Below are 122642 nucleotides of genomic sequence, written 5' to 3' on the forward strand. Positions count from 1 at the left end.
AAACTGCTTCTTCAGAGGCACTATGATCCTAGTGATTTCGGGTCACTGATCTTGATCCGGATTATCCTAAAGGAACCCGCCTTTAGTAAATCTGTTCATTTTCTGATGTTTCATCGCACAATAAATGGAGACATTTCTCGCTGATAAAGTTGATAAAATCGATAAGAATAATTTGAAAATCAATAATTAAAGGTTACTCACAGAGTATCCCTTAAAAAAATTCCGATACAATTTATTAATTATTGATTTACTGTAAAAAATTGACGTCAGTTTTTCATGCGTCTGTACTGTTATTGATCATGAATCTCGTCAGAACATTGTCAATTTAGCTGTGGATCTGAAGACTACTTTGACGATGTTAAGGCGAAATTCATTGTCAATAACAGGACAGACGCATTAAAAACTGTCGTCAATTTGTTTTTTTCGTTTTTACGATAACAAATCGTGAAATTGTCCGCTCTCGCTCGTTCACGCATCCCGTAAATCATAAATTCATGTGTCTGTACGCTTATTAACAATGAAAATTAACCAATGAGCGCGGAAGAATTTCTGCAGTTATCGTAAAATATTGATATTAGAAAGCTTAAGCACAGACGTTTTTGAGCCACGGACATCAACCGAAAGTCGAAACTTCTCCTCTTCAACGCGTATTACCCCCTTTTCGTTGAAAATGTCAAGTTGTAAATGCTAAAATGAGAGCTTTGTAACTCATTGGTCGGGCATTAAAACGTGCTAAAAGCAAGAACATAAACTTCCGGTTAACGTCCGTGGCTCAAAAATGTCTGTGCTGGAGCTCTCTTCTATCGTTTCAACACGCCGGCACTAATGACACCAGGCAGCCCAAAGGGCCTTTGATTCCCCTTGGAGCAAGGTTTCTTACCTGTTACAATGTTTAGCACTCGCGTTCCAATCTAGTGGGCCCGAGTTCAATTCCAGGATCCGGAAGCTTTTTTTCCGTTTTTTTAAAGCCGCTGGTCTCTTTTTCTTCCTCGTTCAACCCTTTTTTTGGTGAAGAACATCCATGTAATTATTTCAAGTTTGAAAACCACCATTTTGATGTTACGCGACCTTGCTGTTTTGCATAATCGAATCGCATCCGATGGCTTTCATGTTCTGCATATGTTTGTAATTCATAAAAAATTTTCAGTTTCTCTCAGATCTTTCGCAGCTACCCTGCGAGCAGAGTCGTTTCCATCTTATTCGCAGCTCGTTGTGATTTGTCGCTCAAACACCCGCGCATTGGATCTAGCGGCGCTGAATCGCGTAAAGCAGACTAGCTTTCGTCTTCAGGCGATAAGAAAAACATGTTGGACAATCTATTGGACAAAGAGTCAATGAGGAATACGAGGTCGAGCGCTCAATCGAGAATTAATGTGTAAGTCCATCCCTAGTTAGTAGAGGGGAAGGTCGTATCTAGTCCGCATTCCGCGTTTTATACCTGAGTCCATGTTTTATACCCAGTCCGTAGTGCTTAGTCCATGTTTTACACCTCAGTCCATGTTTTATACCCAGTCCGTAGTCCGCAGTCCGTCTTTTATACTGACCGGATCCTTACGATTCTGTACCGTGACAGAAACGTTATTTGTTCCGTCGGTATGCGATATACGGTATACGACGTGCTTTTATTGTCAAAACTAGGACAATTACTCTGTTTACGAACACAACTTTGAATCGCCCTGACTCTGGGGGAACAGCTACAGGGCATTTACACTTCCGAAACAATGAAACGGAGGACATGTTGTCATGGTGTACCAAAGCAATCCTGAGGGAGTTGAACTCTTTTCCTATGTAAACACTTTCTGGTTTGGACTTGAATTAGACCTCAACAGCTGGGAATTATTAGGATTTATTTTTGCACTCCTTCTGTCTAGAAGTATAGAGTCAAACTGAAAGAAACACAGTAAATGGTTTGAACCCAGGAGTATCAGTAGTTCGTATAGTGTAATCGTCCGGGTGAGTGTAGTTCTGAAAAGAACTGTTGTTGGTGACTGACGCTTCGACAACCTGAGCGGTAGTCATCTTCAGAGTCAAGTGAATAGTGTTTGTCAGTCGATGATGTTATACGTCTGGTCCGTTGAACGTGATTGGTCAGTATAGCCATGATGGTATTGGCTGAAAGACTCGTGTAAAGTTTGTCATCAGTCATTGGTGGGTTTCGATCCGTCTATTGTTAGTCAAGTAGGTCGGTTTTTGGTCCGTGTATTGTTAAGTCGGTCTGTTAGAAGTCCGTTTGTCGGTTGCGTTTCTGTCGTGGATAAGTCGTTTGTAAGGCGCCGGTAGTTGTTGACATCTGTTAAGAGGCGTTTGTTCTAGGTTAGTGTACCAGCTTTCCAGAGTCAGTCGTTGAAAATAGTTTGTACTGTAGGTTAAGCACTCAGCAGAGTCCCAGTCAATGTTGTGGTTTGTCAGTTGATGATGTACAGCAATGTGATTGTTGGCATCGCCATTTCTCGTGGCTCGTTTGTGTTCAGTCAGTCTCGTGTTAAGGTTTCTGCCAGTCTCACCAATGTAGGAAGCCTGGCAGTCGGAGCATTTGATCTTGTAAACTGCGATTTTATCTCGCAATGTATTGGTGGCCACATGTAACCGACATGTTAAAATCAAATTAAAGTGTTCATAGCTTTTTGACGTTCACAATAAGCTACAACCACGAGTGAAATACAAGTTACAATGAACAAAGTTACTTTTTTTTTTGGCGCAATCCATTGGTCCTAAGGGCTCACCACTCTGGGGAGAAGGGGGTGGGGGTGGGAATCCCATATAAAAAGGGATGGGGTTGCTTGTCGGAAATTAGGAACCCCTAAGAGGCACCAAGATCCTGTTTTGTGGGTGTGGCTTGATATTTTTTTCACCCCCCAAACGGTACCAATAATTTTATTCAAACACAACACATATTATATAACATTATTTAATATTTTTTTGGCTCAATACCCTAAAAAGTACTGCAAAAGCTTCCGATGAGGACCGTTTGAGGCTGGACACCCTAAGAGGTACCAAAACCGCATTAACCCCTTAAGGGTACGACGAGCAACCCCGCTATTTTTATATGGGAGTCCACCCCGTTGTGGCATGGTTTGTGTCTCGGTGACCCCTAGAGCTGTCAGCTGGAATCTAGTACTACTGGTAGGGTTACCCATGCCGAACAGGTCAAAGGGTAGAAACCATAGGAAGAGTGATCCCCTGGTCCTCCGGGCTGGGGGTTGGGCTGATAAACAACTACAGTAAATAACTGAATTAATACTTTATTATTTTTATTTTTCCTTCTATGAAGTTTTACAAACAATACCCTAAAATAAGAGCTTGGTGAAGAACTGTAATTCAACTTGCTTTCATATAATAATTGATACATGTCACAAGCCATAGCTATTGAGACTATAGAATTTTCATTGCTATATCCTGGTGAAGCCCACTACTGTAAAAATCAATGTTGCTTTGAATGATTTCAATTTTTCATAAACTGACCTTGATAATAACCATCTCCAGTTCTGCAGAATTAAGAGTAAGGACTCTGGAAATTACTACTCCTGTTTCAATCTTTAAAAATGCCTTATTTTAACACCAGTAGATAAAAGGTAGCAACAGCATTTTAAATGGGATATGAGAGAAAATGAAGGGCATGAAAATACAAGCTTATAAAAATATAAGCTACTCAAGGCATCCACAGGTAGCTAGCTTAAGAGGTAGCTGAGAGGCATCTGTGTCAGTCTACAGTCAACATGTACCTGACTGTAGTTAAATATAATATATGATTTTATATTAATATTACATATAACTTATTGATATCTACTAAACTGGGAGAGGCTGATTTCTATTGATAAAAGCACACCTGACAAATAGTTACAACTCATTAATAAATAGATACAAAATGAACACGTTGTCATTTTTTGTTGTGTAGCAGTAAACAAAAAACAAAACAAAACAAACTCTGCACAGTTTTCAAAGTAGTCCATGCATGTAGGATACAGTGTACTTCAAAATCAAGGAAAAAAAAGGAATGCATGTGACATGAACAAGAATCCATGAGTGTTAAATGATGTACATGTAGATTGGATACTAATGCCATGAGGTTGGTCATTGCTGGACTAGTCAACTACGAGATCAAGCATTTCAACTTCCTCAAACTGTGACTTTATTTCAGCAACCCAGTCCTCATCTTCTGTATCCTAGAAGAGTGATCAATAGACTAACAGTGTTAAATCTAAGGAAGGGGAAACACGAGTGGGATTAAGTGAACAAACTGGGATCAAAACATTGGGTTCATGAGCATGAAACTATGCCACTTTCCACCCTGGGCCTTCAGGATTGTCAAAAGTACAGTTAAGCTAATCCAGGATTAGCATGAATTTTGAAAGCAATTTTATATAATTATATCAAATTTAATATCTCCTTGGTGAGGTTTCACGTTTTTTGTCCTCCAGTTTTGACATCCACTTTAGAATCTCAGTCTTTACATCTCACATCAGCAATGATTAAGTCAGTTGTATTCAAGAGAAAATAAAATCTTGATCATGAATCTGTTAATCATGAATCAGTGATCGTTGACCTTTTTAGGTGACAGCTGAGTTCCGCTATTAAACCTGGGATAAAATATGTGTAACATCCCTTCCCTTCCACTCTAGAGAAGGTCACTTCAGGCTTATAAGAACAGTCAGAGTTACAGGCAGCAGTGAAGTGTCACCTGGCTTCCCTGATCATTTTGATTGGCACACACTATTTGTCCACTCAGTGGAATTTATTCTAAGTGTAATAATTTTTGCATCTACTGATTACTTTAATGCAATGCAGTAGTAAAGAATTAAAAGTAAACATCTCACCAAAATTTTGGTTGTTTTCCTCTTCTTCATCTTCTTACTAGGTTTTTCAATTGGCACATCAAACACCCTAAGATCAGCTTTCCTCTTTGCAGGTGATATAGAGGTTACAGATGATGTGAGTGAAACAGACCCAGGGGAACCAGGAACATACTGAGATGCCATCATAGGTTCTCCTACAGGGGAAAATTGCAAAGGCGAAGCCAATTCATCAAACCCATAACATGAACTGTAGAGGCCTCTGTTTGGCTGCAGGTTTGGTGTAGAATGTTCTCCACGTAATGACAGCAAGCCAGACTGCTGAAGTTGTCTTTCTAAAGGAATGTTCTGGTCAACAATCATAGATGTTAAAACACCAGTCTCAGGTTCAGAATCTGCATCATATGGGTCTCCATCTCTTTTCTGAATCAAACACTTTGACTTGCTTGGGGTACATGTATTTTCTTTATCCTGAAAGACATAAAATCCAAATAAATTACATAATTATATAATAGGTATTAAACATTACTGGTAGGCTAGTGACTGTCTCTTGCTCTTACTTAGAGTCAGCACTAAAATAATACAGGGCTCGAAAAAAGTGCCGTCTGGTCATGCGGGACAAGTAGATTCTCCTTCTGGGGAAGTACTTTTTCATTCGCACTTGCCCTGGCAATGGGCAAGAGATAAGGCAAGTCATCTGCCAACTAAATCATTAAAAGAGCAAAGACTTGCCTAGGGCAAGCAAAATTTGAGAGATACTTGTCCTAAGGACAAGCTGGAATTCAAGTTTTTTTCAAGCCCTGTAAATATATAATTATGTACATTTACATACTACATGTATTTTACATCTTTTAAATGGATGAACTTTACCATGTCACCAGTCATGGGAAAGCAGAGTGATGTGCTAATTTATATAGTCTATATCATGCAAAATGAGTTTCAAATCTTTGGTAGGACAACCCTCTCTTAAACAGCTGTATTGATGTTAAATATGACATTACGACAACAGAGCTGATTTACGTACCAGTCTTGTTCTTGAAAGGTGTTGTGCAACTTCATGTGTTTCACTGAGTTTTCCTGATTCTGAAGATTCTGTGTCCTCTGTCAGAAAGGGTGATGGTAATTAATATGACATTTGTATGTAAATCAGACAAAGGATCAATTTCAAAGATCTGACCGATAAGGTGAAAGTGTCATTTAGCATATGGTGTGATAAATGATGAACCTCTCCAGGGCTACCTCTTCACAAAACTCAGTGGTTGATTTTCTTGAACAGGCACCTATCCATATCATTTATTTAAAACCTTTCTACTACAAGCAAATCTCTAACTAAAGATAAAAAGACAAAGTTAATGCTTGGGCTAACTTGCCCCATGTAATGCCCAAGTTTATAATCTAGATTCAATCACCCATACTGTATGTACTAGTAACTTAATGGACAACCCCTGGATATGATTCTTGTTCCATCCTTTTTCCAGTTGTTACCCTAATGGTTGTGTCAGTTTGCAGTCTTCACAAAGTTGCTCTACCATGGGACTTGCAAAAATATATAAGGGGGAGGGGGAGTGGATATTTAATGGAAAGGCCCAATGGGTATTAGGTTTGCCACAAGTTAATTTTGATGTTTGAACCGGGCCTTAAAAATTAAAACCTTGCAGATATATTTTATTGCCTTTTTCCACTCAGTGTTTCTCTCCCAAATATTTGGAGCTCAAGGAAACATGATTGCAGAATGAGCTACATTATATAAAACATGTGTATGACTGGGAAGCATTTGTTTGTGCTTCTATATGGCACAAAAGAAATTACATGCGCAATAATTTCAATACTTAGATTGCATGTTGTTATGTTTCCAAATGCAAGCTTATACTACCATTGCTTGAATCTAAGTGTGAACTCGTGATGCCGAAATATGCTCCAATTGGGTATCAAACATGGCACGACTGGTCATCAAACATTTGAAGTTTAGCAGACTGTGACGTGAACTTTTGCACAAAAATTTCAGCATATGAAATAGCAGAAAGATTGGGCATTGAAGATTTCTTCAGAGAAATTGACTTTCACGAAAGTAGTTTCATTCCTAGTCTAACGATGAAATATTGGCGGGAGCAAGACTTTCAGCACAAAAGTTCACTTTGCAGTCTGCTAAACTTCAAATGTTTGATGACCAATCATGTCATGTTTGACATCCAATAAGAGCACGAGAGCATGTTTTGGTATCACGTGTTCATGCTTAGATGCAAGCAACGGTAATAGATCGTTTTCACTGTCATGCAATAAAAAAATAAATCAAAAACCATCCAGTGGAAAAAGCTATGAAATTATGATGTTATAGAAGATAACTAAATAAGACACTTCTCCAAGTTTTAGGCCTGTGCGTTTACCCAAACTTCAGATATTCGTCGAAATGTTTCGCAGATATTTACAGAGCCCAGTATGAAAACGCCATGTTGGTGTACCTCTGTGGTACACCAATATGGCGGCCGGAAAATAGTGTAAACATCTGGAACTTACTTTGGCTATCTAGGCAACTGATTATCAGTACTGATCAAACAAGCATTTGCATAAGCACTTTTCATAATGCTCTAACTTCTAAAAAGGCTCAAAATCATGGGATAAGTATACATTTTTCGACAAACTCGATCATAACCTTGTGTCATGCACCTCTATAACCCTGAAATTCAAAATGCTCTGGATTCCAAACAAAGCACGTTATTGAGCTGTAAAATTGTAAACAGATATAAATATACTGTCTCTTATGCCTGAGGAGGATAAAAACTTTGTTGGCTCTTTAGTTTTGGGTTTTAGGAAGTGACGACGTCACGTGAAAACCATCTATAGCTTAGGGACTGTTTACAAGGAGGGAGGGTTACCCTAGCAAGCGGGTTAACCCTAGCTGCAGGGCAAAAGATAGCCTGAGTTTACAAGCAAAATTTCACACTGGTAAGGTAACCCTACAGCCCAGGGCAACTTAATGCCCGGTGACACTCAAAGGGTCTGGAAACAAGTAGAAAGTTAACCCCGGGTAGGCGGGTTAACCGTACTTGGAGTGTTTACAAGGGTTCAGTTTACCTCTCTGCAAGGGTAGCCCTAGCATGCAGATAGGGTAACCCGCCTACCCGGGTAACCCTGGCTGCCTTGTAAACACGACCCACAAAAAAGTGGAAATGTGTGAGTGCTAGGGCCGGCAACCCGCTTGCTAGGGTAACCAGCTTGCTAGGATAACTCCCTTGTAAACAGGCCCTTAATTAAAACTACAGTGGAAGTGTGGAATCCCGCACTCTCTGCTGTCAATGACTTACAAAATATGAATGAAGTTGTTTTTTGCGTTATAAAAAGCTGGAAACAACGAATTTGCTGAAAATACAACTCAAGGCTGGTATAATGTCAATTGAATGCCTAACGTACGCTAAAGTTACTTGTCGACGAAAGCAAATAAAATATGGCGACGAAACTCACCTTGTTCCTCAACGTGTTTAGCCTTGGTTTTTTTCTTTTTCTTTACAGGAGGCATTTTCTCAATATTCTGCAGAGGCAATGTCGATATCTGAGCACGAAAAACTGAAGATTTACCCCATTTTTAAACGTTCATTTCACTATGAAAATCGCAACAAGCCAGACAACGTTGACTTCGAAAAACGCGCCTCGCGTCTGACAATAAGTAGAATCCAGTTCTCCCTCTCGTTTATACTTTCTTTGATACTTTTGGGACACTACATATCCCATACATGACGAACACACCAATTTGTTTCGTGGAGCACCTGAGCTAAGTTACCAGGCCGAGGCGATGAAAAAAATGTATGGCAAAAAACACGAATCTTGGATTCGCAAAATGGTTTTGAACATCGCAGGTTTCTCGAGCCATACATATCATTTCCGTATTAGTGAGATTATTCTCTTGATTGTTGCAATAGTTTTGGAGATCGGGTCATCTTTGTGTCTAAACAGTGTCAAGACTATCTGTGCCGGTCAATGTCTCCTTTTCGCTAAGTTGTTCGAAAGAGCACGGATTCTGCAAGGATCTGACACAACTTGGTGCTTTTTGCCGTTGTTTTTTAACTTTATTGCTGTTTCAAGTTCGTTGCTTCTACTCAGGTTTATAAGCGGGGGAAGAACTAGGTTAGTATATATACTATATCTGGTCGTGTTCGTCACAAAAATCACCGCAAGGCGCCACTTTGATTGTTCGAATTTCAAGACGTTTTGGACCTTGTGTGCTGAAGGCATTTGTCGGTCGATTTCGGTCGATACTCGGTCGTCAGATGCCTTAAGTACACAAGTTCCGAAATTTTGACGTTGGGTGACACTTAATTCTGATTTGCCCGTGATTTGTTCCAATGCCTCGGCTAGTTTAATTTGTGTCATTGTCTAGAAAACAGACGTTTGTACGTATACTTGGGAGGAAAAATCATAAAATGAAATTGTTTTACTGCACGCAGCGTAGAAAATCTCAGAGTAGTGGATAACGAGTCAACAGTGAAGAAATACAATCTTGGCCAGTTAAAATTGAGGTCAACCCTGACGTCCCCGTCTCCCGATCCCCCATATTAATTATTTCACTGATGGAAAATGGTGTGTTGGTTGTAGCACAAAATCATGACTGATTTGGGGGATAGGAGGGGTGGATTTATTTTTTGTTTTATTTTATTCCAACCAAGAATGTAGTTCCCAAAGGCTTTATTTATCTTGATATACCTCTTCACTGTGGTATTAAGTGCATCTCAATCTGGCGAGTGCCATTATTCTATGATTTTTGGAAATGTTCTAGATGATGTACCCTAATAGGCCATTTGTATTCTTGGTATTTGACTGGAACTAGCTTGCAATGGAAGCTTTTGCGGGGGAATGTCATTAAAACAAGATAAATGTTGTTTGCATTTGAAAAGATTCCCTGCATTAGCCTCAGTTGCAAGCTAGTTCCAGTCTAATTATACTTAGTATCACCCAACTAGTAGACTAATGCAAATCCTGCATTTTAATTGGCTACGCTAGTAGAGGACTTTTAGTAATAGTCCTTGAGTAGTGAAATTGGCGCAATCGAGCGTGACGCTTTCTTTCGTTTTATTCCCAAACAAATATTTCTTCAACTTGCATTTGCTAACTTTATCATTGCCTTTTCTGTCCGACCAGTTGGGTGATACTAAAACAATTAGACCCTTCACCCTCAAGGGCCACGGGTCTAATTGTTAATTAGAATACCAATATGACCTATTACTGATGATCAATATTCCATAACCTTAACACGTGATAGAATGACCTACATGCCCATGAAGGTCACCTTTAAGCAATTCTTGCTAACTCAGTGCTTCCTACTGGTAAGTTGGATACCGAAAGTTTGCAATGACAGGCTAATTACATCGGTGTTCCTCAAGGCTGTGGTCTAGAACCGCTTAGGTGTCACTTTTGTGTTTGGGCGACTGGAGAAACTTACTTTTTTCAGTTAAGCTTAATAACAGGCCACCCAGGATTTCATGGTTTTTCAAGGTTCTCACATCACTGTGGAAATTTAAATACAGCAAGAAATGTCCTTGGTTGTCATTTCATCTTTTCCGGCATGTTTTGATGCTGTGTATATCTGTTGTCAGAATTTTACATGACAGCTTGTCATCATTTTAGTTCCATCAATATGTATTTAAGTGGCTTTAGCTTTTTCATGGGTTTATTTGTGGTGTCTGTTTTTTATCTCTAGGTCACATTTCAGTTGCATCCAGGCTCTCAGTCTGGTGTCACTTTCTGCATTTCTGGTATTTCTTGCATCTGGGATAATTTCCTCTGGATTTCTTACATTTTGCGACTCTTTTGTCATAAACAGGTATTTTTACAGAGTTACATCATTCTATTGTTCAAGGGTTTTATTGAGGGCTGGGCACCGGGCAAATTGACCAACTTTGAGGATGATTTTGCTCGCCTTGTTTGAGCATGTAGAGGAAAGTTTCTCTTATAACAAACGTCAGTTCAAAACGTTTTGCCAACCTGTGAAAACCAGTTACCCTCCTGCTGAAAATGTTATTGAAACCACTGTATGTTACCACTGGTAATGGTATACAGTAACACATGCTTAAGTGATCTATTGTTGTACTGTGCATGCCACTGGATGTCTCTTACCTCTAATTCCTGCATGTGGAGCATACCAGCCTTATTAAATAAGTTCATTTGGATGATAGCTCAAGGCTGAGCCTAGGCACATGATCAAACACAAAGGCATGTGTGATAAGACTGTGTGATAGTACAAGAAAGTTGGGAGAAATTAAAGAACTGTTTTTTTTTTCTACTTTAATTTGAATTCCTTGAAACCATAATGTTCTCCTCATCAGAGGAAACAGTACAATTCTCTGGAAAATAAACTTGTTCCCCCTGGGGCGAGTTTTAATTTGTCAGTTGTTCTTGTTGTGGTTGTAGATGTAATCATGGTCATTTTAAGGCAATGGACTGGAGGAATTTCACTCCAAAATACAGTGACTGTGGTAATGCCTATCTTCTACTACAATCAGCACAGGTAAATAAAAGAGATACAGCTGAAGCTCTCTTTGCAACCACTCTTGTAAGCAACCAGCTCTAGCTACGACCACTTTTGTGAAACTCCATTTGAACTGTCTTTGTAATGAAAAGCTCTTGTAAGCAACTGTTCCTGTAAGCGACCACAACCACTTTTGGAATTACCCAACTGGACTTTACCTTTGTTTTTAAAGTGTCTATGAACTGAAAAATAATTGGTATTTATTTGAAAGGCTTTTCAGAATAGGGAAGCATAGGCATATGGGCACCTTCGGGCTTTGGGGGGGGTGGGGGGTAGTGGTGACCTTATTGCCTGAAAAAAATAACACAATGCCTGAAAGCGTGAGTGTTGTTCAAAGGCACTCAAATTGCAGTAAAAACAAAAACATTTACAATTCTCACGTCTAATGAAACTGTTATCATTTCAAAAATAGTTATTTTGAAACCTCGTATGTCCTCTATGACCTCCATTGCCAGCCTAGTAAAATCAGAAACTTATAAAAGAAACAGTTGTTTTGGTTTCCGATGGATTCGATACATAACAAACTGAAGGGAATTTGATACAATACCCGCAGTCTGAATTTCCACATTTAGAATTGCCAAGCGACATTAATGTTTTTGTTTTGTACTGGACAATTTGCTCCACGGTGAGGCTCATCTGACTTCCTTTCAAATTGGGCTTAATGTTTCAGAAAAGAAGGTCAGCATATTTAGCTAGCGGAAAAAGTTCCGAGACCTCCTTTTTGGTTCCATTTTATTTCTTTTGTGATGTACATTTCTGGTGCCAAGTTTGAAGAACACAGTGCTCCAATATTTCTAGAGATATTCTTTATTTAAATATTTTACTGTTTTAGCTGCACAACTGATGACATCATCACTTTGATTCCTAATTTGCATAATACAAAAACGTCAATATCTCTAAAAGGAAAACAGATATTCCAAAAAGGAAAATGCTATTCCTCTGTATTTTTCAGTTCATGGGCACTTTATTGTCACTTAGCTCTTGTAAGTGACAACTCAGAAAATCTTGTGATGTAGATCAACTCATTATTGCACTTTGTCTAGTATTTAGATTTGGGGTTATTTTGGTCTAAGAAGTTGAATGTTTAATTTAGCCAAGTCTATATCAGACATAGACACTCATTAAACATTTCTTTATGAATTATTAATAAGTTTCTGAAGCTCTCATAAGTAACCACTCACTATTGTTTTACCATGCTGTCACTTATGAGAGCTCATTCTTGTAAGCGACCAGCTCTACTTACAACCACTTTTTCGAATTTCCAAGGTTGGATGATTATGCATGTGTGGTGAGATTGTGTGATTGTACTAGAAAGTTGGTAAATAGTTAATAGAGGGGATTGGTTATGAAACCCGACAAAGTTGTGGTATGTTTTTGTGTGCTTTTTTGGCCTTGACCATGCACAAAACAAAATAGTTGTTTAACTACTCCATACTGAGGAACTAACCAATAGAAACATGTTGGTTACGTAATCCATGCATAGTGTATGAACGCAAAACAAAAGATTGTGTACGGTCATGGACCTTCCAACATAAATCTTGGCATCTTTGTTTGCTACTTTGATGTTTGCTGGGCTTCATAACCAGTGCCCTCTATTAACTATGGTTGGTAGAAATTAAAGATCTGATTTCTTTCTGCTTTAAGTTGGATTACTTCAAACCATTAAGCTGAGCGCTATTTAGGCTAACCATAGTGCCATTTCATCATTTCGCCATTTTGTGATTTAAACACACCCCAGTAATAGTATTTCCCCAGGATTAGATGCTACTGCTGTCATCCATTGAGCATATACGCCGGCACCTTTCCCCATCAATTGATTTTTTCGGCTTTACTAATCATTGTTTTGGGTTTGTCTTTATTAGTGGTGTAGTTGGTTTGCCTTTGCCCTGCTGTTTATTTTGTGCATGACCCATGCTACACGATTATTCTTTGGATTACAAGGACGCTCATCTTCATGACAACATGCCTTACACACGTAGGAAAACTATTTATAACATAAAACATAATTATTTGTGAAGTACAAGGCAAGTCAAGGTTATTTTTGATTATAAATCATTAATCTTGGGCACGTTGGCATGCGGTGAAAAAAGTTCTATGGCTGGTACCTTAAGGTACCCAGTAAGAGGACACTGAATGATGTTGGTGATCCTGATGACGTAGAGGACAATAACGATGATGATGATGAATAAATGTTACACTGCTAAGAAGTTCTCATTATTTTGCATTAGGTATAATGTTAAGTAAACATATGACTGTCAAGAGCATTGATCAAATGTAAGTGCCATTGGTATTTAATCAAAAATAACTGTAGATAATAGGATAATTGTCCAAAAAGCATTATGTAATCGTTGCCTAATGATGTACGTTTTATTATTTAACAAGAGAATCACATTTACGTGATCTACAGACTTAACGTGTATAACAAGACTATGATGTACATGTAGTTTTAAGAAGGTTTTTCATAGCACTCGTCATTGATTTTTGTCTTCCTTTGATTCTGATCGCGAAAACATCAGACAGGGAAAAAAGCCAGTCAAAATCTTTCATTCAAAACTAAAAATAAATTTCGACCTCAACATGATTAGATGCAAAATTATTGTCAAGGTAGTTACTGTAGTATTTATCTCTTTTAAAAGTTATAAAATTTCTGTTTTAAATGCATCATGGTAACCAGGAGTTTCAGTAAGGGCCAGGCACCATGCAAATTGACCTGCTATAAGCACGATCTTGTCTGTCTGGTTTGACAATCTGTGGAAAGTTGTTCTTATAAAGAAGTTCAGTTCAAAAATCTTTACTTGCCTGTGAAAACTAGCTGCTTTCCTGCTGGAATTGATGAACCCCCTGATGGTAACAGCCAAAAGTCAAACCTGTATTAGCAAGCACTTTGGGAGGGTTTGAATATAGTTTGAAATATTATACGGGGCCAATTGCATGGGGTGTTTGCTTGAGATAAGATTATTTTATTAAATTTAATAAATAAAATATAATATTTAATGGAAAGTAGTATTATGATAATATATCAACAATATTTTCTTGCTGATGTAATTTTGTGTGGTTATTTTTTTGTACTTTATACATGTAGTTAACACAAATACAAAATTAATACAACAATAACTATTAAATAGCATTAATACTGAACTTTGTTCTAAATGGTAATATTATTCGCCACTTTAGAAACAAGAAGAAATCTGGGGCAAGTCCCAGCTTGCAGTCTCTTGTGAGATCATTACTGAGGACAATAAAGCTTCTTGCCACTTGCGCCAGCTTTCTTCACCTTGCTGATAATAGTGTTATTATCAATATAGTAAATGGTTTGAACCGAGGAGTATCAGTAGTTCGTATAGTGTGATCGTCCAGGTGAGGGTAGTTCTGAAAGGAACTGTTGTTGGTAAATGACATTTTGACAACCTGAGCAGAAGTCATCTTCAGAGTCAAGTGAATAGTGTTTGTCAGTCGATGATGTTATGAAACTGGTCCGTTGAATGTGATTGGTCAGTTTGGCCATGATGGTATTGGCTGAAAGACTCGTGTAAAGTTTGTCATCAGTCATTGGTCAGTTTCGATCCGTCTATTGTTAGTCCATTTGACTAACAATAGACGGATATCAATAACTTACAATAGACGGACCAAAATTCGGACCAATTTGACTAACAATAGATGGATCAAAACCGACCAACAACTCATGACAAACTTTACACGAGTCTTTCAGCCAATGCCATCATGGCTAAACTGACCAATCACGTTCAACGGACCAGTTTTATAACATCGACTGACAAACACTATTCACTTGACTCTGAAGATGGCTTCTGTTCAGGTTGTCGAAACATCAGTCGCCAACAACAGGTCTTTTCAGAACTACACTCACCCAGACAATCACGCTATATAATAATAATAATAATAATAATAATAATAATAATAATAATAATAATAATAATAATAAAGATCTTTCAACAGGGAGCCCACTTCACATACATGTGGTTTTCAGTGAGGCCCTGCAAAAATAAAATTGCAAAAGCTAAAGAAATAGTACATTAAAAATCTACTAAAAATCAAAAGATTGGGTTTATTACGAAGAATTAAGTGTTTTCTTCCAAGGAACATCAGGGAACTTTTTGTTAAGACAAAAAGATACGATCTATTACTATTACACTATACGATCTATTACTATCAAAATTTAAGTTAATATTAATTTTAAAGTAATCACAGGTATCTTGATCCCTGCTCACTCTTGATTTCATAAACAGGGATTTCTTGTATTGGTACTGGGTATACCATTCTGCCATCTGTGATATAGTATTGTGCTGCCCGTGCTTGCAATAGATGTCGCTTAAAATTTCTTCCTGAGAGAATGACTATGATAAACCAAATCACTACAGCACAAAATGAGGCAACCTAGGGGAAAAGGGCACCTGAACATGTAAGAAACAATTATCATTGCAAGTGGGTCAATTTTGTTTTAAGGCTGGTTTTCACTAGTGGTGGAGTCAGAGTCGGAGTCGTAGTCAGAGACGTAAGAGCGCTTATGACCTAGTGAGAATCAAAAATAGGAGTCATAAGGGGGGTCATAAGTTCAATGGAATTGGGGTTGGAAGAATAAGAACGTTTCCCATTTCTTCCAATTCTGTGTGCGACTCTGTTGCCTATGACCCAGTGAAAACTATAGATTATTGGAGTCAGAAGCAGAAGAACCAATTAACAAATCACAAGGCCTGGAATCAAGCATAATTTGTGATTGGTTTATTCTTCTGCTTCTACTTCTGACTCTGACAATCTAGTTTTTACCAGATCATAAGCGACATAGTGATAAGCAGAATCGGTGTTCTGCCTCCAGCTTCATCAGTTTGATTTTCACCAGATAGATTTGCTCTACACCTCTGATTATGACTCCAACTACGACTCTGTCGTTAGTGAAAACCAGCCTTTAACCTAACTAGTAGCTGATTCATCAGAGACTAAATCTGTCTCATTGACCAGAAGAGAGATCAATTCTGTTGCATAACATCTGCTTTGTAGAGAATGAAACACCTTCGATGGAATATTGCCTTATTTGTGGTCTGCAGTCTCACTTCCATCTGATATACTCTTTGAGACTGTGAGTAAATAGGAATGTGACTTGGGAGTTCTTATCTAATAGTGTTTTCAGATGCATTGTAATCTCTCACCTCTGCCATGAAGAGATAAGTGTAAAACTTGCTTCCATCAATGTCAGCTGGTGTGTATAGAGTCCAATCCCACTTTTCTGCATTTTGGCAGCTGAGAATAAAATGCACTATACATGTACATCAAACTTAAAAGTAAATCACACTGTAAAAGGTCAAGTCTGTTGCCCAGATTGGCAGACCCAGCTACTAGCACACCTCTGGTTTCCATGGGATGAAATGAAGAAGATGCTCTGGATTCCTCCCTAGATGAGATGTTAGTCCATTGAAAGACCTCAGGTTACGATTTGCTAATTGACTTGCCTAGTTCCTGTACGGCTTTCTTCCAGGCCTTCAAGGACAATTGATTTCGGTGGTGTATCCAAGATGAATGGCCGGAAGCATGCTTTTTGCCCTGGACCAAGAGACCCGAAAACAATGACTGCGGTGAAATAGTGAGGCCTTGGAACCAGGCAAGCAACTGTCAAAACTTAACAACACTTCTCCCCAGTATCTTGTGGGAGGCACAATGACCTCATGGTTAGTGTGTTTGATGCCTGATTGAGCGGTCCAAGTCTGAGCCCTGGCCGGAGACATTGTGTTGTGTTCTAATGTGCACAAGACACTTAAGTTGTATAACTGGATATTGGTGAACTTAATAGGGGACTTTAGCACGCCCGTTTTTGAGACGCGGACGGTAGCCGGAAGTGAGCTACTTTCACTTTTAACTTGTCCTCACACAGCCATATTCACATTGCTAAGTATCTTTTCTTCATTAGAGATGAGTAGTATAAAAAATCTGGGAGACAATACGGTCCTAGCATGCGAAATCTTCTCTTCCGGTTGCCGTCCACGTCTCAAAAACGCGCGTGCTAAAGCTCCCTAATGTGGGGTGGGAGGGGGGATGATGGGTAACTCTGCAATGAACTATCATTCTATCCAGGGATGAGTAGAAATACTCCTAGTTGCTTCATGCTGCAGAAACTAGAGATCTCCACTGGCCTTATGGGCCACTTGGCTTCTATGCAGACTTAAATTTTTATCTCCCCATTATCTTGGGGAGGGGTGGGAGGGTGTCCCTCCACCTTTTCTACAATTATAATGGTATCTAAAGGGCAATTATGCATTTTGAAATGATTATGGAAGAAGCTAATCATTGAATCATTGCAGAAAATTGGTATACTAATTACCACTGACAATGATTATTACAATTACCGTAAAGTAATTAATCTATCGTCCTACTCCTTTACATATTAATTAAGCCTTACTGGCTTCTCTGGACTAATCTTTGCCTTTAAATATATACATTGATGTGTTGTTTTTATATTTAAAATGGCAAATTAAAATAAAACAAGAAACAAGAATTATCAGCAATGGTACCAGTAATGGTCATTATAACATGAATAACAACAGTATATTTCGTACATTCCAATAAATAAGAAAATAATATAATAACTGTCAGCCAATTACTAAATTGATGCTGCACACACCTCTCTACATTCCCATTGTTAGTTACTGAGCTGCACCACTCTGTAAAGCCAATCACAATGAAGATGGTACACATCAAACAGTTGATCCATGCAATGGCTGACAGAATGCAAGCAGTAAATTTGAAGTACACCACTCTAGATTGAGGTAGAAGAACTTATGAACATTGTGTTGTTGCAGAAAATTTTGTATAACCTTCCTGAACAACCCTCTAGACCTCCAAAAGTTCAAGGTTTTAAACTGCATCTCTAAAAGCTCTGGCTTGTGAATGTGGCTTAGGATGTGAAGACATCTGACCTTTGCAACTGCCACACTCCCCGACCCTTCCCTTCCCATCCATCTAGAAATTCCAGCTGAGCTTCTCCATATGGAATTTTTGCAGGTTTTGCTCAACTGGTCTTTAAACGCAAGCTCTTAGCATAGTTCAGAGTAGGGGGTATGGGTCTAAGAGTAAACTGGTGGGTAATAAAATAAACAAATTATCCTCCATTTGGCACAAAAATATGCTCAAATATTTGTCTGCAGATATTTTCTCTCCTGAGAAGCGAACAGCTTTCAAAGAGCTCAGCCTGAGGAAAACTGTGAGCTCTGAGGAAGAGAGACATGGATTATAAATAAGGGTTACTGACCGAGCATGAGGTCAGATGACTGGATATTGGCCAAGTTATTTTTTTTGTGTGTTTATGGACCGAGACAAAAAAGAACGAGGCCAATATCCAGCAGTCCTGACTGAACAAGTTTGGTCAATAAAAGATTTCTCATATGGCTTTTGGGAAAATTTTTCTTGCGGGTCACAGCAATTAGTCCCAAGAGGGCAGAATAGCTCCATCTTGCCTGCTCAGGTAGCTATAGCCAATCACAGTGCAGGATTTGGTTCATCTTGCCCGCTCACGGAGCTAGCCATATGATAAATAATACATTCCCAGGAAATATTTCTGTGCTCCATTGTTACCAGTAGTCTCCTCCCCACCCGTTTTTTGGGGGAGCGTTGCGTGACATCCCAGAAAACGGCTGCGGAGGCCGAGGAGACTATTGTTACCAGGGACTGATTCTCGTCTTGTTGCTCATTACAGTGCAGTTTGATGTAGAGCCATTTTTTGTGTCAAAATGCGACGCAGAATTTAGATGCTGATTTTTATTGGAAAAAGCATGTTTCTTTCATTGATAAGAAATGAGGAATTCCAATGCGTGCATAAGTGCATGCCCGCAGTGTACAGTACACTAACTTGGCTTCTAGAAGACTTACACGATCTTTGATAATCATTAATTGAGCTTATTCAATTAACAGCTTACCTTGGACTATCGGTGTTTACACTACAGCACCATTTAAAAAATCCCAACAAAGCTGCTAAAGCAGCATTTGTCAAAGACGAGTAAAACGTGAAGGTGCAGTACCCGTGATTACCAGCTAACACAGTGTTCGTTAGAACATCAAGCTCGCCAAAAAGTAAACAATGACCTTTTAAGTTAGATTCGTTGATTTTAAGCGGAACTGATATGCAACATCCGGCGGCCAGAGCTGCAACATAAAGGAAATTTTCATACACTTCACCTCGATTCATTCTCTAACAGAGAAAATGCATTTAAAGTTCATAACTGTCAATCGTGCTCACTCGTGGAGACGTCGGTATGCAAACTATTTGGAGAATGTGCCCGCTTCTGGTTCGGATGTTCCCGGACAATCTTCGGAACAGTTCGCTCCAGCTTCGTTTGACGATTAGTAACCAGCTCCCTGTCTCTCGCACGCCCAGTCATTGAAGGCAAAGATGGCGGCGGCTCTGGACGTAGTAGCAGCTGCAGCAGAATCTAGCGAGAATCCTTCCCATCCTACCGGTAACGGTCGTGATATTTGCGTTTTTCAAAGTACTTTGTTTTGGTGAAAATACATCGTAAATTAATTAGCTCAAAATCATTGACAATATTGAGCAAATGTCGCATATGTTTTTGCCATGAGTTCGGACTGTACTAATTCGTCTTTTAAATTGAAATGAATTACAGGGGCTAAAGAAAGCAGTGATAACTTAACAGTTGGTAACGTGGATACAAACATGACGGAAACGAAGGAGAATGGAGCAATTACAGAGAGTCATGAGGATTCCACTGACGCCCCTGTTGTCGAAGAAGTGGTCAATGAACAAGAGCTCAAGTATTGGAAGGCAGTGAAGGAAAATCCAGCGGATTTTACCAGCTGGACATATCTTCTGCAGTTTGTCGAGCAAGAGGTTTGTGAACAATAAAACTTTCCAATGTTGTCATACCTGAAAGTCGCGTAATTTTATTAAGTTCGAATGTGTTGTGAATGCCTTCATTAAAGTTTACCCATGATATTCCAGAGGCACATTTCTGACAGATCATTCTCTTTGTTTAGGATAATTTTAGCCCTTTACTTGGATAAAACCGTGCAAGTCAGCGTTTGTAGAAACCACAGTTTGAGGTTATGTCTTGTTGTTTTATCAGCCTGCACTTTGCTTTCAGAAAATGGTGAACTAGTTTGGGCTAACTCGGTGTTTTATTTGCCTTTTGTGTAGAACAAGCTTTCGTCTGCAAGACAAGCATTTGATGCATTTTTTAAACGTTACCCATACTGTTATGGGTACTGGAAAAAATATGCAGATTTGGAGAGAAAGAATGGCAACATTGAGAAAGCCAAAGAGGTATGCCAAACCATTTAGATTTTTATTGGTCTGTATGATTTGCGTAAATTGTTCATTCCAGGCCAGTACAGTGGAATAATAGAAACACAGTAATTGTGTTTCTATTGTGACTTACAAAATGAGTGCTCCAAAACTGAAGACATAAGCAGCAGTACAAACAACCGAGTTTGAGCCATTTATATATGAATTTTATTCTAACAGGTACACATTGAAAGCGTGTCTCTGTAAAAAAATCTTTCAACAATATAATCAGTATCCAGTGGATAATTGTGAACAAAACAACTAGGCTACATGTGTGTTTTTGCTGGATTATTCATGATTTACCCAGTAGATACAGTTATCCATCCTGCTTTAACAGACTCTTAATTACTCTTCACACTACTGAAGTAAAATATATTTTAATGGCAAAGGTTATATTTAAATTACATGCAATTAAATGCAAACAGTGCCAATGCTGATGTTGTAACCTTCTTCAGCTGGAAAGAATAGTCAGTCATCAGACAAGTTCACACCAAGTTTGAGTTTTCAGACTAATTTTGAACAGTTGAACCTCTCAATATGGACACCTCTCTTATATGGACGCCTCTCAAATACAGACAGTTTCCTATGTACCGACAAAATTATCATACATTTCCTCTAAAATAAAACTCTGTAATACGGTCCCTCCCTAAAATGGATAACGGACACTAAATCTCGGCCCTAGGGAGCAAATTTGTACAAACTTAGCATCTTTATTATGGACACTCTCAGGACCAGATGTCGATAACAGGCATTTTGTTCCAAAATTTGTATGTATAGCATGTAACTAAGAAGTACAATAAAGTTAATCAATTTAGATTCAGAAATTCACAAGACACTCACTTTTGGGCCTGATTTTGGTTACTAAACTATCTAAACTGTCAATGGAGACTTAAAAGCGACGTCATCATAGTGACCTCTCCAATACTGACACTTTGCTCAGACTGTCCCTTTGGTGTCTGTATTAGAAAGGTTTGACTGTATTATAATCAGACAAGATCATTGGGCATGAAAATGGCTTAGGCCCAGGTTGCATATGAGTCCTGATAAATTTTCTACTTTGTCTTTAGTGCAAAAAATTTTGCAACTGCAACCGGAAATCTAAAAATTTATCAAGAATAGTCAAGGCTACATTACATGTGGCATCTGTCACCTAAAGATCAATATTTGCCGCATCACTTTCCTGCGAACCAGTGTACTTTTAATTTAAACGTGAATTGAAGTCAAGCCTTCTGTATCGCTTTAGTAATATTTCTGCTGTAGAGTATCAGCATCCAACAGCAGCAAATGGTTGCATTTTTCATCTTGTACATGAGATGGATAAATTTTAGTTATCAGGCAATGCTAAATATCGCTATGATACGGGGACAGAATCCACGATTACAGCAACAACGCACAGCGCCCTATGCATGGAGCATCCCCAGCCCAGCTGAATCCTGGTTTGAGATACACTATAACAACCCTACTGTGCTACAAGAATACTTTTGGCAGCAGTTACAAGTCTACAAGAACACTTTTGATCTCATCCGTAATACTCTCAATGGGAGGATTGTAAGAGAAAATTCTTGTTTCCGAGATTGTTTACCACACGAGAAAGTTTTTTTTTATCGCCGTGAATGACAATTGATGACATTTCGGGTGGCGGTTTCCTTTGTTTAAGTGAAATTTTGACAAATCTACCAGCTCCACCCATACTCTACAGCGTCTTTTGATCCTTTCAGAAATTTGAAAATTTCTGCTATCATGCAAAAGTCGAGATTACAAATGAACATGTCGCATGTTGACAGATTTTGACCCTTATGTAAACAAAACCTCAGAGAAACTTCTCGTGTGCGACCCGGGCCTTAAGTAGCTTTGAGTCCTGATGTTGTTTGGAGACCAAGTTTGCTTTGAAATCATTTGTTAGAAATCACAAATCATGCAGGTCCATGGTTTGTTTGTTTTTTATTTTCTTTGAAATCATCTATAATGCATTCCTAAGCATACTTACAACTTCATGCTTTGTATGGATTAAGTCATTAAATTATTCAGGTATGCACTGTGTGTAATCAACATCTTGGAACCAAGTTGATAATACATCAAGTAGAGATTTAAAGGGACACATGTCCTGCTACTAATGTAATAAAAATCCAGGGCTGATCTTGTTGACCACAAGCTGATCAGAACTTTGAAACTTCTAAAAGCCATTGGTTTTCACAGATACTCGTATCCTGTGGTTTTTCTTTTTAGGTTTTTGAGGGAGCTATTGCTGCCATTCCTCTTAGTGTGGATTTGTGGGTACATTATCTCAACTTTTCTTCTCAAAGTACCAAGGGTCAGATTGATGGCCCAGAAGTCATGCGAAGGTAACTTAAGTCTGCAGTGTTGAATGCTATACTGACACTGACTATCTACTCTCTAGGGCAACTGTTCAGCCAAGACTTGAAGAGATTATAAATGGTGTCATTGGGCTAGAGAGTGCACACCAAGGGATAATTCACTGTTGATGAGTGTGTTTTGAAATATTGTATTCAAACTTTGAGAGTTCTGTGTTTGAATTTTTTCTGAATTTTTTATTTTTGGCAGTTCATCTAACTCCCATAATTTGTTGTGCCATGTATTTCTTGTTAGTAACAGTTAGGCTGGTGTTGAGTTGAGTAGTGAGTGGGCATCACAACCCATGCTGGCCTCTTCCAGGTCATTTGGTATGGGGTGCAACAATGTACTTACTGATGGCAAAGGTATTTTAATGCTTCACTCCATTCAGTCCTGATTTAAAATTTTTACATCTCAAGTCCACTGACTCCAGTCTCTTACCTGTAACTTGCTTTCTAAGGTCTCTCTTTTTGTTTTCCGTGTTTATTATCTTGTAGTTTATTTGAGAGAGCAGTGTCTACTGCTGGCGAAGAGTTCCGTGCTGACAAACTGTGGGATGCATACATTGAATGGGAGAAAAGCCAGGGTCAGCTACAGAGAGTAACAGCTTTGTATGACAGAGTCTTCAAGGTTCCTACTCAGAATTACAGCCAGCATTTTGAAAAGTAAGATTATTGTTTAATTTCCAGCAGACATACATCATCTAGGTGAAAAATTTGAATTTTCTTTAGCTAGCATACTTGACATAACTTTATTTATCCGGAGTTTTCATTAACATTTTCAGCAGGAGGGGAGCTTGTTTTCACAGTGAACCTCTTTCTAAGAAATACTTTCCCCTAGTCAAACCAAGCAGGCAAAATCATCCTCACAGCCAGCCAGTTTGCCTGGTGCATGGCCCTTAATAAAACCCATGATTTACTGTGCATTATTGTATATCTACAGTACCGGTTGAAGGGATTACAGCACCTACACGCGCGTAAAATGCATGTAGTCTGCGTGTAGTCTTTGTGGACAGTGCGTGGACAGTGCATGGGCAGTGCGCGGACGGTACGTGTAATTACACGCATGTAAAATTTACTGATCTGTTAGTTACACGTATTTGCGTGTAATTTTACGCAAATGTGTGTATTTTAATCGGAGGAAGAAACCTTTGTTATTCATACATGCAGTTGCATGTATTTTGCATAACAAAAAGCCACTACTAACTTGTATTCGAAACCCGCGACTTTCAATGTTCACTACAAAAAGTAAATTTAAAAGCCAACAAGCATTGCTAAATTAGTGGACTAGCTCGAGCACCTATCAAATGAATACTATTTTTTAGTCTGTAGCAGTCCGCAGTTCTGCTTAACATCTAAACTTGATTCTTTAAGATCTATGAGTTTTCGTTTACGACGTGTGTCGCAACGTAATGTTTACCCACGCACGAAATGTCATTTCAACCCCTCTTCCTTTGATAACAATGAAATAGGGATTCAAACAGAAACTCGCGGACTCTCTCTTAATCTGCTTATTGGCCACACCTCTGCTTAAACGGTGAAGAATCGAAACTTTTTTTAACAAAATCTAAGCGTTTTTTAATTTTCGATTCATCAGATTTTTATCCCTGGGTTGAGTCGCGTTGACAGATCGTAGATTTGGGAAGATTTTGGTCACGTGCTAGGCAACGATGTTCAAGAAACAGATAAAATTTCATTTCAATCAGATCAAAACAATATGCTTTCACATAGACAACATTCACTTCTAAGTACGTAATATTAATGACGAATCTTCAAAGGCTTTTTAAACTTAAAGAAGATAACTGATGTTTAAAAATTAATTGAAAATCTCAAGCGAAATAATGTGTTTTGCTGTTATTTCGTGTCCGTCAAGCCTCACTTCGTCAGTCGCTGGCACCCTTGTTGTTTCTCACGAAAAGAAAAAAACACGACAGGAAAAGCTTTTGAATACCGGTAAACTCCGAACGCTTTGGAGAACGAATATTTTTAATGAATCTTCGAATTGTTTTAAAGTACACTGATTGCTGTAATTTAAAATTGAAACCGAAATTATGTGTTTATGTTCTGTTATCTCAGTGAATCCTAGCACGCCTGTCAGTCACTGACGACACTTGTTGAAACTACAGGTACAACACAAAAAATACTTTTACTGTAAAGCAGTAAGCCAGGTTAAGGAAACTGCTCTATTCTAATGGAAACGTTTGATGACCAAGAAGTAAGAAGGCGAAAGACTAAACTGTATCGCAGTGCAGTCCAATACGGTAAATGTTACACGGTAAATGTTTCGTTTTCATTATTTCGCGTCCGTCAAGCCTCAGTTCATCAGTTTCTGGCGCCCTTGTTGTTTATCACGAAAAGAAAAAACACGACGGGAAAAGCTTTTGAACACCGCTAAACTCTGAACGCTTCGGAGTACGAAATATTTTTAATGAATCTTTGAATTGTTCTAAAGTACACTGATTGCTGTAATTTAAAATTGAAACCGAAATTGTGTTTATGTTCTGTTATCTCAGTGAATCCTAGCATGCCTGTAAGTCGCTGGTGCCGCTTGTTGAAACTACATGTACAACGCAAAAAATACCTTTACTGTAAAGCGGTAAGCCAGTTAAAGGAAACTGGTCTATTCTATTGGAAACGTTTCATGACCAGAAGTAAGAAGGCAAAAGACTAAACCGTATCGCAGTGCAGTCCAGTACGGTAAATGTTCCACTCTAAATGTTTTGTTTTCATTACACGCACTTTTAACATTTTGTTCTCATTACACACACTTGATGAGTTCCAGTTGAACGACTGCGTGTAATTTTACACACAATATCACGTCTACTGTGTGAAATTATGTGCGTGCAATTACACGAATTTTCGTGCATTTGCGTGTAAGGTGCGTGGACACTGCGTGTAATGTGCGTGTAGTACACGCACTTTACGCGCATGTAATGCTGCAGTCCCTTTGACCGGTACTGTATATAACTGAAATTATAGGCGATGCTTTAGTGAATAATATAATGTAACTTTATGTAAGTCATCAGAGGAAAAGGGATTATAACTAGCCTGTAATAATACTATTTTTATTATCTGAAAGCAACATGGCAAGCTTCAGGATTTGTTGTAAACTTTTTTTTTGTTTATTTTAGGTTTAAACAGCACATAAACTCCAACCCGATAGCTGCTGTATTGTGTACAGAAGAACTCCTTAAACTTAGAGCAGAAGTTGCAGCTGCTCCTCCTGGCCTGACGTCGGCCGAGGCTGAACCTCTCATCACTGTTGCCTCGCCCTCAAGCAATCCGCCAGGTAAATATGTACGTAAACATCAGCAATAGATTAGAGCGTTAACTTGTTAAAGTGTGTACCACTCAAAATTCTCCGTTAACTTCAAATATTTGTGAGAACCCTGGTAGATTTATGCAAGAAAGTAAGAAAAGAAAAGGAAAGAAAAAGGGGGAACAAAAATAGGCTTTTAGGTTTTGGCAAGGTTGTATAAAAGGATTACTGCTCTGAGCTCCTTGGGCAAATTTTTTTTTTTTTTTTCTCGATTGTTCCCCCACTCTTTCTCCTCCCCCAGACTGTGCTCCCGGTGAAACTCTCCAAAGAGAAAACTTACCATTATCAGTACAATGTAGGGGACACTGTATAGGCTCCATTTTCACTGGGATATACACTGTAAGTACATGTAGTACTATTCATTACAGTGAAGGCAGGACGCATAAGCCCATAAACAAGCCTACGAATATTCAACTACTTACTTAACTGTCTTACTGTCCTTATGCCTGCTGGCATGCAGGGCAGCAACAAAGGTCCTCCACTTATGTCTCTTTTGGGCCAGCTTCTGAATGGTACCCCAGTAGTAGTTCAGGCTCTGCCTCTGCAGTTGAATACAAACAATGGGCACAGGCATTCTTGCTTGTTTACACTGTGTGTGTCCTAAAATGTTATGGTGAGGTAACCATGATATAATAACATGTAGATTATTTGTTTGTTATTTGTGCAGGTGTTGATGGTGATGCAGATGCCGATGAAGTGGCTCCAGGCACAGAAAACCTTGTTGCTCCAGGGGCAGAAAGTTCTCTTACTTCCCAGGTAATTAGTCTGGGTGAGGGAGTTTTACCATCATGTGGCAAAATAGGCAGCTCTTTGTCTTTGTGCTTGGATAGATGGGAAAATTATTGCATAGAAGCTACAATTGTTTATTGTTTATGCTGAAAATGTGCAAACTCTGACAAGTACTTTGTACACTGTTAGACGAGTTATGCATCTTGATGACTTGGCTGACAAAACTTAGTAAAGACTTGGTCAACAATCTCTGTATCATCTGCTTCTTGTACCTTCCATTAAGTGCGCAAAATTTTGTACAGTTTCTTGGTCAATGTTCATTACAGCAAATTTCTGTTCTGGGGGTAGGCAGGACATTTTTCAATGAAAGAACCAGCACTTGGTGGAGGTGTTTTAAAATCATTGTTAGTGAAGGCCAAAGCCTCATTTTGCAACAGATATTACACATTTTTTAAGTTCAATATGGAAGGTAGAGAATTGGAAGTAACAAAGGCCTATTCCTTAGGGAGTGAGGGGTTTCTTTAGTGGTCAGATACACTTGTGAAATGGAATTTGTTTTAATTGCATGAAGTCCTGTATTTTATTTTTGTGTTATTGCTCCTTTTCCAGGATGACGCTGAGACTATTGCAATACGCGAAAAAGTCATATCAGCCAGGCAAAAAGTCTACACTGCCTTGGAAGAAGAAGTGCGAAAGAGATGGCCATTTGAGGAAGCCATAAAGAGGCCATATTTTCATGTCAAACCTCTTGAGCGTGTGCAGCTGAAAAATTGGAGGGAGTATCTTGACTTTGAATTAAGCAATGGTGATCACAAAAGGGTTGTTATCCTCTTTGAACGATGTGTAATTGCATGTGCATTGTACGAGGACTTCTGGCAAAGATTTGCTACATACATGGAAGGGCACAGTGTCGAGGCATGTCGTCATGTATATGAGAGAGCCTGCACAATACACCTTCCACGAAAACCCTCCATTCATTTAGCTTGGGCTGCATTTGAGGAACAACGAGGTGATTGAATATTATTGTAGAATCAACCATATGTGTGATTATTAAAATGAAGAAAACCAAAAAAGTCATAAATATTGAAGGCACTGTAAGTTGACATCTTGCAGATGACTTGAAGTTTTTTTTTTCCAAGGAAAGAGGCCGATTCTGTTGGAAAAAAAAAAAAAAAAAAAAAAACCAGAGAAACTTGGTAGCTTAGCAGAGTTGTCAAATCACATGAAAATCAGCAGTTACAGTGGTACACTTACAGTTACACATAGCAGGCAGGTAGTTATGCATATGTGGCAGTGATTGCATGCAAGCAGAAGATTTGCATGTAGCAGTGTATTGACTTGTCCCCAATGATCATAAAATGATGTTTGGGGAAGTCTTGTTTTTAAAACGGAAATCTCTGTTCCATTGCTTATCCTACAATGTAATATAATAATTCACTACTTGGGTGTACTGTTGTCCCTGGCACAGCGCTAGTTAAACTCAGGTAAATCAGTTATAAGGTGAATTGTAGTGTCTGTGTGATGACTACTGTTGCTTGTTTTCTTCTGTTTTGTTTATGGGAGTAACTATTCCTTTGTGTGCTCATTGTCGCACTATCTTTTTTCAAAGGAAATGCTGCTAAGGCATCTGAGATTTTGGCAGAGTTAGACAAGGCAGTGCCTGGCATAATAATGGTTAAGCTGAAGAGAATAAACCTTGAAAGAAGAAGAGGAAACTTTGAAGGTACCTCTGCCCTGTATGAAGAAGCTATGAATGAGACCAGTGACCAGGAATTGGCGACATTTTTTGCTATACGATACTCAAGATTCTTATCCAAGGTAGGATCAAAGAGCTGACACGGGATAGTGTCCGAGAATTGTGGAACAGTTGGGCTGGGTAGCTACCATTGTAGAGCCCTTGTTTGAAATATTGAGTTTGTGTGTACAGGTCTACTGTACCTACTGTTCCAATTGTTTTCTATCCCCCAATTAAATTAAGTGTTATTAAATTTAACAGGTTGTGGATAATGTGGACAAAGCACGGGTGATGTTGAAAGGAGCCCTGGAAAAAGATAAGGTAAATTGATATCAAGTCAATTGGTTGTTTTAAGTTAATCATTGACAAAAAATTCCAGAAGTTTTGGTGGAGAATGTCTGCTAGGGAAGAATGTGTTCCATTTGAAATTTCTCCAGAAGAAAATCAGTGCCAGTATGAAGGAGCCATGAATCCATGCAGCACAAGCAATGTTAAACAGTAAATAGAACACAAAATTTCTATTTGAACCAAAAAATAGGAGTTCCTTTTCACTCAGACATTGAAATTAATTTTTTTCCAGTGGACTGAACTGAAAAGTTCCTGCTCCATGTACATCCCAACCAGAATTTCTGGAACATTTTTGTGAATGGATTTAACAACCATTATAATACATACATGTAGAATTCTGTACTATTGTTAAGCACTGTTAATAATCATAGTAGTTGATACAGATCAGAGCAAACCCCAGCAGCCTAATTTGCATGTTTCCTTGTCTTTTCACAGGAGAATAAGAGACTGTACCTCCAGCTATTAGACATAGAGCTTGGTGCATGTCCAGTGAGTGAAGACAAAGTTGAAGAGGTGTTTGACTTGGTTAAGAACAGTGACCTGGACACCGAGGTGAAACAAGGATTCTCCCAAAGAAGAATTGAGTTTCTTGAAGATTTCAGTGTGGACATCAATAAAATAATGGTGGCTCAGGAGAATCATTCTAAGTTATACAAAGGGAAATCTGTGCTAATCCCACTAAGTGGTAGAAAACGATCACAAGAGCTTGATAGGTAAGACTTCAATAGTTATTGACATTTAGATATAAATAATTATTATTTGTTTAGCCAGTTAAGTTAATACATAACAGTCTTTCAAGAACATAGGGCTTTATCTTGTTAGTAGTGATAGAGGTCCCCTTTTGAGATTTTGTTTTTGTTTGATTTTACCAAAAAAATTGCCCCTCTTGATGAATCATCAACCTCTAATTAGCGTCACATCAAAACATTGAAAAATGTAATAAGCACCATGGCACCTTTTCAAGCAAATACAGGAAACTGAGCAACTTAATAAGTCTTGGTCCTAATTTTCTAAGAGTTGACCAGGAAATTCTGGAGTGGAAGGCAACCTTTAGCTAGTGGATATGTCTTCTCCGTGACTGTTCACTCGTTCCCTGTTGCCAAGAAAAATGCAGTGCAACTTTTTACTTCCTTGACATACATTGGAAAGGATTATTTGCTATCTGCTACAGTCCTAGTTGACTCTTAACGGATTCACTTTTTTGTTGACAGCTGTTTGCATGAGTTCTCTTTATTCATTATGCCTCATTTTTTTTCCTGCAGCTCAGATGTCAAATCCAAAATATCAAAAAGTGAGGAAGTGGCAGCTGCAGATAGTAGCCAGCATGTCACTAGTGCCACATTGACAGGTGCTGAAGCATATGACACATCGTATTCAACAGCTGCTGCCTATACTGCAGCCGCCTCTGCGTATAGCTACTCCACTCCCTTGCAAAGCCAGTGGGCAGCATACTCTGCTGCACACCCGGTAAGGTTTTATTCCCTGCACTGATTGTCCGGTGTCGAAGCTGGCAACCTTGCTAGTGAACATGTCTGTTCAGTGACTGTTTGCTCGTTCCCTGTTGCCTATAGCAACTGTACTGTTCCGTTTTCAAGAGATTTTGTTCTGATGGTGAACAGAGTTAAAGTGTATGTACAGACATTCTAGTTTTAGATGTGAATTCCTGCTCCATTTTTGCTCTGTGTGCAGTGAATTCCAATGATTTCAATGCACTTAGTGATGTTTGTTGTACTGTACTAGAGTGTTCATCCACGCTTCTCTGTAAAGGTGATAAGGAAGAACCGTGACCTTTGATGCATTGATTACATTGCAGTGATTAAGGGTTACAGCTATGTAATGAATAACAGGCCATTATTTTGGGGACTGGAGGCTGGACTTTCTTTTTGGTTTATTGTTAATAAGGCAGATGATTTTCTTTTGAGAACTCAAACAAAATATTTTCCTTTTGTTTCAGAATGCATACAGTAATTATAGCCAGTGGTATCAGCAGTATGGGGCGGCATATGGGCATCCACACCAAACAGCCACTCAGTAGACTACTAATATGGCCTTGTAAATAGACAGCCTACATGTATTAAAAGATGCTTTCAAGCATTTGATTTTACATCATCAAGGTTACTGCCGCATATCTGATGTGCAACTCCCAAGAAGCACTTGGTTTGATTCTACAATGTAGCAAGATTCCAGAGTATGGCAGTAGTTTGTAATGTTGGAGTGGGACATGCTGATGAACTGCAGTTTTATATTCAGTACATGATCTGTAAAACATTCCATAACATTTATCTTGTAATATAGTTAAATGATTTTGATTAACAAATGGTAATAAAAACATTCAGAGTATCGTTTCTCGCCAAAATATTTCAATTCTTAGGATTTAGTCATTGTTACATGTATACCATTAAATCCCATGTTAAAGCCCTGGGCTTTTATAAGTTCATAAGGGGTTTTGGGTGTGCTTATATCGGGGGGAGGGGGGCGGCATATAAACGGAATATAGAAAAAATGTCAGAACGATGAGATGAAACGTATCTGAGAAACAAATAAAAGCTAACATACCACTACATTTGGAGCTACAGTTCGACCTCTATTAAGCGGCCACCCTCAGCTTTACTTTTACTTTTACTTTAATCATTTTCTCAGGACTGTGGAAAGTGGCTACTTAATAGAGGTTTGCCGCTTAAAGTGCATATGACATGAAAAATAATATCTGCTTGTTTGAAAGGTCTTTCAAAATAGAGAAGAATGGCGTTTTTCTTTCTGGGATATCTTTTTTCTTTTTAGAGATATTGAGGTTTTTCTCTTATGCAAATTAGATCAGTGATGACGTCATATTGTTTTCAACTAAAAAGTGGTGAAATACTGAATAAACGACATCTCTGGAAATATTGAAGCAGTGTTCTTGAAACTTGGCACCACAAATGTGCATTACAAAAGAAACAAAATGACACCCTTAGTGCTGTTGCTGTCTTGATAAAAACTGAAATTCCCGGTTTTTGTCTTATAAAACAAAGAACCATCTACCCCACCCAATCTAATGATGGGAGTTAAGATAATATGGGAACTATGTCTGTTCCAAGTAGGACCCTTTGTCTCACTTTAGAGGTTGCAAATGGGGATGTTTGGTTTTTGACAGAAAGGGACTGGAGCCCAAAGAGTTGCTATCTTCGGCTGTCTTTGGTTTAAAAAAAATCTTTCTTTAGCAAAACTTAGGCTTATTTAGCGTCACGGCAGCCAAAAAACCTGACTAAACGGTTAAAAACTTTTTTTTAGCGAAAGTTTGGTATTCAAAGGGTTAACAGAGGGTGGCCGCTTAATAGAGGTCACACTGTATTACATTTGTCATCATTGCCTGTAACCCCGTCTGGGGTAAAGGCCACCAATAAGCACCCTCCAGTCATACCACGCTCATGGGCCAGTCGTTGTAGTTCTCCCACGTGTAGCCATTTCTCCTCAGGTCTGCCTCTAGGTCACGGCGCCACGAGTTTCTTACATTGTTCGAACGTTCCACGTTCCGATGATAGTGGTGGTCCTGGGGGAGATGATGGTTGTCGGCCTGGAAGCTTCCAGGTGGACCTGGCTTTCACTGCCAGGCGTCATTGGCCTTCGTGCTAGAGGTCCGTCAACTCCCCAGGCCGTAGTGTCTCTTAGTATGCGTCCTAGCGTTTCTGTAGCAGTGCAATTTTTTTTAATGAGGTAGGGTTGCTGACCCCACGCCCAACCCCCAACCTGGAGGGCCAGAATGCCGTTTTGTCTGACCCCTCACCTACAGACCTACCTGGCATGGTTAGACCTACCAAGAGCACAAAGCTCCCGCCGATACAGCTCTGAGGATCATAAGGGCACAAAAGCCTCCCTGCCACGACAAGGCACAGCACCAAGGAAGGGTATTACATTTATAATACATTTATTGCACATCACAACAAACAGAATTATTTTATTTAAGAAACATCTATAAACCACTAATGTGACCAGAACAACTGGAACAGGACAGAACGAAAGTAAAAAAACTATAGCTTTTGATTGAAAATTTTGATGTTTGTAAAGAAATGAAAAAGCAACGCACTTATACATTGGATGGGCTTTTATCGGGGTGGCGCGGGGGGTGGGGCTTATGATATCTTTGTGAGCAAATAGAAGTGCTTATATCCAGGGTGGCTTATAACCGGAAAGGGGGGGGGGGGGAGTGGGCTTTAAAATGGGATTTTACGGCATGCAACAGTTATTTTGCACTGTACGAGTCTCAAAATGAGGTATGAAAACGTGACAGTGCAACAGATCGCAACAAAAAAAAAAAAATGAAGGCATACTGAGTTCCTAATAGACAAAATTTAATGTGGTTGAATCCAGGAAGGTTATGGCTCAATGCTTATTTTGAGTTATCCCTTCATTGTTAGAGGCTAAATTCTCACTACTTAGGGAAGTGTACACAAGAACTGAACAAATCATTTAAGATTTAAAGGCAACACTTATTACACCAATTATTCAATTATTTTGGTCACCTTTACTTTATTACACACTTTGTACAAGTATTATTCACATTTTTCTGAGGGATGGTTAAAAAGAGTACAATTGTGTACCTTGACAGCTGTTATTCACATGGGTAAATAAGTTGTACCTACATGCAAGAGTAACTCACCATAAAAGCTCTCATAAGTCCCAACCCCACCCCCCAATGCTTTAACCCTTTGAACACCAACTACGCATAAATCATATGCGTAATTGATGGTCGTGCTCTTTGTACCACGTGTGATGTCATCAATTTAAATGTCATCAGATATTCTTGATAAGCAGATAGTAGTACTAGGCTAGGCCTTTCCGCATAATGGTCAGATTTAGATATCGACAACATTCCGACGTCGCAAATCGAAAAACGACGTTATCAGTGTTGGTGCAAAAACGGTGGTAAAATGGTCCACTACGCCTATGATTGATCAAGGTCCATTTCTAGGCTTCGCCTGCAATCAACATCCAACTTTTCATGGCAGCCAGAAAGAACATACAATGCAAAAGGTAGCCAGTGTAAAAGGACCGAGAAAAACAGAAAGGAAAGGGGCAACAAACAAAATTGAGAACAGTTAATGGCAAAAAAAAAAAACAAGCAAACAAACAAAAAACAAATATTGGCTTATACACATGCCCGGAATTGAAATTTTGCTAAATTTTGTACCTAATCCTCGAAAAATCTCTCCTTTTAGTAAAAAAAAAGTAAAACTTAACAAAACTTAGGCTTATTTAGAGTCATGGCAGCTAAAAAACCTGACTAAACGGTTAAAAACGGTATTTTTTGGCAAAAGTTTGGTATTCAAAGGGTTAATTTTCACAATAAGCCTATCCCTCTGCTTCCTCCTCAGCCCTAACCCCTTCCCCCTCTCCCCCCAATCCTACCTGGCCCTTCCCAAGCTGTTTAGCCAAGACTAGTTATATTTAGGGAGTTGCTGAAGAGTGATTTTCCCACTACAGTCTTTTATTATTACTTATTTGTTTTTATCTCTAAATACCCTACCCCATCCCTGACAAAAAACCCTTAAAAGGTCTAGAAATAATTCCAATTGGTGGCAAAAACAAACTTTTATGATACCCAGTTTCTAAGACGTCTTCAAAAGATAAAATCATAGAAACTACATTGAATAACAACCAAATTTAAAAAAAGGCTCAACTTAGGTCTATTATTTTGACAGTGTGTTATGTTTCTAAAAGAACCTCTACAAAACAAATGTACTGTACATATGAAGGGGAGAATTAGCATTCTAAGCTTGGAATTGAAAGGATGATGCTTCACTCTTCTTCCAAACCATTTGTATTCTCATTGGTTGGTTTCCAAATCATGTGAACATAATATGCTGGTAGCTCAACCTGCCCAAGAGGTTCAAAGTCACCAAACACTTGATGTCTTGCATCTTCGCCAAAAATGCCCTTGAGGAGGTTACTAAAGGTGCTGAGGCGTAAAGGACAGTATGACAGACGAAACTTGCTACAAGTGGAACAAAACAAACCAAAATTCAATTAATGTTGATGTATGGTAGAGAGATCAAATGAAACTGAAAGGTTTTTTCACTTAGAAAGTATATGAGAGAAACAAGTGCCACAAGCTTGTAATGGTGTGCAATAGAGTCCTAAAGTGATGATGTCACAAAAATAAAGATTTTGAAATTATGGGATATGATGTCATATTCCTATAGAGGATCCTAAAAGATGCCCTCATCCCAAAAATTAGCTCTGAATTGCAATTCCCGATAGAGATATAAGGGATCAAAGTTTGATAGCATCCCATACAAACCCTTCAAAATTTGTGTCAGTTCTTCAGTTTAGAACTGACTCAAAATTAGATTTATACGGGACAGTACCAAATTTTCATCCTTTATATTTCAGCTGGGAATTACAATTAAGAGGTAATTTTTGGCAAAGACCCTTTTTTAAGGATGCTCTATTCGGAAATGGCGCCAAATCCCATAATTTCACAAATTTATTTTATTGTGACGTCACATGTTAGGACTCTATAGGCCATTTTGATTCCTATACTTGGTATTGGGCTGGAACTACAGCCCTGGTCATAAAATAATTGTCGGGACACCTCCCCTTTTGTATGCAGAAACCCACGATTTTAACTACGTCCTTGACGTTTTAGGGAAAAATGAATAGAAGCATAATTGACCCCCTCCCCCGAGCAATTTTGACAGGGGGGAGGGGGGTAGGCAGGCTTACGCGGTCTTGGTCTAAAGAGAGGCTGCCTGTGAAGTCATCTGCCATAAAACTGTCCCAACACTTGTGACCAGGATTGTAGCTTGCAATGGAGGCTTGTGCAGGGAATAATTAGCATCAGAACAAGATGAATATCATTTGCATTTGAAATAGCCTCAGTTGCAAACTGGTTCCCAGTCTGATACCAAGAATATGAATGTGGTCTATTCATATGAAAATGTTGAAGTGTCTGTTTGCATGTACAGGATGTTTGCAAGAAAAGTACTTGGTCCCCCATGATTCTATCTTTTACTTTACCCTGTCAGGGTGTTGAAATTACTTTTTAGCAAGAGAGAACACAATCATGTGTGGTGTCAAACTCGTGAAGGAAGAATGCCCGCAGATGGCCAACAGTGTTAAATAAGACCGCTGTAAACAATGCATACAAGTAACAACTTTGCACAGCACAAGACACACTATGGCTATTTGTAGAGAGGGATACACTCATGTTAAGTTCTACCTGACGTCTGAACTTTCAGATGACTTCCTCTTTTTTGCTGCTGGCTCTTCTCCCTCTTCTGTGAAATCATCTGAAGCCTTGGATGGGTCCACTGTGTAGTCCAGTGTTATCATGCTTTCTTTACCATCCACGTACAGCACTGAGGTCTTGATGCTTTCTATACAATCACTCTAACAGGGAGAACAGTTTAGTCAAAATCATGTCTTGTAGGACAACCTTTTTGAACAGCTGTAAAGCCTGTATGTATTAATTCCAGCGTTCAAGACAAAGAACATCGCTACAATTAGGATAAAATTAGTATAGGTAATCACATGATTTCAAATGCAATTTGGGATAAATAAGCACCAGTAAATTTTTCAAAGGCTCACAAACTTGCACGAGCCCATAGGGTGAGTGCAATTTCTTGTTTATTCCAAAATTGCACCAGACTAATCATATGATTACATGTACACTGGAATATGTAGGCTGCAGATCTAGAATGTTTGGTATTCCAATACATTTCTGAAAGTATTTGAAAAAATTAATTTCCAGAAATGTTTGAAAGCCTTCAGCAAGCTTCGGGTGATCTTCAGCAATCACCGAAAAACTTTGGTAATCTTCGGAAGGGTTCAGGTTTTTATTCGCTGATCTTTGGAAGTGCTCTGAAACTATCCTATTACCTTCACTATCTTTGGAAGACGTTAGGTGAACTTTGTCCACCTTCGAAATAACTTGGATTACCATTGGTAGTCATAAGTGTCTCCAAACTAACTTATCTTCGTTGTAATTTGCACTGGTGTTTCAAATTTGCAGTGGTGTTTCAAATTTGCACTCGTATTTCAAATTTGCACAGGTTTTACATGGAAAATGTACTCCTGTTTAGCCAGTCAGAATCAAGTAATTTTGCAAGTGTATTATTATAAAAGTTAAAGTCAGGAAAAACTTACATTGTAATACAAATTGCGCTGTGGGGCCTTGCCACTATCAAGAATGGCATCATAATTGCGATGATCAATAAACAGGACCCCGCCAGGCTTCAGCATTTCTTTAAAGTTCTGAATTGCCAGCTTCTGGTTGGATAGGTCTCCCTGGAAATCAGGCAAATGAGCAAAAGAATTGCCAAGACAGATGACTGCATCAAAACCCTGTGGAGGGACGTCAATAGCAGCATCATGCAATGCCAGCCAGTTACCCTCTTCAATTACTGTTAAGAGAAAAACAAGCAACTGTTACAATAAACAAATGACATTGATACTTTGTATTGACAATCAACAGTAAAAGGAATGCATTTGACATTTTTGGGCCTGAGAGTTGAAGACAATCCCCCTATTATGTGTGTACCACAGAGTGGCAGTCTGGAGTTGACGTGCATTATTAATTCAACATTGATAATATTTTTGGTAGATTGTCTTGTGTGATCATCAGTCTGTTTGAGGTCCCTTTGTCAGTTTTTATGTCCTGAATACTACTGACACTAATACTACCGACACCTTTCAAATGACGTATTCAGGACATAAATTAGACAATAAATGCACCTCAATTTGACTAACAATACACAAACCTCATACAAAGCAACTTAATTTGACTAATAAAAAATAGTTTGAAACTTACTAGAGCCAGCCAACGACTGCTGAGAAAATTTACACAAGTCTTTCAGCCAATACCATCCTTGTTAAACTGACCAATCACTTTCAACGGACCAGACTTGTAACATCATCGACTGACTCGCATTTTTCTGAAGATGACTACCACTCGGGTTGTCACCAACAACAGTTCTTCTCAGAACTACCTTCACCCGATCACACAAGATGATCTACTGATACTCCTTGGTTCAAACTATTTACTATGATAATATTTTTTGCCACTGTAACCATTTTGTGCATTATAGTTCACTGCATTTAAACCTTTTATTACCTACCCCAATCATCAAAGGCTTCCTCCTTACGACGCTGCCAGCGTATTTTCCATGCCTGTTTTAACATTTTATCACTAGCATCTGTGCTTGTCACCTTAAAGTTGTTTTCAAGTAGCATGATGGAATCCACTCTGAAATTAAACAATCATCATAACTAAAAATTAACCCTTTTTTCATAAATAGTGGTGCTTATTTAACAAAACAAAATTGAACCCTTTAGAAAAGTATAGTACTTCACAAAATGCCTACTTTTATGGGCATCTGTGCTGCACGATTGGTGCTGGGTATGTTTGGTCTGGGTGTACAACCTAACTGACCACACTGATTCCAAAATTATGCATTCTAGGCATATGACCAACAATTTCATCAAGTGCTGCAAAATGTAATTATGCTTTGAAGACTGCCAGGTATAATAATAAAATTCAGCCCTCATGGAATAACCCTCAAACCCAGGAATTTCTTTATGAATGAACAAGACTGTAAATCAAAGTTACCTTGGTAAGATTCTTGTAACCTTCCTTTTTTATCAAGCCCCAAGGCTTGAAAGGTGAAGGAAGTTCAACCTACTACCAACAAAATCACAACTGCATGCATCTGGCAGTTCCATGAAATTTTAGAACCTTGGAACTCATGTTTATGTGACGTGTCTTATCTGTAAATAAACATCAACACCAACCAAAAGAGATGTCAAGCAAATCAAAACTACAAAACAGATTGGAAAACGGTAATTTTACATGAACTCTGACTACAATGTCGACTACAACAGAATTCAAGCTTTAACCCTTTAATTCCCAGCAGTGATAAAAATGTCATTTTGCATTACAGGTACTCTATCAAGCAGACAGGAGGTGAGAATTAAAAAATAATCTGATATTAGGGCCATTTATACAAGGAAAATAAGCCACGGCTTACACAAACCACCGCGGCTTACATAAAACATGAACTTACCGTATAAACAGTACATTTTAACCAGTTTACGTCTTACGGAAGCCACGGATAACATAAGCTGCGGCTTGTGTAAGACCAGGGTTTTGAGCTCCGCTTAAACAAGCCACGGCTTATCTAAGACACAAAACCACTCGTATAAATAGTGTCATGGCTTGTTTGCTTACTCACACTGGGCAAGCGCAAGTTTTTCCCAAGCTCATGCAACAGCTCACGCAATTTCACGATTGCCATGACAACCTACACAAAAGCGAGGCATTAGTCACAAATAGGCTGTGAACCATTAATACAAGCGCTCATATAAATGGTCCACTTTGCATCCTATGTAAGCCACAGCTTGTGTAATCTGCAGCTTATTTTTCTCGTATAAATGGCCCTATTGACTTGATGTACAATAAATTCTCAGAACTGCTATTAATGAACTGTATGGCTATCAGTTGTGAGAATTAACGTTTTGAACATGAGGCTGAGAGGGTATACATGTTAAATTTCATTTGCATTAACTACTGCAACTAGGACAAAGTAGAAGGTCAGTAAATTAGGTTTCTGAGAAAATAAGTTGTATAAAACAAAAACTGCTTTCTACATGATCTGCAGTATTCGGGCGAAACGAGCAGTGATCGATGGCATCCAGTACTTTATATTAGATCCAAACCTATCAAAACAAACTTCAAAACAAAAAATTTGGTTCGATCACGTCCGCACGACGTCGAACCCAGAAGTAACATGCCGTCAATCAAGTCGAACCGGCTTAACAACAAGAGTGACGAGACGAGCACAAACGAATTTTGCATCTGACCTCCACGAGTTTTAGAGACGACACGTGTACAAAGAAGTAAGACTTTAGACTTGAAAAGGTTTTGCAAGTACATCGATCACACGTCGCATACTGATCGGAAAAAGAATGAATGATCATTTTCATAGCAATCTAAAAGTTCAGGCAAGACTATAGAAATACCGAAACAACGTCCATTTGTTTACTTACATTTAATCTTCCGTGTCGATTTTTAGTGTGATAACTGTAAAAACTCATGAATGAGGGTTACGTTCTTAGCAACGATGTTCGAGCCGCTTTCTTACCCTGTGCCACAAGCGACATCCAGGATATGTTTGACGTCGTTTTCTCTTAAGAGGTTACAAAAGAATTCTCTGTACGAGTCCGTTCTTTTCTTGTGTCCGCCAATGTAGTGTTGCCAAACTCTCGCTGCTTTGCCGTCGGCGTACTGATCGGGAATACCAGAAACACCAATTCCTAGCGAACGAGTGCGGTAAACACTGTCAACCATGTTGAGTTCACTAAAAGTGAATATTCTTGGTTACTAGACTTATCCTATTCAGTGTCGCAGTATAAATTGATCGTACTTTCCTGTTATGCAGTTGTAAACCAACACTTTCAGTTGTAAAGCAGCATGACTGGAAAGACTTGTTTTGATTTCCTTATATGGCGAGTCTTTTGTTCACAAGCCTCTCTCTATGGAAATCATGGCCATATATGGGGGAAAATTGGGGTGTGTTGCAGCTTTGAGAAAAAAGCGCGAGATTCTAGTTTAGCGGGAACTACCACAGGCCTCTACGGACTTTTAAAGATGCTTACGTGACAGTCAGGTGGCTAGTGATTTTCTGTACTTTGTTGTACATCTCGAGTCTTGGGATATTCCTTCCTGTTTGTCTGTCCTGAACTTTCTTATCTTTGCCGGACGATGGCGGACGTAATCTTTCGTGCTCCGATGGCAATTCTGTTTCTTGGCCTATTTATTCGTTTTAATTTGCTTCCAAGGTCTAAGGAATCTATTATTAACCTAAACCCTACAGATGGATCTTCTACAAAACCACAGTCTGTTGGCTTGTTTGGTTTTGAAGCCTTCTTGACATCACAAAGCTGCCAAAGACGAGCTGCTACCTTTGCACGAGGGACCAAGTCATGTCTTGTGCTGAATCTACTACTACTGTGTGGAGATATCAACGTTAACCCAGGTCCTGCTTGGAAATTTCCTTGTGGTCATTGCAAGAAGCCCGTGAAATGTAACCAACTCGGCATTCAATGTGACTCGTGTGACTCTTGGCTACATGTTCGCTGCTTGGAAATGAATATTGATGAGTACGAAACCCTCGCAAATTCTTCATGCACTTGGATTTGTCCAAATTGCAACTTTCCAAATTTTAAAACCACTTCCTTGGAATTGTCTGGAAACTCTTTGGACTTGTCGAATTCTTTTAATATCTTATCAGTGGATAACACTCAAACATCGCCAATTTCCAGGATCAGTTCTTTAAATAACTCAGCGGCAAACGCATCGAACCATGGAAATACATTGAAACAAAACAAGTCATCGAAAAGGAATAAATTGAGAGGTATGATTATAAATTGCAATGGTTTAAAGAGCTCCAAACATTCTACTGAATTTAAAGCACTGCTTGAGTTACATAATCCGGACTTCGTCCTGGGAACCGAATCTAAGCTTCACCCTGGTGTCCCTACTTATTCCATCTTCCCACCTACATACACTGTCTTCAGAAAGGACAGAAATGCCTACGGCGGAGGAGTTTTTCATGCAATCAAATCTGACCTGGCTTGCATAGAAGAAGATGAATTAAATGGAAACACCTGTGAAATCCTCTGGTCTTCTATTAAAATGGCAAATTGCAAAACTTTGTATTTATCGTCGTTTTACAGGCCACCAAATTCTTCTACCGAGATCCTTGACCATCTAGGCGATTCTATAAATCAAGTGTTTACCAAAGTATCAAATCATCCAAATATCGTCATCGGAGGTGATTTCAACCTGGGTGATATTGACTGGAGTCGCGAGATCCCAATTGCTAACAACCCTACCACTGCTTCACAACACAATAAATTCTTGCACTTGATGGACGATTTTTCGTTAACCCAACACGTCAAAGCTCCAACGAGACCTGTTTCAGAGAAAACTTTGGATTTATTATTGTCTACTTATCCTAACTCTATTTCTGGCGTGTCTACTTCTTCTGGTTTAAGTGACCACGACATTGTAAGTTTCGAGATCAACCTGAAAGCAACGCGCTTTTCCAAGTCTCCTCATAGAGTCTACCTGTACAAGAAAGCGAACTTTGATGGCCTGAACGAATTTATAGCAAAGTCATCGGCTGAATTCTTCGCATCAAACCCATGGGAAAACTCTGTGGAGCATAACTGGAATGCATTCAAAAATGCTGTAATTAAAGGTATTTCCCAGTATGTTCCACAAAAATTGTCCATGCCAAAGTACAAGCTGCCATGGATTACTACTGATATTAAAAGAGAGATGCGCAAAAAGGATCGCCTCCACAAAAAAGCTATTCGTTCTAAAAACCAGCAACATTGGAAAGCTTTCAAGTATCAACGAAATCGAGTGGCAAAACTGGTCAAAGAATCTCACAATCGCTATTTAAACGAAGTTATTGGTGATAACCTGACCGAAAACCCCAAAAAGTTCTGGTCGTATGTTAAACATAGCAAATCTGAAAGCCTTGGAATCCCCCCACTCAAAACCGAAAATGGGGTGAGTATTACAGACAAAGACAAAGCAGAAACTTTGAACTCCCATTTCTTTTCGGTTTTTACCCATGAGCAGAAGCCTCTTCCTCAAATTGGCCTGTCACCATTCACCTCGATTGAAGATTTGCTTTTCTCGCCTGATGGAGTTGCAAAACAGCTAGCCCAGCTGAATCCTCACAAAGCTTGTGGGCCAGACAAACTACCTGCAAGAGTACTCAACGAGATCTCACAAACAGCCTCTACGTGGCTCGCTTTCATCTTTCAACAATCATTTGATCTTAATGTCGTCCCATCAGATTGGTCCAAAGCCCTCATTACTGCAGTCTTTAAGAAAGAAAATAAATCAGATCCATCCAACTATCGCCCAATTTCGCTGACTTCTATCTGCTGTAAAGTAATGGAACACATTGTTCTTAGTCATATGGCTAAACACTTATCTAGTAACAACATTTTGATAAACGAGCAACATGGTTTCAGACAGCGGTTTTCTTGTGAAACTCAACTGATATCAGCTATACACGATTGGGCCAAGTCAATCAACACTTGCAGCCAAACCGACGTCATACTGCTTGATTTCTCTAAAGCATTTGATTCTGTCCCCCACCAAAGACTTCTAATGAAGCTCGACTTCTATGGTATTCGTGGGAACATGCTTATGTGGATTAAAGCTTTTCTGTCAAACCGCTCCCAATCAGTTTCAGTAAATGGCATTCAGTCTTCTTCCAAACCAGTGCTCTCCGGGGTCCCGCAAGGCTCAATTTTGGGCCCTGTATTATTTTTACTGTATATAAATGACATCTCTTCTTCTGTAAAGTCACGTCTACGCCTTTTTGCAGATGATTGCATCCTCTATAGTGTAATCCGTGAAGTACAGGACTGTTGGGCTCTGCAGGATGATCTTGAACAATTGTCACTCTGGTCAAACACCTGGCAACTTAACTTTAACGTCAAGAAGTGTTATCAACTTGGTATAACGCGTAAGAAAATTCCAACTATGTTCCAATATTCATTGGCTGGCCAGCCCATTTCTAGAGTTTCCTCAGCCCAGTACCTTGGAGTCACCGTGACAGACAATCTGTCCTGGAACGAGCACATCAATCAGATCTGTAAAAAGGCAAATTCTACTCTTGGGCTACTGCGTCGTATTCTAAGTGGTTGTGATACTAAAGTCAAAGATACGGCGTATCGCACGCTAGTCCGCCCAAAACTCGAATATGCGTGTTGCGCTTGGAATCCTTTCACCAAACAGAACATCACTCAAATAGAGATGGTTCAACGCCGAGCAGCAAGATTTGTATTAAATGACTATTCAAGATTTAGTCATGTTACTCCAATGATCGAACATCTTGGTTGGGACTCCCTTGAAGATCGTCGACTCCTCTTTCAAACTACTATGTTCTACAAGATCTTGATGGGACATGTTGGTATTAGCTTTCCTCCTGAAGTCCGCGAAATAACAAGGGCCACCAGATTACTGAACAGTCGTCCTTTCCAACAAATCCGTGTATCAAATGATGTCTATAAGTTTTCCTTTTATCCAAGGACAATAGTAGCATGGAACAATTTACCTATTTATGAAGATGTTGATATAAATAATTTTAAGACTATTGCTCTTGCAGCCATTAAATCTTTTTGTATAATGTATATCCAGACCTCCTAACTTGTCTCGACGAGATTATACTTAATCTATTTTATCTTATCTTTTACTAACTTATAATTTTTATTGTATATATACATATTGTAATTATTTATTGCGTGCTTTTATTATGTTATTTTAAACTCCTAGTATAGTTCCACTGTTTAAGGAGTATACTTATTAAAGATTAAAGATTAAAGCCTGTTGTTGTTCCCAATCACGCGTTGGGCATGTGACGTTAACTGAGTTTGATCTGAGGTCGTAAATGACAATCTAATCCATAAATACCAGGTGCATTTTAGTAGACTTGTTGCAGATTTTTTTTGTTGCTACGTGGTGTTGACGAGACCTATAAACCAGATTGAAACAGCTGCCTACGGCTGCAGTTTGGCTTTCAGTTTGACTCCACCGTTCAACGTAGTTGGGATCAGTTAACCATGTTATGTTCCAGTGGCCCTGAAAAGCACTATTAATTGGGGGAGATAGTTAGCAACGATTTGTCAACAGCCAAACCAAAATGCTCCCCAAGTACCCTCGTGCTTTATTTGTCAAACCCACCAAGAGGCTGTTGACAAATCGTTGCTGACTACCCCTGGTCGGGCTAATATGAATTATTTCATATATACTTCACATCATTTCACTCCTCACGGGAAGATATGAACTCAACTAAGGTGGCCGAACACAGTTTTCGCGCGCACATTTGCTGATGCAATTCAGCGCGCGCACAAGGATTGCAAAAAAACAAGCATGCCGTCAATAGAGCAATCATTTTATTTACTCAACACCCGCACTATCTGTGCTATTTTTCTCTATAACTGAACGCAGTGTATTGATGGCCTTAGTCTTTTATTACAAAGATATGCTAGAAAAGGTAACGATGCAAAGGACCCAGCGATTCTCAGCTTTTTCTTTATTACCGAAAGAACCGAGTTAAATGCAGCGCATGCGCAGTAAGTCAAAAAATTGCGATTGAATAAAAAATTGCACTCTCGGAAATACTCCTATTTTTCGAGAACCCCTCATTAGAATTTCACGAAATTTGGCACGAAAATACTTTAGGAAATAAGTAACTGGAGTATTGAAAATAATTGAACTTTAACAAAGGAAGTTCTAGATATTCCAGTGAACCTTCAACAAGGGATAATTAAAGATCTCTCTGTTAAATTAGAAAGGAAAAATAGAAACAGGCCTGCACGGACTCCCAATGTGGTTTTTGTGGTTGCGTCGCATTATCAAAAGCCTTAAAATTATGGTTTTGCTCTTACAAGCATGTCTTTTAGAGATTTACCTCTTTTGTAAGATATGATCGGAGGCTTTTTAAAAATTGTTTCCAGCAGAGGCTGATTTTCTATGAAACTCCAGTTTTCCATCACGATTTTGTTAAGTTTCTTTACTGCAGGGTGGTATGTAGTGACAAAAGGCAATAGTCTCTCTGCCGTTTTTTTGTTTTTGCGGTTTAAGAGCTGATTGTCTTGAGTCAGAGATGACCTCTGACAGGGACCTTTCTATATATTTCTTCGGATACCCGCGTGCTTCGAGGCGTCGTTTGAAGTTTGCAAGGCACTCAGGAAGGCACTCTTCAAATGTTGTTTTTGAAGAGTTTGTTCTAAGCAGTCTTACTGCTTCGCCTTTGATAAGCCTCTTTTTACCCCCGGAGGGTGGCACGAGGTGAAATGGGTATATTGAAAGGTTTCGGTCGGCTTGTAGTGCGTTTTGATGTCCAGGATGGATTTTTCTGTGAATCTCTCTCCTTTGAACACCACTGTATCAAGGAAAGTTATTTCGTTCTCTGATATTTCGGCCGTGAATTTTATTGTTGGGTGGAATGTGTTAGCTTGTTCAATGAAACGATCCACTTCATTTCTTTTACAGCCCCAAAGGGAGAAAACGTCATCAATGTAACGTTTCCATTCTCTTGTCTTGGTATTGTTTCGTTGAATTAAATTTTTTTCGATCTCCGCCATGAATATATTTGCAAAAGACACTGCTGTCTTTGTGCCCATTGCGACACCATTGAACTCAAATGAGTTCTCCGTTAGGATTACACCAACCATTTCCCTTAAATAGCATGTGGGGATCGGAGGATCATAGTTGTGGAACGTCTCATATGTTTTGCATACAATTTCTGTTCCCTACTCTTGTCGTATATTTCTGTATAAGCTAGAAACGTCCATTGTTGCTAAAATTGTGTCTTGGCCTATCTTTGTTTTTTTCTATAAAGTTGATGAAAGCAGTTGTATCCTTTATGTAGGATTGTTGTTTTTGTGCGATAGGCTGTAACAATGTATTCACAAAAGAGGACATTTTTTCAGTTGGGCCGTCACAACCTGAGATGATCGGTCTTCCGACCAGAATAGGTTTGTGGATTTTTGTAAGCGTGTAGAAGACAGGAATTCTAGGCGGGCTGGTGGTCTGAGAAAGCCATTTTTTTGTCATGTCATCGATGTGTTTGCCCCGATGCAGTTGGTCAATGATCTGGTTGACCTTTGTTTGTGTGGTGTCCACCATCGGTGCTCCGAGAGGTTTATAGTGCTCTCTGTTCTCGAGTTGCACTTCAGCCTCTTGTATGGTGTTAACTTTTGAGAATCGTTACAAGCTTGTTGTATGCAAATTATAAAGAAAATCTAATGACTAGATTTTCTACAAATAAACAAAACCGATTTTAAAGGCCTGTTTACAAATATATTCATGTTGCCATGGTAACGACACATACGTCAGCTTAACCATCAAAAAACCAAAGTTTGTGTTGTTAACTTGCTTGCTGCCATTTTTGGCGACCAAGGGATCAAGGGTTTTAGAGAAAAAGGTGAATGAAACACAGGTATCAAAAACTGTGTTCAGCCACCTTAATTGACCTCGCTCCCGATGTGTGGCTTCATAGCTCAGTAGAGCATCGTACCGGTATCGCGGAGGTCACGGGTTCGAATCCCGTTGAAACCCTGATTTTTTCAGGCTTCTTCTTTCCAATGGCTTAAATTGGAAAATTTACTGAGATGACCATTCTTCACTTTCATCTACAACCGCAGTTCAAACATGAATTATTTCATATATTCCTCACATCATTATGGTCACCTAACGTCCTATGGGAACCGCGAAAGTAGCGGCCCAACTCTACCGGATGTCACTCATGAGAGCCGATCGATTACACTAAAATCGTTCAATTTATCCCGTAAATCGGGGATCCACAACCTTCGTCATTCATTTGGGGTCAGTAATTATCATATACTTGTCATTTGTTCCGCTAATAACCGGAAAAATTGTCAGTTTCACAGGTAAACGGTCTTTCAGCCGTTTACATAGCATGTCGAAAGATGGAAATGTCGAGAGATGGTCGAAAGATGTCGCGCGTAACACTGAAAGCGGGTGTAAATTTAGTTAAAAGAAAAAGCGCCAAGACATTGCTAGTGCGAACTACTCGAACTAGTGTGAAAAATACGTGTCTTCTCGTATTTTGCAAGATACGCACAAGTCATGCAGACCATGACCTCTACCGCCATAAATAAAGGGAAAGAAACCAAATGTCTCTCGTCTAACTACTAAAAAAATAGCGAAATCAGGCCTGCCGTCGGACTACGTCTTACTCTCGTCGACAAGTCATGTGGGATCTTTAACGTCTCCTGCCAATTTAGTGTGAGGGTCGAATGAGGGGGTGTGGGAGATGTGCGCGCACAAAGCCAACATCACCGACCAATGACGTGATCATCTGAACCGAGACAGATTTCTTAATACGCAACCGTCATGATCTTACAGTAAATACTGACCAGTTATTTTAAGACCTAGCATACGTAGCAGCCGTTTCCTTTTCTTTTCCAGGCGAAGAAATCGAACAAGCGAGCGAGCAAGTGGGCGAGCGAAGAAGCGCGCCTGGGGTGGGCACAAAATTGGGGAGAAGTGGGGAGGGGGTGACCCCTGCTCCTTATTTTTCGCACTCGCTCACAGTTTCGTTCCCTTCGCGTGCTTTTTGGGAAACGCCTACTACGCAGGCTATTTAAGGTAATTCCTCTGAAATAAAAGTGACAATAGATTTTTGTTCAAACTTTGTCCACTGAATATTTTGTCATTTGTCACTTTAATTTTGAAATAAAAAAGGGGGGTGCCCATGCTCATTAAGGAGCAGTGAGGCATTGAAAATGCCCCATTTTGGCATTATTTAATGCTTATTATAAGAACGCATTCCCAGTAATTGTAACATCTTTGTGAGCCCGGACTCATAAGAACACGCATTAAACTACAGTCGATACAATGTGTCGGACACAAATAAACGTTTTAAGTTTGATTCAGACAGAAAGCTAAATCCTTGATTAAAAATTTGAACCAAATTTCTTGACGTGGTTACCGACTGCAAAATAGAAAAGACCACAGTGTATCTGCTATTTTTCTTATTTATTCAATTTTCAGCAATAGAAATTAGATCAGTCTTTTCTCACGCAAAGTTTATGATTAGTTGATTACAATGACTGGAAAAAAAATTGGGGTGCCCGTGCTCGTTGGTGAGCTTGAGCCATTTTTCAACCGACAGAGCTCAATATCAAGGCAAATCCGTCATGTTTTCAATGTGTGCGTGCACGAGCGCGCGCTAATGACGCCATAAATTATGCGCAGTAAGGATGCGCAATGCAAATGTGAGGAATGACCTTAAGATCATGGCTGTTGTTCCTGCTGGGAATTGAATCGCCGATATTCTCTCTCGGCGGTCTTATCATAATTTTAGGTTTCATCACTGTTTAGCTACATTAGACCGGGTAGGCGTGCAGGATGTGCGAAAATTTGCAGATATTTCAGCGACAAAATTGCATGCAGGACAGTTTTCAGTCGTTGACATTAAAAACAATCGAAATGGGGTAGTTAAATGTGCTCATTGCGTTTTCAGTTTCCAGTTATATACGCAGATCGTTCGCTATTACGTCAAATCACAGTACCGGCCAGGATCGTATAAGAAATGATCAGCAATGCCAGAACGGCACTAAAAGAAATGTACGTTGAAGTTATTATCGAAACGTTTTTTTGCGTAGTTTTGGTTCTAAATTTAACCGTTTTCTTTTCTTTTACAAGATTTGTCCTTCCGTTTCAACCGTATATACATCTGTCTCAACGACGTTTTCAGAGAAAATCATCTACTGATAGTAGATGACCTCTACTAAAAATACTTTGGAACGACTAATGTTGTGACAGATCAAGATTTCGCATATTTCGCTTGTGCTTTATGCATTCTGGACATTTTTTCAATTTGTGAAAGAGTCTCAAATTGGTGAAAAATAAAACTACTTTCATCACGAAATCAAGAGCAGGAAGTCGCTGGGAATGAACTCTGTCACTTTGTGCAAGATCAGGCATGCCTGCCACCGTGGGACTTCCAAAACAACTAATTTCTTACCATCCTAGCTGGCCCCTCCTTTGTATTGGTAGTCTCGTTGTGTAACTTGCGTCCCAGCATGGATGATTTTTTACCTTGTGGCGGGGTCCTGCAAAAGGACCTTTAATTTAAGTATGGGCTGCCTCGAAAACTCTTGACCTCAGACTCGAAAAACTCAGCAGACCCTCTGGTTCTCTCGAAAACCCAGACCATTAATGGTTTATTCTGCTCAAAATGGAATTTAGGAAGAATCCATAATAGGTTATATCCGTTTGCGAATGTCCGGTTCTGCAGCGTGGCTCTTTATTTGTATTACGAAACCGTCTCGCAACTTGGCTCGAATGGCTTCTAAATAACTAAATTTGATAAAAGTTGTTTCATTTTTCGGGTCTGAATTTTCGAGACATCCAGAGGGCCTGAGGTCTGAGTTTTCATGATCTGAGTTTTCGAGACAGCCTTTTAATATGTTGGTACTCGTATTGATAAAAAGTTCTAATTCACAAAACAATATCTCTTGCACGCTTTGCGTGCCTATGTTCTGTGTTTTTCGAGGACAAATCGACTGTGTGACTTCACACTGCATTCTGCATTTTCGTTTTTATGTTTTTCTTTTTACAAAACTTTCTTTCTTAGGTTATTTATAGTCTGTAATTTGTCATCACTATAAATTAATTGCTCTCAATTATTTTCGTTTATTCTTTTTCTTTTTCAATAAAATGTTATTTTTTACGGAATTACATTTAGTCTGTCGGTGCTTCAATACAAAGCAACATTGAGCTTATATTGGTCGCATAAAGAAGCTCTATTCCCAAAAGAATCAACTCGAAAGGAAGAAAGTTCAAGATGAATGAATCACCCAAAGCATTTCATATAAACTCGGGCTATGAAGATTACGACACTGACCCGACTTCAATGGAACCCGTTCAATTGAAAGCATTCAGGATTCAATCAGAAGAGATATATGAACATTTAAATTATGATCACCGCAATCTGTACGACAAACTAGACCTTAAGAAAACGGAACCTGCTCAAGGATCAAGTCGCGCCCTATTGGCCCTGGTCATCATTGTGTGTTTAATATCTCTCGGGGCTCTTCTGCTGACACTACTGATGTTCTTCGGGATAATCAGACCCTCAAACGAAGGTCAGAACATAGAGTAATTGATGTTGGAGAAAACAAAATGTGTAATCCCTTAGCATGCAAAATTTTGTTTGGAATGCTGAAAGTTATATGAAAACATTCCGAAGTTTCGAGGATAATCCCTTCATAGAACTATGGACCTATAGATAGCAGTACGAGGTTGATTGCCGATACGACTTTTCAGTTCATTTATTTCAACCCAGTTGAGTTCTCTGAGTCCGCACTCCTTGCTGCTGTTGACCAGTTAATAGGTTGAGGCTATCAGTACGAGACTGTAGTGAAACGTGTTAATTCGAAAGTATAAGCAATACGCTCGAAAAGTCGCACTCGTATTTAATCAGCTAGAAGTATTCTTATCTAAACTCGGGTCCTTTGTAATAATAGTGTTTCTGGCGGGAAAAGCTCGTGCTCACAGCACTTAAGTCGCCAGTTGACGTCTTTAAAACGCAAACGATTAACGAATGCCAGCCACGTCCGTAAAGGCAGCGCATAAATGAAACACAGAATGACAATGACAATTGCTGTGGTTCAGTACACAAGTCCTTTTTTTTTTCGAGAAAAAATACAAAGTCTCCTTAGGGAAAGCGGGCTTTTCACTTGTAACTGTTTTACATTAGGGAATTAAAGTTTACGGAGGTAACAAAGCGGAATAATTTTCCCTAAATAAATTTAAGGAATGCATACAATGCGATAAAATCTAAGTAGGAACTAGGAAATGGGTTAAGAAGAAGTTATCGGTTTTCTGAGATAAATCCACGTCTGCAGCCACAGTACTAGTACTTGATCTGGTAATGAATTTTTTGTCTAGTGGAGTGTACGTCTAGAACAATAATGATATTTTCGTCGTTTTCGTATTCAATTGACAAATCTCAGGTGTCATTTTTTGGAACAAAAGGAAGTGTTTATATAAGACAAGAGTTCAACTCCCACAGGATTAATTTGGTACACCAACATGGCCGCCGTTTCATTGTCTTGGAGCACCATAAGGGAGTTTTAGCAATAAAGACGGCGACGCTGAGGACGACGCCTTGTAAAAAAATGTATTTATATTTTAGCTTCGAATGTCGCAACTATATAAATCTCTTTAGTAAGCCTATCGGTTTAAAAACTTGCTCAGGCTAAACATGCACCGACAGAGTTCAATTCCAAAAGAAGATACGAAAAACTATCTATTGCGGTACACGTTTTCTAAAATACGTAGAAGTTGGTCAATTCACGTTGTTGTTTTACAGAGGACGGCGAAGAAATATACCAATGAAGAAGTCGAAAACCGTGAACTTAGCAGGAAGCGCTTAATAAGTGAAAGAAAAGCGTTCAAATGCAGCGGGAGCCAGCGTGACACTGAGAGAGGAAGTCCTAAAACCTCGAAAATGAAACACTTGGAAAATTAATAATATACATGAAAATATTGCTCGATTCTGATTGGCCGAGAGCTGTGCAGTTCAAGTGTAACACCAGTGCAAAAAGTGTAACACCACTGCAAATTACACATCGTAATTCTGGATTATGATTGGCTGAAAGACAGTAGGAAATTTTCTAAGCCAATGACATCACGCAAATCTCTAAAATAAAATACTCGAAGTGTCTAAACCTCGAAAAATAAAACAGTCAGCAAGTAAATACCCAAATACTCTAAAATTAAAAAGAAACACTCAAAATTGAATCAGTTGGGTTAAAATTGAAGGATGCTCTCCGCGTTAATTACTTTGAATTCTTAGAAAACGAGCATCAGTTCTAAAATGAAAAGCTGTAAACAAACCGCAGACTTTTCAGAACTGAAGTTCGTTATAGGAGTTCATTGTTGTAAGAGTGAATCGAAATCAAATTATTTCATTTCAGATCTTTTTTTTCCAGCGGCCTTCAGTCCCCGCCTTTAAATAAATAGGGAGTTTAAGAAGCTACGACGGCGACGCCGAGGAAAACGTCGATTAAAAAATGAATTTATATTTTACCTGCGAATCTCGCGATACTCCTAAGTCATTTACTTTGTTTATGACTGTCAAAACTATCACGAAACTGAATCTGGGACACAGAGACAAATTTGAAATAGAAATTTACAATATTAGCCGTTGTGGTTCACGTTGTTCAGACAACGCGGAATTTGGCCATTTTACGTTCTTGTTTTGCAGGGGACGGCAAAGAAATGTACAAAGAATCATAACGCACGTGCACAGCCATTGTTCTGCTCATTAAACCTTTTGTTTAGCGACGTTCCCGTTGCCGTTGCCGTCGTGGCTTTCTTAAACTCTCTAATATATACGTGGAGGTTCAGGATAGCAATAGACCATAATAAGCAGCATGACCATACATCGTGGACTTTTGGGTGCCTTATGCTTGTCACTGTATGCTCCGTCATATGCAATTTGCAAGGGACTGGCTCTAGCTTCTCCTGTACCTCGAGGTTTCCCGCGGCCATCTTGTAAATGTACGTTTCTATGAGTAAAGTCTCGTTCGCAATTCACCTCAGATTCTTGCTGTTGCATCGACAATACTTTAACAATGCTTAGCTCGTCTTTTTGAGTGCTTCGATCAGTTTCTTCACTTACTATCGAGCAATGGAGGCATGATAAGCGCGATGAAAGCAATCACAGTTAAAATTGTCTGTGGGACAACAGTAAACGTTTCTGTATTCATACAGAAATAAACGATATTTAGTTTTTCCTCTATTCATTTATGGAACCAAGTAAATTCAAGGTACCTAAGAGATCATTTAAGTCATTAAATACCATAACCAGTCTTCAATATTTTCTGGAAGATAAAGCCACTCAAATTTCCATCTGAAGCTGATTGTTATTTCTATTTTTAGGCTCTGAATCTGTTTTAGCCAAGATAAAGACCTTTGAGGAGAATATAACGAACCAACAACTGGATTTGGTAAGGAGCAACACCATTTTGTCATAAACATGCTCACCATAGGTTGGCTGAGAGACAACGAGCAAGTTAGCAGTAACTATCACCTCATTTGTCAGTGAACTACATTGTGGTCACAAATGCTTCTCGAAGTAGAGACAGACGGAAACAAATGCAAATCTATACACAATTCAGAGATTATTTGCCAAATATTACAATCCATCTGATGGTTTCAAATATGTTTCAGCAGACTGAATAAATACGAGCATTCATTTACACCAATGTACTTTCATTATACTATTAGATTATGAGCGCTCATAATCTAATAGTATAATAAACATACATTGGTGTAAATGAATGCTCGTATTTATTCAATCTGCTGAACTAGCTGGAGATTTCTATGAGGTGATAGTTGGTGAAGCCAAAATCGAGAGCGAATAATCTAATTGTTTTAGTAGAATTCTAACTGAAATCTACTTTAAATAACGGTTTCCAATTACTTCTCGACTTTGCGTCTTAGAAAGATCGCTCGTGTTAAATTGTCATTTGTAATTGAAGTTGTGTGTGCGCGAGTATCATTTTTTCAATAGTTTTAAGTTTTTTAAAGTCAAGAAACCGTCAATGTTCTTCCTTTTAGTCTTCTCAGGAATGCAATTAACCATTTGTATCAAAATTTTCCTTCAAAACTTTTCAAAAACGAAGAACACGTCGCCATTAGGAAGACGACCTTCAGCCACTGCACAAAGACGGCTGTTAGTGTATGATCATTCAGCCAATCAGTTTGCAGCATTTGCATAGGTGTTCAAGTAGAATTATACTAAAATACGAAAGGTCTGACGATGCGGATTTCTAGCACTTGGTTATATCTAGTTTCTGTAGGGCGAACGTCTCTCTAAGCTCGCTGCCATAGTTGGTCTCAGCGTTGACCACCATTAGGAGATGGTCGTTGATAATAGGTCGCGCTAAAAGCCGGCTTGTACTGACTTTGAGAAAAAATACGTTTTTAAGCTGTTTCGTCAAGAACCGATCTGCACCATTTAATTTACAAGTTTCTTTTTAACTGGCGAAGGGAAGCAATACATAAAGAGCGTTAATAACTGTCACATCAGTACCTTTTCTTTATTTTAGATGGTGCATCTTGAAAATGCTTTCACAGAGTTAATGTCCCACTTAAACAGAACGGACAATGACCTGGCAGATTTAAAGAAGATCTGGATTGAGGTAAAAAGCTTTTATTGCCCCAGAAATATGTATTATATCTTTGAGATGAGATTAATTTTCATTTTAACATGTCGATTCTTCGTAACGCTAAGGTAACCGTTACCAATTTCGGACGTACAAGGGAGGAGGAGGGTGGATGCCACCTCCCCTCGCCGCATAACGTTTTTTCAAAGTTTTAAAAGGACAATTTACTCTAACGGGCTGAAACTTTCAGTAGCTGTTCTTTCATTCTCTGCGGAAATTTTGATATGTCAATTGTATCCATCATTTTTGACGTTGCCATGGCAGCCATCAAATTCTATGTAGGTCTGACCAGAAATCAGCTTTTTTGAGATAATTCTGTATTTTTTCCAGTTTTCTTCATCAAATAACAGAAATTTATGAAAGGTTAAGAGCTTTGTGCTCTCGGTATAGTTGAAACAGATAAAAATTTGAAGCGTGCGTCGGGCCAAGTTGTAAATACCGCCGCAGCTTATTATGGTTTTTGTAAAATTAAACGACTATAAATATTCCTACTCTCCGGTGTATGGAATGCTAAACCATCGCAGGGTTCCCCCCCCCCCCGCCCCCTCAGCATTAAATTCGCCGTTACCTGTTTCTACACCAGGGTGGAGAGAGACAATGTGAGAGTAAAGTGTCTTGCCCAAGAACACAACGCAATAACTCCAGCCAGTGATCGAATCACGAACCATTAGGCGACCTTATCCTCACCATGGCAACCATGCACTAGTGAACTTTAAGTATCCATGTCTGCGCCTGTAATATGACATCAACCCGAAGCCTATATCTAACGACAAAAATTGCGCGTGGCAAGTTCTAAATAAAGGGAAAACATGCCAAAAAACGCCCTTTCTCTCTGCCGCAGACATATCTTTGCTTCATAAAAATTCCTTGGGAATTTCAAGATTTCACGTAATAATTTAAATTAATCATGAAAATTCGGGATTAACGCGCACGGTCAGTAGCAAAAAAAACCCTTTCTTATAACTGTATACACGTACACTGGAGGAGATGTCCTGATGAATCCAACATTTGTTAGGTCTTCCATTAAAATGTTTCGTTTGAATTTGCCGTTGTTCTTTGAGAAAAGTAAAAAAGTAAAAACAAAGTAACATTAAAGTTAAAGATTCACTGTCCGACAAACAATACATTTTGACAAAATGTTTGACAAAAAAACAATACTTTCGCCCAAATGTTGTCCATAAAATTAATTCAAATAATCTTGTTTCTTAGGGAAAAGTGATTTACCACCAGACCATGACCCCATCTTGGATTGTGGCGCATGCGTCCTACATCGACGGATCTCGTGGATACACCACTGAACAGATCACATTTCACGCGGGCGGCGCAGGAAGATGGGGCGCCCTCTTTAAAGTTCCCATGATTCCTGTAAATGAATTGCAAAATTCCTCGGCGTTAACCGTTAAATTTGTGGTTTCCACTAATGTCACTATCGGATCAACTGATTCCGACAGTGATTTGATATATGGCGTGTCTGATGGCATAAGCTTTGTAGGCTTTGAAACTCTCGATAAAAACAATTACAAGGGCAATTTCCCTCCCTGTTATGGATCGGAGGGCGTCTCTTTAGGTTCGCGTTTGAAAGACTATAAGCGGGTCAGCTCTTTGTTACCCAAACCAAGCGACTCTTTCTATCCCGGTCAGGTTATTGGCACTCTCAGCTTAAATGAACGCTGGGGCTCATGCTACACTGCGCATGACGGAGGCTTCGCGAAGACCGCTGTGTACAGCAAACGACTGAACCTCAGCAAAGGTCTCACTTTTGAGGTTTATAAAGATGACAAAGGCGAGAGGACTGGGATCAAGTTCATTGAAGTCACCATCATACAAGATTCCCAGCCTTAAAAATCGGCTTGTCAGTAAAGTGACCATGGACGCAACCATCAGAGACAAAGCAAGTATAGCGGAATTATAGAACTGTGTTAAAATTATTAAAAGTACCTTCACTTGTACACGAAATGTGCTAAGAACACCAGCGTGACAATGTTAGCAAGATAAAATTATAATAGTATGTAACTAGCAAGAGCAGAAGCCTGCCTGACTTTTTCAGTTTAAGACCGATCAAAGGTTTTTGCATGCATAACCCATTAGTATAAAGCTGAATTACATTAGTACAGCAACAATAACATCTTTATTTAATTTTATATTTTACTACATTTTGAAAGATTTTTAGTTTATTTTATGCATATAGAATGTTTTAGATGAGGTAACTGTTATAATCTTGTTTGAATGAGACTGGAGGCTAAATAAACCGTTATGTTTTCGAGTTAGCCTCCAGCCTAGTCATGTCTAATTGTAGGACAGGAGAGATGAAGGAAGAATTTATAGTGTACAGTTTAGTTTAATTTAAGGAAGAACAAAAAAAGTAACAGAAAAGTAATTGACTGTATCGGTCTCACAGTAAACAATGTTTAATTTTTTTGAAAATGCAAATACGCTAAGTTCTTTCAAATGGGTTGGAAGTTCTTTCCAAAGATCTATTGATATTTAACAAACGTAGGTTTCCGTTTATGGAGATAGTTATTTTGGCTTTTCGAACTGCTAAGCTCATGACGGTGCCCGGCCTTTGCCTGTTAGTTTAGATATAACAAATGAGCCTGGGAGAATTCCATGCTAAACTGGTATTGGTGTTGGGAAAAACTTAAACGCTCGTGACTGAATTTTCTCCTTTACATTCTTCAATTCATAAGCAGCCTTTCTGGAGTCTTTTGCTCCTCCTCTGAAAACGCATTGCAGAAACTGAAAGATGCGACAGTTAAGATTTTCATGCAAGTTGGCATGTGCAAGATGCGTCATTATAAGAGATAGGAATAACATGGTATACGCTTTGACAGTTCCTCGACATCTCCAGCATAGGGTTCTATGCCGTTACTGCTCTAAAATAAAAGGTCCACTGGGGACTCAGGTGTTATATTTTCTGCCCTGAGTAATTCGACTTGATAACGCTTCCCCATTTTTATTCAATCCACGTAACCGAGCCTACTTATCATTATGGCGAACCTGCGTTTTTTTGCAGTTTATACGTTTATATGCTCTCACATAATTTCCACAAGTATTTGAGGAAATTTGAAGTACTATTTGTGCCAGATGGTGCCTTTTCAGACGGTCAACTAGCTGGGAACACGTAAAACTATGGAAACGAAACAAAGGTGTGGGAGGAAAACCTGCAAGGCAGCAATAGACACAAACAGAATAAGAGGAAAGATCATTAAACACAAAATAATAATAAAAAACGCCAGGCTTTCTCCGGTGTAACAGTTTCCAGTCTCAATCGTGGGAAAGATTGTTCTTCCCCCAGGCCAGTTGGATGATTTAGCGCCTAGTTAGACAGGCAGTCAATTCAGTCAATCAGTCAGTCAGTCAGTCAGTCAGTCAGTCAGTCAGTCAGTCAGCCAGCCAGCCAGCCAGAGAGCCAGCCCGTCAGTCATTAAGTCAGTCAGTCAGTCAGTCAGTCAGTCATTAGTTACTTAGTTACTCCTAGTTAGTAGCAAAAATAGTAGAAGTGTATGGTATGCTAATTTAAACTGTGAGTGATAGTGTATACGCTGCATGTTATATATAGGCTTGGGTAAACTTCAAGCACAATTCATTGTACTTTCGCTAGCGATAATTTTGCCGGCGAAAAGTCCCATTTTTGAGCAGACATATTGAAACAAATTAGCGACACGAAACATGACATAGAAAGTAGAACTTTAATCAGTCCCCGATTATGGCTCCTGCTTTAATGTAAATCATCCGCTCCAGTTTCACCCACCTTCGTCTTACGTCCATTATATATCATATATTTGTGATGTTGAGCATCGTCCAATGATAAATTATTTATAAAGAATCAATTGATTCGTCCCTTATGCTAAAAAGAAACCTCAAAACGTCAACCAAAGGCTTTGCTCCGTAATTTGAACGCGATTGTTGTTTTTTTGCGTGAGTAAATAATGTCCATATTTGTACTTTTTATACTTCACGGTTATCGCCTTTGTAAGGCAAACCATCTGCTTCCAAGTAACGGTAGTTTGACTGAGCGGAATCCAAGCAAGTCAGAGACAAAACAGGACGGCCATATAACTATGATTACCGATAGAACTGAACGACGCCAAGATCTCTTCTTCTTTTTCATTTGGTCTGTTCCAAATTAATCATATCCATAACAAAATTCGAAGAAACAAGGCCTTTTAAACTGCTCAGGCAGTCGATAATTCTTCTGTCATATCAAGGAACCCAATCAAGTGCAAAGCACGGAACATTATTTTTTAAATTCGGAAAGTAATTATGAGCTGCTCCTGTTCTTATTAGCATTGGTAACTGTGTATGAATGCGATTGTAATTAAGGTGATTCACATTAAAGACGATATGTAAAAATTCTCTTAAAATTGCAGGAGCCCTTCTTTGGGCAAGTGCAACGGATTTGGAAGAATTTTCAAACGCACGAATGGTGTAAACCTTACACGTAATTATTCACACTTTCGTACTATTTACTCAATTATATGATATCACTGGAAATTACGAACGTATTGATTTAAACTGCATTGCAAATTCACAAATTAATGACAAATTTGCCTTCTCTCGGCCAATCAAAATGGAGTCATTTTCTTTATCACATAATAAGGTGAAAACAGACCCTGCCAAACGTCAATCACTTTCCTGATGATTATCGTAAATATGAACACAGCTGGAACTTGTATTCATGTAAATATTCAGCTCGGAATATGATATGTGAAGACACTGCCTTATCAGTTATTGTGACGCAGCAACTAGCCTTCATGTAGTGATGCTGAGTGAAGAAACAATTGCTTTAGTTTAGGCTCCACTGAATACATTCTGAATGGTGCTAGCAAATATTACCGGGGCGGCACAAGATTTGCTATTTGGCGAAGATTTGTATTGCTCGCCAGATATCACCGAAGGTATACATTCTCAGATAACAAGTATTTTGGCGATAAACGTGTTCGTGTCCATTTCAGCGACTCTAGGGAATACTCTAATTCTAGTTGCCCTTCACAGTGAGTCCTCCCTTCATCCCCCGTCCAAACTCTTGCTTCGTTGTTTGGCTACAAGCGATCTCTGTGTTGGTGTTACTTCAGAGCCTCTCGCAATTATCTACTGGATAGCTGTGTTGAACAAACGTTGGGACATTTGCCGATTGGCGGGGACCATAAATTTTATCTCCAGTTACGTCCTGTGTTCTGTGTCGTTGTTAACACTGACAGCAATAAGTGCCGATAGACTTCTTGCGCTGCTTTTGGGACTAAGATACAAACAAGTTGTAACCTTGAAGAGGATATATGTGGTTCTCAGCAGCTTTTGGGTTGTATCCACCGCCGCCGCAACGATGTCCGTGTGGAATTCCCTTATTACCTTCTCTTATGGCTACATTGGTATAGCGGTGTGTTTAACCACGTCAGTTTACTGTTACACAAAGATCTTCCTGAATCTCCGTCAGCTTCAGTCTCAGGTACAAGACCACCGTATTCATAGAGAGGTACAGAGCGTAACAAGTCCACTGAACATCTCTCGATACAAGAAAGCGGTTAACACTGCACTGTGGCTGCAGTTGACATTAGTTGCGTGTTACCTGCCGCACGGCATATCTGGTGCCTTAATGTTCACTGAAGTAAAGTTATCTCCATCGGTTTTTATCGCCGGGCAATGTACGTCCACCTTGATTTACTTCAACTCATCGTTAAACCCGATTCTTTACTGCTGGAAAATAAAAGAAGTGAAGCAAGCAGTGAAGGACACAATTAAACGTTTCTGTTGGTTTTGCCGTTAGATTTGTCACTTAGTTAGGGTGGAGAGACGAACAACGCAGCAGCCGAGAAAACTTCTCTTTTATCTTATAATGAAGTGGCTAGCCCACCTTTGTTTTCGCAGTTGAAAAACACTCTTAAAAGAACAACTGAAACAAAAAAAATAAAAAAATAAAAAATACCGTACGTTGGGTGGCACTATTGTGAAATCGTTTAGAATATAATTATCTACAATAATTACCTTTTTAGAGAGCTTTATAGCTTGTTGTCAAATTACATATATACATCCAAACTAGTCGTTAGGAAAAATACAAACCGTTTAATCACTTTGGCTGGTGTCTCGCTAATGCGCTAGTATTCATGGCAACAAACTCTATGCTATTTCTGCCGGCTTTAAGATAGGGAAATCATTATGTAAAACGCAAGAAAAAGCCATCAGTTAACATCTTTAGAAGGCAGAAATAAATTAAATAACCTTGTTTTCTTGCGCCAATCTCGACAGTGCCGGATAAATTCGAAGAAAATCAATGAAATGGAACAGTAGGCCTCTTCCAAATTAGGTTTGAAACTCATATTTTCTTGATATTTACATGAATTTAATGAAGTAGTTCGTATGTAGAGAGCAATCCACGCATAACTATCAGATACTTATGATTTACTACTGCCAAATGGACAATTCTGTATCATTATAGAGTAGTGTAGGAGAAAATTGGGCACCCCGTTAGGCAATATATATAATTAAGCAGCACTTTTGGACCGATTTGTCATGACACAGCCATGAATAAAGTTCGACAACGTTTTCCCTTATGCCAATGACGCGCTGAATAATACGCTCTATTTGTGATCATAATTCGAGGGGTATTAGTGTACCCACTTTTTTTATTTACCATGAAGCGATATGTTTGAAAGCAATAATGGATCGTTGAACAAAATCTTTTCAAATTTGCATATAAAATTTCCGCCTTCAACGTTATTCAATCGTTCTAGAAGATGTGTTCTTCTGTAGGCCCTAAAGGGAATTTCTTTCAAAAGACCTACACTGATAAAAACTGATAATAACACGAACTGCTGGGTATCGACAACATTATTTTTGTGATGCTTCCTAGTATGTTGACGCACATATGCCGTTGTATAATGTGAGATGCTGTCTTAATTTTAATGGAAATAGCCTTCTAATTGCTTGTCGCTCGAAGGATCTGACTTAAGACTGAATCATCACCCACACCAATTTCAAAAGGAGATAAAATACCCATTTGGATTTAGGCCAATCAGAAAGCTAGAAATACAATAACCGGTAGTCTCTATTCAACTTTTTATTTTAATAACTATGTCAGCAATTAATTCGCCTGCAATAACTCTTATCTTTTTTTTTTTTTTGGTCAGAAAGCGAAACTGGATCATAACGTGACAACTGTTATCTGGGGCGTTTAGTATACTGTACAGTTTGACAAGGCCACGGTTTTATCGAAGCATTAGGGACTTTAAGCAGCGGGGACGCGGACGGCGACTGGAACGCCAAAACCTGTGAAAGGGCTGGGGAGAGAACGCGGTTATGTCGAGAATTCACAAACATTAAGCAGCACCGTCGGAAACCGCGGTTTCCGCACTGTCAAGCTTATTGACATTATCGATATTCGTCCTCTGTTTATCAAGATGAACTAGGATCACTTCATTGAAAGAAGTTCGCAATCAGCTCTTGATAATCCACGATGAAGGTGTGTTAAACGATCACGAACTTCTACTCTTGTACGATTTAAACCGGTCGAATGATCTCGACCAACCTTATGATTCCTTTCCTGATTTTAACTTCGATGGTTTGAAGACGACGAGTGCCGGTCCGAATTTCGCTTCCACAAACGCAACTTGCCCCTTCTCGCTGAGTTGTACAATGAAGTAAACGAACTTATTATCAGCAGATGTTTAATCAGACTGGCGCGACAAATCAGTGTGCCGACTGATAAAGATCTAAGTAAACCACTGATCTTACGACTGAAAATCGAAACAGCTACGCAAGTTTTAATGGTGTCTACCCTTTTAATTGTGTTAGAATTTCACCATGATGAGCCATTTGACATTTGAGTACTTCTCGAAAGGAAAAATTTCGATTGAAATTCGTGTAAGTTGTCTTTATTTACATTAGCGTTCAAAAAGATATTTCACGGTACTCACATGTTCGCCGACTGGCTTGAGTTCGCTTCAGATTTCTCGACTTTTCTTTAAAATGAAATATCTCACATGACAAGAGAAAACAAGCATTAAAGTTCCTCGAAATTAGTAACACGGGTTATTTGGCGTTGACACAGCAGAGGAAACGAAAGCAAAAACCCACGTTTTCAGACAACGCGAAATGAGCTTCACTCACGTCGGACCCGAACGCAGAACGTCAACTTGTTTCCCGCCAGTCATGCGCAGTGGACCTTTTGGCTTTTCCCTGATCTTGTGGCGTTCCCGTAGCCGTCCGCGTTGTCTTTGCTTAAAGTCCCTATTATCTACCCTTCCAGACAGTGAGCCAGTCGTTTAAAGACATAACAGGTGGCAGGAAAGATGGGAGATTTTCCTTTATGATAAAACAGAATATAAATTCATATCACGTTGTCAAAAGTGCTTTAAAAATTGATTGGTGTGTTGATCGATGCAGCTATATGCATGTGGTTGAAACTGCTAATACTAAATGCCCTCCCCTGATAACAATATTGAAAATGAAAATGAAGAGACCCGCTTAACCAAAGACTGAAAACAGACGATCATTCAGCCACTGTCCTCCAGGTCAATCAGAAAGCTAGAAATACAATAACCGGTAGTTTCTATTCAGGGTAACTCGCTTACCCTCCCCCACCCCCCCTCTCCCAGTCCTCTCTTAATTGGTCTACATTCAGTGGTCTTCATTGGTCTCTCTTGGTCTCCCAATGGTCTCCCAATGGCAGAGTTGTTTGGAATTGCCTTAGAGCAAGCGAACAGTGAAGTTTCTAGCAACCTCCTTTTAACTAAGGAAATTTTTTAATAACAATAATAACAATAATAATAATAATAATAATAATAATAATAATAATAATAAAAATACTAATAATACACATGAATTTATATAGCGCTCATTTCCAGAGCTCAATGGCGCTTTACAATATTTGTAATTAAAATTAAAACCAATACTACTTAAAATTACAATATCATCATACGAATTAAAAAATAAAAATAAAAAAGTTCCAATAAAAAAAATATATAACTAATTGTATTATTGTATCATTAAGAAATGTCATTCTCTCTTAAACCATAGGGTGTTGAAATGTGTGTATTTCAGAGCTCTCGTATCATGTCTATAAGATACACATCACTTACGGACGACACTAGAAACGACGAATATGTCCATATTTTTTGAAGGCATTGTTTAAGATAAGTAGTTAGTAAAATTTTCTTGTTTTATCAATTTTAGGCGTTCTCGGCCTAGCAACTATCAGAACTGTCTGTGATTCGTTAGCGCGGAAGAAATTTATTTGCGTGGCCTCCGGTCGATAATTGACGTAACGACAAAATGTGGCGTGTTCGCTTACTCCTAATTATGGCCTAATTTGTTTGAAGTTCAATCGATTCTCGATGTAGGAAGCTCTTGTTCAGCCCATTCAGGACGAAGCACGACAGCTGTAACAATTGGAGCACCGCAGCCGTTAATCTGAACATAAGAACCAATCAAAATTCGAGAAGAATTCGACACATTATATAATCACTAGCCTGAGAATACAGCCGCCTCTCATTCGCTCCCGCTACTACGTGCGAAGGGAGCGAATGAGAGGCGGTTGTATTCGCAGGCTATATAATCACGTGTAGATTGACCGTTCACGCAAGAGCTGTGTTATTTATTTCTCCCTTAAACGAGCGAAAAATTGCCTGTGTAAATACCTCAACCCAGAAATTTTCACACTTTTGCGAAAAATGTTTATTTCTATCCTCAGCTCAGTGTCAAGCTCTGTTTCATCTCGTCTGACAAACCGTCTGTTACAACTGCTCTCTTACAATGATCAGTCCATACCTTACAATATTTACTGATCAGTATCACCATCCGTTTCTTAACCCTCAGTTTATTGACTGATTTACCATCTTTCTTCTCAATCTTGTACAATTATATATTAACAATCTCACTTTAGCCTAACAAGCAGAAGAGTCTCATTTGACCTTATTATTACTATTATTATAATATTATTATAATGTTATTATTAGTATTTTAGGATCGCATGATATTTTTATTTTCATCAAAATTTTAGTCTACGATAGAGGAATGTGTGAAGATTTGTAAATACGTTTTCTGAGATTTTAATAAAGTTTTTGTTATTAAAAGAATTTTTTATTTTATCATCATCATCATCATCATCATTCTCATTCCTCCCGCGCTTTATGAACTTCATTGGTTACCAGTACAACATCGTGTTCACTTTAAGATTTTAATTTTACCATTTAAAGCTATTCATGTATTGGCGCCAAAGTATATCATAGAATTAATTAACATTATGCCTAGATCTATATATCAGACCCTCTTAAAGGAAAAGCTTGTTACTTTAGGTGATAGATCTCTCTCTGTTGCTGCTCCATAGTTTGCCGGCTGAATTACGTGATATTCAGACATATTTGTACCTGTAAGATGAAAACTTTTTTATTTCATGTAGCTTTTAAAGCGTATCGTGCTTGATATTCACTCTTATTAGTATTACTAATTGAGGTTATTATCATTATTATAAATATTCTATTTCATTAATATACATGCAATTAGTTTTACAAATTTGAATTTTATTGTGGTATTTTAAGTTGTAAAGCGCTGTTGATCAGTAAATGTAAATAGCGCTCAAAAGTTATTAAATTATAATTATTATTAATGTTATTATTATTATTATTATTATTATTATTATTAATTGATTTCGTTAATTCATATTATTTTAAGGTTAATCTAATCGTCGTGGGATAGTGTTACGTGTCCGTTAAAACTCTATCCGGGAAACGAAAACCGCACACAGCAATGACTTGGGTGTATCACTACCTCGGCAATTCGTGCCTCGTCCGGTAGACTTCGCTCGTCGGGATCGTCGTCCTTTGCGACGACGACGATTTTCGGCGCCTGCTCCCGTAACATGATCGTACGACGTTTAGCTAGTTTAGTTTGATCACCGACAATGGTTTGAATCAACAAGATCGATATTTCTTGCTGTAATTGTACGATACAGTGAAATAAGACTCCTTTGCACCCTGTGGCCTTACGCTCTTCCGCTGTATCTTCTATAACATTTACATTTGTATCATGAACACAAGACTGAGGCCCCGTCCACACGCATCCGGCGAATTCGGCAGCGATATTTTTGAATCCGCCCTCCAGAGTGGAAAAAAAAAATCCGCAACGAATCCGATGTGTGGACGGTGAATACGGATATTTTCGAGTCCAATGACGCAGGAAAATCGAGTCCAGTCTCCTACCGAGCAATAAACCAATGTGGCAGCACAACGTGCAGGCCTAGTTTCTCTAGAGTGAATCCGGATACCATCGGATACGTGTAGACAGGCGAATTCGATTTGAACACGCTACGTGTGGACGGGAAAATTCTTGATCCCGAAAGATTTAAGTTGTGAATTCAAAACCACCCGGATACGTGTGGACGGGGCCTAAAATTACTATTGCATATAAGCGCATTTTAACGTGCCATTTTAAATAAGCACAACTATTCTGATTAAACTGCCTTGCTGCAAAAATGCAGTCAAAAATGCAAGCTACATAGTCTAGTTTACCCTCCCTTGCTGCGGACACTTACAACAGGACAAAGCAAAATAATAGCACAAGTGTCAAACACCAACTACCACATCGTATTTTCCAGATTAATCGCCCACAGCGTAGATATCAAACTTGCCCTGGCGGACCCGGCATTTATTGGTCTTATCAAGGTTTATTAAGAACAGTTTTGTTAGTTATGTTTGACAGCCAAATATCTCGTCATTGTACTTTCAAGCTTATGATATGACCTTGAATAAATGCCTTGGGACTTATTTACAACTCCACCTTAGAGAATCCGCGTTTATCTGGGCCTAGGCATTTAATCGAGAAAATACGGCGACTACGGCAAAAAGTTATATACAAAAATAAGATACAGGTCATGGTAAAACATATACATTTGTTTCTTATTATAATTCGTGACTTACTTATTCTTGGTGGAATTTACTCTATTTAATCTTGCTTTTAATAGTCTCAAAATTAGCGTAGAAAAACTGGTCTACTTCGCATCTAAACAACGACTTTTCATCATACCTTCATTGATTCATTTATTCGTTCAGCATTGCACCAGTAACGAGTAAATAGCAGAATATTACTACAGAAATTGCAACTAAATCACTGCCTGACGGTAATGACTATAACTAATTAATAAAAGCCACCTTGTTTCATCACGAGTCAAACACTTGATGAAATTGAGTGATTGCATTTCTGCATATTGGACAGATTTTCGTCGTTCCTTGTAATTGTGTGGCGCACGTCATGCACACACCTAAATGACCGCATGGAAGCAAAACACTGTTACGAGGATTGTCCATACATACAATACACTCCTTCTGTTGTTCTGCAGAGACAAAAATCAGTGTCAAAACTCATTAAAAAAGCATGATAAGGTGGACTCTGGCCATAAGATACAACCAGACGTTGTAAAAGGATATTAAAAGACTAAAGAAATTAAAAAATGGGACTAAAGAAATTATAAAATGGGACGTTTCGGTTAAAATACTCTAAAATGTTTCCTCAAGAATCTAAAACGGCGCCCAGGTGTAAATGAGATGTTTTTAAGGTGATTCCTCACATTTGCATTGCGCATCCCTACTGCGCATAATTTATGGCGTCATTAGCGCGCGTTCGTGCACGCGCACATTGAAAACATGGCGGATTTGCCTTGATATTGAGTTCTGTCAGTTGAAAAATTGGCTATAGCTCACTAACGAGCTCGGACACCCCAAATTTTTTTCCAGTCATTTTAATCTACTAATCATTAGCTTTGCGTGAGAAAAGATTGATCTGATTTCTATTGTTGAAAATTGAATAAATAAGGAAAATAGCAGCTGCAATGTAGTCTTTTCTATTTTGCAGTTTGATAGCCGTGGCAAGCAATTTGGTTCCAATATCTTAACAAGGATTCAGCTGTCTGTCAAAATCAAACTTAAAAAGTTTATTTGTGTCCGACACAAGTATTGACTGTAGTTTGAGGCGTGTTTTCATGAGTCTGGGCTCACAAAGAGTTTACAATAACTTGGAATGCGTTCTTGCAATAAGCATTAAATAATGCTAAAATGGGACATTTTTAATGCCTCACCGCTCCTTAACGAGTATGGGCACCCCCCTTTTTTATTTTATAATTGAAGTTCTAATATGATAAATATTCAGTGGACAAAGTTTGAACAAAAATCTATTAGCAGTTTTATTTCAGGAGAATTACCTTAAGAACGTGAGAACTTCACTGGGGGTTAGCCAAAGAATTGTAAATGTCTGAAATGTGCAAGTGTTCATTAATTCAATTCGGTCACGTTTCCAAAACCAATCTTCGCGACCACTGGGAACAATGGTCTATAATCTGTACATCGAAGTGGAAATCCTGGTTGTTTTGTATACATGGCTGCACTAATAGAATAAGATCACATAAGGCACCCTGGATCAACTCAGACTTGAAGAAAGGTATGCGCGATCGTGACGCTGCCAAGAGAAAAGCTGTTAAGTCAAATGATCCATGCGATTGGGCAAAGTATAAAAAGCTGCGAAACTCAATAAATAATAGGATCAAAACTGCTAAGGCATCTTAGTTTTCGAAAGCTTTTATGCAATTTGAGGGCAACTCTAAGAAAACTTGGCAAACAATTAATGAACTTACCTCTCGCCGTAAAAGCAATGAGACTGTGAAAGAACTAAAAGTAAATGACGTTGTAATCAATAATTCTAGTGAAATTTCAGATACTTTTAATGACCATTTTTCGACAATCGGGCCCAGACTTGCCAATGAAATACCTCCAATAGGTCAAAATGATGATTCGAGCTACACTAACTTTATCACTTGTAACAACAAAACATTCCATTTCTGTCCAACTAGCAGTAATATTGTTTTTTCTCATCTAAACAAATTATCTAGATCTAAAGCAACAGGTCTTGATAACATTTCTGCTAGATTAATCCGTGAATGTGCTGATCTTATTTCGGTCTCTTTATCTGACCTCTTTAACAAGTCTTTGACTTCTGGTATATTTCCTGACGATTGGAAATGTGCTAGAGTTACTCCGTTGTTTAAGCAGGGTGAACGATCTGATCTAACTAATTATCGACCAATTTCAGTCATTCCAGTAATTGCTAAGGTATTCGAGAGGATCGTGTATGACCAGCTATATAGCTTTCTAACTAAAGAGGACGTAATTTCTAAACAACAGTCGGGCTTTCGCTCATTGCATTCAACTGTTACTGCTCTATTAGAAGCTACCGACAGTTGGGCGTTTAATGTCGATCGCGGAAATGTTAATGCTGTAGTTTTTCTCGATTCAAAAAAAGCGTTCGACACTGTTGATCATGAAATTCTTTTAACTAAAATGAACCTTTACGGAGTTCAAGGAATAGCTCTTGACTGGTTCAACTCATATTTAACTAGCCGTACACAACGATGTCTTGTTAATGGTTCTCTTTCTCAAACCTGTTCGCTAAAATGTGGGGTACCTCAAGGAACAATCCTAGGTCCCCTATTATTTCTTATTTACATTAACGACTTGCCCAACTGCTTACCATCATGTCAGCCTAGGATGTATGCTGATGACACCCACATCACATATGCGGGAGCTGATCTGAGCTCTATACAGTCTAATCTAAATCACGATCTAAGTAATTTAAACAAATGGCTTACTTCTAACAAACTTACTTTAAACGCGACTAAAACTGAATTTATGTTAATTGGTTCCAGACAAAGATTGAGTACCCTTCCAGCTACACTTGAGCTCTCAATTAATAATGTTCCAATAAATCGTGTCTCCTCAGTCAAATCGCTCGGTGTGTTGATCGACGAAAACCTAACTTGGCAAACCCATATTGATAAATTGTCTAAAAAGATTGCATCTGGGATTGGTGCCATAAAACGAGTTAGGCCTTTTGTTCCACCAGCTACACTGCTTTATATATACCGTACTCTAATTCAACCTCATTTTGACTACTGCAATCTTGTCCGGGGTAATTGCGGTAAAACTTTGTCGGACAGGCTACAAAAGCTTCAGAACCGCGCCGCTCGCGTGTTAACTTCCTCTAGTTATGATACTGATGCCAAAGGTCTAATACGACAACTGGGTTGGAAAGATCTGTGTACCCAGCGTCAAATTCAGAAAGCCTTAATGGTATATAGGTCTTTAAATGGCTTGGTTCCTGAATACCTATCGTCTAAATTTCTAAAACGTAGTGGAATGCGCTATTCTTTAAGGGATTCCGAAAACAAACTGGTTGCACCTCATCCACGAACTAACTATATGAAAAATAGCTTTAGTTACAGTGGTGCAACTCTCTGGAACAGCCTACCCTGCAATCGCAGGATGATAAAATCCTTTAAGCAATTTAAAAGCAAAGTTAGACACGGCATTCATGGAAAACAGGATTAGTTTAATATTTAAATTAGGATTTCCTACTTCAATTTTTATTAATTAGTATTTAGCATGGACTGTTTATTAGTAGTTTATTAGTATTAATTTTTAAATATTAGTATTACCTGATGATTTTTAACCGTGTATAAAGAAATGTTAAATAAATAAATAAATAAATAAATAGAGAATTCTTGTCATTTGTAAAATCAGCTCTTTTATGTTCTTATGCTCTAGACCTTAACGATAATAACGGTTGATCTGCATCACTCTAAAACTTTTCATTCGTTCTTGTCAATCTGCACCTCTTTTCTTCTCAAGGCTAAGTGCATTGTTAGGCCCGGCTCAAACGCCGTACTTCACATGAGCCGAACCCAATTCAACCAATTAGGCTCATGTGAAGTTCGGCGTTTGACCCAATTAAGTTCGACTGATTTTATTTGGAGCGGCTGAGGCGTTCTTCACGCCTAGCCAGCCGTGAATAACGCCTGAAGACTGACTTTGGGTCAAACAGCGATCTTCACATGAGTCGAACCAAACGCATAATCAGAGGTCTAAAGGGGCCATTTTGACCTTACCTTGAAAAACCGCCGAACAAGACCGCTTTTGTTATTTATTTGGTGTAGCAGATCGGTTCAACTGAATTAAGCTCGACGTTTGACTCAAACAGGCGTTCTTTTAATTATTTGAGTCGACCCAAACTGTCATTGGGTTCGGCTCATGTGAAGTAAGGCGTTTGACCCAGGCCTTAGTGTACTTTATCTATTGTTTCTTTTGGCTAATTATAAAGAGCTTCGTAGATGGTGCAAGTCGCGCCCGTTTTAACGCTCGAGATGTTTGTCCGATATCGACTTTCTTGCAGTCTGTGAAAATTGACCTTTTCGGCGTATTCCATCACCAAGTTTACATAAAAAGCGCTATCTTGTGAACCCATAGGGCAGCTAAATATTTGTTTGCAGAATGAACCATTGATGACGAAGTTACTGCTAGTAAGCACAAACTCAAGCAATTCTGTTGGTAAGGTGGCCAAACTGGTTCTTTCAGAGATGGCGTAAGCCTCGGGTTCTTAAAAACACCTCATTTACATCTAGAAGACGTTTCGCATTATTGCTGAACAAGGTTACAGTATTTTAAGTTTATAACTTCTTTAGTTATTCTTAATTCAGTTTTCATATCATCATGCTTGAATAAGACTACAGAATGTTCATTGTAACAGGAATGGTGCTCTCAGATGCACTCCAACGAGGTAAGGCGTTGAATTAGCATCGAGATGTAAAATGTAAAATATAAAATGCCTCTTTTCTGACCTTATATTTATTTTCAGTTAATAAATGGCGGTCACCCAACTAGTTTAGCTCTTCAGTTATTTTGGGTGACCAGCAACTGTATGTATTTTTAATTTATTTATTGTTTCATTAGTAATTAAGTTAATTTTAAGAAATGGACAACAACTTTAAGTTTAAAACAAAACATGTTTCGATCGTTCAACGATCATCTTCAGTTGTGAATTCGTTTACAAGTTCGGTTGAATTAATACAAGCAATGGCGTATAAGTTAAAACGTGATACAATTCAAAATTTCGAAATAATTAACGTACAATTTTAAGAAGCGCGAGACATGGAATAACACTGGCCCTTCATAGCCTCGCTCCAGCCTATTTGAACGAACTGTGATACAGTCAAGTAGCTCAAATCTGCTGTCTATTCTAGGCTAAGACGGCTTGTTACGGCGACATATTTTCTCAGTTATTGTGCCAAGGCTCTGGAAGACTCACCAAATGTCATTACACAGTGTTCTGCTGTGGACTGTTTTAAATCAAGATTAATTTAAACGTTTTTTTTTAAGAAAGAATTTTTTTAGGAGTAGGGTTTTATGTACAAGGCTGTAAAAAGCATCGAGACCTCCATGTGATTTACATGTAGTATATTTTCTTAACAATTACATATTTACGGCGACAGAATTTTTTCCGAGTTGTTGTCATTTCTACATTATGTATTCCTTATAATACTCACTTAGGAGGGTGGTTGGTTGCATCTTTGATATGCCTTAATGTAACTGTGCAATGTAGTTAGTGAGTTCATATGTGCCAAGTCACCATTTGGCTGTGTGACCGTGCGATGCAGTTCCAGTCAAAGACCCACATTTCACCCTTGCTCACCGTAGAGTCTCCAGTAGCTCAGTCGTTAGAGCGTCCGGCTAGATGACGGAGGGTCGTGGGTTCAAATCCCATCTGGAACTCGGATTCTTTCCCGAGTTGTTGTCGATTACATATTTACTGTCTTATTACGTTACAATCGCTTTTAACACCCACCTTGAGCAGGATGCTGTTGCTTTGTCCTTGGTGGATAATCCGCACCAGTGGATCGTGTTTGTTGATGGGTTGATCTTGGTCGATGATCTGCACTAGTGGATGGTGCTGGTTGATGGGCCGATCTAACTGGTGGTGATTCTTCCGGTGGTTTGCTATAAACTGGTGGAGTGTTCCCAAAAACACCACACAAAATTCGAAGAAAAGCTACAATATTACATGTTTTCTGAAAGACAAATGTAATATTGCAAGAAGACTTACAACAAGATGTTTGAGTATCTTAAATCAAATTTAAACTTTAATCAAGTCATGAGAAGCTGTACACACGAGGTAGTGACTATCCTCTCACTGCTACAGTAAAAATCAAAACAAAAGAAGCTTTGCTCTAATATTTTGTTGTTGTAAACTCATTTTCGGGTGAAATAGGCGTAATTTAAATGCAACATAGCCAACAAAACTGAATAAAATAATTATTTATCCATATGCAGCTGTTTTCTACACTTCAGTTTAGTTATATTTGACTGCCAGAGTGAAAAAGGGCTAAGACATTCCAAGAAACAGAAACATTAAGTCATTTCTAGTTTATTTCATGCAAAGTATATATATCTTATTAGATGTTTTGGTGTGTATCGCTGTATATTTTTACGAGTTGCGCCGTATTTTGACGGGCCCGTAAACAACGAGTAAAAATATACAGCGATACTACACTACAAAACATCCAATAGGGGATTTATTATCCAACTGCTGTAGTAAATAAATTTATCAATGAAAGAGGGAGAGTGTGACAGTTTTGCGTGCGCGCGCCGACCTGTACGGCAAACAGGTTTTCTACTGTACAATATCGTTGTATGTTTGTACTGCTATTTGGACGGTATTCGCTGCAGTTGGATAGTAATAAAGGTTATGAGTCGATTTTGAGAATTTAAAATATGCATCTTCATAATGTCATAAACTGAGAGAAAATAAATTAGAGTGGTTGCATGTTGTTTTGTTGTGCAAGGTCCGTTGAATAATATCAGTCCCAGCATACATTGTATGCCTTAAATGCATATGCCAGATAACCTTTAACCTTTGCACACACTCTGTATGATTCTATGATAATAAATGTTAAATAAATAAACAAACAAACAAACAAATAAATAAATAAATAAATGTTATTTTCCCTGTCTGCATAATAGCGTTACCTACTGGTTGCCAAAAGCGAAATTAAGTCAGTACAGTCAAATCCTTAGTAAGAAGTCACCCTCGAGGAATATGGAAGGGTCGGCTCAATAGGGGTTGACCACTAACTAAGCTGGGTTTGTCAGGAATTAGCTTGAGGCTTTAAGTTTGAGGTTTGCGGCTTTTGACTCCAACATGGAGTCAGGTGAAGGCAATACAAAAACGTATGTTTAAATGTTTTTGTCAGTGGTCACTTTCTGTTTCAGACTGTTATCTGTCAACGCCTTTTCCAAAACAAAGCCAGAGTACATATATTACATTTTGGATGGCCACTTAATAGGGAAAAGGACAATAGAAAACCCTCATCGGGATGACCAAAAGGTCACCACGACCGCTTAATAGAGGTGGCCAGTTAATAGGGACTTTATTTATGGTACTTTTCTGACAACAATTTTGGGACTTTGATAACTGCCTGCTTAATAGGGGGTGTCTGCTATTAACAGCTAGACGGCCACTTAATAGAGGTTTGCCTGTAGTCAAACAATTTATTTCACGATAACTGCAGAAATTCTCGCGCACTCATTGGCTAATTTTTATTGTCAATAAGCAGACAGACACATGAATTTATAATTTACATGATGCATCAACGAGTGAGAGCGGACAATTTGACAATTTGTTATCGTAAAAAACAAACTGATGTCAGTTTTTAATGAGTCTGTCCTGTTATTGACAATGAATTTCGTCATAACATTGTCAAAGTAGTCTGCGGATCCACACCGCTATCGTCTCGTGGATCCACAGCTACTTTGACAATGTTACGACAAAATTCATGATCAACAACAGGACAGACGCATGAAAAACTGGCGTCAATTTGTCAAAAAGTATGTTAGACCTCTAATCAATTATTTGCCATACATGATTCCATTTATGAAGGTAAGGATGATAGACTCTGCCATTTCTGTCCACATATTCTGACTCCTTGATTGCCATCGTACTTGTTGGTCTGACATACACCAGAGGTGGGAGCTCAGGATGGCCCTCCTGTAGCAACACACACACTGGAATGTTGTACGTCACCCCTGCAATAAAGTCCTGATCTCAATATTCATGCTCCTCACGTAATTATGATCTAGAATTTTTCACACCAATTGACCAGTAGCTGAAAGAATGTGTCCGGCTGATCAGGTGTTCTACACTTGGAACCTGTTTTACATTCTCTGGAAATGCCAAAAAAAAAAGACGCAACTTGGAGGACAGAGTAGATGTTATTTATTATCACGCTGGATAAAAAAAGATTTCAAAGACAAATACTTGGCCCCCAGAATGTTGATATTCGGACCTTGGAGTCACCACTTTGCATTAAACATTCCACCAGGCAGGAAGTTGACCTGTGGGCTATTTCCAAAGTGCAGCTGACGAATTTAACTCTGTCAGAAATATTGGGAGCAAATTCTGCTGCAATAGCATGGTGGAGAGCCTTAACTCAGAGCCTCTAGACCCCAGAACCACACTAAAGCTGCTAAGCCAAATTTCAATAAAGAGCATTTCAATTACAGAATGTTTGCTTTCAATTGCTTTCACTCCATGAAAGGTTGTCAGTAGGAAATTCTGATCTTGCAACTACATTTGTGTATAATGATGATAAACTTGAATTTCCAGATGGTTTAAAGAGGGGGGGGGGGGGGGGGGGAAGGGGAGTGATGTTCAAGCCAAAAGGTTCTGTGGGGGTATTGATATTTTCTGGAACAACACAATTTGAAATAATTATTTAGTTCAATCTAGCTCAAAGATCTCATGGCAGCAGATGGTGGAGAAAGAACTGAAGCAGATGGAAAAGACCTGTAGGGGGCAATCAAGTCATTCAAGGCAAGGGACTGCCACATGTGGAAGGAGTGTGTTGTTGCCCTACACACCACCAAGGTGTAACGGGTATAAGCAAGTTCAATGAACTAAACCAATAACCGCAGTAGAAGTAAAACTCCATCATTCATTACATTTACCTCTGAATTTGACTGGGATTGTCCCTTCCAAGGTAAACAATTCTTTCTGTAGTCCATTATCATATGCTGTAATGATAACAGGTTGTATTCAGTACCATTATATATTATTTAAGGACGGCACCTACTAAATACAAAGGTTTTTGCGCCAGGTTAGGACCATGCGGAAAAAGTAGATCTTTGCAAGGGCTATTGGAATCCACAAAGAAAAATTGGGGTAGCCACACATTTTTTCGAGATAATTAGCCTTGAATCTCTACAAAAATGCTGCTATCAGCATTTTTCTGAAAAAAGAAGGATAGGATATTTCTTCACAAATTTCATTAGAATTCGCCTTTACATACAGAAAAGTAAACACATTTGTAAAGATCTTAAAACTACATGGTAAATGAAAACATAAAAACCATTTTTGGTATGTTTTTAATACCAAAATCATTGTGACAGCACTTTTAGCATCTTGGACAGCCTTCCACTGGTTCAGCTAAAATACCGTCTAAATACCTTTTGCTCACAACCAGGAACTAATCGTGTGTTGAATAGGTTTGCCACTTCCATTTCATAACATAAAGTGTAGGGGTAGCCACACATTTTTTACTGAGTTACTGATCTTTTTTGAAAGCTTTTACTGTGCCTGTTACAATTTTTCCTGTCACCTCCCCAGTAAGTAAAACATTTGCATCTCTCGCACTTGTTTTGCGTGCTCACTACGCCATCTGCAGGCACATGTTTACAGCTGGATTTCAGTATAATTCTTGACAGATAACAGCTGGTTCTTCAAGTGGAAGACATTAACAGTTAGTGGCTAGTGATATCCTGCTATTTTGGTGTTCCTGGTTTAAGTACAGGTTTATTAAACTTGATCTGGTCACAGCAGGAAAATTTTGCTTTAATTTTAATCGTGTACTTGGTAGCGTAGTTGATTGCGTCAATGTGAACCCAGTGCGTGCATGGCGCTTAAACCATGGCTTGCGTGATGCGCAGAAAGTGTGTGCACTAACAAAAGTAGGCACCGTCCTTAATTCACAATTTATTATAATGAAAGAAAGAAGTACATAACACTTTATTTTATATGATCACAATAACTTTCAAAGCAGCATTTCAAAATGTTTGCATCTGATTGTGAACGCCAATTATTGGCAATTTCTCGCTAAAACATCTCTGGTCAATGATAATCTAACAAATAAAAATAACAACATATGAGTGCCTTACTGGCATGTAACTTACTAAATTCTTGCAATCCTGGAATTAGGCTTTGAAAATGCTTTAACACCTGCTCAACATCCTGAACACATGAATTTGCTTTTTTCTAGAGAATGAAAGAAAAATATATAAAAATATATCTATTTTATATTTATATTGTATTTAATAAATAATTAAGGCTCATTATTTGGAGACTTCTGGAGCATCTAAAATATTAAGGGGCACATGCCAAGAGCAAAGCTTGTTAAACTCACAACTTTAAACACAACTTACAGTAGGAAACACTACAAGATCTACTTGTGATCATTGCTCATCAAAGTCTCAAAAATATGGTAAAACTCACTGTAAAATACAGTCTGGAGAAATATAAACTTTTTGCTCATTAAGCACTATAAATTTAATCTAAGCTCATTGGCATATTTGGGAGCTACTTATTTGAAAAGAGGGTGTCCAAAATGTGTTAAGGGCCTCCTCAAAAAATTTCTAAAACAATATGTGAAAATTAGAACCAATTTCTTTCAAAAGTGGGCATTCACAGGACACCTGGCACACCTGGACACCGGTCTGGGTGGCTAAAAACCTGATAAGAAGACATTCAAAATACATGACTCTATATCTCAGACTTGGAGGGGGGCTTATTTTTAACATGGGGTAAGGGGAGTTATTTATCAGAATTTTATGGCATACATGGGAATTTTTCATTATTCATTCTAAATTTAATATAACATTAATGATGTTGATCTTGTTGTTGTTATCATGGATTTACAGTAAGGAAACTCAAACTCTGAACACTTGACATTTTTTATACACTTTTTTTTATGACTATCTAGAATAAAGGCTCTTCTTATAACGCATATATAGTGTTCACCAGCACCTTTTAAAGTGTAAAAACACTAATTAAAAATACTCTTGTATTTTTAAAATTTCTCGCATTCTATAGGCACTAACAAAATGTACAAAAAAAACATCAAGTGTTCACGTGCATAGTTCAAGCCTACCCACTGTAATGTTAATAACGTACTTTTCAGGTTCAGTTTTCAAAATTTGATGACCATGTCCTTAGTTTTCAGTATTTAGTGATATTAAATTATCAGTGAGTCTGCCGGAATAACCCTTTGGTTCAATTACAAAAAATTCCTTTGCAAATATTTACCCACCTAAAAATACACCCACCAAGAAGCCCTAAGCTGAAGATAAAAGCCTTCATCAAAATAGTGTTCAGTTATCTGTCCATTTACTATTATTATGCAAAGCATATGGTTTAAAATTTTTCTGCAATCTGATCAAGGAAGAACTGCAAAAATGCTGACATTTTCAGCCTGGATATGAGCCAAATTAGCTCCAATCTACTCAAAAAGACATTTGCAGCATGAAAGCAAATGCAAAAGCAAGTAATTGAAATCACTAGTCTAGAACACCACAGGCGGCCCAAGCTCTCAATGTTATCCTTTTTTTTTTCCTTTTTATGCGAACGTTCAGGCTAACGTGACATATGGCATGTACTATTACATAACGACCGAATTTGACCATGCGAAACATGACTCCCGCCTTGCAGCATATGGAGGTGTTGTGTTACAACGGTTTGAATTTGTAAAGGTTTGTATGGGAATGCAACGGCTTTGCTTGAAAAGCCAATTATTCTTATATTTTGTGAATAAAATCTACTTGCCCTGTTGCTGTGTTGTATTCTTTGTTGTTTGCCAGCTCCTCGGGCCGATCTAACGCCATTTCGGCGAGTTATCGTTCTGTGGGTGTCCACTACCAAAAGAAAGACAAGGCCGGACACTGATTTCCAGAGTGCCCGCCGCTCGAAGCGAATAAATCCACTGAAAATAACCCTGCCAGCTCAATTCCTCCATAGAATCGAAGAAGAAATGTTGAAGTTCCATGTCAGTTCACTCACTACGCGATTCCGTCCACAACGCCTTCGAAACGATACATTTATTTCGAGATTGCTTCACTCGCAAACTCGAAAACAGCCACGTCACAAAAGTTAGGACACTTTCGCGGTGTTGGGTAACTATGATTAGCCCAACCGGGGGCAGTCAGCAACGATTTGTCAACGGTCAAACCAAAATGCTCCCCGGGTACCGGGCACTCCCTTTATGGGTTTGACAACTAAAGCACGAGGGTACCCGGGGAGCATTTTGGTTTGACCGTCGACAAATCGTCGCTGACTACCCCCGGTCGGGCTAATTATAGTTACCCAACACCGCGAAAGTGTCCTAACTTTTGTGACATGGCTGTTTTTGAGTTTGCGAGCGAAGCAATCTCGAAATAAATGTATCGTTGCGAAGGCGTTGTGGACGGAATCGCGTAGCGAGTGAACTGACACGGAACTTCAACATTTCTTCTTCGATTCTACGGAGGAATTGAGCTGGCAGGGTTATTTTCAGTGGATTTATTTGCTTCGAGCGGCGGGCACTCCGGAAATCAGTGTCCGGCCTTGTCTTTCTTTTAGTAGTGGAATCCCACAGAACAATAACTCGCCGAAATCGCGTTAGATCGGCCCGAGGAGCTGGCAAACAACAAAGAATACAACACAGCAACAAGGTAAGTAGATTTTATTCACAAAATATAATAATTGGCTTTTCAAGCAAAGCCGTTGCATTCCCATACAAACCTTTATAAATTCAAACCGTTGTAACACAACACCTCCATATGCTGCAAGGCGGGAGTCATGTTTCGCATGGTCAAATTCGGTCGTTATGTAATAGTACATGCCATATGTCGCGTTAGCCTGAACGTTCGCATAAAAAGGAAAAAAAAAAAAGGATAACATTGAGAGCTTGGGCCGCCTGTGAGAACACTGACTCTGTTGTTCATTTTGTTGCATCTAAATAGTGATTCTAAAATGAGACTGGAGGGTTTTATTCTGCTACCCTAGCCTGAGCTTCCTCCCATGCCATAAACTAGCAAAGAAAGATGTCAAGCCCAAAATTCTGTTAGTTTCGAGCTGATTGTTTCTGTTTTTGTTATTTCAGTGAAAATGAAAATGACTCAAATGACTCAAAACCATTAAAGACAAATTGACGTGCAGTTGTTAGCCACAACGGTTTCAACCTAATTTGTCGCTTCTTCTCGCTTTCACGTCAAATATAAGATATTTTACACCGGAAAGATATTTTTGCTGGTTTGTGTTCACGTAAGTTAATTATCGTGTTTAGAAGATCACGAATATCACCGCGAACAAGTTATTCGAAACAACATTGCCATTTGTTCTCAAATTAAAATTTTAGTGTCATATGTCCTGCCGTTAAAACTAACACACTTTTTCCTCGTTATTCAGATTCCCCGAGAAAGTTTGAAGTACACGAAAGCAAAGAGGTAGCAAAATAAAATCTTTCCTCTGTTTATTTTGCCAGCTTGTGTACTCCTGTACCTCTTCCGTTTACTTCCGCTTCGCATATTTGACAACTACGGCGAACCAGCAATATTTAAATAATCTAAATGGACTTTGAGCATCTAGATTAGATAATATGTGGCACCAAGTATTTACCTTGGTTTTCCTGATCAGTGCTGTCCGCCAAGAAGCGGCCATTTGTCAGAACAGAATTCGGTCTCTCAGTAAGTACCAGATCTCACGCGCCCACGTAAATTCCAACGAGGGAAGGGTGGAGACCGTCTTGCCGGTTGGGCTTAAGGTGTCTCCATAGGGAAATCATTTATGGCGTTGCGCGCGCAAGTGTTATGTTTTGAATGCTGTTTTTGCATTCGCTTTCTCACTTAGTCCTCTCAAACTTATTACATGTAATAAGCAATAATAAAATAGTATTTTGCTATCATCTCTGTTAAAATCTGGAGATCTGGTCTTGAATTATAAATGCCCAAACAAATGTGTTTTTTACCGTTTTTATGGATTTATTTGTGATTTTCATGAATTTCCTTCGGTGAAATCTTCCAAAATTTTTATATCACATCGCTTCCAGTGGGATACGAAATTTAAACACGAAAAAAGTAGGGTTTGTAAAGCCAGTTTTTTCGATATTTTCAAATTCATGTGTTTTACCGCTGCAAAAAATCTGGTCTTATAGATCTCCCTGAAAAACGAGCTCCAACTTAAGTAAAATATTTACTACCAATCTTCCAAATTTAACGGAATTTCACCGAAGGAAACGCGAGAAAATTCAATGTCAGTTTTGCTTTTTTGTGCTCATGTTGACGTAATAAAATATCGAAAAACACTGACGTTTTCCTTTGAGCGCGCGCAGATTACCTTCTCAGCGCTCGTGCGGTCGTAAAACTATAGGGAGCCACCTTAAATCAAAGTGCTCTATGAGCAAACCGTGATTGGCATAACAACTTTAATTTGCGTAATTTCATTAAAGCAAAAAACAAAAACAAAAGCAAAAACTAAAAAGAGGCTAAGATTTTAAAGAGGAAAAACTAAGATAAGCAACTTTTGAATTGGAAAATAATGATTCTAGCAGTCCACAGCTAAAATTTCACAAAAATCTTTTGTCGTGCCCACAGCAGAATAGCCTGAATTTCAGCCGCCTCCTCCGCTTGCTAAGTCACTCGGGGAGAGAGACGTCTGAAAGCACCGGGCGATAATGCTGTCCGGTGACGTCACCACCCAAAACCTTGTAGTGCTTCTGATTGGTTGTCGTGTTAATATATTCGCCCGACTGGAATAATTCAGAAAAATTTTATCGCCAAATTCGCGCGTTCAAGATGGCGGAAGAAAATCGCGAGCTAACGCAACAAGACTTAAAGCCGTTTCTGGCGTATGCTCGACATTTAGGATTCCAAAACTTAATCCGCAATAAGAAAAGGCACTTTCAGAATTCTTAGCGGAAGCGATGTATTCGTAAACTTGCCTACGGGATATGGCTCCACTCGTGGCAATTGAACTTTCAAAGCAGCACAGCCGTTTTCCAAACGACAGCATAGTTGTTATTATTTCGCCATTGCTTTACAGTGGTTATCAGTTATCAATCACATGCGACCTTCAGCGCAAAAACGACTTAACAAAACCTAAAAAGTGGTGCGTGTCAATCATCTCCACCCCCTTGCCGACTGTATGCAAAATTTACCTGAAAAAAAAGTCTGAAACCTTGCAGCAGTCCACTCGCAAAAATTATCATTTTACCTTCGGTATGTACGGCTAGCTCACTACACTGGCATTAAACATTCCTTAAAATCTATAAATGAACACGTTAACTTTGTCGGGTTTTTCAACTACCATTCACATGCATGAATGACCACGACTAGTCAAGCAGATCTGCACGTGAGCGAACAAATTATTTCTTCACGTATTTTTCTTGGGGCTACGGACTGAACAATACCTATAAAACTTATAACTTGTTACCTTACAAAATTATAAGGTTTATAAGAAGTTGAAGTCTTGTTCAGTCCGTAGCTCCAAGACAAATAAGTACAGAAATAATTTAGTTCGCGTGTAGATTTGCTTGATCTGGGGGTTATTCATGCATGCGAATGGCCGTTGAGAAACCCGATCCGCCCGTCTTCAGTCTCAAGTATTTAGTGAGCTAGCCGAGCATACTGAAAGTAAAATGATACTTTTTGCGCGCGAACCACTGCAAGGTTTAAGACTGTTTTTGGTACCGGGTATTCTGAAGTTGCTCCTTTTTGTATACAGTCGGTAAGGAGGCGGAGATGATTGACGTCCACCAAAACTTAGGTTTTGTCTAGACGCTTTTGCGCTGAAGGTCGCGTGTGATTGATAACCGCTGCATAAATGCCCGGGGGGGGGGTACTGCCATATATGGGCTATATTAGGGTATATAAATCAGAGCGTTTGGGTCTAGAATAGGGTATCATTTTTCCAAAAACTGACTTGTTGGTTGAAGATTTTATCTAGACTAAGGAAACCAGGAATTGCCACTCAAAAATATAAAAAAGCGAATCGGCAAGTTTAACTTTGTGCAAGTCAGCCGCAATAGTGTCGATAGATGGGGGGATTTGGGGATTTTACTCTAGTATAGGGTAGCAAAACTCAGCTGAACAAGCTCTGGTATAGGTTAAGGGTTCCAGGGTCCCAGCAGCACATCTTCACCCACAAATTCCCAAAGTCCCCCCCCCCCCTCCCGGGCATAAATGAAGGCCTGAAATAAAATTGCATTAATTACCACATTTGACTCGTGACGTCACCGGACAGCGTTATCAACCAGTGTTTTCAGACGTCTCTCTCCCCGAGTGACTTAGCGAGCGGAGGAGGCGGCTGAAATTCAGGCTAACAGCAGAAAGGTAAAAAACTGTTTACCAACGCTGTAATGACAGACTGATAAGCTAACCTTTTTGTGATCCTTTCCTAGTCTCCTTAGCGTTATCTACGTCACCGTTGCTTTTCAGTTCACGAAGATTTTCCCAAGATCGTAGGTGAAAAAAACTTTCCTACCCATCAAAACTCTTTCCTAGCTTAGTATGATTTTTTCAGAGGTATCAGTCAGTTATAATTAACAGTTTCTTAAGCGGTCCCTAACTGTACGCAGTCCAATCTGAAAACCTTTTTTCCATATTGGATACTTACTATTTAAGTGGGAAGGAAGACGAAACTGCAAGCGGCCGGCGTAATGCCATTCTTCTTAGTGACTGACTTCACTCACTCAGTGTTGTTTCAAGGGGGCTGTCTATCTCTTCAGTCAGTGTTACTGTCATTCGCACTAAAGCTGTCCTACCTGTTCGTTGGTAGAAGAATCTGGTGCTTTAAAACTGGGATCCTCATTTGAATATAGACTATGAATACTCCCTCTTTCGCTTAGTCTCGCAGTTTTCTTTCGCATGACGCACGACGGACTAAGCGAAAGAGGGACTTCTCGTAGTCTAATTTGAATAAGGCGGCTCATCACTTTAGATTGGAAATCTCTGAGCCTTTCAGGGAATTAAAATTGACTAGCTTCAAGGCCGTTTCAGTTTTATGTAAGTTCAGAGGCAAAATGCCTGCCCTGTTGTTTCTGTTATCTTGTGTTCATTTCGTTGTCTGACGGATTTACCATGCATTTTAGCTCCCGCCCTCATTTCTGCTCACCCCACCCCCCGCCATGTTGTTTGTATGATACATATGGGTATGCTCTGTAGACTTTTGGCTTTCAACGCACCGCTGCACACAAACATCGTTGACCGCAAATCAAGGCCATTACGGGTAAAACAGCACATACTGGATCCTTGCATATTTCGCGCCAAATGGAGGCTATAGTTTATTTATGTCACGTACCAGTTCCCAACGGCTCACAAGGGGACTCTTTAACATGCCTGGCTTGAGCTTCTTGAAGGAAACTGCGTCAGCTGTATACGTTTCCAGCATTCCATTCATCCAGCAGACATGAGTTTGACATCTCCTCGATTCGTGTGTCAGTAAGCTTGTAATCCCATAAGTTGACATTTGATAACATTCCTTTATATGACTGATCAGCGCAAAAACCACCACCGACCGAGTCTTGTTCTTGTCCCAAAACCGAAAAGCCGCTTCCTCTTACCGTAAAGCCTCTCTTGAAGTTGGTGCCTTGTTGTTTGATCTCACCATCTTTGTATAACTTCCATGATCCCGAACTGTTTTCCTATAATAAATAGATGTGGTACAGCACGCCATCATAAGGCGACACTGTTGTCTCCCTGAAGAAAAACTTTCTGTTTATGTTCCGTGTGTATCTCATATCTCATATAATTCGCTAAATTCAAAGTATTATTAACGTCTTTCCAACTTGTATTGTAACTAATTAAGTCTCTCGCACGCTTACAGTCAAAAATATTCTCGCGTCTCTGTCGAAAACAAACCTTTTAACATCTTATTAAGTCAGTCGCACGCATTCAGTCGAAAGGTTTCTCGCGTTTCTCTTGTGTAGATAACTGTCCCGTTAATGCCTGCTAAAAAAACCTCTTATAAAAGCACTTTACAGAGCATGTCCATTGCGTATATAACTAAACTTGAATTAAGTCTCTGAGAAACGCTTTTGTTGCTTTCTTTCCCTCACAGTCTGCATCACACACACTTAAGCTATCTACATAACAGTAGAGAATTTCGTTAAGAATAAAATGTCGTTCGAACTTCCGAAGACCCAAAGCAAATAATTGAACGAAATTTTCCAAGGTTTTGCGAAATTTCGTCAGAACGTTTCACGAAGCCACGAAGCCAAGCGAACTGGATTCCACACCAATCACAGGGAGCCGTCACATCCGTCTAGAATATGAATAAAAGATCAGCCTACCTTTATCGCGCGTGTTTTCTGTTTTGTGGCGGCCATTTTGAATTTTAATACGCGGTCTACTAGTGCGAGGTCTGGCACCGAAATTAAAGAAGTTCTTTCAGACCTCGCACTAGCAGACGAAAAATTCAATTAAAAATTAAAAATTAAAAATGGCCGCCACAAAACACAAGACACGCGCAATAAAGATAGGTTGATCTTTTATTCACATTCTAAACGGACGTGAGGGCTCTCTGTGATCAATGGAAACAATGGGCTTTCGAATGTTCGACGAAAATTCTTGGCTTTGAAGTTTCGTTCGACACGAACGACTGTACTGTATACTGACTGTATACCCAACCTTTTTCTCCGCCGACGAACAGCATAAAGTATCTCTCGTAGTAGATAAGCAACTCGACGTCTTGGCTTGATACCGCGTAACTGTAAGGACTTCCCTCATTGTCACTCGAACTCATCCACATACAGACGGTTAAAGCCGTCAAACTGCGCATGCCCAATAATTTAACGATCTCGTTTTCTCCTTTGTTTGAAAAATGTAAAACTTTGTCCATAGTGACAAGGAAAATTAGAAATCAGGTTAAATCGTCCACAAAAATATACACCTTTCTGAAGGTAATTAAGTATGTAGTTTTAATAGACCACATTAGTAAAGATAATAGCAAGATACCTGAGCATGCATCTGATGCAATGATAGATGCGCTTTGGTGAAGATCAATCGTATCGTCTGACAGGTGAAATATACTACCAGTGTGCAGACCAATGCAGTCCATTTCGTCCTTTGCCTCGATAAACTGTTTCAGAGACTGCTGTCGTTGTCCAACTACAAGATATCTGCCTCTATCTGTTTGGGGGGAAGTCAGGGGACCGACAGCACGTGCTCCTTCACGGATAGTCAAATGGCCAGTAGAAGACTCCCGCTCGATCCAAAGGAAATGCCAGTCGCCGTCGTTTAAGTCCCAGTCGGTTTCATCGCCCTGTGGAGAACCCTTGAGGATCACCCTTACGCTGGGATGTGTCTTGATGACCAGTTCGTCTGGCTGACTTTTAGTAACGTAAGAAAGAACTGTTCCTTCACTGTCCTGTTGAGTCCTCATCCAGAAGGAGATAGTAATCACTGGCAGCTCAGGAATGGTAGTAGATATGGATACATGGGATTTTCTTCTCGGGAAGAGCTTGTAGCTGTGAATATCTGGATGTGCAATAAATGAAATCGGATGTTCATCACTCTTAAAGTTGCCGTTATGAGAAATGTGCAACGTTTGTAGCGATATAGTGACATTTTCAACTCTGGGGAATTTAAGAAAAACACAAAACTAACGGCACCGTCCTGCGTGCGTATTATAGTTCTTGGTACATTTCTTTGCCGTTCTCTGCAAAATTTCGACGTGAAATCAAAAAATTCCGCTGCGTTATGAAGAAGACCCCAACTGCAATTCTTTTTTTAAATTTCCCTGTCGATCGAATTTGAAGTTGAATTCTCTTATCTACTTAGTTTCGCGTATCGCAAGATTCATAGGTAAAATATAGTCTTTTTTTTTTAAAAAAAAAAAAAAAAAAAACGGCGTTGTCCTGGGCGTCGCTGTCGTGGTTACTTAAATTCACTACTGCCAATGAGCTACTGCGAAGATTGCGAAGACTGCGAAGACTACGCTTTTAAAACATTTATTTGAAAATAATTTGTTTTGAGATGCTAAATAACTGTGCGAGATATTACAACATGGATAATTACTAATAAGACTCATCTTGAGCGTATCAGAAGACTTAAAATTAAAAAAAAAATTCAATACTACTCTACCATAATTTTCAATTGCAGACACTGAGTCGTCAATAAAGCTTACAGTTTTACTAAACTACTAGATAGATAGATAGATAGATAGATAGATAGATAGATAGATAGATAGATAGATAGATAGATAATCTTTATTTTAAAACGATGAGTATTAAAGCTACATGAGCTTGTGGGGTCGTTTGCAATTAACAAATCGCTAAGTAACTAAAAACTAAAAACTAGGGGTATTTACAGAAAAAACGTTTGAACTTAAGTCAGCGATATATACAATAAGAGATTGTTATCATAAGTTTTTAAGTATATACTAAGTCATCTTTTCTAAAATTACAAGTGGATGCAGACGTTATCTTAAAGCTGAATTCATTAAAATTAACTAGAGATTTAAGCTTTAGCCTGAGGTCACGATATGGAACATTTTTTTGTCAGGGCACTACAGTTGTTGGTCACTGCATTCCACAGGACTGAGCCTCTGAACGCGACAGAGTCTTTCATGTAACGCGTGTTGAAGCGGGGAACAATTAAAGAAGCGCAGGTCCGGGTTGAATAATTTGTGGCCCGTTTCTTAAAAATCAGATCGATTAATGTGACAGGTAACCTATCGTGAAAAGCTTTATGAAAACAGATAAAAATGGCTGATTTATAATAAATAGACAGAGTGGGCCATTGGGCCCGTTGTAGGACTACTGTACCTATAAGGAGACTATCTGTTCAACCCTGGGATGCTGTTGTTTTCAATTTGCAGCGAAATTCTAAACTAACCTAAATCACTGCTGTCAAATGTCAAATGGTGCAAGGAGCTAAAAAAGTCATTAAAACTGGTTAAATGGCTTCGATTTTATTCGACAAATAATCCAAATTGAAAAATTATTTGTGAGATATATGCCATGGAAACGGTCAAGAATGAATTACATCTCTAGATGCTAATTTGAGGGACACCTTTCTTTTTAATTTTTTCGTCACAATTCTTGTGCCAACCTTGTCATCAGAAATAGATACTTACCACTGTTTAGGCATTGGAAAAATGGACAACATTCGTCGTTTGCAGGGGAAAAGGTGCATGTGTGTGGTAGCTTAGATTGGCAGAAAGTAACCGCATCACAAGCGGCGTCTTTGCTTCTCATCTTCTAAGGGTTGAATGGCGTAATAACATCGTTATTCACACTGCATACATTAAAGCAACGCAGATAAGATCAGTGCACATGAATAAATTATTACTTTGGCTCAACTGCCGTACGGTGAGGGTCGTTGTTTCCTTTTCTTATTTTATGGCGGACGTACAGTATCCTGCGGGACAAGGAGCTCCGGCTCAAGCCGCTCTACCGGTTGTCCAAGGAATTCAGCCAGCTGACGAATTAGCAGCTCATGGAGCTCAAGCGGCCTGTGGTCAAGTAGCTCAAGTAGTTCAACAAGTTGTCGGACAGGAGGCTTTACCGGCTGTCGAACACGTGGCTCAGGAAATTCAACCAGCCGCGGTACAAGTACCTCAACAAGCTGTGGGACAAGCTCAACACGGAGAGCTTGAGGTAAAATATGTTTACTTCTGTCGCTTATGTGTGGTTTTTTATAAATTGCGAACAGGGACGAGGACGGCAACCCTTTATTTGTCTTCCTTTTTTGCCTGTTTTCGGTTTTTCCCGCTCATTCATTGTTCGTGTTTTAATCAGTTTGTTTGTTGTTGTTAAGCTTATTTCGGCAATTCTAGTGTATTTCGGGTCTTGGCGGGTTTTCTATGGGTGACTATATGCTGTTAACGTGGGTGGCGTGCACATTTTTTATCTCGTGGATACGGGGAATGTTTATTAGCGGCTCGGTTATTTTTTTGTTCCGAAATTGTTATTTAGGATCATGCAACAGCTGGAGGGGGCGGAGGCGTACCGCTGGTATTTGTTTGACGTTCCTAGAGAACGTCAAAGGTGATAATTTACCAAATCAAAACAATAGCTGTGAAATGGTGTCAAACCTCACCTTTGGTGTAGTCACAACGTATAACAGGTGCACCTTCAACACACTACGGACAAGCCATTGCTTCTATAGTTCTTTGTTTAAGTCTTGTGTATCCTTTGTTTGGGTAAAGCTTTTTAGCAAGAGCCGAAATTAATTTCATTAATTTCTTTTTTTTTTTTCACTTTTTGGCTATAAACTTGTTTACATGCATTAAAAGCATACTTTTGTTTATTTCTCATAACCTAGTATTGAAACAGAATTGTAGTTTACATATCTGTTTCTTCCTTTATTGAAACAGCGTCAATTTTCCGCACAGGTCAGGAAGCAACTCTGGAAGAAAGATATTTTCTGTGTTAAGTCAATCGATATGTAGTAAATAGAGCTATATTATCAGCTACTTAAATATATACTGTCATGAAAACATAGGCACGCAAGGCGTGCAAGAGTTATTTTTTTGTGAACTATATGTCTCGGAGATAGGAGCATTCATGGAACTGTTTACAGTAATAATAATAATAATAATAATAATAATAATAATAATAATAATAATTGTCGCGGCTAATCGCCGTCGCAAAGTACAGCAACGACGCAGCTCAACAAGGTCGAACCGAAAGCATACATTGGCGCCTCTGGCAGCCGCTATACGGTCCATGTGTGACCTTGGAGCACAGCTTACAGCCAGCTGGAATCAGCTGTGTGTTGGTTTTTTACTGAGGGGGAAAACCGGAGAACCCGGAGAAAAACCCTCGAAGCAGAGAAGAGAACCAACACAAACTCAACCCACTTATGGCGTCGGGTCCGGGAATCGAACCCGGGCCACATTGGTGGAAGGCGAGTGCTCTCACCACTGCGCCATCCCTGCTCCCCCTAAATGATTTGACAAGTTTTTTTGGTTGCGATGTACAGCAAGAAAGAAACTGGGAGTTTATGCTGTACATACGATGTTACATCGGTAATGGTAAGATAACTAAATAGTAAGCCATAAAATGTTTGACTGAACAAACTACAGTAATCTGACACGTCTCCAGATTAATGCAGATACCATCTTATTTTCTAACAGGCAATTTTATTCGTTCTTTGATACAACCCACACTGTGATTGGTCTGACACGCGCACATGCATAACTCCCTCACTCACCGATCACGTGGCCATTCCCCCGGGGGGGGGGACTCCCTTATATGGGCTATATAGGTCTGTGCGGCCCCGAAGGGTATGGTTTTTCAGCCGTTTTGGTCACAATAGGGTATCGATTTTAGCTGATTTTGGCCATTTTGGTCATAAATAGAGTACGGTTTTTGCACTCTAGCCTTGATATGGGTATGCTTTAAGAAGAAGCCACTTTTTCATCATTATCGAAAAGAAAATCAACAAAAGCCCTTCACAAATTTATATGTTTACGGTAATTTAACTTGGTTTGAACTAACGAGCTAATTATAACGCAGTTCTGAAACAGGGTTTTGATTTGAGGGTCAGGTCGTAAATAGGGTTTTGAATTTTTGGTCAGGTCATAAATAGGGTAAGGAATATCGCAGATTTTTGTCATAAACAGGGTAAGGGTTTTGGGAAGCGGGCCGCACGCCCCCAACCAATTTTTCTGGGAGTACCCCCTTGGGAGCCCTTCCAGCCCCCAAGAGGAATTTTTGCTCAAAAATACTCAAGTTAAGAGAACTTTTCGCATTTTATACGAGTAGTAAGTTTACCCTTTTTACACAACACAACGCAACAACACTACTTCAGCGAAAATTTAAAGAAAGAGAAAAAACTTCTCTGACACGTTGAAAGTCTGTTTTAATTAAATTGCACTTTAACTTGGTGCCACAGTCTTCAAAGAACATTTGAACAGTTTTCACACTTTTTACCTTTAAAAATATCGGACTAAAAGAATGTCATAAAATGCCCATCAAATAAAAATATTAAACTGCTACTGCAGAGACGTAAAAACACTCTAGAAAGGAAAGCTTCTTTTTTGTTTAATATCCTGGAAACAATAGCCGATAACTTGTAAGCTCTAATTGAATTTACTCCCATATGACAAGTGTCGAGTTACCATTTATAACTAAAAATAGCAAACATCTCGTGGGAACAAGTGGCGACGATTCGTCAGCTCTAATTGAATTTACTACCTTGTGAAAAACAAGAGTGTCAAATTACCCATTGTAACTAAAAAATAAAAATATCTCGTTATATTTGCATGCAATAAGAACAAAACAATCGTTACCTGCACTTACTATTGTAAACGTTAGAACTGCTTCAAATCTAGTCTCGTCTCCTCTAAAACATGTCCTAAGAACTAGAACCGACGATTCGTGACCTCTAATTGAATTAACTCCTTGTGAAAAACAAAAGTATCAAGTTACCCTTTGTAATTAAAAATAAAAATATCTCGTGCCATTTGCCTACTACTCATGAACTGCTTCAAAACTCAAGACTCATCTCGTTCATAACTAGCCACCATTACACTGAAAATTATGCACTCTAAAACAACCCAATGTACGTATGTAACTGTCACACTCCCCTCCAAACCGGACTAAAAATCACAAACAGGCAACATACACGTCACTCTTTATTTTTCAATTACCAAAGTCCTTGTGTTTATACATAGCTTGTGTTTCTCACGTACCATTTACCTTTACAACAAGAAATTTGATTGGCTGTTCATAGTAGATCCAATCTGATTGGTGTGACATACATACATCTCTCACTCACTCACTCGCTCACCCACCCACTCACTCACTCACTCACTCACTCACCCACTCACTCACCCACCCACCCACCCACCCACCCACCCACCCACCCACTCACTCACTCACTCACTCACTCACTTACTCACCCACTCACCCATTGACCCGTCCATAACATACCCGACGCGCCGACTAAGAGGTATTTTTTGTTACAAAAAAATAACTCAAAAATTCTTCTAAGTTCCTAATTCCATTCCCTGAAGAACACGTGCTTTTCGTTTTACCGTACACAAAGCATTTGGTTCGCAAAGCATGAAACACGACTTACAGTTTGATGTCAACTTCCATCATACTGAATAACTCTCCTAAACAGCTAGGAGCGAAAATTACAGCAGGCCTGTTGATATGGTGATTGGGTTACCCTTCTTGAAATGTTTAAACATTCACGCAGGTAGAGTCACACTTTAAAGGAAGGTGAAAGTCAATGGGTACGAATATGTTCAAAACAATCATTTCAGAAATCGGAGATTTTCTTTCGGTAATAATGCTAGTTATGTTTCCAGCTTCAGCCGACCAAATTGAAAGAAACTGAATTCAGTAACATTTTTCTGTAAGAGTAAAGAAATATAAGCAACACCATTTCTCTGCAAGTTGTTTGGTAAACTTGGAGACTCGGGTCAGTCTCCAGAGTGACCCACATGCAAACAACAAACCAACGGACCAAGCAATGCGATTAAATCCTCGTTGACACTGGCAACAAAATTTATTGATGCAAATAAGAAGTTCATAGTAATAAAACACAGAACATGTTCTAACCTCTCGCGTTGCGTTCAAAAGAGGTGAACTGAACGAAAGTTACATATAGAGACGCTTACGAGAACTCATAAACCGTGTCAAATAGTGCGACGTGAAATTCATGCTTTAAAAATATGGAGGATAGCTTGAAAAACTGCTGGTAATTTTTTTTGAAAACAGTCACCAAGGATAAACCGCTACAATTTTAAAGTCACTTGCTTGAATTGGTTACTATAGTGTTTGTGATCAACGTTGTGATTGGTGGATTTAGTCGAAAGGACTTAAAATGATTGGCTCATGTAACTGTCCGACTACAGGTGTCCGATCACAGCCAAATGCCTTACAACTTTGCAGATTAATTAGTGCAAAATGCAGTAGTTTACGCACCAATCACATCTGAGGAAATTGAAATTGTAATTAACCGCATTATAAATCTGTTTTACGAAATCAAAATGAACATACTGATTAGTTACTAATGAAACTCTGATTGGCTACGCTACTCATCATCTATTCTGCAATAGATACTGAGTAGCGTAGCAGTGTACCCTTGTTAACAAAATGACGACCGCTTCTTGGCTTTTTCGAAGTGACTGTAAAAAGGATTTAGATAAAGTTTACCCCAAAACAATTAGATTATTCGCTCTCGATTTCTACGCGCGATTGTTGACTCGGGCTGTGACCTCGTCAACTATCACGCGTTATAGTTCGCCACTAAATATTCTCCGATTCTTATTGGCTTAAATTCACGTGACGCGATAGTGTTCATCCACGGAGAGACACTGTCAGCCCATGGTGCCCGTCCGATGAAAATACCCGGATGGATAGTACTCGTCCGTGAAAGTTTTTCTGTAAACAAACGCGGTTATGGAAAGTAAACATTTGAAATTTTAGTAAGTCGTTTTTGTCTATTTTCTTTTTCAAATTTTACATTTGGCTGTCACGGCTTTCATTTAAAAAAGATGAAAATATTTCAAGATGATTTTTAAACTGGCGCGCGGAAGAAAATTTAGTGGTGAACAATAAAGACAGTAGGGTGTTTATGTCTCGGAACTATCGGTCTGATAGTTGCCCCTTGGAAATTTGATGTTCTTAAAACTGTTATATTTGTTTTAAGAACATCAAATTTTCGCAGGGCAACTATCAGCCGATAGTTCCTCGACAGAAACACTCTATTGTTTAAATGGAAATCTCGAGCTCATAATCTAATTGTTTGATATAACAGGAGACATTTACATATCTTTAGGAAGAGTAACAATGCCGAGATATTCAAGTGATTTTAATCACTTTATGCTTTGTCTCGCAGACTCTGCAGTGTTTGTTCGTCTCTCTGGTTCGTCTAATGTAAACATTGGCAGAAAGCAAGTCCACAGCGAACAATTGAATCTGAGCTTCTGCTCAGGTTGTCGTAATTCCAGTCACCAACAACAGTGCTCTTTAGGACTGGTCAGTGCTCTGACAAATAACTAACACTCGAAATGATGCTACGGAGGTTAATTTACCTTTATGAATGTCCAATTCAGTGATAAACAGCTAATTAGCTAACTGTTCAGAACTAACCCGGTTCGGATGATCTAACTAGACGACCTAATGATACCTCTGGGCTCGAAGGATTGACAAAGTCCACAGTAATACTATGTTTTTCTTTATCTCCGATTTCTAACATTACGTTGCTAATTACGGCTCTAATAAACTTGAATTCGTGCTACTGATATTTCCATTTCTCCTTTAATTTAAGGTTGGTAGACGCGAATAACTCCAGTAATATTCTGCCGGCATACTGGGCAAATTCCTTGATCCTCTTTAAGAGTGTCAGCACACGTAGAGCAAACGCACAAATGGTGGCATGGAACCAACAGTGTGTCCCTGGCACTGTCCATACACACCACACACTCATTCTGAGGATCTGCTGAAATCAGAAAAAATGCACAGTATTGAAATTAATTTCACACTGACTGTAGTATACTTGTATGGACATACATATGTTATTGAACTAAGGGGAAAATATTGGTCGTTTTCTGCAAGTTTATGGGCCGAGCAGCTGGCGAGGTCCAAAACTTTGCAAAAAAAGCGAGACCAACATTTCCCATTTTAAAATTTTGCTGATAAACTAATGCATCCCCGAGATCCATTCTCGGAAAACGGGCGCGCAAAAATTAAGCACTGATTTGCGTTTTCGCGTTTTCAATTTGTGTCCGCAAATGTTACTTCGTCTGCTACATATGACTGCAAAGATTTAATAAAGCAATTCGCAGAAACCAAATCGTGAGCGGTCCATCGTAGCAGTCGGTATAGCAAAGTTCGGACTTGCCAGGGAACCGATCTGAGAACTCTCCTTTTCGCCTTGACCAGTTTGCCATTTAATAAGTACATCTCATTAACCATGCGAGGGCCGTAGTGGTAGAATATCCTCATCGCTAATCCGCAGGCTGCTCTCTTAATCCAAGAAGGTGCTCTAGGTGCTTACTTACTCAGAAAGTTTGGTTCGCTTGCCCCTTGCCTAGTTCCTAGGCCTCAACATTTCGCCAAGGTCAATCGTTAATGGGGCAGTCTCAGACCAAGATTTAGTTTTACGTGAAATTCCAATGAAGGTGTTGGTATTAATTGGATATCAACAAGTGGTTGCCTAACCTTGCTAAAATGCACCGTACTAGTCACGAAAGTTGTTTACAACTGTTGTGGCTACGGACGAGTAGGAAAGAAGTGGTCTAAAACTTGAAAACGTCGGACCGACGATTTAAGTTTGACAATGTTACTTGGAGGAAAATCACTAAAAATCATTGATCTCGTAGAGATTGAATTTATGCCTTTTTTGTCTTTTTAAGGTTATTTTGTTGATCAGTGAAAACACCTTTATAATTCTAGTATAGTTTGCACAAAAACTTTGAAGAACTCTCGTGATACTGCCCCTTTAAGGCATAGAGTAACTAGGCAAGCTTGCCTCCTAAATTATTGTCTTGATATATATTAAAATTCTCTCACTTTCAGAACTTAGATAAAGATGGTTCAAAGCAGTTTCCAGCACTTTCCAAGACATAGATTTCAATGGATCATTATAACCACTCTTTATCAGTTGAAGCTGCAATCATGGTATCAAAGCACTGCCCAATCATTGGTGAACAAATTGTTATCATTTTCTTGACACTATATGTTACCATAGCAACAGTATTACCTGCTAAAAATACCCTTAATTTTAGCTTTAAGCACTTATATTTCAAAAACGGTGTGGTGAAACCCTTTTTATTATCAAAAGTTTGATAAGCAGGATGAAATGCAACTTCTGGCAAATTTCAAAAAAATTCTGTACATCCAACATGGGGATCATAGCCACCTTAAATTTTGGGCTCTGAAACCCATGAGCAGATTTTTGTTAAAACTTTGCAAAGGTTTAAAAATAATGACCCATCAAAAGTGTTGGAAACTGTTTTGAGCCACCTTTAAAGAGATGTACCGGAGAACATTCAATGACCCATGCCACAGAAATCTACCCTGTGAATAAAGTTGCCTCTAGTCATTCCTGTCTTGGTTTGGCACATCACCCGGGAACAACAGGAGGCAGCTGTATTTGCAAACCCTATACCTTCAGCTGCTGGTTGTTCTGGAGGAGGTACTGCTGCTCCATTTCCTACACTACCACCCTGCTGGCCAATGTATGAACCAGTCCCTCCATGACCAAGGCTTGGCAGCTGCACATGAGCAGCATGGCCATCTTGTAACATAGTTCTAAGCCTATTCCTCTGAGCTGGGAATTAGAAATATCAAGTCAAATTCTAATGAGTACAGAATGTTGCACCTTTAGTGAGACATCCATCATCATTTTTGTGGGGGGTGGGGGAGTTTATTGCTTTCAGAACTTTACAGTATAATTTTTGGTAATCTCAACTGCTTGTATTGAGGCAATGTGCCTACCTCTCTTTCTTGATTCAACTTGTGCATGGCTGAGAACAAGAGGTGTATCTCCAGAGCGAAAGAAGAGTGTTTTACCCATTCCCTCTAACAGTTGTCGCACTAGAAACAGTTAGGAATGGGTATCAGCTGTTAGGTATATGTACATGTATAAACTATAAGTTAAAAGTATGACCCTCAGGTTTACATATTAAATTATTCCTTTCTTCAAAATAGCTACTGTAATTATTTGAGTCTCCTTTGTTAAAAGAAGCAACTTGGAAAAAATTAATTTCACTTAATAGGTTGCCATTCCATATAAGTTATTCCAGTGGAAACAAAATTAAGACGACTATCAGTGTTAATATCTAATGTCTCACCTTTTTGTATAGAATTTTGAGTAGTTTGCCTCGCCAATGTGATCTCAACTTCAGGAATTCCATAAACTGGATAAAGAAATCTAATACCAAGACACCGCTATCCAAGGAATATTAAAATCATCAGACTACAAAACACATATACATGTAGGCAAGGCAAAGTCTGCATATGAGCAAAGCAGCCAATCAGGCCAGAGCTTATCCTGGTTTCTGTACCCTGAAGTGACTAGGAGTATTTCTACTGCCACCAGCTGGATGGTATGCTAGTCCATCGCAGGGTTACCCCCAGCATTAAGTTTGCTGGTACCCATTTATACACCTGGGTGGAGAGAGGCACTGCAAGAGCAAAGTCAGTCTTGCCCAAGGAAACAACACAATGTCCCCAGCCAGAGCTCGAACCCGGACCGCTCAATCCAGAGACAAGCGCACTAACCATGATCACGAGGCCACTGCACCTCCCTTATAAAACACATATAAATTACCTTAATTGGTTAATGAAGTGAATTCCTTTGCAAATTAAACCAGATACTAATTACTTCAGTTATTAAATATTAATAATTCAAATATTACATTGTACTTTACATAATTAAATGTTATCAACAGGGTATTTAAGGCTTTTAGTGAGTTGCCTGAAGTTTGCCAGTTGCCTGAAAGTTGTCTGACTGTTGAGTGCTGACAGCCATTGGCTGTCTGACAGATCGCTAATATAGTGGTAACATGTTGGTAATTTGTTGGTAGATTATCAGCCTCATAATAGTCAAAATTTAATGTCCAGGAACTTTTCTTCATGAACACTGGCAATGGGACTTTGGTGAAGAATAAGCCATCTCTTAATGATACTCACTGAAATTCACATTTTGTCTGGTTATTTTTAGGGAAAGGAATGGCTTTCTTTGGTGGGGCAATTAAGTAAGGATGGGTTAATACTTACTATCATCACAACGCTTACCTCAGGATAACCTGCATTGGATGCAATCTCACTGACATCAAGTTGAATTGTATTACTGGAAATAATAGCTTCTTGTGAACATATTCTTGATACACCTTTAATAAATATTTATAAGCACAACTACACACATTAGAAGAATAATAATTATCTCCTCAGAGCTTTATTATCTAGCTCTCTGCACGCACTGCAGGCCTATGATGCTCCCTCATCATAGGCCTGCAGTACGTGCAGAGAGCTAGATAATAAAGCTCTGAGGAGATATGAAAGGCCGCGTGCAAGAACGTCCCCTAGATTTTTCGGCCATTTTTGAAAGTGCTTAAAACTAGCTGAATTTTGGCATGTGGGCTTCGTTTCACCTGAGAAACATTGCTCTGAAGTTTTTTTCGCTGGGTTGCTTTTCGTTCTCGAGAAATAACGTATACAAAAAAGGCACACAGGTTGGAAAAACCGAGCAGTTTATTGCATACACAATATATCGAGAACGAAGCGAACTTTAGCGCGAAAACTATGGGACATTGCTTAACATACCTGAACGAAACTGCATGCGAAATTTGGAGCGTTTTCGACAAAGTTCACCTTTGATTAAAATACCTGACGCCCTTTTCCCGCTGAGTCCTTCAAATAAACGAAGCCGGGCCTTTGTTATGATAAACAGAGCCGATCCTTTGTTATAATAGCCAAGCCAAGCCTTTGTTATAAGTCGAAGTCTTGCCTTGGTTTATTATAACAAAGGATCGGCCCGCCACAACTGCAAGGACTTTGATTTTACTTAGAAACCAGCAAAATGTCAATTTCACGCAACATCAAAACTCAAAAATGTCGATTTTAGGTCAAAAAAGGTTTAAATGTTGATTTCATGTTAACCCGTGACGGTAGGGATGTTGATTTCACTTAGAAAACAGCAAAATGTTAATTTTATGCAGCGTATAAACTCAAAAATGTTGATTTCAGGTCTAAATAGGTAAAAATGCTGATTTCACGTTAACGCATGACGGCAAGGATGTTGATTTCGCTTAGAAAACAGCAAAATGTTAATTTCACGCAACTTATAAGCTAAAAATTGTTGATCTCAGGTCTAAATAGGTAAAAATGCTGATTTCACGTTAACACGTGACGGCAAGGATGTTGATTTCACTTAGAAAACAGCAAAATGTTAATTTCACGCAACTTATAAGCTAAAAATTGTTAATTTCAGGTCTAAATAGGTAAAAATGTTGATTTCACGTAACGCGTGACGGAAAGGATGTTGATTTCACTTAGAAAACAGCAAAATGTTAATTTCACGCAACGTATAAGCTCAAAAATGTTGATTTCAGGTTTAAGTAGGTAAAATATGGCGGCCGGAAAATAGTGTTAACATCTGGAACTTACTTTGGTTATCTGGGACCGTGATTATCTGCACTGAACAAATAAACATCAAATAAGCACTTTTCCAAATACAGCAACGTCTTAAATGGCTAAAAATCACGAGATAAATACATATTTTTTGACAAACGCGATCGTAGCTTTATGTCACGCACCGCCTAACAGATTAACAAATTAACCCTTCTGCGCAGCATACGGGTCTCCATACATCTGCATGTCCGCTGATCTCAGAAGTTCAAAACACTACAAATCATGCCGATATGAAATAAAATCAACAGATTGTTTATGTCGGTTATTGTGACATGAAAACAACACGTGAATTGATTGAGCGTCAAACGAAATACTATCGAACAAAAAAGAGATGTGCCGCATTAGAGCTCTGTCAACTAATATCTTAAGCATTGTTTTAAAGTACCTTGTATGCCTGCCTGGTGGTTGAGAGCCATCATAAAGCCTTGATAAACCCGTAAGTCATCAGCAAGTTTTAAAGAGTCAAAATGTGTTCTGAAACTTCAAAGGCAGCTGATATACCGTAATCATGTTATTGGCGTTTGAAGACAGATCAAGCCAGGCAGCAAAGTTCAAGAGCAGTTCTTGGCCAAGAAAAATACCCTCTGGTGAGTTGTAGCCCATTTGCCAAGCATTGCTAGCATCAAAGTTTGGAAAGCGAGAACTGGTTTTAGACTTATAAAATTTGTCTTGTATCGACTGCCATGTTTTCCCATGCACAAGGTGTAAAGACCCTTTCCAGCACGCATTGTGATCATGTTCTGCGGACGTTTCTCGCACTGGTAACAAGATTGTTTTTCTTTTTTCATTTAATTATAATAACGGCCAACAAGTGGCGATCGATTGTAACATAGATCTGTGATCCAGGTTACGTTGATTTCATTTCAAATTGGCATGATTTGCAGTGTTTTGAGCTTCTGGGATCAGCGGACATGCAGATGTATGGATACCCGTACGTTGCACAGAAGGGTTAATCTGTTAATCTGCCAGCCCTGTTTATAGAGCGTTTTCACGTGAATTCATCAAATTCTTAAATCCAAAACTAAACAGCCACCAAAGTTGTTATCCTCATCAGGCATAAGAGGTACCAGCGCATTTTGAACTTCGAAGTTATGGCAGAGTGTGACATAAAGCTACGATAGCGTTTGTCAAAAACTATGTATTTATCTCGTGATTTTTAGCCATTTACAACGTTGCCTTTTTTGACCTGAAATCAACATTTTTGAGCTTATACCGGTACATTGGGTGAAATTACCATTTTCAGGAGCCCATCATGGGCTCCTGCCATTTTGCTGTTTTCTAAGTGAAATCAACATCCTTGCCGTCACATGTTAACGTGAAACCAACATTTGAACCTATTTAGACCTGAAATCAACATCATTGAGCTTATGCACTGCGTGAAATTGACATTTTGCTGTTTTCTAAGTGAAATCAACATCCTTGCCGTCACGCGTTAACATGAAATCAACCTTTCAACTGTTTTTGACCTGAAATTATTATTTTGTTAAGGTTACACGTTGCGAGAAAAATCAACATTTTGCTGTATTTTATGTGAAATGAACATCTTTGCGGTCGCACGCTGACGTGACAACAAATATAAGTTTTTTGCATACGTAATGTCTCAGAAATGATTCAAACTTCAGCAAAAACACATACAGAACATTGCACCTAAAAAATAATGCATGCGAAATTTGGAGCTTTTTTGACAAAGTTCACTTTTGAGCAAAATACCTAATGCCCATTTTCCACCGAGCCCTTCACATAAACGAAACCGGGCTTTGTTATAATAAACCGAGCCGATCCTTTGTTATGAATCCTTTGTTATAATAAACTGAGGTGAGACTTTGACTTAGAACAAAGGCTCGCTTCGGTTTATTGTAAGGATCGGCTCGGTTTATCATAACAAAGGCCCTGGCTTTGTTTATCTGAAGGGCTCGGCTCAAAAAGGGCGTTAGGTATTTTTCTCAAAAGTGAACTTTGCCAAAAACACTCCAAATTTCGCATGCAGTTTTGTTTAGGTATGTTTAGCAATGTCCCATAGTTTTTCCGCTAAACTTTGCTTCATTTTCGAGATATTGCGTATGCAAAAAAACCACTTGGTTTTTCTAGCGGCGTCTTTTTAAAGCAAAGCAAAAATCAGCGGCAAAAATACAGGACCCTGTTTCTCTATCACATTGAAGACCACATGCAAAAATTCAAGCCCTTTCCCCAATTTTTTTTTTTCACCCAAATCATCACTTAGCATGGTTTTGCATTCACCCCTTCAATTATATGATAAGTCTGAAATACAGCTCTCTCACAAGTATAATATTATGTGGGAAAAAACAGCATTATACAAACAGGTGACAGTTTCTGATATGAATGTCTCCTCTGCCATACTGATTTACAGCAAAAAATTGTGGAAGAACTGGAAGAATTTACTAAATACATGTAGTTTACCTACTTTCAAAAAGATGCTGTTTCACATTAAGGTCCTCAAAAACTGCTTCAAAGATGAACCTTGCATTTCTAACAGCATTTTCAAGATCTTCGGTAAAAGTGACAGTACCCTGGGAATAGAAAAACAAAAGAACAGTTTATAATGATTTATTTTAAAAGGTTCAGTTTCTACTTCTAGACTGTACTGATAGAATGTTGGAGGGGTGGGGAGGGGGATGTCTACATACATACATAAATACATATCCTTTATTAAAGTGACTGGCTGTTCTAGCACCAACTGCACTTATTGCAGACACAGATAAAATACTGTAACAATAATATTATATAACATAAAAAACTTAAAATTCCTAACTTACAGCATTTTTCTTAAAACTACCCAAGATTCTAAATGTTCAGTTCCAGAAAATATCCATACTCCCCCCACAGAAGGGATTGGAATTTCCTGGGGGGGGTGGGGGTTCTGTAAGACCAAAAAATTTAAAGAAATGTATCAAGGTCAATCAGAATTTCCAGAGGGGTGGGGGGGGGGGGGGACTTCCGTGGGGGAGGTATGGATATTTTCTGAAACTACACAATACTGTACTTCTTAGTTGTAAGACTCTGTTTTTTCTATCCCTCATAAAAAAAAAGCTAAGGAGTATGTTAGTTTTAAAATCCTAAAAGCTTATTGAGAGTTTTCTCAGAAGTTTTTAAGGAATCCCATGAATTGTTTGGTTTACCATTACCCAACCAGCCAAGGTTTTTCTTTTTGTATATAAAAACGAGAAAAAAAAATGTTTTCTGATTGCTCGCCTGCTCCCATTTTGGATGTTCCAAAGTTTAATATGCTTAATCATCTCAATCAGCCCTGATAACAACATTTTGAACACCTTTTGGAGTAAAGTGGCTTTAAATGTATGCCAGATTGCATTCACAGCTGTAAAGATCAAATCTACAAGTAGGCTCCATTGGAATTATCTATTTGCTAATTTTTGTCAATATTTATTATTTTGTCTTCTTTTATGTAATTACTATTTTTTTTTAACAAACTAAAATGTAAGCTTATAGGTTCTATCAAACAGCAGGGAAAGTATCATGAATGTCGATGGGCAAAGAGCCACCAAGTCTGTATGTAGTCTGCATTCCGTGTTTTGCAATGGCTGCCACTAAGACAATGCCTTTGCCATTCATTAATCAGTTGTGGTAACAGGAGTTGCATTGGTGGATCAATCTTACCACAAAGTTCTGAGTTATCATGCATTCCTCTCGTCTAAGTTGTTCTTTGTGTTCCTCCAGTACATTGCTTGCTCTCTCAAGTGCCTGCCTACTTCGGTCATACACCTTCACACGATGCCCATGGCAAGCTAATTCGCCTACAAAGCAAAAGCTCACAGCACTCAGAACAAGACCTTAGGTGGAGTTAATGCCAACACTGATTTAGTACATGTGTGACTAGCTCCATGAGTGTGTAAGATGAAGCAAATCCTGCGCTGTGATTGATGGAGCTATCTTGCTTGCTCAGGACTACCTGCCCTGTCTAGTGATAAAAATTTCCCCCAAAGCCATGTAATAAATCCTTTATTGACCAAACTTGTTCTGTGAAGATGGCTGGATATTGGCCTTGTTCTTTTTTTTTTTCTTTTTTCTTTTTGCCGTGTTTATGGACTGCAACCCCACTTTGGTCCATAAACACGCAAAGAAAGAACTTGGCCAATATCCAGCCATCTTGACCTCATGCTTAGTCAATAACCCATATATCATTACCCACTGTTCTGCATAAAGAATGTTCTTTTTTCTAAATAATAAATCCTTACTGACCCTTACTGACCAAGCTTGTTAGGTCAAGATGACTGGATATTGGCCTCGTTCTGTTTTTGTGAGTTTATGGACTTCAACTCGATCTCGGTCCATAGACACACACAAAAAAGAAAAACTTCACCAATATCCAGCCATGACAGCCATCTTGACATAACGCTTGGTATACTTAACTTAATTTCAGCTCAAATTTATAGGGTAGCTAAAAATTAAGCTCATCTCTTGGAGGAAAATAAACATTGCAAATATAAAAACAAAAAGTACTACTATTAACAATTACGTTTTACTACATTACCTACGTATATATATGTATAAAAGAAAAAAATAAGTAAAATAATAAAAACTAGTGCGGTAATCAGCAACCATATAATAATCCATAGCTTATAACGTTTTAAAATGCGTTTCCCCTTGTCATTTAAAATATTTGTGAAAGATTGATCTTCAAATGATCCAAAGGCAAAACCCTGCAAACAGGAGCCCAGCTCGGTAGGTTTTTACTGTAAGCTTACCTGCAATACATGTGCCCATCAACCCGGCTCCCAGCACGGTCACCTCCACTGCGTCATAAAGCATTGCAATCCTTACCTTTTACCTTCGGCTAAGTTTTTATGACCAGAAGTTTGTTTAGAAGGCTCTGATAAGGGAGAGCTGCCATTGTATTTCATTTATAGCCTTGTGGCCCAGCTTAGCCATCCCTCAGTGGATAAATTAGACCTGAGCAGCTAGAGCAGCTATTGACATGTTCTTCGGACGCCATGTTGTGGCCTCTCTTTGATGTTTTAAAAGTCACGTCCCTCCCCTCCCCAACTCCCGGAATGTTCAGCAACCATAATGAGCAGCAGGTCAAGAGTTTACTGCAAGACTCTGCCTCATGAAGCTTCATGATATTACACGATACTGTGAGTTATATTCTTAGGGTTTTACCTATTATTATCAAGTCTGAAATAGAGTGGAAAAAAAGGTAAAACCATAAAGTGCAGGTGACTCAGCTCAGGTCTACTGACTCACACCCATCCATACCAGCTTTACATCCCAATCTCAACTAATAAATGCCAATGAACAGAAGAAACACAAAATCGGCTAAAAAAAGACATACAAGTAAACTGGCTTTTTCACACCAAGCTTGAAAAATACATAAGCAGCAACTATTACAACGCTGTAAAGTTATTTTATTCTCATCTTTAGCCATAGTATTTAAATAATTTCCTGTCCAATGTATTCATAATAATTACTGTAATATTATAAGTCTTGTGGATTCTCCTTAGCCTTCTTGTTACCTACTATTAGTTTTCTGTAAATAATTTTCTTTATATAACAGATTTAAACAGATGATAACAACATGCAAGAGTGTCAGGCTAGACCAAAGTACGAGTTTAAGGTCTTGGCCACTCTCCTTTTTTGTCAAAATTGATAAACTCATAAGAGTACCCACAACAAAGCCAAAGAATTCTAATGTTTATAGACAACACCCATACTCTGTTGCCATATAATTTAGTTTGTTTAGTTATTTTTTGGCTGTTGCACACTAGAAAAAAAAACCATTATGGCCACCTCACTCAGTCACAGCAACTTCTTTTTCACCCAGACAACAAAATGAAGGGATGAGTGGAATAAAGCCCTAAGTGACTTTTGAAAAACGTAGAGGTAACCAGCATTGAAATACCTCGGGGCAGTTTATACAGTTTATTCTTATGTTTGGATAAACTGCAGCACATTCATCACTATCATTATTGTCTAGAAAGAACTAGGAGTAATTACTAGTTCTTTTGAGACAATAGCTAAAACCAGAGTAATTTGTAAAAATTGCTGGTAGGTATTTCAATCCTGGCTGCCTCATAAATTTTCAAAAGTCAATTAGGGCTTTATTCAAAGCACCCTTCAATTATTCACTATGAGCACTACTAAAACAGACATCCAGTGAGCCCCAAGAAGACAAGCATAATAAATACATGTAGATTACATGAAGTGTTCCACTTGAGGTAAGTGATTAGCACATGTCAATAGACTTTGTGCTTTTATCAGGAAATAATATATTACATATTTGTCGCACAAAAGCAGAAACTGTACATAAATAAACATTATTTAATAATAATTATTTAAATATTAATTATCAATAAATCAAATGCTGCAGTGAAGGTCATCCCTAAACTACATTTAAAATGAATTAGTTAATGTTTTAGTAAATAACAGTGCAAAGATTGACATCCAATTGTACACAACCCCAGCATAGAACAGTTTTCAATCCGGTAACCAAAGCAATCACAAAAGCCAATAAAAGCAAGTGTAAGGGACACAATGCATATCCATCTAGCTGGCCCAGATTTTTTTAAGCCTGGTATAGTGCCAAGTAAAGCAAAACCAATGCAAGTCCACAACAATTTGAATCTGTAGTTGGCAATCACAAGAGAGGATAAATTTCATTCAGCTTGCCTGTTATGCAAAACTGGTCATATATACCATAATAAGGTGCAATTTATAATACATGTACATTCACTTCTGTTTTGATATTAAATTAATCCAATAAATATTATTTATAATAACTGGGAGATTGTTGTTCATTAAGCTGAGAACTGCATACATTAAGTGGAAATACATGTACACATCTGTAAAGAAAACTTAACACTAATCATAAATTACTCCTTGCATAAGGAATCTGTTCCATTTTCAAATTACATTTTCTAAGGATTGTACTACAATGTTTGGATAAATTGCAGCACGTTCATCACTATCATTTCCACCACCTTGAAGAGCAATTTCTCATTTATTCCAAAAACTGCTAGGTAGAATTGATGGACCCATCATCAATCTGTGCACTGTAACCTCAGCCGGTGATTCATTCAGTGTCAAGTTCTGTTCTTCCTGGTCCGGTATATTCACAAACTTCAGTTCTCACTTCAGTTGGTGAAGTTTCCCCCTCAGCAGGGTTAGACTTGTTATTAAAATCATCCAGTGATGCATATATATGACCTTCACCAGGAGACCTTGGGGAGCTGGTCAAAACTTGTTCTTGGTTTCCAGAAAGCTCTGTAGAGCTACTTGGAACATGAGAAGAAAAAGTAGCACACTGTTCTGTGTTTTTCTCTGTCCCCATCTTAGGGAACTCATCCTCTCCAGCAGCTTCTGTGGATTCATGATCAATCTGTGGATACTCAATGTTACTCCCTTCAGCTGTGTCATCAATGCTTGCTCCTCTGTCAAGGTGGATATTACTGATAGCAGCTGCCTCCATTTCATCCTTATCATTGGCATCAAATGAAAGGTGATGGATGGTACCACTTAACAATTCTTCCTGTCCACTGTAGTACGACCAGTTGAAAAGAAGCTCCTTGTCTCTAATCTCACCTTCATCTGGATCCATAACCATGCTGTAGCTTCTAAGACTTGGTGCACCTTCTATTCCAGAGTCCTCGTCACTTTCTGGGGGACCAAACAAGTTGAAGCTGTGGGAACGACCAGGAAGCACATCCTCAGTCATGTTACTATCACCCAGCACGTAATCAGGACTGCTACTAGCACGTAGTTTGGCAGGGTAGGACTGCAGTTTGACCCTTTCTTTCTGAGTTATTGGCTTCTTGTCAAGGACAAGCTCTTTACCTTTGAAATACGACAACACAACAATCCTGTACGGCTTTACCCTCGCAAAAGGATTTCCAGCAACTGAAAGGTACTTTAAGTGGGAGCTCACGCACAACTTGGAAATTTCATGGACCACATGGATTTGGTTGTAGCTTAGGTCTAATTCAATGAGTCCGGTGAGACAATCCAATCCGCTAACAGTCTCGAGGTTATTGTGACAAACAAGCAGAGATTTCAAGTGTGCCAGCTCTCTAGGCATGCCTGTAATGAAGTGGATGTTGTTGTGTGCCAAATTCAAGTGCTTGAGACTTGGACAGCATAACTGCTGGAGATCCAAGTGAACAAATTCATTATAACTCATGTTCAGATTTTGCAAGACAGGTAAAAGTTTAAGGGAGGTGTCAAACGCTGCCAGTTTGTTGTGTGTTACATCGAGATTTGTAAGTTGACGCCACGGTTGAACCACAACTCGATTCTGCATGAACCTAGCTGTTGTGAGACCTCTCCATGCCTCTACTGGGCCCTTGACCTTGGGAGCCAAACGTTTTTCTGCTGCACAATCAACAAGAAGTTCTTTCAATGTTGTCAAGCAGTATCTTGCTGTTAGATTTGTAATCTGAGCTTGAACTCTTGACAGGTTGTTGATTAGATTCAAGGGGCAGCCATCAATGATCAGACAATTGAGTGACTTGAACAAGGAAATATCAAATTCTAGGTGGCTAGAAAGTTCCTGCGAGGTTGTACTCTTGTTTACAATACTGCTGACGCAAAGTGCTTTGAGCTGATAGATAAAATCGTAAAGACTTCCAAGATCCGCTGCATCTACATCATCCACTGCATCGGTTGGCTCTGGTAATTGTAACTGACGGGTTATGCAGTAAAGTTGAGTCGGAGCTAAAGTGAAACTTTCACCCTTCGCTAAAACGTCTTCGCCATTTTGAGCCAAATTTTTTGCCAGCGCCCTTGTCACCGACATGACATCGTGCCGTTGAACTTCTAAGAACTCAACAATTTCAGGAGAAGTTGACACGTAAGTGCTGCTGTTAACCAATCGCTGTAGGTAATGTTCCAAGGCCGCCTTTCGCTTTTCGAGAACAGATAGCGCCATATTTGACACGAATTTCTTCGGTGGCAACATGTCTTTGGGAATACCGTAAAGACTCACAAGTTTTTTGTGAAGATCATTGAACTCGCGGTACCTTCGAAACACAAACCAGTGGTTGGACTTAGTCATGACGTCTATTTTGTACAGGGCATGGGGTGAAGGATAGCTTCTTTGCCAAACTTCTCTAATGACGACATGTTTGATAGCAGGTATCGAACCGTTCTCGCTGTCCGAGTTCAATCGACCACGGTCTTTTCTCCATAAAGCACTTCCTGCTGGTGGAAGGAAGCCCTTCAGTGAAGTCATTTTCACAAAGTGAAACAATTAATTTTCATTTTCTCCGTTTTCTATGTATCAAGGAGGCCATGTATTTTTGGTCTGTTTATCTCTCTGACGCTTAAAATACATGTACCCAAGATTCCATGCGTCTCAGCTACACTCGTGTCCAAGGCGTTCTCGACTTTTTTGGTCAAGCATACATGTGTCGGTACCCTAGAGGCAATTTAAAGGGGAGATGGGAAATACGCGATCCCAATAGAATCAATATTCATCCGTGCTTATTCTTAAAGAGCTCTCAGAATGGATGTAAAAAGTAAGAGAAAACGGAAGTATTCTAGGCTTCTTGCCAAGAACAAAACTGAAACAGGTTCTTCCGGGGTGGGGGTACTTTCGTTTGATAAGTCCCCTGTACTGAAGCATTTCCTAAGATCGCTTTCCCAGTTATTCGCTTTCCCAGTTATTATTATTTCAAGTCGCGATTAGTTCTAGAAAGTAGTGTTCCTTGAGTATCGAAAGTAATTCGTCTATTTGCTTCGGTTTTGCCTGTTTCAAACGTGTTTGTCGCACTTCTCGTTGTAATTGACCAGTCAGTGATTACTTTTATTTTGATTTCATGACACTGATAAATGACGTACGATCCAGTACGTCTTATTAGTTTGTCTCTGTGGTTTTGCTTTCCTAGGAGTTTAATGGCTTCCTCAAATTCAGTTTCCAAAATATTAAGATGGCATCTAAAATGAACCCAAAGTTAAAAACGGGGGAGATCTTGGTAACACAGTACTTCATATTCCATGAATTCTAACTCGGGCTTTTCGACCTTCTCTGGTGTTTCCTTCCGCATTTATTGGAAGCACGCTGTATCAGGTAGCCGAATTTACAAGGGGCACCCAAAGCTACCCAACGATTCTCTCTCTACTGCTTAGCCTAACTGGAGTGCTTTGAAAGCTCTGTAGGTTAATTTTAGGCCGCGCTATAAAATTTTATCCGTTCCGTCATTCTGGGGTAACCTAAGTGCTCTCGAATTTATTTGGGCTTTTTTTGTCCATTTCCCGAAAACCTTATGTCACGGTCTTATTGCCTTTCCTAAAATCATAGCTGACCTTTTCTTGTACCCAAACGACATTTTATCAATCCGAAAACTACAGGCATTAGATTTCTCATATCACGAAAATTCGAGGTGACAGTTCACAAAAAAAAATCAGAGAGGGCTAAAGGCCTTCCGAACAGAAAATTTACCGAGACGATCCGTTGGGTTCCCCTAATTTACAATGATGGCACATCAATGCATCACTTGACTCTTCATCTTTTATTTTTACACAAGTGGTTTTTATCATTCAAAATAACTTCTGTACAAACTAGACTTTACTTATATTGACATAAAAAACAAATTCAACGCTATGACACAATACAAGAAATAGTTCAATTTCCAAGAAAACGTTCGTTCTATATACAGCTATGACGGTAATGATTGCTCAAGGCGGTAGAGGTATTCCTCTAGGGTCCGCTAAGGAAGGATCTTGCAAATTTTTCATTAACTGGCTGAGCCATCGTTTGGTGGAAGCATCATCCTTCAAACAGTTGGAAAATGTGCCATCCTTAAGCTGGTCAGGAAGGCATTGACGGAGAGCTTCACGAGCCCTAACGAGAAGCAACAGAAGGGAAAAGAAGCTACCTCAACACGTAAAATAGACCAATAAGCATACTTCAATTTTGTATAGATGTACAATAAATTTATAGGTCTACACCAACGTTAAATGTTAAAAAGAACAATTATACTAGTAAAGGTGGCTCAGAGCTCTGGCCCTGGTTTATTACAATGTATGTTGTGATATTGGGAAAGGCATATAACTCTTACAGTACTTCTCTCTGCCTAGGACAATAATGAATTGCTAGAATTTGTTAGGGTAGTCTTCAATAATGATTACGGGTAACCCATGATGGACAAACATCACATCCAGGGCGGGGGGATCACAAGATTCAAGATCAGTGACAACACTGACTCGCCCTGTTAGTTTAATGTAACCTTGTTGCAGAGATGTTGCCGACAAGAAACTAAATTACCAGATGTTGAAGTCAGTTAATCCAACATTTGGAATATCTCACCTTGAAAGAAAGATTATAACCATATAGCTGCATCGTATTATTCTCTTTAATCTTAATTCTCTTAATCTTGGTATGACTAATAAGATCTCTCCGACTCCGTTGCCTGGTTAACAATGGTTGTTGTCATTCTCAAGTGTCTTATGAAGCAGCAAAATACAATCGTTTCTCACTTCCTGCCATGCTAACTTAGCATAATGCTACAGGATTCAGGTGTAAACATACCTAGGATTGTCTGAGAGGCGAAGGTAACATCTAACAACATGTTTCAGCAGCCTTGCTGATTGGTCCTTAGCTAAAGCTAACACCATTTTCCCCTAAAATTTACATGACAAAATCAATCAGTTAATGCTATACCTCAGTCTATAAATACATGTTATTACCAGGCAAAAAAAAATAAAAAAATAACTAAAATGTCTAGACCATGATTTGCTTTATAAAAGGACACATAACTAACAATGCCACATGCAACAATCAACAACTGTGACAAAATGACTTGCTGTTTGGCTTACCAGGATCATAGCCACATGGGAAAACCTCTCATATGTTTGGCAGATGTACGATAGCCCTGTCTCATCCAGAAGTATTTTTTGCAAAATGAATGTGGCTACCTATAACCAGAAACCACAGAAAAACTCCAGTAATTACAAAAACAGCAGACATGTGCAGTCGAGCCCCTTAATGGCAGACCACTTTTTTGGTCCCACTGGACAGTCTATACATTCACTCATATCTCTCCACAACAGCAACAGCCACTATAAATTGTCTCAATTGCCCATAATTGTCTCCTCTCTACAACAGCTTTCCTCTGTTTCAAAGGTGGCCGTTACTGAGAGGTTCAGCTCTATTTAAAAATACTTTAAAGCTCAGGGGAAGTCATTTAATTCTTGTAAATTAACATGAACAATGTGTGCCAATTGGAAACTGCTACAATGTGCCAGTAAGACTAAATCTTTAGAATTTACATCACTTACAGTTTTTGAGAGTTCACTGCCAGATTCCATGATCCTCAAGCATAAAGGAATAATCTCTGTTGTGAGAAGGAAATTTATAACTTCTGCTTCATCAGTCTGTAAAGCAACAAGACATCTGTCAGTATGCTATTCAAGAGAAGTAAACAATGAATAATGTTGACTGATACGTGTTCAGTACCTTGACTAGTGCTCCTACAACTCCCAGACTTGTTAATCTTAGGTATTCAAATGGTCTTGTTTTACTTGTGGTGTGAAGGAATGGATACAGAAACAGAGGAATGTGTGCTAAAGATCAAGATCAATTAATCAAATTAGATCAATCAAAACAGCTTCTAGAAATTAACTTCATAATTTATCAAGGCTATAAAACAAATCATTCCTGCCTACATGTATCACATCAAATGCTTCGGGTGGTATAATTTATTAGGAACATTGGACCTAAAAATACAATTCAGCAGCCCCTCTGGTTGCCAGCAGCAATTTCCAGGTAGAATGAACTGGGGACCCTAAAAGTTCAGGTAAGACTGTAATACAAAGGCGTTTTAATGGATTACAAAGTACAAAGTTGAAAAACAGAACACATTATTTTATAACAAGTTTATTTTAATATTGGACCATCTTTCTTTACATTTCCTCAGCTCTCACTCTGAAGAAGAACTCTGAGCCAATTTGATGAATGTGTCTGTGCCCACTCATCAAAATTGTGATTACTCTTGTCAGCTAATTTCACCAGCTGATCCAGCTGAAATTTGACCTGAAAACAATGATTTGGGGTAACTTTGGTGGTGCCAAGGGCAGAAAAGGGCCAGTTTAATGGTTTATGAGCTACATCCCTGATAAACTCTCTCTCGCACTCTAGCTAGTTTCAGTTCACATGGTGCCATTGATCACTGAAGAGCTAACATGGCCTTTTCCTGGATAGAGAGATCACAAGTCATATAAATAAACTGTTACCTTGAAGGAATGCTGATCTAGTCTCAGGGTGAGAAGCAACACACTGCAGAAGAGCTAGTGCATTACACACACGATTTGACTGGTGAGCCTGGAAAATAAAGAAGAACTAAAATTAATTTTTATGCTAAGAAGATTTTCCACAATAAAAACAAACAGAAAAAGGGATTTTTCATGAAGGAATGTTTTGTCTCCTTATACATGTACACGTATGCAACAAAGCTTTCCTATCATAATTGTAAATGACTTACTGTAAGGTTAGGAGGGTTTATGACTGGATAAATATTAACTATTTCTTGAAGCAATGCTGCAATGGTTCCTGCAAAGAAAAAGCAATGTAATATTATGAGAATAAACTTGTTTGATTATGTAAAACTTACAGTACAGTGCTGGAAATATTAAGTTTATTATTGGTTAGGCTAAGTTTTTGTTTGAATAAAAAAAAATGGAAAACCATGGCATTGTGAAATTGGTCCATTAGTACAGTGGGAATGCCTTAGTATGATTGGTTAGAAGTAACTGTAATACACATGTTTGCTAAATAGCCTTGTAGAAGCAGTTCATCGTGTGGGATATGCCACTAAGTAGAAAACTCTTAAAATCACTAATCGTTGGATAGTCAATGTAAAATGGGAAGTTTCTATTAAATAAATTGTATAATCAATTGCATCATGGTCTGGGAGGACATTTACTTCCACTATTATGTGAAGCGGGAGGATCAGTGGATTTTGCAGCCATGACCCACAACCCATGATGAATGCCACTGAACCATGCAACCAAACCTACAAACCACAAGCCCCCACCCATGGCCACCTACCATTAGGCAACCTCTAAAATATTAGTCAGAAATTTCACACATTCGGTCAGACAATGTCCAATCACTGACTGTTATTTCCAGCACTTACATAACACTGTGCACTAGTTAAGAATAACTATGACATGGAGGGTTGGACATTTTTACCAAAAGTTAATGGATAAATATTTGTTTTAAGCTTACCAAATGAATGCCACAGCATAGGTGCCAGGTCAGGAACAACTTCTCTTTTTTTGCTAAAACACAAAAATTCATCTAATTATTTCAAATGGTAATTTGCACATTTAAAAGAAGTAAAAGACAAATAAGACAAACATTTGTATCAAAAGAATATGCATCATTCTAAAACTGTGAAAGTATTGTATTTTATTGACGATTCAAAATCCACATACATGTGTGAAAATCACCAGCCAAAATGTCATGCCTAGAAAGGTGAATGTAAGTGTACCAGTCTTCTGATAACCTCTGTTAACATTACACATGACTAACACTACTTTAACACACCTGGACATAATGAGTACATAATGTGTATCACATATACAAAAGATTGATGATCTTTGCTCAGCACATTCTTTGTTTTTATTTTATGATTAAGAAATTTGTGACCTCAAGGCATGATTGTTCACTGTATGATTTACATGTTTGTGGTTTAAATGTAAAAAATTTAGAGAAAAACAACAAAAACATGACTGTCTCATGCCAGTTTAGTTTCTATGTTGTAGTTTGCTCTCTCTAATTTATTAATCATACTGTAATTAGAAATAGAAGAGGGACAGTTACAATATTCACCAAAACAAATTTCACTCACACATCACAACAAACAAGATCATTACATTGTACCATAATATTACAAAAAATTCATGTTATATTTTCTGATGTTACAAAATGAAACGGTCACTAATCAAATTATCAAATCTTTCCAGACTTTGCAACTCAAACCATGCTCAAACACACTACTACAACTGGGAGCTTTCTACTTGTGCTAACATCCAGGAAGCACTGACTACCTCCCAAACACCACCTTTTATTTGCCATTAACTAAGTCAAATCACATTTAACTGCATGTAAAATTGACATTCAATAAATTCACTCTCATGATGAGATAGAAGAATGCTTTACATACATGTAAGCAAAGACTACCTGTACCCTTTAGACTAATGACTTTTGGTTCACTAGCAGACTTTGTGAGAGATACACATGAACATATAGGCCTCTTATCTTATTATGCTGCACATTATTTACCTCAGTTCTAATAGAGCATGTTCTCTTGTATCAGGACTTGATAACTCAAGCACCCAAGTGTATATTTTCTCTCGTTCCATTTCAGACAGGTTTGATGACTGGGTAGGGTGAGTATGAGGAGGAAACCCTCTCTGCAAATGTAAAAATAAAACAATGTTTAAAACACTGTAAAAGTAAAAAAAAGGGGGGAAATTCGAGTACAACTTACAATTTATTTCAACAGAGATCCTATAGTTAATAGTTCTCTGATTACTTGATACAAAACATTAAGACACAAGACACTACATGTACATGTATTTACCAGGGTGTGCAGACATAGAACATCAGTTCTCCTGCAGCTTGCCCCTGAGGCAAGCTGTATCTAGAGTACACACTCTACTACTAGCCCAACAGTCACTTTTAACTAGCCTAGCTTATGTAATGTTAATTTTCTCAAATTTTAACTTGTAATAACCTGCAGGTTGACACAATAAAATAATGCTCAACAGAAAAGAAACCGCTTATTCTTTAACCTTCACAATCTTGCTGAAAACTAATGCAGGCTAAAAATAAAACTCAAACAGCTAGAGAAGGCAGAAGAAATCACACGATCAACTTGTGGATTAAACCTTAAAAGCTCTGTTAGAGCCAACAAAAAAACGGCTGTCGAACTTCTTTAATAAACTTGAGTTCGCAAACACTACGTGTACCTAGCCAAATCTATAGCCAAGAACTTAACTTTAAGGCAATTAAAATGCATACTAGCCTGTTGTCCAAGCTGATGCATCATATTTCTTCGCTCGTATTCAGTTCTGTGTCCGTTTTCTAAACACACCTTCTTTCACAAAACGCTCACTAAACAGCAAACATGGCGGCCCACGACAATCTCTGCGCCCTTCGTTGTTTGTGGTCAGCGGTAAACTTCCGGTCGGAGTACTGGGTACTAGTTAGCCACGAAGACAAAACACGATTGGTGTCACAAAGTAATATGGGGTGAAATTTTTTCTTTTTCTGATCTTCAGTTCTCTGATTTTCCTTGTATAAAATGCAGGGGTTATGGAGCTTTATAGGGAAGATTGGAACTGGTGCTGCCCAGAATTTTCCATATGAAATCGGGGATAAAGTAGGGAAACTTGAAGACAAGTCTGTTTGGACATTACATGAGGGCAAAAAGAAAGTAAGTTAGTCTTTCGAATATCTTACTTATTTAATATGCCTTGAAGTTCACAAATAATAAGCAGTATTACCTTTTTTTAAGGGCACTGGAGAAACTGTGTCAGTGTTTGTTCACGATGTCAAGTCATCTTCTGAAGATAAGGTACTTGTCTATAAATTACATTAAAACCGATTAAAATTAACATAATAAGTTACATGTAAGCTTAATTAATATTGAGTCAGTTCCTTTGGCGGGACGGACCGATAAATATAAAATGGTACCCTATAATTTTTCTTTCCCAACGTAAGCTGATGTATTTCTTGGTGCATTCAATTTTTCCCCAGCTTTAGAAACATCTTACATTTGCCTGGAGAAATACCATTATACTGATGATGTATTGCTATTTTAAACATGGGCTCAATGTTTTTTATGGGTCATTACTTATACGTTAAAATCATAACCATTTAGAGACACTGTACAGATCTTTGTAGAGCTACTGACATCATTAGGAAGCAGCTTTTAAGATCTCAGATGTCAAATGAGTAGAGGAAGGATTTAATGTGTGAAGAATTTTTTTAAATATTGGAAATTGTTGCCACCAGTGCAAATGGATGTACAGTTCAACCTTAAAAAATCCTTGATCCACCCAGGGGCACCCCTTATATTAGCATCATATTTTTAACCTCTCAATTGTCATAAGCTGGCACTTCACCTAAACAGACACTACATGTATTTCATGCCCCAAGGGTTTCTGCTCAGATTATGTAACATGTTGTAACATATTGGACTGCTTGCATGCCGTTTTAGATAATTATTGAAACATAGGCTCAAAAAAACCTTGAATTCCAGCTTGGCATTGGGACAAGTAGCTATCAGATTTTACTTACCCTGGGCAAGTCTTAGTTTTCTCTTTTAATGATTTAGTGGGCAGATGGCTTGCCTAATCCCTTGACCATCAGGTAAGTGGGAATGAAATGTTACTAGCCCAGTGCCTCTCTCCACCCAGGTGTGTAAATGGGTACCGGTGAACTGAAAGGAGCTCAGTCACGGTATTTTGAATTGTTTTGGCCACATACAAAATTACCTTTAAATGGTAGGAAACCTGAAAATAACAGTTTGATAAGATAGAAAAACACCAAAGAGATAATGATAAACCATAAAGGAACAAGGATAGCTGAGGATGGAGAAGATTAACACGGATTACAAACAACGAATTTGAAAAATTGAGGCTAAACTTTTCAATATGCACAAACCATGACTGAGCCCCTTTAATGCTGGGGGTAGTCCTGCAATGGACTAGCATCCCATCTAGGGGGGGGGGGGGAATACTTTTAGTCGCTTCATGCAACAGAAACCAGGATAAGCTCCAGCCTGATGGGCCCCCTTGGCTCGTGTGCAGGCTTAACCTTGCCAGAAGGAGAGTCTACTTACCCAGGACAACTGGAGACACTTTTTTCAAGAGAAAATGGATGAATGAAAGTTTGACTTGAATCAAGCGTTTGTCCAACATTCTCTAAACAGCATCCTTTATCAATGTGATTTCATCTTTTTAGGGTATAAATAATAATGATTGTAAATTACATGCAAGTGTTACTACTAACAGTATAATCTTGCATGTTTGGCTGTTTGAAATAAATGATTATGTGGTTTGTCAGTCTATACTGACCAAAGTTTCTTACAAGGTGAAAAAAGTTGATCTATACAGTGCAGTGTATATTACAGACCAATTCAGACCAAATAATTAAAATTTACTTTTTAGGGGTATCATAAAATTGGCAGGACAATCATCTCAGGGGCTTTTGATTAAGATTTATTTGTCCCAGCCTGCAACCATCACTAACATCAGTTTCTTTTGACACATATGAATTGAAAGGAGTGGGTGGTGGGAGATGATTTATTAATTATAAATTTTTGTTTTGTTGTGTTTAACAACAGTTTTGCATTAAAGATTTTTTCATGGAAGACTGGTAACAATCAATTATCACTTAATAAAAGGTTACTCCACAGTTATCTCGTGATTGTTACTGAGTATTTACTTCTCAAAGGTTGTCTTCACCATCGTGAAAGGTGATGGGGGGACAAGAAGTCCATGATTTGGTTTTGAATTTGCTCAACAAAAGGGTTTTTTTTTTCAAAGGTTCAAACTGCTAAGTTAGCACTCAGAAGACTGAAAACTCTTCGCCATCCTAATATCGTAAGATACGTTGATGCACTTGAGGTGAGGATTAAGGAAATGTTACCACTGATGGCACTGTCTTAAATGTCTCCCTGTTATAACTACATTTACAGACAAACTTAGTTAAAATTCTATTGCTACATGAAGGTGTTTTAATTTCTAATCCTTGATGTGTAGAAACAATTATAACTGACATTTGAAAAGTTAAGACTTATTCTTGGTTTCTCCTACAAATCTCTTGAGTAAAAATTGCTGGTGAAGTTAATGATACAGTGTCCCATAATATTGTGTTTGTGTAGAAAAGATATTTCTATCACAGTCCACAGGGTTTGCCCGCCAGTTGGTCAATAAGCGCGCACTACAATGCAACTCACTATCCTGACAACAGAATAGATAGTGAGTAGTGTAGCCAATCAGCGAACGGCATTCATGATAGAACACTAGTAGGTTTACACTAAAACTGGATAGAAACACAGAAACAAAATGTTTACTATTTGTTAGATATTACTGGCCTAGGTGTAACTTTTCTTTTTCTTTCTTTTTTTCAGTCCGAAACAGTTATTTACCTGGTTACAGAACCTGTGCGGCCATTAGAAGTGCAACTTAATGATGATGACAACTCTAAGTCTGACCTGGCCATCTCTTGGGGATTACATCAAATAACAGTATGTGTGCTTAACTTTGTGTATGCTTATACCATTAATATTTCCACTCAACAATGTGTGGTTTTAGTTTTGACCTCCTTTGACAATCCCCATGCTTTTTGTGTGTATATTTCTTCTGCTTCGACAAATCAAAATCTCGTTTAAATGATAGTAAGAGCAAAATAAATGCTACGTTCATGCTGATGGTTAAACTAAACCTGTTCATTAATGTTTTTCTTATACGTAACATTTACATCTGGATCATTTACATCTTTCTTCTCTTAACCTTGGGAGAATTTTGCTGGAAGTAGGAAACAAATTCTGAATTAACTTATTACTTGTTATCTTAATTTTCTGCAAGAGGACACAAATCTTGCAGAATATCTGTAACGGAGCTCGACTTTGCGGCCACTGGTGTCGCTAATGGGACCAAATTTTTGTCATTGGCAACTAACTTTTCATGCTTTTCACTGAAATACTTTTGCTGGTGACTAAATCTGAAAACTTAGGGGCTAGGTGTCCCCAAGGTTTTTGCCTGAAAGTTGAACCCTGTATAAGTGACCAAAAAGTATGACTTTAATTTATAACTATAGTTTTATGACTTTTTGTCTGAACTGCACATCACATGCTTACTGCCCATTGATAATGTTGTCTCCTCAAAGAAGAGCAGTGCAGTACATTTATTGACTGTATATGTTTTCAAGCACAATTTTGGAGTTCATTAAAAACGTTTTGTCCATAATTGTGATGGTACAGTGTAGATTTCACTTTTTCTGAATTTTAGGCTGGCCTCAGCTTCCTCACAAATGACTGCAGTTTAATTCATGGTAATGTGTGCATGGCATCAGTATTTGTAGATGTTGCAGGGGAGTGGAAGCTTGGTGGAGTAGAATACCTGAAGCCTGTTGATCCACCTCCTAACACTGAAGAACCTGATCTACCTCGTCTACCAGTGCTACAAGTCTATGAACCTCCTGAGGGAAGAAAATTTAGTAAAGGCAACAAAAAGATTGAAAAATGGTTAGCCCTCGCAATTATTATTTTATGAAACATTCAGTACTGTAAGCTGTGCTTTCAGTTGATTTACCATTCTGTAACTCCTCCTCCTCCTCCTCTTCCTCCATCTACATGTAGTCACCTACCCCCCCCCCCTTCTCCTCTCTCCTCTCTTCTTCATTCACACCACCCCTTCCTTATTCACCTTTCCTTCCTCCTCATGATTCACATCCACATCCTCCTCTTGTTTTTTGCCCTCTTTCCCTTCCACTTCTTCCTTATCCTTGTTTTCCCCACCTTCTCCTTTCATTCCCATCTCCTCTTCCTTATCCATCTCCTCCTCCTTCCGTTCCTCCTCATCCTCATCCTCCTTCTCTTCCAACATGACCACCACCACCACCTCTTTATTCTAAGTACAGTTACTGTAGAACATTTTCCTAGTCAAAACATGATATTTATTTAGCTTTAGAGGGTGAACATACATGTAAAGTTTGTTTTCAAACCTGCAGAGTGTGGAGCTCTGCCTTGCTCGACTAATGCTTGGCTATTCTCCAGTCTCTGAACTTTGTAGAAGTGTTGCTGCTCCTTTGCAGTGACAATAATGGTGCAATAGCCCACTTGCAACAGCATTTTTGCTGTAATGCTCATCTAGCAATTTTGTTGATACTTACCTGTATTTATACTCATGGCACTGTCTAAGAAAAGGCTCCTGCATAAGAACACAACACACAGGGTGCTTTCCATTATGTCAGAGTGACCAGTCAGAGACCAGTGGGAAATGGAACCACATTTTCTGATTTTCTGATCAAACCAGGCCAACCAAGAGGAATGGTTCTTACCATTTTTTATTCCTTTTCCAGATTCCCTAGACGTAAGTGAAGAGAAGTAGGGCAATGAAATGGTTTGTCAAAAATGGAACGGTAAATTTTGGTCAGAATATTCCAACCAAAATAAGTGGACAACTTTCAGAGGTGATCCTGAATATTCCAGTCAGAAAGAACTGAAAAGGACCTCTCTGTTTGATTTCCTACCGAAATTTCCAGAATCTTTGGCATAATGGAAAGCGCCCACAGATTCAAGCCAGATCTGACACCATCTAATCCAGAGATCAGTGTACTGTCAGGTCTTGATACATGTACCTCCTAAAAATTAAATTTAATGTACTGTGTTGTAACATTTGATAAATATTCCATTTATGAACTTGTACAAGATTCCTTGGCTATCGATTCACTGTTTTTCTAATCCAAAATTGACACCTTGCAGGTCAGCAGATATGTGGGGTCTTGGATGTTTAATATGGGAAGTCTTCAATGGCTCTTTGTCCAGAACAGGTTCCCTGAAGTCTGTTGGCAAGATTCCAAAGAGTCTTGTGCCAGATTATGTACAGCTTGTGGGTGCCAACCCTAAGAGCAGACCAAACCCTGCAAAATTTCTACAGGAATGTCGAGCACATGGGCATTACCTCAAAAATAGCTTTGTCGATGCAAACTTATTCCTGCAAGAGTTACAGGTTTGTTTGTTGTGTTTATGCTGAAAGAATGCTGCAGTCACATACCTTTTGAGCATTGCATGTACCATATATGTAGTTATGTGAGTCGATTGAATTACTCGCTTGAGTAAGGAAACCAGTGCTTCCTCTGATCATCATGTCAGTTACTTGTGACTACTAGACTAAGTTCATTGTTCCATTTCAGGTCATGTCATTTACTTCTGCTCTGAAATGTTAATCATTCTTCCACTTGAGGTGTAAATAATTATTTTAAGACATCATTTCATTGGTCTATAAGGGTGTAGACCTTTGCACTGATCAGACTTCACTCAGCTTGGGTCAAATGTACTGCTTGTAAACTTTTCAAAATGTCTGAAATCCTCCACCTACATGGTAAAAGTGAATTAAAATTGCACCCACTGGAAGGTTGATTTTTTTGGGCAGCATATGCATAGGGAATTAATAGTGAAATGTTGTCTATCAATCAGTACTGACGTTAACAGTCTATTGGATAGGTTTAAACTTAGTTTGCCACTGCTCTTCTTATTAATAATGTTTTGCATTTTTTTGTCTTGGAACTCTCACTAATCTCTAACAAACTTTAAAGGAGCTCAGTCACGGTGTTTTGTCTCTTTTTTTTGGCCATGTACAAAATCTCCTTTAAGTGGAAGGAAACCTGAAAATAATAGTTTACTAAAATAGAAAAACATCAAAGAGATAGCAATAAACCATAACGGAACAAGGATGGTCAAGGATGGCAAAGATTGACACAGATTGCAAAAGACGAATTTGAAAAATTTAGGCTAAACTTTTCAAAATGTACAAACCGTGACTGAGCCCCTTTAAGGCAACAAAGATGCAAGTGACATTGCTTTTTCTTCTTCTTCTTCTTTTTTTTTCCTTTAGCGAAGTGCAAAAATGCCATGACTCTGATTAAAACAATGTCTTTATGTTGTGAATAATATGAAAACTTTCTCCTTGACTCTCAAGAAATATCACTGGCTACTCTCATTGGACACACTTTTCCTATGATGAATAGATAATATGATTCTTTACTGATGCATTGCATTATGTCTGTTAAATAGATTAAAGAGCAGAAAGAACAGAAGCAATTTTTCCAGTCACTCAGCTCCTCATTGGACTTGTTTCCTCAACAATACTGCAAACATAGAATCCTTCCTCAGTTGCTGAATGCTTATGAATATGGATCAGCTGGTTCTGCTGTCCTGGGACCACTGTTTAAAGTAAGATCATTATAATGTCACTTGTCATTGCAAGATCATAAGTGACAGAGATTAAACCTAGTATTATAACCATGTATGTACAGTTTTTTCATGTATTTTATTCATTAGTCTTTAGATATCGCAGGTCTGTTAAAGTGAGTAAATTTTTAGGTAAATTTCCAGAGCTTATTCTAGTTTCAGTTCCATGTAATGAGTAGGAGCATAAACTACTTCCTCTGCATAGCTGAGTACCTACAATCCTGACCAAAAGGACACTTGACAAAATGGCAACTGATAACGCATTATTTTGAAGTGAGAAGTCGTTATTTAATTTGCTGAACCCCCCTCCCCCCCAAAGCAATGTTGGAATAGTGGGGTCTGCTTTGGATGAATCAACATCAACATTGTATTGGGGGTGGGGAGGGGGAGGTGGACAGAAAGACCATTTGTTGGCAAAAGTGCAAAGTGTCCCAAGACTTTTGACCAGGATTGTAGTCTATCACAGGTTATGTACAGTGTATAAACAGGTACAATTTCTTTTGACCGTGATTTGCCACTTGCAGTTAGTTTATACTTGTATCTGTATTCTTGTAGTTTATCTCACCCTTGATTGGTGAGAACACAATATTCTATCAATATTCCTGGTGCATATTGTTTAGCAACTTTCACAACTGTATATTAAACTTAGTTCATTTGTGGTGTCCTCTATCATGCAGGTTGGGAAACTCTTGGAAGCAGATGAATATCAACAGAAAATAGTACCATGTGTGGTGAAGCTGTTCTCATCCACAGACAGGGCCACACGCATCCACCTACTACAGCAGGTCTGGACAATCTTTCACTCCAGTTATAATGGAACCTCTCTTTTTTTTT

At 38.7% G+C, this 122642-nt stretch overlaps 14 protein-coding genes across 17 annotated transcripts in view; 5 read left to right on the top strand and 9 right to left on the bottom strand.

Annotated features, from left to right (window-relative positions):
- Window positions 1-1182: 1182 nt before the first annotated feature.
- LOC145483671 (uncharacterized) lies at window positions 1183-8449 on the bottom strand. Its single transcript, XM_081462212.1, has 4 exons — window positions 8250-8449; window positions 5815-5891; window positions 4815-5261; window positions 1183-4163 (listed from the first exon to the last, which is right to left on the bottom strand). The coding sequence occupies exons 1-4, from the start codon at window positions 8302-8304 to the stop codon at window positions 4083-4085; spliced, it is 660 nt and encodes a 219-aa protein (XP_081318338.1). The 5' UTR covers window positions 8305-8449; the 3' UTR covers window positions 1183-4082.
- Window positions 8450-8517: 68 nt separating this feature from the next.
- On the top strand, window positions 8518-14347 carry LOC145483672 (uncharacterized). Its single transcript, XM_081462213.1, has 4 exons — window positions 8518-8909; window positions 10480-10602; window positions 11190-11286; window positions 13170-14347. The coding sequence occupies exons 1-4, from the start codon at window positions 8578-8580 to the stop codon at window positions 13263-13265; spliced, it is 648 nt and encodes a 215-aa protein (XP_081318339.1). The 5' UTR covers window positions 8518-8577; the 3' UTR covers window positions 13266-14347.
- A 79-nt stretch (window positions 14348-14426) lies between these two features.
- On the bottom strand, window positions 14427-19503 carry LOC145483670 (transmembrane protein 179-like). Its single transcript, XM_081462211.1, has 4 exons — window positions 19227-19503; window positions 17936-18070; window positions 16470-16560; window positions 14427-15699 (listed from the first exon to the last, which is right to left on the bottom strand). The coding sequence occupies exons 1-4, from the start codon at window positions 19493-19495 to the stop codon at window positions 15508-15510; spliced, it is 687 nt and encodes a 228-aa protein (XP_081318337.1). The 5' UTR covers window positions 19496-19503; the 3' UTR covers window positions 14427-15507.
- A 182-nt stretch (window positions 19504-19685) lies between these two features.
- On the top strand, window positions 19686-33272 carry LOC145483654 (pre-mRNA-processing factor 39-like). The gene is made up of 13 exons (XM_081462192.1): window positions 19686-19766; window positions 19932-20155; window positions 20462-20587; window positions 22835-22950; window positions 23458-23625; window positions 26091-26248; window positions 26946-27034; window positions 27617-28016; window positions 28617-28825; window positions 29004-29063; window positions 29526-29803; window positions 30353-30557; window positions 31045-33272. The coding sequence occupies exons 1-13, from the start codon at window positions 19700-19702 to the stop codon at window positions 31123-31125; spliced, it is 2181 nt and encodes a 726-aa protein (XP_081318318.1). The 5' UTR covers window positions 19686-19699; the 3' UTR covers window positions 31126-33272.
- On the bottom strand, window positions 33266-40515 carry LOC145483666 (glycine N-methyltransferase-like). Its single transcript, XM_081462206.1, has 5 exons — window positions 40208-40515; window positions 38186-38313; window positions 37215-37471; window positions 36289-36458; window positions 33266-35061 (listed from the first exon to the last, which is right to left on the bottom strand). Exons 1-5 carry the CDS (start codon window positions 40411-40413, stop codon window positions 34866-34868), a joined length of 957 nt encoding a protein of 318 aa, XP_081318332.1. The 5' UTR covers window positions 40414-40515; the 3' UTR covers window positions 33266-34865.
- Window positions 40516-50068: 9553 nt separating this feature from the next.
- LOC145483663 (uncharacterized) lies at window positions 50069-56972 on the top strand. The gene is made up of 4 exons (XM_081462202.1): window positions 50069-50774; window positions 53578-53645; window positions 54750-54842; window positions 56076-56972. The coding sequence occupies exons 1-4, from the start codon at window positions 50474-50476 to the stop codon at window positions 56706-56708; spliced, it is 1095 nt and encodes a 364-aa protein (XP_081318328.1). The 5' UTR covers window positions 50069-50473; the 3' UTR covers window positions 56709-56972.
- Window positions 56973-58437: 1465 nt separating this feature from the next.
- On the top strand, window positions 58438-60769 carry LOC145483667 (adenosine receptor A3-like). Its single transcript, XM_081462207.1, has one exon. It carries the CDS (start codon window positions 59683-59685, stop codon window positions 60628-60630), a length of 948 nt encoding a protein of 315 aa, XP_081318333.1. The 5' UTR covers window positions 58438-59682; the 3' UTR covers window positions 60631-60769.
- A 2676-nt stretch (window positions 60770-63445) lies between these two features.
- LOC145483645 (ubiquitin-conjugating enzyme E2 variant 3-like) lies at window positions 63446-80593 on the bottom strand. The gene is made up of 6 exons (XM_081462181.1): window positions 80376-80593; window positions 76901-76982; window positions 75680-75745; window positions 74595-74758; window positions 72522-72744; window positions 63446-67188 (listed from the first exon to the last, which is right to left on the bottom strand). Exons 1-6 carry the CDS (start codon window positions 80415-80417, stop codon window positions 67016-67018), a joined length of 750 nt encoding a protein of 249 aa, XP_081318307.1. The 5' UTR covers window positions 80418-80593; the 3' UTR covers window positions 63446-67015.
- A 3527-nt stretch (window positions 80594-84120) lies between these two features.
- Window positions 84121-85592, bottom strand: LOC145485607 (serum amyloid P-component-like). The gene is made up of 2 exons (XM_081464247.1): window positions 85377-85592; window positions 84121-84396 (listed from the first exon to the last, which is right to left on the bottom strand). The coding sequence occupies exons 1-2, from the start codon at window positions 85590-85592 to the stop codon at window positions 84121-84123; spliced, it is 492 nt and encodes a 163-aa protein (XP_081320373.1).
- Window positions 85560-88546, bottom strand: LOC145483646 (uncharacterized). Its single transcript, XM_081462182.1, has 2 exons — window positions 87831-88546; window positions 85560-86230 (listed from the first exon to the last, which is right to left on the bottom strand). Exons 1-2 carry the CDS (start codon window positions 87949-87951, stop codon window positions 85614-85616), a joined length of 738 nt encoding a protein of 245 aa, XP_081318308.1. The 5' UTR covers window positions 87952-88546; the 3' UTR covers window positions 85560-85613.
- A 3043-nt stretch (window positions 88547-91589) lies between these two features.
- Window positions 91590-104125, bottom strand: LOC145483664 (5-formyl-3-hydroxy-2-methylpyridine 4-carboxylate 5-dehydrogenase-like). Of its 3 annotated transcripts, none has more exons than XM_081462205.1 (8): window positions 103575-104125; window positions 102487-102623; window positions 101276-101381; window positions 97459-97553; window positions 96513-96609; window positions 96157-96255; window positions 95828-95989; window positions 91590-94153 (listed from the first exon to the last, which is right to left on the bottom strand). In XM_081462205.1, the coding sequence occupies exons 1-8, from the start codon at window positions 103636-103638 to the stop codon at window positions 93981-93983; spliced, it is 933 nt and encodes a 310-aa protein (XP_081318331.1). In that variant the 5' UTR covers window positions 103639-104125; the 3' UTR covers window positions 91590-93980. The 3 variants fall into 3 exon arrangements, with proteins under 3 accessions (XP_081318331.1, XP_081318330.1, XP_081318329.1); XM_081462204.1 differs by having other exon boundaries at window positions 91590-94156; XM_081462203.1 differs by having other exon boundaries at window positions 95736-95989.
- An 88-nt stretch (window positions 104126-104213) lies between these two features.
- LOC145483655 (uncharacterized) lies at window positions 104214-108231 on the bottom strand. The gene has a single exon (XM_081462193.1). The coding sequence runs from the start codon at window positions 108050-108052 to the stop codon at window positions 105899-105901; it is 2154 nt and encodes a 717-aa protein (XP_081318319.1). The 5' UTR covers window positions 108053-108231; the 3' UTR covers window positions 104214-105898.
- Window positions 108232-109312: 1081 nt separating this feature from the next.
- On the bottom strand, window positions 109313-114983 carry LOC145483668 (CCR4-NOT transcription complex subunit 9-like). The gene is made up of 10 exons (XM_081462209.1): window positions 114852-114983; window positions 114107-114237; window positions 113048-113100; window positions 112302-112369; window positions 112054-112141; window positions 111278-111384; window positions 111100-111195; window positions 110638-110736; window positions 110351-110442; window positions 109313-109663 (listed from the first exon to the last, which is right to left on the bottom strand). The coding sequence occupies exons 1-10, from the start codon at window positions 114873-114875 to the stop codon at window positions 109498-109500; spliced, it is 924 nt and encodes a 307-aa protein (XP_081318335.1). The 5' UTR covers window positions 114876-114983; the 3' UTR covers window positions 109313-109497.
- Window positions 114984-115041: 58 nt separating this feature from the next.
- The window catches only part of LOC145483653 (N-terminal kinase-like protein), a 20090-nt gene continuing 12489 nt past the window's right edge, over window positions 115042-122642 (top strand). For both annotated transcript variants that reach the window (XM_081462190.1, XM_081462191.1), the window contains exons 1-8: window positions 115042-115262; window positions 115344-115403; window positions 117379-117459; window positions 117966-118082; window positions 118846-119081; window positions 120321-120567; window positions 121632-121790; window positions 122486-122593. In XM_081462190.1, coding sequence (XP_081318316.1) covers window positions 115131-115262; window positions 115344-115403; window positions 117379-117459; window positions 117966-118082; window positions 118846-119081; window positions 120321-120567; window positions 121632-121790; window positions 122486-122593 — 1140 coding nt within the window. In that variant the 5' untranslated portion in view covers window positions 115042-115130. The remainder of the gene's footprint in view (window positions 115263-115343; window positions 115404-117378; window positions 117460-117965; window positions 118083-118845; window positions 119082-120320; window positions 120568-121631; window positions 121791-122485; window positions 122594-122642) is intronic.

Source organism: Orbicella franksi, chromosome 4, assembly GCF_964199315.1.
Source record: "Orbicella franksi chromosome 4, jaOrbFran1.1, whole genome shotgun sequence".
NCBI classification, from domain to species: Eukaryota; Metazoa; Cnidaria; class Anthozoa; order Scleractinia; family Merulinidae; genus Orbicella; species Orbicella franksi.

Excerpts from the sequence above, each read along its gene's own strand:
- LOC145483671 (XM_081462212.1), bottom strand. The coding sequence starts at position 8,304 with ATGCCTCCTGTAAAGAAAAAGAAAAAAACCAAGGCTAAACACGTTGAG. Across the intron at positions 5,892-8,249 it reads TAAACACGTTGAGGAACAAG|AGGACACAGAATCTTCAGAA; the intron begins GTGAGTTTCGTC and ends CCTTTCTGACAG. Across the intron at positions 5,262-5,814 it reads ACCTTTCAAGAACAAGACTG|GATAAAGAAAATACATGTAC; the intron begins GTACGTAAATCA and ends TATGTCTTTCAG.
- LOC145483672 (XM_081462213.1), top strand. The coding sequence starts at position 8,578 with ATGAAAAAAATGTATGGCAAAAAACACGAATCTTGGATTCGCAAAATG. Across the intron at positions 8,910-10,479 it reads ATAAGCGGGGGAAGAACTAG|GTCACATTTCAGTTGCATCC; the intron begins GTTAGTATATAT and ends TTTTATCTCTAG. Across the intron at positions 11,287-13,169 it reads TTCTACTACAATCAGCACAG|TGGTGTAGTTGGTTTGCCTT; the intron begins GTAAATAAAAGA and ends TGTCTTTATTAG.
- LOC145483670 (XM_081462211.1), bottom strand. The coding sequence starts at position 19,495 with ATGAATCGAGGTGAAGTGTATGAAAATTTCCTTTATGTTGCAGCTCTG. Across the intron at positions 16,561-17,935 it reads AACAATGGGAATGTAGAGAG|CTGCCAAAATGCAGAAAAGT; the intron begins GTGTGTGCAGCA and ends TTTTATTCTCAG. Across the intron at positions 15,700-16,469 it reads CTTATCTCTTCATGGCAGAG|GTTGCCTCATTTTGTGCTGT; the intron begins GTGAGAGATTAC and ends CTTTTCCCCTAG.
- LOC145483654 (XM_081462192.1), top strand. The coding sequence starts at position 19,700 with ATGGCGGCGGCTCTGGACGTAGTAGCAGCTGCAGCAGAATCTAGCGAG. Across the intron at positions 28,017-28,616 it reads TGCATTTGAGGAACAACGAG|GAAATGCTGCTAAGGCATCT; the intron begins GTGATTGAATAT and ends CTTTTTTCAAAG. Across the intron at positions 29,064-29,525 it reads GAGCCCTGGAAAAAGATAAG|GAGAATAAGAGACTGTACCT; the intron begins GTAAATTGATAT and ends GTCTTTTCACAG.
- LOC145483666 (XM_081462206.1), bottom strand. The coding sequence starts at position 40,413 with ATGGTTGACAGTGTTTACCGCACTCGTTCGCTAGGAATTGGTGTTTCT. Across the intron at positions 37,472-38,185 it reads GGAAGCCTTTGATGATTGGG|TAATTGAAGAGGGTAACTGG; the intron begins GTAGGTAATAAA and ends TTCTCTTAACAG. Across the intron at positions 36,459-37,214 it reads AGCGCAATTTGTATTACAAT|AGTGATTGTATAGAAAGCAT; the intron begins GTAAGTTTTTCC and ends TCTCCCTGTTAG.
- LOC145483663 (XM_081462202.1), top strand. The coding sequence starts at position 50,474 with ATGAATGAATCACCCAAAGCATTTCATATAAACTCGGGCTATGAAGAT. Across the intron at positions 50,775-53,577 it reads AATCAGACCCTCAAACGAAG|GCTCTGAATCTGTTTTAGCC; the intron begins GTCAGAACATAG and ends TTCTATTTTTAG. Across the intron at positions 53,646-54,749 it reads CGAACCAACAACTGGATTTG|ATGGTGCATCTTGAAAATGC; the intron begins GTAAGGAGCAAC and ends TCTTTATTTTAG.
- LOC145483667 (XM_081462207.1), top strand. The coding sequence starts at position 59,683 with ATGGTGCTAGCAAATATTACCGGGGCGGCACAAGATTTGCTATTTGGC.
- LOC145483645 (XM_081462181.1), bottom strand. The coding sequence starts at position 80,417 with ATGGCCGCTTCTTGGCGGACAGCACTGATCAGGAAAACCAAG. Across the intron at positions 74,759-75,679 it reads AATCCCAGTCAAATTCAGAG|GGGTGACGTACAACATTCCA; the intron begins GTAAATGTAATG and ends ACTTTATTGCAG. Across the intron at positions 67,189-72,521 it reads GCAACAGCATCCTGCTCAAG|AACAACAGAAGGAGTGTATT; the intron begins GTGGGTGTTAAA and ends TTGTCTCTGCAG.
- LOC145485607 (XM_081464247.1), bottom strand. The coding sequence starts at position 85,592 with ATGGACAAAGTTTTACATTTTTCAAACAAAGGAGAAAACGAGATCGTT. Across the intron at positions 84,397-85,376 it reads TCGGCGGAGAAAAAGGTTGG|GAAAACAGTTCGGGATCATG; the intron begins GTATACAGTCAG and ends TATTTATTATAG.
- LOC145483646 (XM_081462182.1), bottom strand. The coding sequence starts at position 87,951 with ATGAGAAGCAAAGACGCCGCTTGTGATGCGGTTACTTTCTGCCAATCT. Across the intron at positions 86,231-87,830 it reads TTTCCAATGCCTAAACAGTG|ATATTCACAGCTACAAGCTC; the intron begins GTAAGTATCTAT and ends TTGCACATCCAG.
- LOC145483664 (XM_081462203.1), bottom strand. The coding sequence starts at position 103,638 with ATGCTTTATGACGCAGTGGAGGTGACCGTGCTGGGAGCCGGGTTGATG. Across the intron at positions 97,554-101,275 it reads GAAACAGCATCTTTTTGAAA|GTGTATCAAGAATATGTTCA; the intron begins GTAGGTAAACTA and ends TATTTATTAAAG. Across the intron at positions 94,154-95,735 it reads GAGGCAACTTTATTCACAGG|ATCCTCAGAATGAGTGTGTG; the intron begins GTAGATTTCTGT and ends TGATTTCAGCAG.
- LOC145483655 (XM_081462193.1), bottom strand. The coding sequence starts at position 108,052 with ATGACTTCACTGAAGGGCTTCCTTCCACCAGCAGGAAGTGCTTTATGG.
- LOC145483668 (XM_081462209.1), bottom strand. The coding sequence starts at position 114,875 with ATGATGCATCAGCTTGGACAACAG. Across the intron at positions 114,238-114,851 it reads TGCATCAGCTTGGACAACAG|AGAGGGTTTCCTCCTCATAC; the intron begins GCTAGTATGCAT and ends TTACATTTGCAG. Across the intron at positions 112,142-112,301 it reads TAAACCCTCCTAACCTTACA|GCTCACCAGTCAAATCGTGT; the intron begins GTAAGTCATTTA and ends TTTATTTTCCAG.